Source organism: Myodes glareolus, chromosome 8 (genome assembly GCF_982192425.1).
Source record: "Myodes glareolus chromosome 8, mMyoGla1.1, whole genome shotgun sequence".
In the NCBI taxonomy this organism is placed as follows: Eukaryota; Metazoa; Chordata; class Mammalia; order Rodentia; family Cricetidae; genus Myodes; species Myodes glareolus.
The window spans coordinates 69025454-69148994 of NC_142033.1; the positions used below are offsets into that span (position 1 = coordinate 69025454).

Below are 123541 nucleotides of genomic sequence, written 5' to 3' on the forward strand. Positions count from 1 at the left end.
TACAAAGGGAGACAGGCCACCTGTCATGGAAAACACGCCAGGCAGAGCCTCTGCAGGTTCCGTTTGGGGACCCCTCCCCCAGGCACATATAGGATTGGTGTCCCTACTGACTATTTCCTCCACCTGGGTTAGGATCAGGGCCAAAAAGACGCTGCTAGATGTGACCTCACCCCATTAGCCCCCCTCCTGGACCAGCTGTCTAATCAGCAGCCTTCTGAGCCTCGTCTTAGATGTAACATTTGTTATTTTATTGGAAAAAGCTGGTATTAACATATTTATAATTTTATTCAACAGTTGGATAGTTTGTGAGACACCGAAGAAGAAAACAAGAATGCACCTATGAGCCACGGAACCCCAAATGACTGGGCCTGACTATGTTACCAGCATGGACAAACCCAACACCCTCCAAGGGCTTTGCCCTCAGAGAAGAACCAAGGCAGAAGAGAGAAACTCAAAACCCCCAACAATGTCGCGATGATTATGGAAAAGCCACATATTTGAGACCAGAGAACTTAAGCAGAGTCAGGTAGCAAAGTCTGTGGCTTGGCTCTGGTCCCTCTTCCTCACACTGCCCCTCCCCCCCCCCACAGCTCTGTCCTCAATCAAGACACGCAGCGCTATTTGCAGTCTGCTCTGGGTGGTGTCCTCGGGTTTCTCAAAGACGTGCTTTTCTTCTGAGATCGTGTTCTGTCTCTCTTTCCTTCCTACTTTGGTACCCAACGTTTAAAACGTAAGTCTAGAAACGAGGGACATACGAAAGACCCCTCCTTTTGAAGACCATGTGAGATCGAACTTCGAAGACAGTACACGTGACACCTGCAATCTCACAGCAGCAGCCAGCTCCCGGGACAAGTATCCTTTCTAATGCCGAACTGCAAAGGCAGGCGGGTGTGCCAGAGGTCCAGGCCAGCATGTAAGGAAGGCCCTCTCGCCTGGATTTTGGCTTCGATGAGATTTTTGTACAACTGGTCACATTCTTCAACTTCTTTACAAGAGGGGAAAGTCGCCCGATCTTTTGATTGCTCACTTTAATCAGGGTCAATATGTACATATAATACTGTCCAGAGCGCCTGGATTTTTACAGTGATGGATAAACATTCTTCATTCACGTTGATTTAAAAATAAACTAAAAAAAAAAAAAACCCAAAAATGTAATGGACCCAGTTTCTGTGTAAATACATGACCGGAAGTGAGTGTGCATGCAGTTTGTGCTTTGACACACACAAGGATACCTTGATCCACTGAGAAAAAAAAAAAAAAAAGCTCCATTGCATCTGTTTCCTGGTCGGCAGGTCAATCCATGTTGTAAAAAACGAAAGCCCCTCTGCTCTCTGCTTCCAGAGTCAAAATGCCAAGTCCTGCAGTTCTGGGATTCCAGGAGGGAGGGTGGGGGAGGGGTCACTGAGTGGCCACTGGCCTGTGGCTCTGGGGAGGGCTGCCTGGCTGCATGCAACCTCCTCGGGGAGCAGCTGGGAGGGCGAGGAAAAAAGCTGCAGGTACAATGGAGGCGAAGTGCATCTGGGAGGCATGCCCGGATGCCACCAAGCAGAGGGGGGAGCCACTGCCCATCTTCTCTGTCTTCTCTCCCGTGTCATCTTGTCACCGGTGTACCTGCTCGGGCTTCACAAAGTATAGATGCTCCTCTTCCAGAACCTTCCATTGGGATGCTGCTTAAAAACTAGTCACCAATGCGGTGGGCCGGAAAGAGCCCGTGGAAAGACCTGCATGGGACCCCAACTCAGCCCTTGGGGTGTGACTCCTTAGGCACCCCGTTTCTCTGCTTTAGTTTCCTCCTATGTACAAAGGGGATGAGAACCACACCCCATGCCTCATGGCTTGAGGATTCTGCAGTCGGGGACAGGACCCACTGTCAGCTGCGGGAAAGATGACTGGCTAGCATGGGAGGGTGACAGCAAAACCACCACAGAGTGGGCTGTGGGGGTCCATCCACAGCCACTATGGACTGAGCACCATGCCCAGCGTGCAGTGGGCACTCACAAACGGACGGCAGTGAGGTAAGGGCTACAGCCACACAGGGTCCCCAGTCCTGCCTCTCAGGACTTGCCCCAACCTGGAAAAGCCACACAAGGAACCTAGCCCTGCCTCAAGATTAACCCTAGGACTTCGGCTCTGCCTCTCAGGACCTGCCCCGGCCTGGCACCTAGGATACAGAATGGCATCCCAAACACCCCAGTGGGGAGCTGGCATTGCCAGCGCTCAATGAAAATGCATCGTCCAAAATCCAACATGAGCCAGCAGCTCCGAGCCAGGGCACGTGGCTGGCTCCTTTGAGGACCCACCGATCTTGCCTGGCTTGGGAGCCTCACTCTTTCTCGGGAGCCCCATCAGGGACCAACTTGACTTTCCCTGATAGGAACTGACCCACTGCGGTAAAAATCACCCCTGGACCTGAATCAAGTCCTGATAATAAACAAAGGCCCAGCCTGAGGCAGAGGGACCGTAAACAAAGGAACCCTGGCCTGAGGCCCACCCTGGACCAAGGCCCACCAGGCACATCCATCCTATCGCCTGTGACTGAGGCTCCTTCCTTTCCTCTGTTTAAACCGGCAATTGCCATCCAAGGCAACTCCAGCCTAGGGACTCACGTCCCCACAATGGCCACCGTGCTCATGTTGCCCTCCTACAGAGGTGGCCAGGAGGGCCACTGAGGCCAGCTAGTGCATGTCAGAATTGACCTTATCCTGGAAGATGTAGAGGTTGTTGGTGGCCGCAATAGCGATGATATTCTCGGCTGGGTGCCAGGCCGTGTGCAGGATCTTCTTGGTGAAGTCCAAGCTGTCCACACTGATGTCATCACGCCGTCGCTTGCCGCCCACACACACGCGCCGGGGCTTGAGCACGGCCCTGGGTTTGCTGCTCTCTCTGGAGGCCTCCAAGGTCACATCCCGCTTGGTGTTGCGGTCGAACATGCGGAAGAAGTTGTTGTAGGCCCCGGTCATGATGACACTGGGGAGAGAAGAGGACTCAGTGTGGGAAAGCAGAGGGGACGCGGGCACTGATGGGCTGTCACTCCTGGGACAAGGAGCTTTGTTTGCCTCTCTGCCACCTTTCTGTCGGTGTCCCTCCCCCGCTTCCATCTCAGCTGCCATTTCTACTTTAGGACCCTTTCACGTCGCCCCAACACTATGGGTACCTTCCCATCATTTGTACACAACCTAAGAGATACAATGCTTGCTTGTAGCCCCAGGGGCAGCAGAGACAGGGGTGACATTGAGATGTGACCGTGGCTGTCCCAGAGCCTCTGTACCTGCCGGGCCTATCTCCCCTCCACAACCTGAGTGGCTAAGCCAGTGGATAAATTAGTGCTCATTGCCATGGATCCCATGGAGTGAGGCACATACCACAGCAGACAAGGGGACCCTGGAAGCAGACTTCTGCTCTATGTCTCCTGCTCCATGGACTTTGTCTAGTGAGACATGATGTAGATTCATCCCGTGATGCATGTGGAAAGCAGGGCTGGGCCTAGAGGAAGGGTTTGGGCTTGGGCCTATGGGAGGCTGGAAAAGCTGTGGCGAGAGAAGGAGGAAAAGCCCAGGGAGGGGGAGCTGTTTAACCACAGAGGGCTCCACAGAGGAGGGAATATTTGAACTGTTTCAGTGGCTGATGAAGAAATAGGCCTACACCAGTTTTGTTTATACAGGTTGCAGAACACCACTTCCTTGTGTGTATGCATACGTGGGGGGGGGGTGTCATTCAGCCTAAGACATCGGCACAGGCTACATAAAGCCACTTTCCAGGGGGCTGATGCAGATGAATTCATCTGGTCCTAGTCGGGGAGTGAAAGCTAAGGACTAGAACCAAAGCTGAGTCCCGTGCCCCGAGTCAGCGATGCTGGAGGGGAATGAAGGTGCCACCTTCACTCAGGGAGCGACACAGCAGCCCGCCGTGGGTCCATTTACTAAGGGGTGTACGCCCCCTTTGAGTCTAGCAGAGCGGACTGTGGACCTCAAGCTTGCCTTAAAGGGATGGGCAATTTGTTTCTCCTCTTCGCCTTGGGCCCCTAGAATGTAGGCATTGCGGTCCCTGTTCACAGACAGACCAGGCAGAGGAAGGCAGAGGCAGAAGGAAGGGGCAGATTGCTGTTTACTACCCAGAAATATGGACAACTATTGATTGGATACTCTCCTAAGGTCCCTCCCACCAGACATCTCTTCCAGTGCCGGTGGCGGGAACAAGTCCAGAGGTGACAAGAATTTGTCATTTCATAAATAACAAGCTACAGGAAGAAAGCCCAGGATTCTGTGGGGCAAGGCAGAGAGCACCAGGACAGCTTCCCGGAGGAGAAGGCAGTGGAGCAAGCCTAAGTAGCATGTGCTTCAGCAGGATCCCAGAGTCAGGGAGAGTGGATGATTGTGAAGGAAGAAAAGGAGGCGTGGGACACATCTATGCGAAGGATCAGGCAGAAGTAGGCTGCTGAGCCCCGGTGCTGGGCCTCCCTCAGTCCAAGAGGCTTGCTGGTGTTTGTGCTGGGCTTAGGGATTGTCTGGTTACATGCGCCCCCTGGTGGCAACATGAAATGCAGGCAGTGGGTGGTAACTTCAGCCATCTACCCTAATATCCTGCCTTATTATTGTCCTTCAGTGGACGCTCTGGACCACCACACGCGTGCTCTGTTCAGCATGGTTATATCACAAGCCCCTGCAGAACTGGTGGACCCTTGAGGTGACAGCAGCTCCCATGTGGGTCCAGGCCTGCTCAGAGTGGCTTCCTCAGAGTGATCCAGTCTCTGTCACCACCACCACTACTTGAACACCACTCGTTGAACATAGCCACCCTGACGGGCCAACTCAGAAGCTCTGGAGCATCCTGCCCACCCAGGCGCAGGGCAAATGCCTGCAGATGCCACCTGTGTGGATCCACCCCCTGGATGGAGGGGAGTTTGGGCTGAGGCTCTCATGCCACCGCTTCTCGCCTGCCGATGGAGGGACAGGGAACGCGGGGAGGGAGGTGATGCCTCAGAGGCTCCCATACAAACACATGCCAGGTCCTATGCTGCCCTGGTCACCTGGAGCCTCTCTCCTTCATCTGGGCAGGAGGATATGCAGCTGTCCCTCCACAGGAGACCCTGAGAGGCTCACCTACCAGCCTTTGCACTGAAAAGCCACAGGTAACTAACTGAGCCTGAGGCCTGTGGGGCCTAAGAAAGCATGAGTGGGGACAGGGAAGCAATGTCCCCTCCCCAGTAGAAAAGCTTCTGAGCTGTGGGGGGGGATGGGGGAAGCACACGGGAAGGCAGGCTCTTGGGTACAGAGGGTACAGGGGAATGAGGTAGAATGGAGGATGCAATGGGCCCATCCACATCACTGTGCTGGGTCCAGGCTGTGGCAACACAGGAGCCTGTGCCATGTACTAGGGTCTGTGTTCCAGGCTGTGGGATGGGAGCGGTGCCTCACCACGAGGTCACTAGTTCAAGTTGTGAGCCCCAGAGGACCCGTGTGAGGCTGCCAGCGCGATGGTAGGAGGAAAGCGTGGGTGGCCCAAAGACTGTCTGTCACCCAAGGGCCTGGCGTGTGGGAGGCACCTGGCTGATCCTGACCTAAAATCCCACAGCACCCTAGGGCAGGGGGTTAAAGTGGGTGTCAGCATCAGTCACAGGGGGGAAGCAAAGCTCACTTCTCAGCCCTGAGCTTGAGTTGGAGAGCTCTGCCTGCTAGGGAGGAGACCTCCCACACCGCGACCTGGCAAAGTGCAGCTTTGTGATCACAGACGACAGAAAAGATCCCTCCCGGGGTGAAGGGTGAGGGGCACGGCAGGGTGGCTGAGGCTGGGTGCCTGCAGCTGGCTCACCTGTCACTCCCATTCCATGCACACTCAAACTTGTCAAAGATGCAGTCACTCTCATACAGGGAGCAGAGCTTACTCCGCAGGTAGTCGTGGACCTGGAGAGAAGAGGGGAGAGGCTGAGCAATGGACACCAAATAGCCCCGACACCTCCATGGGGACCGATGGTCTCAGCACAGCCCTGCACGCACAGCCCTGCACGCACAGCTGACCCGGAGCTGTGGGGCCTGGAGACAGCACCGGGGGAGCCGCATCCTTAGAGGAAAGGGAGCGTTCACCGCTCAGAGACTGTAGAGCCTGTCACTGGCGAGGTGGCCAAGGGTGGGCACTGCTGTCTACAGTCTAGGGGCCACTCCTCCCTCCTGCTCTAGACTTTGGCTCACAGCCCTACCGTGCTGTGTCACCATCCCCATGGTCCCACCTGTGTGGGACCCCAGAGGACCAAGCCAGAGCGCTACATCTCTCTGATCCCTGAGGCCAGCACCCAGAGGTACACTGACCAAAATCAAAGGGTCCCATGGTGCTGCCAACCCTGTCAGCAGGGGGCGTCGTTAAGTTCCTGTCTGCTCACACAGTCATTAGCGGGTCCAAGCACAAGTGTGGCAGATTCTCCTGCGTGCCAAGCCTTGTTTGCTCCCCGGGGGCAGGAGGAGATGCTTCAGCTATGGGAAAAGAGTGAGCACCAGACTTTCCGGGCCTGCCGTGAAGGATGTTCCATGCCTATGAACCCAGCGTCTTCAAGAACCACGGGCTGAGGGAGATGGTGAAGTCTTGGGACGATCCCACTCCTTGCAGCCCCTTCCAAGACTCTTTTTGATGGATGAATTAGCTCTCGCGTGTCAAGGACTGCAAGCTGGCCAAGCACAGTCCCCACTATATACAGTTTCCAGGACACCAGAGTCACCTCCAAAGACACGAGTGGGAGTAGTCATTAATCATTGCTGTTTTATTTTATTATTTTTTAAAAAACATTTCTTATAGTTTATTTAACTTTTATTTTATGTGCATTGGTATGAAGGTGTCAGATCCCCTGGAACTGGATCTTCAGACAGTTGTGAGCTGCCATGTGGGTGCTGGGAATTGAACCCTGGTCCTCTGGAAGAGGAGTCAGTGCTCTTAACCACTGAGCCATCTCTCCAGCCCCAATCATTGCTATTTTAGAACCTGTAGGTCAGCTGTACAGAGAGCCAGGCACCGAGCTTCAGCACTGCTGAAAACAGTAATGCTGCCCCTTCACCGGGGTCCCCCAGGCTTTCAGAGGCCCCGAGGCTCCACACTCACCCCTCCCTAAGAAAACATTTATATACCTAGGCCTGTGCTGTCTGCAGGGTGTTGTGATGGCCCCAGGGGGCTGGGAAGGTGCTGGTTCAGTCACCTCACAGAAGGTCCTTTCCTCACAGAAGGTCATTTCCGACCTCAGTCTTGGGCTGCTGACACTTTCACAGGGGACACAAGAGGGCCTGTCCCTGTCTAGAGTGTACAGGGCAGGACCTAGAGAAGCGGGGAGCCACAGGCCCTGCCCACTGCTAACAAAGGGGAGGTTGGGTCAATGGGAGGTGTCCTGTGAGGATGTGGCTTCTAGGAGTCTCTTCCGGAAGCTTTTCCCCTTGGGTGCACCTCCTCTGTTTTGGTAGGAGAGGAAAAGGGCTGAGCTCTGGGAAAGGGGCTGAGCTCTGGGAAAGGGGCTGAGCTCTGGGACTGCCACCACTGGGCTGAGACGCCTCTGTCACCCTTCAACTTCCCAATGTCCCTGTCTGCAGAATGGGCAGTCAGTATCTGCTTTGCCAGAGCAGGACAAAACAGGAGATGGGCACGTGTGGACACACACACACACACACACAGCCCTGTGGGTGCAGGTGGGGTTTCTGCCAGCTGGCTTGACTCCTTATCTGCCAATCCAAATCCCAGGCGACCTTCAAGGCCCAGTGCAAATGCAGCTGCCTCCAGAAAGCCCTCCCCCTGCCCCTCCCCCCTCCGCCTCCGCTCCCCTCCCCCCCCGCCCCCCCCCCCCCCCCCGCCACACATGTGCCAGACATCAACAAGCTACACCACATATGTGTTGTTTTAACAGCAAGTCAGCTTTATCCGGTGCTCCACCAAGAGACCTGGCAGGATGAGGAATAAAGCTTCCCCAGAAGTGCTCAGAGGTCCACCCTGGACACTGGCTCAAAAGACTAACTACCCTGAGGGTCTAGAAACATCTCCCACGTGGCCACTGAACGCAGTCCACACCCAGATGTTTCTTTCATCTTACCTACTTGGTGATAAGGCTGTGGGTGCCGGGGGTGGCATCTGCACTCTGACTTCAGGCCTGGCTTCATGCCTTTCTTTGCCTCTCCCTCCCCTCCTTTCCCAGAAACCGGGGTTCTAGATGCAGATGGCAGTCCCATGCAGGAGCCTCCTCAGCACCCCCCGTGGCTGGGCTGGAAGACTCTCTGCAGCTTCATCTACAATGCAGCCCCCTGTGGGGGTGTCAGCACAAGGAAGGGGGCTGTTCCTGGGAGATCTCACCCCACACAGAGGGCCCCCGAGGCTGCTAGACCTCCATACACACCTGGTAGGTCTCTATGGGCCTCGCCTCCATGTTCAGGTCCCAGACCTTGACCGTGAGGTAATCCCTCGTGAGCATGTAGCGCCCACTGTGGCTGAACTTCACATCGGACACCGAGGAGATGATCTCTGAGAAGAAGGAGCGGTTGCTGGGGTCCTCAGGCTCTTCAAAGACTGCGGAGAGAGAAGCAGCGGCTGTCGTCGACTGCCTTTCACAGTCAGAACCACACAGCCCACTGTATCCGGCTTAGCTGTCTGTCTATAGCATCATCATTCATTCACTTGTCAAGCCTTTCACAAAACACCTACCAAAACCCTTGGTTCTAAGAACCCTCCAAAGAGGGAAAGCCCTGAAAGGGCTTCCTTGTGGAATGATGTTAATGGAGTATCTACTGTACTGTGAACGACTTCATCTAATCCCCTAATAAAAATGGCAGGGTGGTAGCCTAATGATCCCCATTTTATATCCAAGAAAACTGAGGCTGAGAGTGAATCCATGTGCAGCTCTCAGAGGCAGATGAAAGTGGGATATTTGAACCCAGAGCTACACCGGCTGCAGTGCTCTGCTGCCCCCTACTGGCAGTGCAGAGCTGAAAGGTTCTTGGCAGTCTCTAGGCTGGGCCTGTGGTTCTGGTCCCAGGTCTTCAGGCCAGGAGCTGCCTCTGGACATGCGCAGTGAATGCCTGTGGTCATGCCCCCTGAGTAGCCCTGGTGGCAGAGCAGATAGGGACCATGACTGCTGTGGGGCTGGCATTAACTCCCTGGGCTCTGTGGGCAGACGGGGGTGGGGGTTGCTGGCAGCCCAGCCATCATCTAAGCATCTCCAACCTGTAGAGCCAGCCTCAGGAAGCCACTGAGTGACAGCCCTGACCACTGCCTCACTGGGAGAAGAGGGCTGGCCACAGCTCCCAAGAGACTTGGGACAGACCCTTCCGGTGAGCCCCTGGGGAATCACAGGTGTCATGGCCTGCCTCCTGGAGGCCTCCCTTTGCCTCTCATCTGGGACCTGGCATTGCCCTCCTGTCCAACACACATGTCATTGCTGCCCTAAGCTGTCCAGAGCCCCCACAGGGCATCTGAAGATTCTGACTTCCCTGCTAGGCACTCTCTCAGTCAACAAGCCCACGCCGAGTGCCTGTGACACCCTGGGTTCTGTTCAAGGTACTAGGTGAGTGACAAAAGATGGAGGCAATCCACCCTGGAGCCTGGCCCAGTCCTGCCGCCCCTCCTGAGCCCCATCACTCACAGGCCCTTTCCAGGACACAAGGTTCTCAAGGGTCAGGGGAAGGGTTGAGAGGGAAGAAGCAGGCACCCTGGGAAGGGAAAGCCATGTCAGGAGAAAGAGGCTGCACACCCTCTTCTCCAAGCCCAGCCCCGGCGTTAACCCCCCAGCAGTGGCCCAGCCCAGAAAGGACAGAAGCACTGAGAAGCTGAATGTAGCAAAGCTCTCTGACTACTGACTGACAACTGTCGGTCCCCTGCTCAGCCTCATACAACTGGTCCCCATGAGACAAAGTAAAATCTGTCCCTAGTTGGGGCCTCTCAAGAACTGACATGATTTGGCACCCATTTCTGAGTCCCACTGTTCCTTATACTGTAGTATGCAAAGGGCACCCCTGGGGAAGCTCTGGGCCTCACTCCCCAAGTTTGTTCTGCCAGAGCGGCCCCTTTCCACCACACTAGTTAAGAACGCTATATTGAGAATCTTGAAGATTCTCTTAAATCTTGAGATGGGATGGGGATTTGCACTGGCTGCCTAGGGGCTGGAGTGACAGCCGTGAGCTGAGAAGCGTGGCGGCTTCAGCAGCTGGAAAGGACAAAGGAACAGCTGCTCTTAAAGGTAGCCCTGCCCACACCCTGACTAGATCTCTAACCTCCACAACTATACAGAACACGCGTGTGCTGTTTTAAGCCACAGGGAAGAAAGCTCTCTCGTGGCTCCCGGGTGATAACTTCAGGAAGCAGAGGAAGAGCACGTGCCCTTCCTGGGTTAAGGGGTACCCATGGCTCTACCCTGGGAGGCTCTGAGCATCTGATGGTGTGCCATCCTTGAACAACTCAGCCACTGTTAGCTGCAGGTGTCCCAACAGCCATTTGCCATTCCCGTTGCTGGAGCCCCAAGACGGTGAACCATCATCCCCACCCACTCTGACCAAACGCATGCTCAGTGCTCAGCCCTTCCTTCTCGCAGACTCTGCTGTCAAAAGCAGAAATAACTGTCTATTCTGAAGACTCATGGATGGCTGTTTCTATGGTTACCTTGTCACGGTGCCTAGCAGACAACAAACCTGGGTTTCGCCTAGTGTTTTCGAGAGAGCTGAAGCCATGGATGGGAGTACAGGATAGCCAGTATACCCCAGCCTGACCTGGTCCAGACAGGTCTCAGGGGCTCCTGTGCTCCTTTGACCTTCGGCCTCCTCATCTGCTCAGTGCCAGGTCTGATGAGCACACAGTGGTCCCAATGCTTCTCACTAAGTGAGTCATCCCGTTAGGAAAGGAGGCTGTGGGCAGGACCCTGGGGGGGGGGGGGGTAACTGACAGCAACGCTCTGGCTTTTCAACATAGGAGTGGGAGGCAGAGAACCAGCCAAAGCTCCAGACTTCTACAAATACAGCTGGAATGATGGCCATGGCTAATTAAGAACAACATGTGCCTGGCCACTGGGAATCAGCTGCTCAACTTCTCATGAACACTGAGAACAAACACTATGAATGAGACACACAGTTTAGGGACAGTTGTCCTTGTAGTGGCATCGAAGTGTAAGATGTTATGTGGCAAATGGCATGGTTTGATGTAAGAGTGTTATCTAGGATGCTCTTGGTTAGGGTCCCATCTACTCTGGGGTCGGGAGGCAAGCAAGTGAAGATTGAGTCTGGATTCTGGATTCTACACAGGTGACTTAGAGGGTGAGGAAAAAATTCCATAAGAATGTAAAATATAGAATTAACTGAAATAGAACACCTGTATGAGCCTGGTTTACAGGAGCTAGTTCCAGGACTACAGAGGCTCCAAAGCTACAGAGAAACCCTGTTTTGAAAAACCAAAACAAAACCAACAACAAAAAGCCTGTATGAGCTGGGAAGTAATGGCGCACGCCTTTAATCCCAGCACTCGGAGGCAGAGACAGGCAGATCTCTGTGAGTTCAGGCCAGTCTCCTCTACAGAGCAAGTTCCAAAGAAACCCTGCTTGAAAAACCAAAACCAAACCAAACCAAAAAACCCCTAATGGAAAAACAAACCAAAACCCCTGTGTGAAGCACCATGCTGGCTAATACTCAGGCCTAGGCTCACCTAGTAGACAAGCACTCAGGCACTGGTGAGAACCTGGCTGACTGGGCTGGCTTCTGGGCTATCTTAAGTTCTCTGAGGCAGGAAGACTCACCCTAACAGTGGGAGGCACCATGCCCTGAGCTCGAATCCTGAGCGGCACAAAGAGAGAGCCGGCTGAGCACCCGCAGACACCTCTCTGCGTCCTGACTGCGGATGCAATGTGGGCAGCCCCTCAGGCTCCTGCTGCCATGCTGTCCTCGCCACCACAGACTGTAACCCCGACCTGTGAGCCAACATGAACCCTTCTCCCTCAAACAGGTGCTTTAACCAGAGCAACAGGAAACATAACTAATCCAGAGAGCTGGTGCCAGGGAGCGGGGCTGTTGCTGTGATGAACCCTAAGCCTCTAGAACTGATGTAAAGGAGGAAGGTGGGAGAGCTTGGAGGTTTGGGCTGGAAAAGCCCTTGGATGCTGTAGGCAGAGCGTAAGCTCTCCTAGTGAGAGCTCGAAAGACAAGAATGCTAAGATAAATTTGGACAGTGGAGGCCCCGGCTCATGAAGTTACAGAGGGAACAAGGGCTCCATCAGGGGGTGGGCTGGGGGACATCCATGTAGATCTGGAAAAGGTTCTGACTTTATATGTAAATGTCTGTTGGGAGCTGCAGACCCTCAGACCCTGAACTTTCTATGACCCCTTGCCTGCCGGAGTAAACAATTTACTCTTCTATGCTTGCAGCTGCTCTGAGCACAGAACCCTCATGAGTTCCTGATAACAAGGAAGTGCTTTCTGGTGGGCTTGCAGTGGGAAATCCCGAGAGCTGGGCGTGACCACTGGTTAAGGAGAACACTATATAAACTGCCTTGGAACGTAATAAAATCGGCATTCTTGCTTCAAGAGTGACTGTGTCTCTGTGTGTTCTTTAATCCCCAGGCCCTTGCCCAACCACGGTTCCAGGTGGAGCAGGCACCACAAAGGTCAAAGTTTAAAGGTCATGAACTAATTTGTCTGGTAGAGGACATTCTAAGACAGAAAAGCATATAAGCTTGGCATGATTGTTTACTGTGCTTATGTAGGTCCACAATTTAAAAAAAATAACAATTTGAGCATAAAGATATTTTTAAATGTACAGTTTGTCAAGAAGAAAAAGAGTCCAAGGAAGCTAAAAGGTGCACCGGAGACAGGAGCTGAAAGGTGGCTAGGATTGCTGCAGAGAGTGTCCCAGCTTTACACCGGGAAAACAGAGAAATCTGCCCCGAGGGCAAGACCCATCCATCAAAAGGCTCAAACTCATGAAAATGCAGTGTCTGAAAGGAAAGTGCAGCTGGAGGGGTTCCCTGCTCACTGCCAAGGGACCTCCCCCCACCCCAAGGATCAGCCTACAGAATCTGATACAGCTGGGGTCCAAGGAGGCCAGGCTACACCTCACATTGGTAGCAGAACTTGGCGGCATCATCCAACGGGTACTGGTTTTGTAGGCATGAAATATTTGAGAGTGAGGAGGTCATGGAAGCTGGTGCCAAGATTCTAGAAAGCCACTGAAGCCAGATTGTGTGGTAGTATAACCTCCCCTGCAAGGGGCCCCTGCAGGTCACTGTGTAAGCTCAGATGGTGAAGACAACATTGTAATGGAGACCCAAGGATGCTGGAGAAGCCAGGACCATGGGACATGCACCAAGGAAAGCTATAGGTGCAGAGTAGACCTGTCCTGAGAAAGAGGCTATGTGTACTGTGGACAGCAGATGAATAGGTATGGCTACTTAAGCTCTTTGCTGCCCTGTTGAGTCCATCAAGGGTCCCAGATACTGGGCATGGAGTGGACAGATTTGGTATTTACACTGATAGTTTGGTCTTCCGAGAGATATCCTAGCTTCCAAGGGATAGTTAGCTATCCCTTGCTATGTATGACTTCACTCTTCCCCTCATTTCACTATGTCATTATATGTTGGGAGCACTGGCTTATTTGTTATTTTACCTTTTCACAATTAAGAGATTGCCTTGCATCTTAGATAAGATTTGGTCTTTAGACTTTTAAATGATGGTGGAATGTTAAAAAGACTATGGGGACTTTTGAAGTTGGACTGAACATAGCTTGTATTATGAGATGGTTATGAGCCTATGGAGATGAGAGATTCTTTTTTAAAAAAGAATGGCTTAGAAGTAATGTGTTGGGGTGTCGAGGTAGCAAGAGGTACAATTATAATGGCAATTATTGACTGTCAATAATTGTCAGGATCTAGAATCACCCAGGGATGAACCTCTAGGCATACCTGTAAGGGATTACATGATAAGGTTAACAGCAATGTGAAGCCCCATCCTAAAAGTGGGTGGCACCATTCCCCAGGCTTCAGTTCTGGACTGCATAAAAAGGAGAAAGCTAACTGAACACACGGCATTTACCTCTCTGCTTCTTGACCGTGGATGCAATTTGACTGGCCACCTCATGTTTCCACTGCCATGACCTCCCCTGTGTCAGGTTCCAAAGAAATCCAGGACAAACACATGGCTAATGGGGGTGCTTATTAGCATACTATTAGCATGCTGGCTGCCAGGCTCCCTCAGTACCTTGGGTTCTCCTCTGCTCTTCTCACTCCATCCCCCATCCTAAACCTCTCCAGTCCAGGGACTTCGCTTCCCTGCCCCTAGCTTCCCTTTCCTATATAACCCTGCCAGTTTGGTCATGTACGCGCTTCCCACTTCTCTCACAGCTGAGTTCAGTCTGGATTCTTCCGGATGCCTCGAGCTGTACGCTCCTGCACATCTACAGTAAAAACCTTCTTCATAGCTTGGAGCAGTCAGGTCCTCATTTTCATATAATGATGAACAGTAGCATCAAATTGTGAGCCAGGAGAAACCTCCTCTGCTTTATTGCTTCTCTAGGGTATCTTCCCACGGCAACAGGAAAAGGAGCAAAGATAACCACTAATCCGAGAGAGAAACTGAACTCAGTGGCAATAACAAACAAAACCACGAGGCTAGAGAGAGGGCTCAGTGGTTGTGTATTACTGCACTGCCAGATGATCCCAGGTTGGTTCCTGGCACTCGCACCAACAGCCTGCAAGGCCAGCTCCAAGAAATGATGCCCTCTTCTGGTCTCTGTGGACAATGCACTGGCGTGGACACACCTAACTCACAGATAGGCACATGATTAAAAGAAATATAATAAGCCCTTGTGTTAACAGAAAAAAAAACCAAACATGTCTCTTCTTCAAAAGGACATCTGACAGATGTACACATGGTCTGTACAAAGCCCCTGGGGGACGGTTGTATGATGCCAACCTCAGGAAAAGGGAAGAGAGCAGAGATGAGAGCAAGGAAAGAGATATCTTGATTGAGGGAGTCATTATGGGATAGCAAGAAATCTGGCTCCAGAGAAATTCTCAGGAATCCACAAGGATGACCCCAGTTAAGACCCTAAGCAATAGAGGAGAGGGTGCCCGAACTGGCCTTGCCCTGTAGTTAAACTGATGAATATCTTAAATATCACCATAGAATCTTCATCCAGCAACTGATGGAAACAGAGGTGGAGACCTGTACGGAGCACTGGGCTGAGCTCCCAAAGTCCAGTTGAGGAGTGGGAAGAGTGAGAATACAAGCAAAGAGGTCAAGACCATGATGGGTTCACCCACTGAAACAGTCTACCTGAGCTAATGGGAGCTCACCAACTCCAGCCAGACTGGGAAGAAACAAGCATAGGACCAAACTAGTCCCTCTGAATGTGGGTGACAGTTGTATGGCTGGGGCAGACTGAAGGGCCACTGGCAGTGGCACCAGGACTTATCCCGACTGCTCGTACTGGCGTTTTGGGAATCTTTCTCTTTGGATGGATACCTTGCTCAGCCTAGATATAGTAGGGAGGGCCTTGGACCTTCTCCAAAGCAATGTGCCTTACCATCTCTGAGGAGTGGATGGGGAATGGGGTAGGGGGTATGTAGAGGGAATGGGAGGAGAGGAGGGAGTGGGAACCTGTATTGGTATGTATAATGAAAAAAGATAGTTTGTTTTCTTTTCTAAAAAAAATTAAAAAAAGGAAAGGGAGGAGAGCTGCCAAGCTCTTGGGAGGAGGGCAGAATAATGATAATAGCAGAGCAATAAGAGCACGGGAAGAGAAAACGACAAGCCAGCGTCACCTATGCACCCATATACAAATGCTCTTAAACCTGTAGATTGTCGTGTGCTGTGCAGCCCTGTTGACACATGGGACCATTGTCCTGCAGAGAGGCCCAGACATGCTGATGTAGCCAAATCTCCCAGATGAGCTACTGAGCAACCAAGCAATAAGTTCTGGGAACTGCTCAGAAGAGACCTGGCCCCCAGGACAGCCAGTCCCTCTCAAAGTCCTCAGTGGTGGCTCCTTCTGCACCCCACCCCAGGAAACTGGGAGTGACAGACTGCAGAGATCAAGTGACTCTGTGGCTCTGGCTGCCACCTCTACCAAAGCACATAATCAGAACTGGCACAGAGCACAGACAGTACCAAAAGCCTCTCCCTGCCTTCAAAACTATCTCTCTCTCTCTCTCTCTCTCTCTCTCTCTCTCTCTCTCTCTCTCTCTCTCTCTCTGCTTCCATCTTCGGAACAAAGCAGTACCACTCTTTCTCTCATTCCCCCATTGAGCCTGCCAGCGCAATAGCTTCCCTGTGTCACTGAAAATCTTTGAAATATCTGAATGGCTTAAGTGTGTCTTAAATGATGTCACCATTGTCAAGGCGTCATCTACTCTGCTGGACCAGTGGGGTGACTCTGGCTTCTACCCACACTGAAGGAGGTATCGCTGAGCCTCTGCTCCCTCCAGGGGACACAGATAGGGCTCTGCCCAGAGCAGACCCAGGCTCCCCTAGGGCTTGACCCAGAGCAGGCCCAGGCTCCCCCATCTTTTCTTGCAGTCTGACAAAGAGTTGAACATGGACCCGGTTCAGGAATTCGTGCAATCTAGGCTGGCAGGGAGTGGGCACAGGCATCTGGAGCAATGCCCTAGTTGCCCCGCCCTGTTCGTTGATCCCCTTCCACTCTTTCCCTTTGCCCACATCATCTTTGGTAAAGTTTCCATCCTAAATTGTTTGCCCCTGTGGTTCCCTCCTTCCAAGACCTCCATGACTCACTCTCCAGAGTGTCTGTTCCTGGGTAACCCATTAGGGAGGCCATCCCTGCCCCTTTACCAGCCCATTTCTGGGTGGGGGTGCTCTAACCATCCTATGACAGAAACCCATGCCTACTGAATGTTCCTGATACACGGAGTATGGACAAACCTCGAAAGCTGCAGGGTGGGTATGGGGACAGGACTTGGTCAAGGAATGGGAAAGGAACTTGGGGCTCAGCCTGACTCCACTACTGGGCAGAACCTGGCCTCTGGGGGAGAAGCAAAATTCCATCACTCAACAGCTTGGACTGTCTGCACTTCCACTTCTCAAAAACCTGTCTAGTACCTACTGGAATCACCTATTTGTCTTCAGATTTTGTCACAGGCACTAGGGACAGCTGGGTGGTAGAAGAGGGGGTTACAGGCCTGTCCTCCTGGCTGGGGCCTGCCTGGGTAGAGGGGAAGGCAGCCCTTCAAAGCCCTCTCTGTTGGTAGGGGCCACAGTTTGAAGCCTTGGGCCCATCCTTGGGGCCTCAGTTTCCTCTTTCATTTCAGTAGATCCCTTGGAGCAATATGACCATCACCCGAGACAGGTAGAGCGTGGGAGACTTTGCCAGAGGTTTCAGAAATGACTCTTGCTATTTTCATCTCTATCCTGGGCCTTGCAGGCGCCCCCTGGCGAGGGTGAACATTATATATCCTGCCTCTAAGGAGCTCTCAGGGTGCTTCAGGGAGATAGCTGGTGGCTAGAACAACCCCCCAACCCATGGTGGTGCACCCACTTGCCAGTCCCAATATACCTAGTCCCTACCCACCCACCCGCTCCAGTGCAAAAACTTACGCTTAGAGTGCTTGTCGCACAGGGCAGCTGCCCGCATGTCACAGAGCCGCAGAGAACCCTTGCTGCTGCTGTAGACAAAGAGGTTGCAATGGTGGGGATGGAACTCGGATGCTGTGATCACCTCCGTGAGGTCTTCCATGTTGGCTGGCTTGATGTCGACGATATCTGGGTTGGTGAGGTCAAGGACAACAGTGAGGGTGTTTTTGCTCTCTCCCTCCATAAGGCCCAGGCCAAGCCCAATCAGGTCTGGTTTTTAAGACTCCCTACCCCAGCAACCAACACACCAGTCCCTAGTCCCCCAAGCCACATACTCACGTGGAAGACTGCTGCCCAACTCCCCTTCCCTATACCTGCTCACTGGCCCTGCAAAGCTGAACTCATACCCTCTTAGAGAAGAGTGACTGCCCAGCCCTGCAGTCACCATGGCTCTCTCCTGACAGCCTTCCTTCCTCTCTCAGTAGCCAAAGAGAAATGGTGCTGAGTGTGCGCTGTCATGGTGAGCTGTCCCCCACAGGCTTGTCCCCCACCAGATGCTTGGCCTCTAGTCGCTGCTGCTTGGGGAGGGTCACTAGGGGCAGGACTTTGACGGTAACACCTGCCTCTAGTTCCTGCCTTCATCTCCTAGGTCATCCTATAAGCAGGCTCTGGCACACACTCCCACGGTCATGGACTATGCTCTTCCACCGTGCCTTCCCTGCCTGGGTCAAACTGTGAACCAAAACCAACTCTTTTATTCCATCAGGGGCTGTGGTCATGGAGACTCAGTAGGTGATGAACAGACACACCCACTACATGCTGGGCCATGGGCACCTTTAGTGAGTAATTTCACATCACTGCCCCACTGAACTGTGTCTGGACCATGTGCATAGGTTTGTTGCCCCAGCATCTACTCCTCTTCTACCCACAGTATCAAGACTCTCCAGTGGAAAAATGTTCTCTGATCTCAGCCAGCCCCACACTCGGCTCTGACCTATGCCTTGGAGACTCCAGAACCTGGAATACAGGGATGCTGGGATATGCGTTCCTTGGGGTTGGATGGGAACAGAGGAGAGGATTCTGGGGCCTGGAGTCACACTCCAGTCTCTGCTTGTAGGGCAAAAGAACATTCCACAGTATTCAGGCTATGGGCATCTAGCTGACTACATGATCGTGGAGCCTAGGATTGGCCAGTACCTGTTGGGCATCAAAGTGGCCTACAGGCTGTAGGTGTCCAGCTAAGTGCATGGCTCTAGGACTCAAGGAATGGCCAGTGCCACTGCCTGGCTGCTGTCAGGTGCCACTGGAATGGATGCTATTATGTACTAAGGGTCTGTGCATTACTTCCCTCTCTCATGGCTTCAACAAAACACCTGGCAAGAGCAACTTGAGAGAGGAACATGAAGAGAATGCTGATATCACAGGCACAACAATCAACAGTTAACAAACTGGGCCTCATGAGACTGAAAGGCTTCTGCAAGGTAAAGGACAGCATCAATACACAAGATGGCAGCCTACCCACTGGGAAAAGATCTTCACCAACTCCACATCTGACAGAAGGCTAATATCCAAAAGATATAAAGAACTCAAGAAACTAGACAGCAACAAACCAAACAACCCAGTTAGAAAAAAATGGGGTGCAGAACTAAACAGAGAATTCTCAATAGAGGGACCTCAAAGGGCTGAGAAACACTTAAATGGTCAACATCCCTAGCCAACAGGGAAATACAAATCAAAACTACTTTGAGATTCCACCTTACACCTGTCAGAACAACTAAGATCAATAACACGAGTGACAGCTCATGCTGGAGAGCATCTGGAGCAAAGGGAGCGCAAACTTGTATCGCCACCATGAAAATCAATACGGCAGTTCCTCGGAGAATTGGGAATTGATATACCTCAAGACCCAGCTATACCACTGTTGGACATACACCCAAAGGTTGCTCCATCCTATCAAGAATATTCTCATCACTTAAAAAAAAAATGACATGAAATTTGCAGGCAAACGGATAGAACTAGAAAAAAAGTCACGATGAGTGAGGTCACCCAGACCCAGAAAGACAAACATGATAAGTACTCACTTTTAGGTGGATATTAACTGTTACGTTACTGATAATCATGCTGCAATCCATAGACCCAGAAAGGCTAAGTAACAAGGAGAGCTCAAGGAGGGAATGAACAAATCTTCCTGGGAAGTGGAATAGATTTCGTGGGTGGACTGGGGGCAGTTGGGGATGGGAATAGGAGGAATCAGGTTGGGGGAGGGATGGAGAAAGAGAGTACTGGGAGAGATGACAGGAATTAGGGGGCATTTGGGGCTCAATGTGGAAATCTAGTGCAGTGGAAATTCACTGGAATCTACAAGGGTGACCCTCGTGAGGACTCCTAGTAATGAAGGATACGGAGCCTGAACTGCCTACCTTCTGCAACCAGGCAAGGCTTCCAGGGGTAAGGACTGGGACACCAAGCCAGGCACAAAACCTTTGACCTACAATCTGCCTTGTCTGTAAGATCTGCTGGGGCAATGGTGGTACAGAACTTGTGGGAGTGACCAACCAATGGATGATCTAATTTAAGGCCCACACTACAAGAGAGAGCCCATGCCCGACACTGCCTGGATGACCAGGAACTGGAGGCTAAATAGCCCAGAGACACGGGGCAGAACAAAACACAACTGGCAGGAAAAAAAAATCAATGAAAAGAGTCCTAAGATATTATGCTATACTCACAGATCAGTGCCTGGTCCAGCTGTCTTCAGAGACTGCCTCCAGCAGATGACAGAAGCAGATGCAAAGACCCACAGTCAAACATTGGGCAGAGAGAGGGCCCATGTCAAAGGGCTCCATCAGGTCCCTCACCCAGAGCCCAATGAACCACGTGGAAGAGGAGGAGGAGGGATTGTGGGAGCCAGAAGGGTTGAGGATACTGAGAGAGCACAGCCCATGAAATCAATAAGCAGGACTCATAGGGGCTCACGGAAACTGAAGCGGTAATCACTGAGTCTGCATGGGTCTTAGCTAGGACCTCTGTGTATGTTATAGTGGTTGGCTTGTTTTTTTTGCGGGGGGGGGGACTCCTGATAGTTTTTAGGACCCTTTTCCTCTACTGGGCTGCCTGTCCAGCCTTGAAGCAAGGGTTTGTAGCACGCCAGAAGCAGTTGTAGGCTCTGTTAATTTGAGGTCAGCCTGGTCTGCATAGTGAGCAGACCATGTCTCAAAAGGGGAAAGGGGGTTCTGACTTTGTCCTTTTCATTCTTTCCAGGACCTGAGCCCGGGGAATGGTGTCACCTACATTTGAGATGACTATTCCCCACCACCTCAACAGATGTACTCAGGGATTGGTTTCCATGGTGATCCTAAATCCAATTGAGTAGACAATCAAGATTAATCATTACAACATATTCCACTAAGTTTCACTGAATCTGCCCTAAAACAGGGGCCTGAAGGAGACATCTGAGAAGGGGGTGGCTGTGGGGGGAACACACAGCACAAATGCACCGTGCACACCTCTCCTTGCAGGTCGTGTCAGTGGGGCCTTCCAGACACCCTCGACTAGGACCCCTCCATGTGACAGCACTCCTGGCTTCCCCGGGTGGCCTAGAGTCCAACCCACGTGTCCATACTAGACACATACAAAAGAAAAACTGGCACAGGGTGCTGGAGGTGGGAGACAGGCACATCCTTAGTGACTCAGTGATGGGGTCAGCAGCTGCCACCAGGGACTAGAAGAGATGGTAGAGGACAGACCACCAGAGACAGCCCTGAAAGGCAGGTGGAGCTGCGGGTCAGGCGAGGGACTGTCAGGCTACTGCAGAGCCAGGCTGTACTCGGCTCCGGAATGACATCTGTGGTCCCTGGTCAAGGACACAGGAAACATGAGCCACACGGGCCTCTGCAGCATTGTCAGGCTGCAGGGACTTTAACTGGCTGTCCTTCATCTCCTGTCACCAAAGACATTGCCTGATCTCCTGAAGCTCAGCCTGGGTCATGCTATCACTTTGGATGGGTGAGCTGTGGAAAGGAGGGGATGGGTGTTCCATGAATTCCATTCAGTGAGTCTCAGCATCCATGCTATGTAGTGGTGGGGACTGAGGGCCACTCCTTCACATGGGATTCTCTGCTAACCGTCTACTGCATCTGGACTGCAAGCTGAAAAATCATTGACTTGTCTAGCAAAATACCAAGAGAGAAGTAGGCACAGAGAGCAGAAAACCAACACCAACCCCCTTCACATGGGCATTCATGGAGACACCAGGAGAGAAGCTAGGCTGGCAACAATGAACCGGGTCTCCAGATACAGTCCTGGGTATATAACAGCATGGAACCCATCCCTGAAGAAAACGGGAAAGCTGGGGTGAGCAGAGCCACACCCAGAGTCACACGTGGAGCTGTAGAGGAAGGAGCCGGCTGCCAAACATCAGGGCAGGGCAAGCCTCCCAGCAGCCTCAGCATGCCAAGGGCCCTGAGGTTGTGGCTATGGCTCTGACACCAAGGTGGATGCCAAGAGGTTTCATGAGGCTCCAGACTGCACCAGGAAAAGCAGGAGGCTCATCCGCATCTCTTCCCAGGAGCCTGCTCTCAAGACCAGATGTTGTCATGGCAACCAAGTAGTGACTGGAGTGAGACAAGAGGCAGCTCTGCCAAAACCCTGCAGAATGGCCTCCTTTGTGGAGCGCCCCCAAGGCCTTCTGCACATAGAAGTGGTCTAAAAAAAGAATTGGTTTTTCTCTCCAAATTTTCTTCAGCAAATGACCTGGCTGCAAACAAGCGCTGAGGGCACTCAAGGCACAGCCTGTCAAATCCTAGACCCAGGTCCTGGCTGCCATGGTACAATGTCAAAGGTGAGTGCGTCAAGCCTCAGGCACCTAGCTCTCAGAATTTTGGAAGCTAGAAGTTCACTGCTAAGGTAAGGATAGGGAATAAGTCCCCGAAGGCCCTATTGCTGGCATTTCCAGGGGTCACCTTCTCTGTTCCCTGTGTCCTTACCCCTGCTGGTCCAACCTTGTGTCCGTATCTTCATTACCTCTTCAGCTAAGGCCACCAGCTACACTGGACCCCCAGGGCTTGATTATAAGCTAACAACCCCGAAACACACTGATGGCAGATCAGCATCATCTTGAGATTCTGGACTGGGTTTCAGAACACAAATGAGGGCCACAGTGTGACGTCAGCAGCATCGTAAGTCCCTGTGTAGAATAGCCCCCTGACTGGGAAAGTGCCTTTGTGCAACTTATAAAAAGACCTCTTCTGTAAAGCATTTAAAAACAATCTGGCCTCTGGATGCAACACCGCAAGTGCCACTGTCGCAGGACATGAGATGGTTTATACAGGCTGATGGGGCTGAGGGAAGCTTCTAGGGAGGAGCAGAGGCATAGGCACATGGGCCTGGCTTGCTTCCAGGCCCCTCAGGAGAACTTGGCTTTGCTCATTCCACCTTTCTGGAAGGTGGTGGCCCTGAGAGGAAGCAAAAAGGCAAGTCCAGGCTCCCAGACCTGGGGCAGAGCCTGACCTCCAGCTCCTTAGGGTCTGGGGTTTGAGTCACTTTGGTCTCAAACAGGCAGGAAAGGGGGCTGTCCTAGAGCTACATGCAAGTGGTGGCTTCCACACTCTACAGTCACCTGCCTGCTCTGTACAGAAATGCTCAGAGTAGCTCTGCACTGGGCTGTGGCGTGCGCGACACAGGAAAGTCTCATTCGAAAACTCTGTGGGCAGAGGGGCAGCCATAGACAACCCCATGCAGCTAGAAATCAGAGGAGATGGGACCCAGGAGGGGGTCTTCCCAGCCCAAGAGGGACATGGAGAAGACAGCTGGGCCTGGAACTGTGGACAGAGGTTTGTGGGCCAAAGGGTCAAGGGGCCAAGAGTGACAGGGAAATCAGCAGAGAGTGGAGCACGGCCCCATGGGTCCCTGAAGGACAGACAAGTCTGAGAGTTGGGGACGGGGATGAGGGACAGGTTACCAAGGATCACCAGCCACCACTGAGGAGCACAGAGTGGTCTCAGAAGCCAAAGGAACCCCTGGGAGCTTTGAGCAGAGGCTGACAAGAGCAAGAAAGAAAGGGATGCGAGACTCTGGCCCAGCCCCAGCCCAGCTTTTGCACTCGGTATGGCCTCCAACCCTGACCTCAGCTTCCTCCTCAGGATGAATGAGCAAGAATCCTCCAGGCGACCCCTGCTCATAAGCTCAGAGCCATCCCAGCTCAGCATGAGGTCACACATCTTCTGGCCCCGTCCATGCCGGAAGTGAGACATCTCCAATGACTCAGCTGCCATCAGATCTGTGGAAACACCTGCAGCCCAGAGTCCAGACCCGTTTCTGCGAAGGGAGGCTCACCTCCAGGGAATGAGCCCAGAGCTCTGTCCCAGGTGTCTGAGTCTCATCCCTCTGTGGCCTGGCATCAGTAGCCACAGGGAGGCAACATGGTTCCCCAGTGAACCTGTCAGTCAGAGAGGAGGCTTCTTTAAATACTAGTTTTCCCTAAGCTACCTCTGGGTCTTTAGCACATGACACACACCCCTTCCTCCAGCAGACAAGCCTGGCATCTCTGTCACCGGCTTACCAGGCACTTTCAAAATGGAGCCACACACAAGTTGGATACAGTTTCACAACAACCACATTAGTTCCCTTCCACTCGAGTTCCCACAGGGCCACCAGCCCACTGACTGCTCCCTGTCCACTCGAGTTCCCACAGGGCCACCAGTCCACTGACTGCTCCCTGTCCACTCGAGTTCCCACAGGCCCACCAGTCCACTGACACGCTCCCCTTCCACTCTCCCTCGGCAGCCCAGGTTCTCCGGTCAATAATCCCCCTCACTTTCACACACGCCATCTGTTCTAGACCCACGGATTCACATGGCAAAGGCCCTTCTTGGTTTCCTCTCTGCTGACCTGCTGCCTATGACCCACGGCATATGCTGGTCTGTCTCCAAGACCCCAGTACTGGTCACGAAAGACTCCTGCATGCCAGGGCCTTGCATACCTAGTGCCAGTTTCAAGCATGTCAGTGCGTATTTGATAAACACCTGGGGGTGAGTGCTGTGCTCTTCACATGGGCGAGCATAATTCCTGTATTCTGGATGGGAAAAGGAAGCCAGTGACAAAGAGACAGGTCTCAGTGCTGGAGTCACCAACTCTTTCCTCATTCACGACTAACTTGTTCTAATGTCCTGTGGCCACACAGGTTATAAGACAGTTACAACTCAATCCAAAATGACCAACATTTTTTACTGTCTCCATTCTATAACAGATGTCCACTTCCTTGCCCCTCACTCTCTCCCAAGAGATACTTGTGAGGCTCTATGACTCAGGTCCCTTACTGGAAAGGTCTGGTGACAGTGTCTGCCTCACTGAGTGAAAGCCCAGCACATAAAGCTTCACTTAGTATGGCTGTCATTAACAGTCCCCACAACAGTGACAAGGTAGCAACCTGCCCTTCCTGGACTGGCCCTGACCCTCCCCAGCTTGGTGTAGGCTATACCCACACATCCTGTAGGTGGCCCTCTCCTTAGCAGGCTCCTGAGCAGTGCTCAGTTCTTAGCTTGTTCTGACACCAGGACCCCATTTCTGCCTGGCTTCAGACACCCAAGTCTCTGATATCCCAGTTGTCATTCTACATCCGGAGTGACACCCACTGGACCAGCACAAGGGGATGCAACCTCTAAGTAGCTGTCCTGGGGAGTCAGCATCCTCTCCTCCAGGGCATGGTGCCTCTAGGTCTCTTGCTCCTTCATGGTTCCTATGGGGACCAAGATAATGGAGACCACTGCCACCCTAAGGAGGCACAGGGTGTGATGGAACCCTCACAGCAGCCGTGTCCTTTAAGTGTTCATAAACAGACACCTTGTGACCTCACACCTTGCCTCCTTTACACTCTAGGTGAGACAGTTCTTCAGTGAGGAAGTCGCCAAACCTGAAGCCCCGGAAGTCAGTGTGCTTATACACCAGCCCAAAGCCACTTTCCTGCAGGTCAAGCCAAGGATACTAAAACTCCTATCAGTGATAGCCAGGTGCCAGAGGTTGATGCGCAGGTCATCCGCCGACATGTATGTCTCACAGTCGCTGTTGACCGAGATGGAGTTGATATGGTAAGTGTGGCCATTGGCAAAGATCCTCCTCGGGCTCACCTCCACCATCAGGTCCATGGGCTTCAGCACAGGCACCTGCAGAGCAGAGGCAGGCAGAGTCACATGGGACAAGTGTCAGGAGACACATGATCTTTTTTCGTTCAAGACAGGGTTTCTCTATGTAGCCCTGGCTGTTCTGGAACTCGTTCTGTAGATCAGGGCAGTCTCGAACTCATAGAGATCCTCCTGCTTCTGCCTCTCAAGTGCTGGGATTAAAGGTATGTGCCACCACTGCCTGGCAGAGGACTCACAATCTTCATGGGAGACTGCATCACCCATTTGGGATCCGGGTGTGAAATAAACAGCCATGGTGTGAGATAAGTGATCATAGATGGTAAATGGCTCATGCAGCATGTTCTATATGGCTGTTCAACTGTGAGGTTTTCAAAGTTTCCTGGCCTGTACAAGGGGCTCAGGTGGCAAACCTGACCCACCTCACATGAACTGAAGTGCCTAGCAAGGGTGCACGCACATGTGTTTTCTCTCTCTCTCTCTCTCTCTCTCTCTCTCTCTCTCTCTCTCCTTTCTCTCTTTCTCCCCTCTTCTCTTTCTCATTTTTTTAATATTGTATCTTGTTTGTTTTTTGTGTATGAGCATTTTGACTGCATGTATTCACTATGTGTGTGCCTGGTACCCAGGGAAGCCAGAAGAGGGCATCGAATCCCTTAGGACTAGAGTTATAGAGAGCTGTAACCTATAAGCTGCCATGTAGGTGCTGGGAGCCAACCCAGGTCCTCTGCAAGAAGAGCAAGTGCTCTTAACCACTGAGCTATCGCTCCAGCCCCCAGAACTCTTTCTTGCAAGTTCCACATTCTGCTGAAGGATGCAAGTTCTTATGCCTTTTAATTAAGCAGGACAAACGTCGACTTTGGTAACAACTCTACAGCACCACCTTCTGGACTTCACTGCGTCAAAGATCTAGCCCAACTCCCTCTGCCCAATAATAGCCCAGGGTTGGGGAGCACTGAGCTCAACTTAGTAACTGTTGGAGAAGTGTGGCCATACACTAGCCTCAGTTTCTCCTTTCTGTGTGGGCATTTTCTGACTTGTTATCCCCCTCAACTGCAGGTGAAGAGCCTTTCACTGACAAAGCCCACCACACCAGGCCAGTAAGGAAGTGGATCAAAATTTTTCATCTTGGGGGGAATTCTGAAGACATAGGATGTAAAAGCGAAGTGAAACAACAGGCTATTTTAGGACAGGATGTTTACAAGGAGGTGAAACAACGGGATGTTCTAAGTTTTCAACCTCTGGGTCGACATCCCTCTGGGGGTCAAACAGCCCTCTCACAGGGTTCACCTCAGATATCCTGTATATCACATATTTACATTATTATTTATAATAGTTTTGAATTACAAAATTACAGTTATGAAGTAGCAACAAAAATAAGGTTATGGTTGGAGGTCACTACAACGTGAGGAACTGCACTAAGGGTCACAGCGTGGGGAAAGTTGAGAACACCTGGTTGGTCTAAAGGGAGGTGAAATACTTCCATCCTGCAGGAAAGCTCCTTCTGTACAGTAGATAAACAACCCATGATAGCGTCAGGAAGCCCCTGAAACTGACCAGGTTTGCCCAGTCCCTCCCTTTCCAGGAGCATAGAAACAGGAAAGCCTACAAAAAGTCGCACTCCAACAAGCTGAGCTGCTTGGTTCAGAAAAGGCTTGGGCCAGCAGCCTGAAGAGACTCTGACCAGCCGAGTCACCTGGAAAGGGCACCTGTGGAGCTGCCTGCAGGCTGTGCAGTGTGCTCCAGGTTCCCAGCTTTGTGAGCTGTCACCATGCTGGGGTGGGTTTTATCACTCATTTCCGCGCCTGTAAGAAATCCCAATAAAACTCATTGATTCGGCTAGGTGTGGTGGCACAGGCCTTTAACCCCAGCACTCAGGAGACAGAGGTGGGAGGATCATTGTGAGTTTGGGGCCAGTCTGGTTCATAAAGTGAGTTCCAGGACAGTCAGCTGTTACACAGAGAAACCCTCTCAAAAAACAAAAGCAAACAAACAAACAAAAACAATTTTTTTAAAAAAACCCAAACTCATTGGTTCATCATGGTGGACTTGGTGGTGTGTGTACTTTGGTCTGTCATTGGTTTGCCATCTTGGATACATAGATGTTCGTTCATCACCCCAGGAATAATGTCACAACAGTATGGCTCTGGTCCTGGCACCAAGAGTCCTAAACATCTCATGGCTTAGGAGGACATAAATGCCAAACGTTCTGTTCTTGAAGCTCACCTGCAGCGACGTCACTGTAGACAGGTCTTTTAACTTCCCCTCCTCATCCTTCAGGTTGTAGCCCTCGGGCCTCTTGTCTCGTTCGGTGATCTTCCATAATTTAATAGTTTTATCTTTAAGAATAGAACAGGAAGAATAAGGCACCCTGTCACAGCCAGAGGGACAGTGATATCCATGTACCTCAGGAGTCACCCCACACCCCTGTTCTCACACAGCCAGGTTCTCCCTTGCAACGCCTTACACAAAATACCTCTACACATGAAGACTGTGTCCTCAGCCCATCTTTCCAAGTCCCTGGCAGGGATGCTGCTAGGGCAAAGGGCATAGTCCTTGCAAGGATCACTACTGACCTCTACATTGAGTCTGTACCACTGTGTCTTTCTGAGAAGAGGGTGGCCTACCTGCCATTGCTAGCTCGGTGGTACCTGCCACCCAGAAGCCAGTTCCAGGGGCTTCTCTTCTCTGCACTCCTCTCTTGCACCTCACAGGAGGAAGTGCAGGTGATGGTCACCTTATGGCTCACCTTGGCTATGACACAGACACCACCCAAAATACATTGTCTCTTGCTACGAAGGGTCTTTCAGATGCAACTTCCCACTGGGCAGGAAACCCTGACTGCTCTTAGGGATGGAGAGGGAGGAGGAGAGGGAGTGGGGGGAGTGGGGTGGTGGGAGGAGGGGCGGAAATGGAAACTTTTATAATTTAATAAAATTACTTAAAAAAAAAATTTAAATCCGGCAAGCAGATAAGCTGCCATCAGGAGGTGGGCCTTGCGTCACTGCTGAAGGCCCTGACAGAACCAAAGTACTGCCTCTGTCAGCATTCTTCAGGCTTGAGCTGTGTGCTTCTGGCCTCACAATCACAGGGGCAAGTCCCTCTCCATCTCCCTGGCTCCCTCTCTCCTCTCTGGCTTCCCCAGAGAACCCTGATAACTTCAGCAGTCAAAAGAAACAACAGGGTAAGCATGGGAAGGATTGAAAAAAACTGGTTCCAGATGGGACCTTCATTAAGGGTCTTCAGTCTTCTGTAAGGACTGGGTGAAACTGGGGTATAAAGTGGGTCTAGATGTTTTGTGGGGCTAAGAAGTAGGTGACTCCCTGGCTGGCCTTCCTTCCAGAATGTCAAGAAGTTATTTTTGAAGACATATATGGATGCACAGGCACTCAAGTGTTTGTGTACACATGCATGCACGCACACACAAGCTTAGTGCCATCTTTACACGCTCCTGGTACCATGTGATTATCCATCCACTCTCGCACAGGATAAAGAAACCAGAGTACAGGTGTGCTGAGCTGATCCCAGCCAGGCCTCCAGGAAGCCAACTAGATCCTGTCCTCTCAAAGCCCGACAGAGATGCACAGCTAGAATGACAAGTGTCCTGTCAAGCAATGGTCCAGCAGAGGTGAGACATCAGGGCAGGTTTCACGGGGCACTATCCAGTGGACCAAGAGGGGATGAGGAGGGAAGTCACCACATGAGAGATTGTGGTGGGGGTAGGCAGAAGGTAAAAGATGAGTCATTCTCAGGAAGCCATTGAAGCCCCCAGAGAAGTAGGACTTCCTCAAGGAATGCAGAGGTGACGCCATCTTGCCAGCCTCCCTCAGGCTCACGCAGCATTTACTCATCTCAGAGCACTGGATGGATAGCATATCTCAGAACCCCCGAAGGGAGCAGTGTGCAGACCGAGGCTAATGAAGGTAAGACCACGTGTCCCAGTTCACAGAGCTGGCCTGGACCCAAGTCTGCCCCACCAGACTCCTGGCCCTGGCTCATGGGCTAAGGAGGGGAGTGAGGATAGCAGGGCAAGTGTGGGAACTAGGTGGCCAGGAAGGGCTGGGAGGCCTAGACCCAATCTAGAGATGGCAGTCAGAGCTGTACAACAGCTTTCTGAGATCACGGCATGTCTTGAAGCAGAGGGACAAAGGCCAGCCACCTGTCTATTCTCCCCACCACTCAGGGCAGCACCAGGCTGGGTGATTTGTGGCTCTGAATGAAAATTCAGTTTGTATCTGGTGGTCACTGGTTCCTGGCCCTGGTCCCTGTTTCTGGAATATTCAACTTCATCTCTACCTTGAAAACATCCATGATCATTGTATTTACAATGAGGGAAGATTCGTGATCAGTCAGGGAAAGCTGAAGAGAATGGCCCAGGGGTCACTAAAGCCACAGAGAAGGCCGGAAGCCTGAGTGAGGTCAGGCCAGCCCCACCGCCAGGCCTCACCATTGGTGGACAGCAGCGAGTGTGCGGCGTTCTGCTGCGGGAGCCATTTGATCTTGTTGATCTTCTCCTCGATCTCCAAGCTCTTCAGGTAGTCGAACTCGGGCTCGTGGCTCTGAAAGGTGCTGTACACGTCGTACTCGCCCTGGCTGTGAGGCGCGTTCTTACTCTGCAGGGAAACCCAAGGGCAGCTGAGTCACAGGAGCAGCCAGGGTGGATGGAGGCAGACATGAGACCGGGCTGAATCCGCCTTGCCGTGGGGGTGCTATCCACACCACCAAAGGAAGATGCTAGTGCAAGTGTACCCGTGTGTGTGTGTGTGTGTGTGTACAGGGTGGGTGTATGTGTAGGTGTGTGTGTGTGTGTGTGTGTGTGTGTGTGTGTACACAGGGCTGTGTGTACAGGGTGGGTATATGTGTAGGGGTGTGTGTGTACACAGGGCTGTGTGTACAGGGTGGGTATGTGCAGGTGTGTGTGTGTGTGTGTGTGTGTGTGTGTGTGTACAGGGTGGGTGTATGTGTAGGGGTGTGTGTGTACACAGGGCTGTGTGTCCAGGGTGGGTATGTGCAGGTGTGTGTGTACAGGGTGGGTGTAAAGGCTGTATTGCAGGGGTGTGTGTATGCAGGGATGCGTGTTTGTGTACAGGGGGCATGCAGGCATGTGTACAGGTGTATATGTGTGTATAAGGACGTAGGTGTGCATGCATGTGTGTGAGCACACGTACAGAGACAAGGGACAACCTTAGATATCATCCATGAAACACTGGCCACCCTCTTTGAGGCAGGGTTTCTCATTATCCTAGACCTCACCAATTAGACTAGCAAGCCCTGGCGGTCTGCCTGTCTCTGTCTCCCTCAAACTGGAATCACAAACACATGTATTTTTTTATGTCAGTTCTGGGGATCAAACTTAGGTCTTCATGCTTGTGAGGCTAGGGTTCACCCCATGTATCCCTGACATGGCCACCATTCACCCTGATGAGACCAGTTGCCAGTCTACCTACCCTCATCTGTCTGGCCCTAAGCCTGCTACCCATGGAGCCCCATTTTGGGCTGCAGAGTTCCTGCTATGAATCTCCTCTCACTGGAGAACCCCAAATGCTGAGTGTTAGACCTGCCATAAACACCGGGGATCACTTTTCCAGCAGACAAGTCAAGTTTCTATGACAACATGAAATCACAGCTGGGAACAAGTGAAAATGGCCAAGCCTGACGACAGGTTTTTCTGTTCATTTTGAAAGTGTCTATTTTTAGGTCCCCATCTCTGTCTTGTGTTAGGATCTGTTTGAAAATCCTTCCACGTCTTTTGCCTCCTCTTCCCACGAGCACGAGTTGCGAAAATGTCAGCAGGACCAGCGGGAGGAGACAAACGGAAGGAGAAAAGCCAGAACCTCTGAGCTCATTTCTCCTTGCAGCACGATGGCTGCACGGCTGACGCTGATGTGCCCTGGTGGGATGGTCTGCCTTGCGACACCTGTGCGCATCAGGCCGTCCCTGGCCTGCCCTTGCTGAGCTATTTTAAGCCCTCTGTGCTGTGCTTCTTGAGCTGTCAGAGGAAGGGTGACAGCAGCTCTCTGCCTGGTGGGGTGGCAACGCAGGGTTGCATGCGCTATGAAGCATGGGGACCGCGCTCAAGGGGGCGAAGATGGCTTCAGCTCCTCGCTCTAGCCCTGCCTCCCTTGAGCCTCTCCCTTCTCCCCTCCCTGGTTTTTCATCCCCAACACATTCCGTGAGTGGTGAGAGAGGCCCCTGGCTGGGGTGGTACATGAGGAGGCAGCAAGAGCCTGGCAGCTTTCCGTGGGGCTGGCTGCTGATTGGCCTGTCTGTAAATGGGTGTGCGTCTGTAACCTCGGGGACCAGCCAGAAGGAGCCAAGGCAGAAACCATATGGAAATGGACCGCTCAGCCCAGTGTCTGCATGAAGTATGTCCTCGGTGAATGGGCGATGTTTCAGAAATGACCTCCTGGGGGGATGGTCTCAGGTTGTTCTTGGCATATTCGGAATGCTACTGCATAGAAACCGGGGAGGACAGAGGCAGATGGAGACATGCTTGAAGGGTGGAGGCCTGCGCGAAACCTGCCAGGGTCAGCAAAGAGCTGGATGGGGTGGGGGTGGCGGTCCCCCACTCCTAATATGGGCAGGGAAGTTTCTCCTGGGGTTTGCCTGGAACTGCAGCCTTGTCAGTGAACAGTCAACAAACTCCTGTTAGGTGGGGAGAGGCTCAGAGTGTAGCTCTAGGAGCTGACCCAGTCCAACTGCCAGGTCCACCCCTTTCCCTGCATCCCCAGGGACCTCGTGATAGAGAGGAGCCAGTGAGGGACTGGATGGAACACTGGGCAAGGTGGGCCAGAAATCCTGCTCAGAAAATGGTCTGCACCCTGCCACCCCTACACCTGCCTGACCCCACCCTCACCCCGCATTCTAGCCATCTGCCTATCCTCTTCCGATATCCCTCGTGACCCCTCCACACACATACCTCTGGTTCCCGCTGGAAGATAACCACGCGGCCACCCTTGTCACCTGTGGCCAGCAGTTCCCCAGTGTGGTTGAACTCGACAGTGGAGATGATGTCAGCTTGAGGAAGCAACACAGAAAGCATTTTCAGACTACCGCATCACCAGACAGTGGCGTCAGGGCAGGGCTCTGCTCTGCAGACCCCACAACCCTGGGTTCCCATGGAGCAGGCAGGAGCCCAGGCGAACAGAGCATGCTGAGGTTCCCCACCCTCCTGCAGGACTGTGTGACTCTTCCCTATACCCTGTCCCTCACACAGTGTCAGGCAGGCTTCCTCCTGTGCTCAGCAGGTCCCTAGTACAAATTTGACACTTAGACTAGGCTCCAGGCCCAGGGGACAGGACTGGGGATAGTGTGGGGCCTTGCTGAGGGCCTGGGGCCTGTTGACTATTGGAGCATGGAGGCCCCACTCCACAGCCCTGGATGCCATTAGGGCCTTCCACTAGTCAGGCTTGTTCAGCCTTGGAAGGCAGACAAGGGAAACCAGGGGACAAGGCATGGTGGCTTGCTTGTGTCTCTAATAGCACCTTTGAGGAAACTAAGATCTAGGCCTAAAGTCAAAGCCATTGCACTGGGACAGAGAAGGAGTGGGTACAAAGTTGGGGGCCACCATGGCTAGCAAACTGCCTACAAACTGGGGACAGAAGGTGACATTGAAAGCCACCTGGGTTTGCTTTGCCTTCCTTTCTTGAACCAGGCCTCATGTTCACTCCTAACACCTGTGGCAGGCCATGCTTGGGAAGGCTAGCCCCTGGCCTGGCAGAAGGAAAGTTCTTCATTCTAGAAAAAGCTCCAGAGTTCACCAGCCCCAAACCCAAGACTGCCCTACCACCAGGCTTTACTGGAACCCCAAAATGATCTTTGATTTTAATTTAAACATACTCCTAATATTGAAAAGATGGAAGTATCTCTGTTTTTTTTTTTAAAAAGTGTTTCCTATATACTTTGAAGCACAGAAAGTTCTAGAACATTGACCCATATGCCCAAGCAGCAACTGTTGGCAGAGCAAGGCAGAGCCTACTCCTGTGAATGGGCGCCTGGTCATTCTTCACATTCCTGGCCTGGGCTCTCTCAATGCCAAAATCTCTGGCCCCAACTTGGTAACAGGACCATCTGTGACAGCTCTCCAGGGACCCCAGTGGGGCACCAGCAGGCCTCCCTGACTATTCTCCTCTTCAGATACCCACCAGGGAGATGCCTACACCCTCGAATCTTGGTATCGTTCCTCATGCTCCATCCGCAGCAGTTCCCAAACCTGGTTTTCTTCTCTGGCTATTAGCAGAAGCAAACAGCCCCTTCCTATCCCACAGCCAGGTCTCAGCTTAGCTTCCATGACACCCATATCAGTGCTATTCCCTGTCTGTTGCAGAATATTTGTTTAATTGTGCAAAGTTGGGCTGCATTTATTTATGTAGTGGAATATTCGTTTAACTATGTAAAGATGTTTTGCTGTTTTACCTTGTGTTCCTAAGACACCTGATTGGTCTAATAAAAAGCTAAACAGCCAATAGCAAGTGAGGAGGTACAGGCAGGACTTCTGGACAGGGAGAGTAAGGAGGAGGAAGAATTTAGGCTAGGGGGTGGGGATAAAGAAAATGCCGGGAGATGCCGGGGACCAGGCAGATAGGACAGAATGAAACAAAGGTAAAAAGCACCAAGGCAAGACATAGATGAGTAGAAACAGGTTAAATTAAGTTAAAAGAGCTTGTGGGACAAGCCTAAGCTAAGACCGAACACTCATAATTAATAAGTCTCTGTGTCCTTATTTGGGAGCTGGTTGGTGACCCAAAGAAAATGGCAATCACACCTGTTCTTCAAAGGGGGCCTTGGCTCCTAAATTTTCACCTACCTCACTGTGCCCCACCGGCTGCAGGGAAACAACAGGCAGGGCCCAGCAACACCATGACTGACACTCTGATGTGTCACTTCCCTGCCCAAGGCTCCTAGCAGCCTTGTACCCTACATTCAGAGCCATCTGCAATTGTGCACGTCAGGACCCCAGACCTTCACGTCCCCTGTGTCTGCTCCCCTCTACAGAACTCGCATGCCTCCCACCTGGACGGTAAACCCCACCTGCCCTGGCCTCTGGGTTGGGCCCTGGGATTTGCGTGGGCCTATGAGACAATAGCTAGCTAGCGAGCTGCAGCAGGGCCAAGAAGGCCTTACACACTCAGCTCTAGCCTGCTGCCTCTGCTTTTGCCAGCAGAGGGACCTGCCCAGGCCAGTCGGCCAGTTCCCACAGGAGCAGGTGCAACAAAGCTGCTGGCCAAGCCCAGCCTGGAGCAGGCCATATACAAGTCCAAACTCAGCTCTCTGCAGATGTATGACAAACTGTTTGCCAGTGATAGACACCCTCTAAGCCTTATCCTGTTCTACCTCGCCATCATTCCATGTCTGCCCAGGAGCCTCCTCATCCCAGCTGACGTCACTGCCCAGTCTGGACACTGGGCCTGGGTGTCCTCCCTTGGCATCAGTACAGCACAATCTAGAGACTTTCTTCTCATCTTGCACATGGGCAGCCTGCTCCAGTGAGTCACCGTGCCCACCTTGTTGAACCTCCCACCCTGTGCGCTCTTCTCCTGGCCCAGGCGGTATGCAGTGTTCCTTGCTGTGTCTGGTGCCTGGCTCTATGACAGCTGAGCTCTGAGATCTACTTCAAAACCTCAGTGGTGCCTGTGTCTGGTATAGTGTGTGTATCTACTTAATACGAACCTTTTGTTTATCAAAACCTTTTCTTTGAGGGTGCCGGGATAGGACCTAGGTTTTTATAGCCATCGTTGAACTGTACCCCCAGCTGTAATGTGTGCCCTCCAGAGGGAGCTCCTGATGCACACTGGGCCTCTGAGATAAATGTCAGCCATGGTAGCAACCAATTAGGGCATAGACACAGAATGTTAGTGGAATATACCCCCTTTACATTTAAATAAAGGGACCAGGCAAGTGCCTGCTACACACACTAAGTTGTCCTGCCCACTGACCCCATCCCTCCATACAGCACCTGCCCTGGCTCAGGGATACTCTGGGATGACCTCAACCCTGCAGTACTGGGCTCCCAGATGAAGCAGTGGCTCTTGCTACTTCACATTAAAACTCCCTAAGGGGGAAAGAGCAGAATATAAAATTGTATATAAAATGTCTTAATTATATAGACCAGTGATCACAGCGTTGTTTTAAATAAGCAAACAAGCTGAAGTGGGGGTTGGAATTTCAACAAAGCTTTATGTAGGATGGATGTAACAAAATAAATTTCCCTTCCTGATTTTGTAGATGTTCTGTAATGCAGCTACATTATTTTAATAACTTTATTAGGATGTAATCAGTACATCAAAACCGGCATAGTTAATGTAGACAACTTGATGAGTTTGGGTATATACATAACACTCGTTATTTTTATGATGGGAAAATAATGCAATTAAATTAAAATGCTGACATAACCTCACTATCCAGAGCAATTGAGGTCCACCGAGGCTGGACGGTTACCACAGTAACAGACACTAATGTCTGTGAGCAATTTACAATTTGTATGTCATTTTCATGTCCACTGCTTCCTTGGAGCCCTCAAAAGCATCCCCCACCCCACCCCGGGGAGAGATTAGTGTGACTTACAGTTGGTGACAGGAAAACAGTGCTCTTTCCACAGGCAAAGCCGTGGGAGCTCGCCATGGACCAGTCAGAAAGTCTGGGCTAGCATCCTGGCTCACACAGTCAGCTATGTGGCCTAGGGTGGGTATCCCTGGCTCCTCATCTGTGACTAGGCTGTGATGTATGGTCTTTCTTGGTACAGAAGATAGTGAGGCAACTGCAGAGGGGAGACCAAGGAAGGAGTACCAACTAGGGTTCTGAGGAATAATGGACTGAAAAAGAATCTGCCTCTTAGAGAGCCACAGCCTTCTGCCATCATTGCCTCTGGCTCCTAGAAAGCCCAGTAGTGCTTAGAAGTGTAGGCCTACAGCCCAACCCCTCCAGTCCTATGGTTCGGTTCTGAATACCAGTGCAGAACAGGTATCGACCTCCCAGGATCGACCTTCTTACCCAGACAAGGGCCCTGCTAAGCTCTCCAAACAAGGACTGCAGGGACGGGGGCCACACCTACTGTCTTAAAGCACAGGTCCCAAAGGTTTGCCTGAGGCAAAGCTACCTCAGAGTTCCAAGAGTCACCGTCTACCAATGCCAGCCAAGCACAGTCATTGGGAAGCACCTCTGCAGAGAAAGGTCACCTTTTCTCCTAGTAAAAGTGAGACATCTCCTGCTCTAGTACCACCTCCTTCAGGAAATGCATGCCCACCATACTCCATTATCAATGAAATGGTCTCTTCTCTAGATGTGGGTTCAAGATCAATGTGTGCCCCTTAGAAGGCCGAAGCTCATACCCCCTGGCAGTTTGTGTCCGCATTACCTCCAGTCCTGACCATGAAAAGCAGCAGGACCCGCAGTCGATCCCATCCACTTCTCCTGGGAGCCATTTGTCTCCAGGTAGTGCTGATCTAGCCCAGGAACCCTTAATAGAGCTGGGCTTTCAAGGAGACAACTGCAGGGTCTAAACCCATGACCAAATAACAAAACCAAACTATCTGTGGTCACTGGAGGGGAACCACACACTAGGAAACCTTTGGATCAGCCACAATAAAAAGCTCAAGGCTTAGCCTCCGAGTGGGGGGCACCTATGCAGTGTGGGCAGCTACAGGCATATGAAATGCCACTAGCCCTCGACTATCCTGCAGAGTTGGCGGTCACGCAGAAGCAAGCAACAGGGACAGTGAAAAAGGGACCACTGGTCAGCACCCTGAGACAGCCCAGGCTACCTGAGAACGCCTGAGAAGTGAGAGGTGTTATCTCTCACGCAATGCAATCTGCCATGCAATGACAGATTGTTGCACACCACAGGCAAAGATGAGCAAAGATAATGGTATGGGTTGGATTTCAGCCCCTAAAAAGATATGACAAAGGCTTGAACTTGGGCCCTGCAGGGAGCAGACTGCTCTGAAGGGGAGTCTTTGTAGATGGTCAAGATAGAGATGTCAAACTCTAGGAAGACCAGCTAGCTCTAAGCACAAAGACCTAACATGAAGATGGAGTAGGACACAGAGGCACACGGACATGGTGAAGGGACCCCATGATGAGAAGCAGCAAGCAGACCCTAGTCTACAAGCTAAAGACTACCAACAACAACGGAGTTAGGAAGGGGCCAGGTGGAGTCTAGCCTGGGGCCTATAGGGGGAGCACCAGCGCCACCTTGTGGATACCTGGACTTCAGCCTTCTGGCTTTTAGTGCTCAGAAATGTGTCATTTGTTTTAAGCTGTACAGTTGGAGATGCTGGCCCTAGAATTCAGCACATTCAGGCTGTGGGGAGGTTATGCAGCCAAGCACTCTGGAAAACATAGGAATCCACATCTGTGCCCAGGCTGGTCTTCCACATCATGCTGTGTGGACCTGAGATGCCCACTGAGGTTCATCAAGGTGTGGCAGCCCAGCCTGAGCTCCGTTACTCCCGAGCTGTGTCTCACCCATCTCAGCTTAGACCACGCAGGGATAAAAAGAGGAACTGTCATTCTCACCTGGCCACCATGTGCCTAAGGTTTACAAACAATTCAGACATCTGGGGCCCGAGTACGGTAGGCACGCCTTTAATCCCAGCACTTGGGAGGCAGCGGCAGGCAGATCTCTGCAAGTTCAAGGCCAGTCTGATCTACGTGGTGAGCTCCAGGACAGCCACGGCTATGGAGAAAGACCCCAACTCTAACAAAAACAAAACAATTTTTTAAAAAAAGCCAAAACAGGGAAGCAAAGGAGGCCCTACAACATGGAAACCTCGGTTCACAACTGGATGCTGGCCGCAGCTGTGACTCCTGGGCAAGTGTCTGTTGGACAGTGGGGAACTGGTAAAACACAAGGGAAGGAATCTGTGACAGAAATGTGTAGAAGGCCGCAGCCACATTCTCCATTATCAAGATGGCGCTGACATCCGGCTTCACCACCAGGTGAACGCACATGTGCTCGGTAATTTCCCACTGAGTCCCCGCCTACTCCCGAGGCATTCACCTGGGATTATGGACAATTGACCAATCCAAGAATGACACGTCCGAAGCAGGGTCTGTTTCCTTTATAAGGGATGGGTTCCATCTTATCTGGGTCTCCGCCACGTTGGCTGATGCCCGCTCTCCCAAGGGGCATTAAAGCTTTACTGCAGAAGTATCCTATGTGTACCGCGTGGTTCTTGCTGGCGAGACGGAAGCGCGGGGCAGAAACGGACATCTGTATCCACCTGTTAGAATGGCCAGAGCAGGCAAAGTCCCTGCAGGTAGGATGTTGCCTATCTTCCTTCCCCACTGCCCCAGCCTGGACTCTTCCCCACCTCCTTCATGGTGGGATCCTGTAAGCATAGTAATCTTGTTCTGAGGTCAGCATGTTCTTGGCTAATTCAAAGCCCCCCTTTCTGAAGTGTGCCTCTCCCTCTGTGGATTCCACACACTGGGAAGCCAGCAGTGCCGTCTGACTCACACTCCCATCTCCCAGCAGCATCCTAGTCCAGCTCAGGAGCCACACATCTACTTCTGTCCCCCGTGGGATCTGACTACCGCCGTTCTACATAAATAGCATCTCGTGGTGCGTGCGGTCTGTGAGGTCTGAGCACACTGTACTCATTCGTGCCCAGCTGCCTTTGAGACTGCAATGCTCCACTGCCATTGTGACGGTTTTAAGACATATTCCTTATCCCTCAGGGGTGTGAGCATCTGAAAGCCACCAAACCTTGATCAGGGCTGCAGATGCTGAGCCCTGGAAGTAAGAACCTACTGCCCCTTCCACTTCATAAGGACAGGGTGGAGGTGGCTGGGACCCAGACAGTCAGTTCCTCCTACCCAGGCCAGATGACTTGACCCCCACTCCATCCCCCACCCATGGTATGTCTGCTGGCCAGACTGGTTCAACAACAGATGGGTCTGGAAGGCAGACAGGCAGCTGTGGATTTGCCTGTGGTCAGCACCATGTGGTCACCATGCTGTGCCTTGAGGCCAGGCTGGATGGTGCTCAAAGCAGGAGGACACCCAGCTCTGGTTCCAGCCTCATGGCCAGGTGGCCTGAGGCCAGCCTCTGGCCTCGGGACAGAACAGGGTGAAGGGGATGGAGAGAATGCCCTCCGCTCACTGCCTGCTTTCCTGAACTTCCAGCCCTGGAAGGGTTTCCAGGATACCCAGCTTCTCTACCAAAGAAGATCCCAGAGTCCCTCCTGACCTGGAGGGTCTGACGGGGGGCATGGAATCTGCAGAGGGACAACTCTTCCTGTGTGCTGAGACTGGAGGGGGATCATCTGGCCAGAAGCCATTGTTACGTACAATTAGCATGTCCCCACCATCATCACTGTGCTGGCTAGGTTTATGTCAGCTTGGCACAAGTTAGAGTTATCTAAGAGGGAACCTTAACTGAGAAAATGCCCCCATAAAGTCAGGCATTTCCTTAATTAGTGATTAAGGAGGAGGGGTCCATTGTGAATGAGAACACCCTCGGGCTGGAGGTCCTGGGTTCTATAAGAAGGCAGGCTGAGCAAGCCATGTTGAGTAGGGGAGTGAGCAACATCCCTCCAAGGCCTCTGCATCAGCTCCTGTTTGAGTCCCATCCTGATTTCCTTGGTTTCATGGTCCTGGTAGACCATAATGTGGAACTGGAAGACAAATAAACCCTTTCTTCTCCGACTTGTGTTTTGGTCAAGGATGTTTCATTGCAGTGACAGAAACCCTAAGCTAAAACAGGCACCGGCAGCATCACCACTGTTCTGAGCATAAACCCGACCCCATGGCCACCATGATACTGACACATGAATAACAGACATCTGGAAAGAGATGATGTGGGATGCTGTGCTCTGCGAGGGACCTGGGTTTGAATCTAACCTGGCCCTGCGGCATGGTTTCGGTAGAGTCTCAGTGACTGTTTGTATGTAAAGTGGTGACAACGGCGGTTGAGGATGAGGACGCTGCCCTGTGCTATGCCAGAGGGAGGGGCACTGACACTAATTTGGACTGACCACCCAGATCGCAGATGCTGGTTGGCTGGGGTCGGCTTTAGCCCTTCCAACACCAGCAGTCCCCACTCGGGCTGCAGCTGTCAGGAAGGAAGTGGGGACCATGCCGAGCTGGCACCATCGTGTCTCATCCCATCACTGTGTCCACCAGACCTGTCTGCTCCAGGGTGGGTCAGGCGCTGAGCTGTGGAGTCCTGAGTGCTGAGGTCACAGTTGGCAGGACCAGCCCATCTCTTCTACCTCTCCTGCTCCAACTCTGGTTCAAGCCGTGACCAGCAGCATCCTATCCTGACTTTCCTACAGCCTTCTGTGGCTCCCGTTGCCTCTGGGATACAGCTGGGATACAGCCCCACCCTCTCATCACCTCCTACAGTCAGCTCTGTCCTATAACCAGGTGGCCCCGGGTGCTCTAAAAGAGACAGGCCTCTACTGCTCACCCACTAAGCATCCATCGCTCACCTACTAAGCGCCAGACCTTATGCTACACAACAAGGATTCAGAAGTGTGCCAGGTGAGCCTGACAAGCGAGGAGCTGTCCTCACATGTTGTAAGCATTCACACAGCCCGGAACAATGCTGGCCTCTGCCCAATTCCTCCTCTTTCCCTGCTGACACCCACCCAGCCCCTGCTGACACAGCCTGGCCTGACAGCTAGCAATGGAGATAGTGGCTCTGGGGAGGCCCCTCACCCTAGACACCAAAGGGCCTTACACAGATGAATTACACAATACGAGCTAACCCAGGAGCGGGTGGCTACTTCCCAACCTGCTGACCTCCAGGACCAGTACCCTCAACACCACCATGCAGGCAGGCCCCTGAGCCTTTCACCATAACATGGCCCTGCACCTTCACAGAGCAGGACCACAGCACTGGGCTTCTCAAGCTTCGTCTGTGGTTGATGACCTGCAATGCCAACCACAACCTTTAAAACTGGTTCCGAACCACTGTGGTTTAACAACTGCTTTTTAAAAAGCAAAACAACACAGGTGGCTTCCACAGCCAGAATAAGCGGTGAGGCCCACCCAGAACATCAACCCATACCAGCCCATGGACAGCCCTGAATGCCAATGTCACTCCGAGTTCAGATCCTCACCACAGCAGCACCGTGCCCTTTGTGGCTATCGCATGACCATTACAAAGTCCCCAGGGACCAGCCAACACCACAGACACCATAACCGGGAAACTGGGCCTGAAGGACAGTCAGACCCCCACTCCATTCTCCTGCTATGATCAATGCCCTGGATAATGAGGATCAACCATGGCCAGGGTCTGGCTGGTTATAGAGAGTTCAGCTGCTTAGTGTAGAGGTACTGCTTCCGTAGTGTGGGTCTGCCAGCCTCGGGTGCTGGGCGAGGGCCTCAGGGATCCCCTGGTGAATTCCTTCTCCATGGCTACTTTGGCTAGGGTGGATGAACAAGAGCCAGACACCCCACCCCCTGCCTGCTTGTGCTGATTAATTTTATGTTAACTCGAAACAGGCTAGAGTCATCCGAGAGGACCGAACCAACTGAGAAAATGCCTCCGTGGGATTGGACTGTAGGCAACCCTGTAGGACATTTTCTTAATTAGTGACTCATGGCGGAGGGTCCAGCCCATGGTGGGTGGCGCCATCCCTGGGCAGGTGTTCCTGGGTTCTATAAGAAAGCGAGCTGAACAAGTAAGCCATGGGGAGCAAAGCCACTAAGCAGCACCCCTCCAGGGCCTTTGCATGAGCTCCTGGCTCCAGGATCCTGCCCGGCTTGCGTTCCTGCCTGGCTTCCTTCAGTGGTGGACTATAACACGAAGTGTAAGGGACATGAACCCTGTCCTCCCCGAGTTGCTTTTGGTCATGGCGTTTCATCACAGCAACAGAAACCCTAACTAAGACACTGTCCCTAACCAGCTGTGTGGATTGGGGACAGCAAGTGATCCTCTCTGAACACTGGCACTCCCCTGTCAGAGAACAGTGTCCCCTGGGCATGGCTGTGACCGTCTTTGCCTGAGCAGCTATGATTAGCCCAGGACAGGGACCCTCCCAGGATCAGGCCCCTTGGCTGCCCAGCATAGAAGGAGGGTGCAGAGGCTCCTCGGGCTCCCACCTGAGATTTCACCTACTTTCCCCTGACCCTCGCTCCCAGCCCTCTGCAATCCTGCCCCGGTGACAGGATTATATATGATTACACAGGATTACTGACTGCCTCTAAAGGTGCTAGAGAGTATAGCAGGGTGGGGGGGGAGATAAAGTGAGGGACACGCTATTTACTCAGCTTTTGGGAGGCACTGCCCACACTGGGGGGTGGAACTTTGAGGTTCTACCTGTCCCGGCTGTTTTAAGGTCACCCGTGATCTGTGGTGACCTTTTCTCTGGTATATAGTCAGTGTCCTATCTGAAGTTATCAGACACTTGTTCACCTCTCCCAGGAAAAGTTAGTTAACACAGCCCCTTCACATTAGGGTTCATGATGGGGTGAGTGACCGCTTTCATGGGGTCCTTTGAGGCTGTGATAACACAGGAAAGGATCTGGAATTCCAAGGGGTGGTGTTTGCTGCTCTCATTCCAACCAGTAGCTCGGGGAGGGCGTGAGAAAGCCAAGGTTGCTAGGCTGATGTCTTGGCCAAGGCTGGAGAGCACGCTAGCTCGGCACACACCTCCCTGGTCTCTAACTACCTGACTGAGGCTCTTCACACTCTCCTCTCTGTGTCAGCGCATCAGATTCGCCCTGCTCACGCTACAGGGAAAGCACGGGAACCTGGCAGCTGCCAGTGTCTCTGTGTCCTCACCTGCAGCGTGGACAAGGCACTGCCTGCTCTCTTTGCATTTCTGGCTCATCCTCCTTCAGCAGCCACGAGCCACGTTTTTGCATGGATTGGGTGTGAACAAGCATGAAGAGGTGCTATCCCTGGGAGTGAGTGTTCATCTTCACTGAGGGGTCAAGGATATGGACAGCTGCCATGGAGGAGGAAGACAGGAAGCCTGGGAACATCCAGCCGTGGATCTGGCAAGGGTCGGGGTGGGGGGTCCTAGAGGAGGAGTCAACACTGAATTTGAAGCTCATCAATCCATAGGAGCAGAAATGCTGCAGGTGGAGGACCACAGAAGGGTGTGCATGTATGCAACCATTCCAGAGGAAGCCAGGGCCCCATTAGATTCAGCTTCTAGCAAACCTAAATAACCACCAGGGAAGTCCACCCCACCCTCAACAAGGCAGCCAAGCACTCTAGGCCCTTATTTTAGGCAGCTAGCAAAGCCAGGAGGCAGGAGGGCGCCTCTCAGCTAATTAGAACAACTGAACAGTCAAGAACTTCAATTATGGTGCCTGGCAGGATGGTGCCTCCCATGCAGGTGAAGATTAGGCCCACCAGGCTGGCACTCTCTAGGCAGCTAAAGACGGGCCAGACAAGAGCAGCTTCCTAGCTAAGGTGGGTGGGGCATTCAGCCCCGCAGATGGGAGCCTGCTCAGAAATGGTCCAGAGGCAAGAGTCACAGAAGCTGTTCCTCGGGCTCTGTCTGCTGCCTCCCCAGAGTCTTGTCTGATTGAGCAAATGAATTAAAACAATGTAACTCTCAGGCGCCCTGTGTGGAGGCAAAGGAGGACCTTGACAGCAGCGAGGCTGCAACAGGATCCCCAGGCTAGAGGGAAGTCCTGCCAAGAGTGTTACTGTTCTTAACCAGGGAGCATCCTTTCCCCTGGACTGGATGCTGCATCTCTGAGCATGAGAACACAAGCCCTCTGTCTACGGCTACACCACCCTGAATGTGCCTGGTCTCATCAGGTCTACAGGATGAGAACATGAGCCCTCCCTGTTGACAGAGGGCACCTTACAAAAGAGCCGAGGCTGCTTCTGACCCTGCCGCTCACCATGCCTCTGCAAATGGGGACGTTTTCACTTCTTGTGCTTGGTGCAGTATTTGTGCCGTCGGTTGCGAAGCACCTGGGAAGCACACTTAGTCTCCTGAGGACTTGAAGGGACAGTCATAAGTATCCTAAAGAGAGGGGGTTCTATCCAGTCAGCAAATCAGAAGCATCTCCAGGGTCTGCCAGGAAATAAAGGGCTCTGAGAACTCTAGCTTGGGACACTGCGGGCAGTGGGAATCGGTAATTAGGAAGGGTTCCTCTTGAGGCAGGAGCATGTGGGAGAACCATACCCTGTAGCAAAGGTGAAAGGCACAGAAAAGCCAGGTGGAGCCAAGCCCAAGTATCCAGGATGAAAATGAAACCACTTCTGTAAAGCCCCAGTGAAAATAAAGCGAACACAGCCGGGAGGCGCTGGGGACGTGGGTATGACCAGAAAAAGACTCCTCCCGAGCCTCATTCTTTTTTTTTTCTTTCTTTCTTTTTTCCTCTCCTCTCCTCTCCCTGAGCCTCAGTCTTGCACCTGGAAGATGTCTATGGCCAAGGATTGCTGTGCCAAAATACCTTACATAAACCGCGGCCTTTAAATAAGCCTTGGCCTTTAAGTGGATGAAAGTCCGGGGTGTGTGTGTGTGTGTGGGGGGGGTAACTGCCTAAATTAAAGCCAACCAGCACCATGCCTTAAAATGGGTGCCTCAACCCGCTTGCAGATATCACGGTCCCCACAGCAATGTCCTGCTGCTCTCAGATGTTAACCAGTGGAGGACCTTTCTCTGTGTTATTTAATGTGCCGGGACAATTTTGGTAAAGTCTGGTCTGTGTGGGCAGCCCAGAGGAGTAGAAATCCCACAAGAGCTGCGAGCAGGCAGAGGCGTGCCAACCATAGATAGGACTCCCATTGTGCATGTGTCACCTTGAGCGAACCCCTGTCCTTTGCAGATCCCAACTGCCACAGCAGCCCAATGTGAAGGATGCATGCAAGATCCTACAGAGGGCTGCTAGAAGGGTTAAAGGAGGAAGCAGAGGAGGTGCTCCTAGGAGCATGGGCACAAGCCGTGTGAAAACCGTGGCTTCTGCTACTGCCCTGTGGCAGACTGGGTGGGAGGTCACCTCTGTCCATACCTTGGATTCTTGAAGTCAGTTGTATAGCAACTGTTGTTACATAAATGACATCATCTCACAGATGAGAAAACCAAGTCAGAATGCTAAAGGGACTCCCCAGATGGAGCACAGGCTTGGTAGCCCTTCTCTCCTTCCACCCGTCCACTCAGAACTGGTTTTCAGCAGGCAACCAGCTGTGATTTGGGGCACAAATAAACGAATGGGGGTTGATGCCTAACAAATGCCACAGGGAAGCCTACCGTTCCTTCCACCCCCAAAGCAGGAGGATCCCCGATTTAATTATGAGGAAGGAAGCCGCGGGCAGCCCCATGCTGAGCCTCATCTCCAGTGCTTTCATTACAGCTCACAGCTTCCTGGGCCCATTAGCACATCCCCAGGTTCCCTGGGAGTGATCGGCTGGGGGAGGGGCCAAGCCTGCTACGCCCACCCCCAGAGCATGGGGTCCAGGAAGCAGGCACCTTCAATCCAGACACTGACATAACATCCCAAGCACCTCGTTTTGCAAAGGCAAATAGTGCCATCCTGATGGTCGTGGAAGGATGGCACGCACATAGCTGGAGTCATGAGCAAGCATGACTGTAGGTGGCAGAATCAAGAGGAGCGGGCGGAGCTCATAAAGGCTGCCAGCACGGCGACCCAGCTGTTGACTTATTGACTGGGCTGTGCTGTGTATTCCAGCAGGGGCACTTTGAGCTTCGCTTATCTATTATGGTCTATTGTTGTTCATCTGTGATCATCTATTATTGAGTTGATGGACACACAGGCAGTATTTGGCTACGCGGTGAAACCGGGTGGGATGTGGAGTACCTGAGGAACAGGGGCGTGGTATACAGAAGTGTGCTTGTTGGGGACCGTGGCAGGCTTTCTCAGTTTCCTAAATGTTCATCAGATGACCTCCTCCTGCCCCTTGCTACCCCTGCCAAGGAGGGCCATGGTACCCACTAGATAGGTGGCCTGTGGTCATTTGCACATTTCCTGGATTAAAAGAACAAAATGCTAATTCCTTGCATCTCGGTCCAAAACAGAGGCTGAATGACGTCTTCCAGTGGCAAGTCTACTCACTGAGCCCCAGAAGCTGTGTGTGTGACTTCATTTAAAAGGAGTCTTTGCAGATATAATTGGACAGAGGACCATCCAAGGAGTTTATCCTGGGTCACCCCAGTGGACCTTAAAGCATCCGGTGAATTATTTTACAGAAGACATGGAGTAGAGAGGAACAGGATGCGATGGGAAACCAGAGGAACATGGCTGCAAGTCAAGGGGTGCTAGCAGCCACGCACAGCCTTCTCTGCAGAACCGGAGAGAAGAGATTCTGGGGTTTGAAGCCACCCAAAGAGCACTGACATTACCACAGTCACTGTGGAGGAATGGGCTCACTTGTGGCATAGGAACCGTGAGGGTGCCAGGACACGGCAAGCCAGAATGGCGAGCCTTCGTCCTGCAAGCGCCCCGACCCCACAAGTGTGAGGCTGTGGAACCTTACACTTTAACATCAAATAGACAAGTGCACTGAAGACTCCTTCAACTATTCTGATGTGAGAAAAGATGCTTCCTTAAGGAAGCTGTGGTGTACATGGCGGGTAGTGGCACTGATCCTGGCAATCAAACTAGGGCAACCTTCCTGCCTCTGCCTCTGTCTCCCAAGTGCTGGGATTTCGGGTATGAGCCACCATGCCCAGTGGACTGCTAGATCTTCAATCCCATATGTGGTCTCAGTGCATTCCCACTGCCTCGCATACTCACACCGGCTGCTGGAAATTGATAAGCCCATCACAGGGAACTTGAATTACGTGCTATGTGACCTCAGATTAGTTTACACACACATATTCAAAATTCAGACGAAAGGGACTCCAATAAGGAAACCGACATGCAAAGAGCCATAAACAATTTCTTCCTGCTGTTTCTGCCAGGAGGTCAGCTCAGCCTGGACATAGCTTTACACTGGCCACTCCCATGCTGCCTTCAGATGATTGAAGCAAGAGGTAGTCACGCCCTTCTACAAATAGCCAGTCACCAGGCTTCCCAGAGATCTGAACCAATCCTGTATGTCTTCTAGGAATCTGAATGTGAGGCATGGTAGCCAGGCAGGGCGGGTCTCCCTGGAGAATCAAGAAATAACATTGCCAACATAAAGAAAAGGGGCGATTGTAGCCAAGAGTGATTACTGGACAGAGGCCTGCCACCGAGTGGGACACAACGTGAGACACCCCAAGATTTACCCCATGGATAGTACAAGGTGGAAACAAGTAGGGGTCAGGTCTCTGGTCTCCATGAGAGCATACTGTTTCCCCACCCTGGGACCCTCATCTCCCAAGTCCTTGCTGTCCTGGCCCCCTTCCTCAGATCCCATTAAATAGTCTTGTGTCTGTTTAATGAAAGTTCGAGTTTCACTGCCACCTGAGGACTTGCCTGGTATGAGGATTTGCAGAGACTTCTAAGGAAGTGGATATAAGCCAGGAGCCATGACAGTGTGGAATCTACCTGACAGTCCCCCGCATGCCCTTAATCTCACTGGGCTAACCTCCATGCAGCCCAGCAAGCAGGCCACGCCCACCTTGTAGCAGATTCCAGTGGGTTCATGGAGCCCCCCAGGCCAAGCCCTCCCTGGGCACGGAGCTAATGAGGCTGAGACTGAGCTGTAATTACATGAGCTCACAGGCGCTCAGGGCCTGGGCAGGCGTGCGTGCTTGTTCACTCGGGGCCTAATGAGGCATCACGTGTTCTACAAAGCTTTACCTCATGATTTAATTAGCCCTCTGCTCTGGTTTTGCCCTCGTCGCCCACCACTCACGGAGCAGACTCCCCATGCCTGATGGGGGAGCGGGGCAAGGGATGATCATTTGGAAATGCTGTAGACGCTCGCATGGCAGGGGTCTCTGTGCCCACAGCCAGTGGGGGATGGGCTTTGAGCTCAGATTTATATAGAAGGTAGTCTTGGAATGATACTCTGGGGGGTGGCGGGTGCAGAGAGGCACACCTGGTGGCAAAGTCGATACAGAGAAAGAGCGAAGGCTGTTCGTGCCCAGAGTGTGATATTGGGCCTTGCAGGTCACTCTGGATGGTCTGCCCTGTGGAGCAAACACAGCTGAGCACATGGCGGTGAGAACTGGACTGAATCAGTGAGCCACAGCTCTACCCGGTCACATCTCAGCGAGTAAGAGGATGTCACCCCTTCAGAAGTGTGAAGCCACCCTGAAGTCCTTATGAACCAAACCCATTTCATATTTGCTACTCTTGCAATGGCATCCGAGAGGATCAGCAGCATGCCTGCAGTCACCCAGCCAGGAAGGCGTGTGCCCAGGTCTCCAGCCTCAGCTTTCTCACTGTTTGCTACTGTAGTCCTTAGGACCAGGAGGTCAGCTCTGGAGTGCAGGGGTGACTACCGGAGCTGGTGAGAGGCTGCAGAGGGACACTATCTGCTGTCCCTCCCTTCAGTGCCTGCTGATCTTCCGAAGTGTTCACTGCACTGTGGTGTGGCTTGCATGTGTCTTCCGAGACGTTCTGTGTTAGAAATTTAATCCCTAAAACTCATGGTCGATGGCGTTCCGTGGTAGAGCTCTGGGGAGGTGTGATAGCTTCATTGTCAACTTGACAGGATTCGGAATCACTTAGGAGACACACCCTGAGTATGTCTGGGAGGGTGTCTCCAGGCAGGTTTAACTCCAGGAACACCTACCCTGGAGCGAGACCAGGAAATGCTTCCCAGGGGATGGGGGCCTGGACTGAAAGGAGAAAGTGCACTGGGCACCAGCACTCATGTCTCCCTCTGCTCCCTGGCTGTGGATGCTAGGTGATCAGTTACATCAAGGTCCTGCCACCATGCCTTCCCAGACACAGAGGACTGTACCCTAAGGCTGTGAGCCCAAATAAGCCCTTCCTGCCAGGTACACCACTGGTGCCTCATACACATTCACCTCAGCCTGAGATTGCATGTGTCGGGTGTGTGTGCATGGTAAGTGTGAGGGCGTGTTCCCGGGGTGACCATCAGAGTTTTCCCTTCAGCTTCTCAGTTAGCAAGAGTGCTACCATATTCCACTGACAAGCCAAGACCTGTGTCTTTTATATCTAGGTACCCCAACAACCCTGCTGCGGGCAGATGGAGATGCTAAGGGCTGAGGAAGCAGGGTGACCATAACTCTGGCCTTCTAGCTTGCCCCCAGGCTGACAATGTGAGACAGCAACCTTGCTAGCCCACCAAGGTCACCTACAGCCTCTCCCTATTCTCGCGTCAGTTCTTGGTTATGATCAGGACCAGCATGCCTCTGGAGCTGCACAGGCAGCACCAAGTCAGCGCCAAAGCAAAGCCATCTACTAGATGAAAATGGTACAGATCTACTGAGTGATGTGCTGGGCATTACTATAGATCGCACACTTGCGTGTGTATGTGCTTGCATGTGTCCGTGTGTGTGTGTGTGTGTGTGTGTGTGTGTGTGTGTGTGTGTGTGTGTGGAAGTGTGCTCAAATGTTGGGTACTCCAATGAAGCTAACAAAGAAACTTTCTACCTTAGGCAACTGAAGCACAATTAATAAAAACTCAGAGAAAGAAACTGGGGTTCATCCTGAAGGTTTGAAAAGCAAAGCAGCCAGACACTGGCTCTTACCTCCACCTCAGTCCGAAATGGTGATCCTGCCTCCAGGAATCTCAGAATGAGACTGTGTCTGAGAGCTATCTCCTGTTTATAATCCTTTCTAGGGCTGGGATAAAAGGCATGTATTGCCCGTTTTCTATGGTAACTAGTGTGACTACTGGGATTAAAGGTGTGTGTTACCACTGCCTGGTCTGTAAGGCTGACCAATGGGACTGTTTAACTCTGCTCTTCAGGCAAGCTTTATTTACTGAAATACAAATGAAATGCCACTACACGTTCACTACCATTTCCACAGCCTGCCCATTTAAAGACCTCTCTGAGGGTTTAAACAACTCTCCACAAGTCTCTCTACCATAAGATCCCCTAGCTGTTCCAGTCCTGCCAACCGGGCCTAGACAGAGCATTCAGCTCTTGTCTCTATCCATATGAGTGATGGAGACCCCAACACCAGTTTCTTGTCCTTAATTTCTAGCCATTCCTTCTGACCACACATCTCGTTGATCTGCCACCAGCAATCTAAACAACATGCCTAGGATCCAGTTGACCATATTACAAACAAACCCCTCTCCTCCACTACTCCCGCCCCTCAGCCAGTTGGAAGGCTGGGTAAGGAACACTCCTCTCCTCAGCATGGACAGTACTGACATGACGACCCCTGTGTGCTCTTGCTTGGAGTAGATGCATTATATAAACGGCTTTCTAGGGCCCCTCCCCACATTGCAGATAAGGAACCCAAGACTCAGAGAGGTCATACGACTTAGTCAAATCACAGAGACCAAACATGGGAGCTGGGACTTGAACAGAGGTCTGTCCCAAAGCCCCTTTTCTACCCCTGAAGCCCTTAGCCCGTACACCAATTTGCCACCTGAAGCTGTTTCTGAGCCTCCCCACATCTCCTTCCAGATGCCCACACCTGGCCCTGGGAGGGCTCTTTTGCCTCTTTTTCCTCCCCACAGTCTCCTAGGAGTGATCCATCACCCTCCTCTTGGAAGTCACTCTGCTCTGCCCCTCCCACAGCCGGCATCCACCCCAGGGTGGATGGACCATACCAGCTGGGGGTAATGGGTCTCAAGGGGCCCCCCTGGTCACTATGCCCAGGCCAAGTACCCAGCAACAACAATAACATGGTGACAAGGGCGAGACTAGGCTCCTCTAGTTCTTCTTCCAAGTGAAGAGAGCCATTTCCCAGAACTCTGGTAGACCCTACTGACGGAGTTGAGGGGCAGGGAGGGGTAGTGAGGATAGAAGGACAGGTAGCCTAGCTTTGGCGTTACAGAGCACAGGCTCGCTGTGGCTGGATAGCATAGCGCCTGAAGTCATTACCTCCAGTTCCATGACCTTGGGCTTGGAAATCTTCCACTGAGCACAAGCGGCCAAGGGACCTTCCCTTGTTCTTCCCTGGGGTGATCATGCTCTGCCTTCCCCAAGGAACCACCCTCTTCTTGCCTCATGCTGAGTCTGAGCCAGGCTCCCTGAATCCCAAGGGAAAGCCGCTGATGTGTTGCCTGCCTGGCCCAGCTCCCTCTGGATGCTCCTGTTCTGGTTCTTAGTAAACACGTTCACCTGCTGAGGCCCACTTTGGCTCTGAGGACCCACATCTATGGCCACACCCTAGAGCCACTGTTCTCATGCCTCCCACTGAGCACACAAGCCACCAGCACCCTCTCTGCTCAGGGCCCACCAGGATCAGACCCAGGATGAACAGGGATACCAAGGACACCCCATCCACACTTCACTCCACCCTCATGGTGGAGTCTGGCCAAGTGACCTTGCTAACGGACTATGCATATGAGGAAAGCCTGGATTCATGACTCCAATCCAGGATAGCAACCTGCAGCTCACAGGCGTGGCTCAAGAGCAGAGAGTACTTTTTGAAAGGGTTGTGGAACAACAGGCAGAAAAGTACACCCAAGGAGCTCCAGCTCCGAGTCCCCCGGCCCTTTACAGACACAGTGGCATGATCGCGGCTCAGGACAAGCCTCAACCTGCAGCTGGGAGACCAGGGTCAGCTGGGATTGGGCAGGCAGGGCTGCACATCACCAACCTGTGGCAGGGGACAGCAAGTCCATTGTCTCAACACAGCAGTAACCAGTTCTCCTCCAGCTCTGGGAAAAGAGCAGCAGGGTGGCACAGGGCAGTGCCCCTGGACATGCGGGTGGTTCCAGGCTTTCTCGAAGCTTTTTGAGTGGAGCAATTCTGTTACTTTTTAATTAGTAATGCTTTGCTCTAACCTCTGCCTCTGTGCTCACATACCTTCTCGTCTCTATCCTTTCTCTCCTCCCCTCCTTTCATAGGGGTCCCAACCATAGAGTCCATCTAACCCACTGTAACCTCATTCTAACTTGCTAGAGTCCCATCCTTGGGAATCTGGAGATTTGTAATATGGAGGACATTCTAGTCTGAACCTCCTATTTCTGTCTCCTCTGCAGGACTGTGTTCTCAGGATGTGGACACCTCCCCCTCCTTTTATCCACTCCTCCCTCTCTCTCACACACACACACACACCACTCCAAATGACAGGTGGGCAAGACTTTCCAAGGACAGGCTGTGGGGCAACCTGCAGGCTGGCATGCAGCCATGACAAATGACTTGTCTCCTGCCAAGTCCCACTGCTAGTGTATCCTTGCACCGGACTGACCCAGTGGCGATGAAGGTGGAAATAAGACCTCCGTGTGTGTGGCCCACCAGCATCCCTGTCTCTGTGGGGCCGGTGCCAGCAGCTTACATAGCTAGCCTAGGGTTCAAAGATGGCGCTCAGAGCCTTGTAGGCTTCTGGTTCTAAAGAGACAGAGACACTTTTCTGCAGAACATCAGCCCTGCCCCAGCCTTGGGGTCCAAGCAGGTCCCCTCCCAGCTTCTCAGTCTGCCTCTCCATCTGATATGCTTAAGTCTAGAAAAGGAATTGCCATCTGTGGGGCTCTTATGTGGGGCACCCCTCTAGGACTTCATATGACCTGCTCACTAGCCTGCTGCAGGAAACACTGAAGAAAAGGGTGGAGTTGGGTCCATATGCTTTTCAAAAGTGCCCACTAGTACAGTTTGAGGGTGTACCTAAAACTCATCAGCTGGAAACATAGTCCCCCGAGCAACGACACTGGCAGCTGAGGGCATCTGGATGGCTGCGTCACCAGGCTCTGCCTTCAGGAACAAATGGCTCACTACCAGGAGAGTAGGCTTGTTATAAAGCAAGGCCTGCCCTTCTCGGTCACCCACGGGCCGCCTTCTGCTGTGTTGTGACACGGCAGGAAGGCCCTCACCAAAGAAATCCACAAATAAATGCATGGTGGATGCTGGCCTCTGGGTCTCCAGAACTGAGAACTGTATTTCTTTTCTTTATAAGTTATTCAATTGACAGGGTTCTGCTAAAGTACAGAAAATGGACTAAGACACGTGTGATGGTTAGCTTTATTTATCAACTTGACACAATTCAGAATCATCTGGGAAGGGTCTCTATAGGGATTGTCTATGTTGAGTTGGTCTATGGGCATGTCTGTGGGAGATTATCTTAATTGCGTTAATTGATGTGGGAAGACCCAACCCACCGTGGGCAGCACCATTCGCTAAGCAGAGGATCCTGAGCTGTAAGCATGGAGAAACCAAGCCAGGTACGGATGCATTCATTTCTGTCTGTTCTTGACTATGCTTGTGATATGATTAGCTGTTTGCAGTTCTTGGGCCCGTCAGATATTCCCACCCAGTCTTGTGAACAAAAAACTTCCAAAAAGGGTTGATAACTGGAAATCCAGCTGTGGCACCGTGGCTGATCCTGGGAGCCACGGAAGGGCTAGATATCGTGTCTGTGCTGCTGGAACAGCCACGGACCTCCTGCTCTGGGGCTTCCAGGCTGCCATTTTCACAGACTGCTTTTCCAGCCCTTCCTGAGTCTACAAGTCCCAGATGGAGTCAGAGTGCAACCCTGCTTCTGGCAGCTCAATCGTACCTAGGTGTGGCGTGTCTATGGGCACATGACGCACAGCTCCAGACACTTTGCGCCAGGTGTTCTGAAAGCAGTCAGATGCAACCATGACTGCCACATCCCCAGACCTGGCTCTAGCTGGTCACTGGTAGGTGGGTCACATGGCACCAAGCTAACAGGCTGACCTCAGTGGGAGTTGAGAGGGAAGGGGAAGGGTGCACAGCTGAGGACTGTACCTCCACATCTTCCCTTCTTTCTTTGAGACAGTCTCCGATAGCCCTGGGCTATCTTGAACTGGTTATGTAGCAGGAGCTGGCCTGGAACTGATCCTCCTGCCTCCGTTTCTCAAGTGCTGGGATTATAGGTCTGTGCCACCACATTGAGCTGCACCCCCACTTCTTAAAGATGGGAAGTCTTCCAGATTGAGGCTCTCCGGGGCAGCTCTAACCAAATAAGGCAGACACTTGTCTTCTACTGATGAGGCTGGGAGCTGAGCTCAAGGTACTAGCAAGCCAGTTTCTGAGACTTCTGTGAGGCCACTGTCCTAGGATTGCAGATGGCGCCTTCTCTGTGTGTCCACACTTGGAGTTCCCTCAGTGTCTGGGTCCTGATCTGGACATGTAAGGAAAGCAGCCATCCAGAACAGGACTCATCATGGGGACCTCATTTCTCTGTGACTGATCCTCTTTAAGAAACTGTTTCTAACCAGTTACATTCTGAGATCCTGGGAGACTAAGACTTCAACATAGGAAGTGTGTGTGTGTGTGTGTGTGTGTGTGTGTGTGTGTGTGTGTGTGTGATTTATATATGGTAATAATGTGTAAAGTTTCACACACACAGTGAAATAGATCCCAATAGATGCCACACCTTCAACAACTGGCATTCACCAAGCACCTAGCCATTTCCATTCGCTGGGTATCTGATAGGCTTTATTGTTACTCACTCCTAGAACATCCCAGGAGATGCTCTGCCTCCTCCCAGGCAGGTACAGTGGAGCTGCAGAGCACCTGCATGGCCCCAGGTCCTGCCTGGGTGGTCAGCAGGAAATACAGCAAGAAACTACAGTCCAATGGTACAGGCCTCTGGGGAGGAGACCACTGCAGTAATTGTTAGGATGCTAGGGATCCAGGCTGAAGCTGAGGAGATGTTCATGAGGACTTGAAGCACCAAGGAGGCCCCCTGGGAGGAGGTGGCAGAAGGAAGAGTATAGTGGACTGACCCAGGATGAGGGACAGAAGGGACAGAGCACACAGTTGGAAGGACAGAGGATGGTTTCACAGGCAAGGATGAAAACCTATATTAAAAATTGATACTTAATGTCTTTCAAATAATTCACTGGAGAGGGGAAGAGATGCATGGGAGTATGCTGATATCCCCCACCCCCAAAGGATATCAGAGCAGCCCCTGATTCTTTGGGCAGTGCCGATTCATCCAATACACGTCAGGGCCTCAGCAGAGGACCATCCACAGTGGTCTGCTTTGGATCAGCAGACTCAGCTGTGGATCACACCCTAGGACAGATCATGACCTCACCCTGCCTGGAGTGGGCTGTCAAGTCTGGATAGGGGAGGCTTCTTAAGTATCCAAAAGGGCCAGGTGGGCCAGGAGGCACCAGGAAGTATGGGAGCCACTCACCTGGGGACATGGAGAAAGTTCTGCTCCACCGAGATCCTTCATCCAAAGAAGGGCCAAATGAGAGTCAGAGGCTCGAAAAAGTAGTGCCTCCTTATGTGACACCCCTTTCCCCAGACACCGGGGAGAGCTGGTCTGCAGAATCTCCCCACTACGTGAAGAAAGGAAGACCCAAGGCCAGATGTCCCTCTTGGTTGTGCTGACCCTCAGAAAAGACAGCCGGCCCCAGGCAGGCTGGGACAATAGTGGCCTGTTGCCAGCTCACTCGGAGCTGATGGGTTGACATGCCTACTTAGAGAAATCAAGCCAAGTCCGGGAGCCACTGGCTCCTGCTTTCCACAAATAATGATTTTAGAGATAAGTGATCTTGCTTGCTCCCACATAAAGTGCAGCAAAGGAGGAGGGTTGAGGATTTCCCATGGCCCTGAGGTGCTCTGATATCCCCACTTTAAGAAGCAAGGCCTTGGGGGAACATACTTGGGGAATCTGATGACAGAGGTGTCTGTAAGCCCAAAGGACTGCCTGGCTTGGGCATGAAGCCTGGTTGAAGACAGTTGACAAGAACAGGACACCGTGGCCGGGTCAAGGCTCTAAACTTCACCATGCACTGGCCTCTAGTGTGTGTGTGTGTGTGTGTGTGTGTGTGTGTGTGTACGTGTGTGTACGTGTGTGTGTACTTGCATATATGTATGTATATGTATATAAGTATATGTATGTATACTTGCACATACGTATATATGTGTGTGTGTGTGCGCTTGCACATATATAAATATGTGTGTATGTGTGTGTGTATCCCTGCCCTGCTGATTACATTACCAACCACAGACCCACCTAACCTATTGGCTCATACCAAACACAGTCAGCACACAGGAGCTCAAGTGAGCCAAGTGCCAACTCCTGGTAGCAGAACCATACCTCCAAGAGTGAAGTACTAGGTGGAGTGTCGGCAGCTAGGACCAGAACTCCAGAGAGCTCGGGGTTAGGTCCTCAACCACCTAGTTAACTGAAATCCAGTCCCACATACCCTGTATCCCTGAGGGGCTGGGAAGAGATTCATGGAGAGTCTGGAGCATGTGTCTAAGACAGGTTGGAGAGCTTTAGGAACAGGTATTCCGCTAGAGCCCCCAGAACAGGCCCCAAGACAAGGATCAGGGTGCACGCGATTAATAAGGAAAGCGCCCAGAGAAGCCCAGGGAGAGGATGCTCCATAGGAGTAGTATGTCCTGCCGTGCAAGAGGTCTCCATGGACAAGTGGGTCTCACCCAGGCCAAGGCAAGACAGGAGCCTCTGCTCTTCTGCACCAGCCGCTGCCCAGGAGCTGGGCATTAAGCTACCAACCCTCCCAACTCCCTGCAGGGAAAGTGAAGCGGCTCTTGTGCTCTGGTTCCATAGAGAGTTCAGGGTCAGGTGGAGAGCCCCACAGCCCTTGGGCCGGATCCAGCATTTCAGAGCAGAGAATGTTCCAGATGGGGGGAAGTAGTAATACAGTATGTGACTACCCGCTGGATTCATCAGCCCCAGGAGATCTGGGACAGAACTCAAGCATCAAACATACGACAATTCACACTCCTGTGAGAAACAAAGACCATAAATAGCCTTGCGTCAATTTAGGTCGGTCTCTCTGCCAAACATGTTCAGCAGAGCCCACGGCTGGCAGAGCCTCTCTAGTTCCCTGTCTCCCTAGAGATGAAATGGAGATGCAGGGGGCTACAGACCTGGGCCCCTCTGACATTTCCTCTGTGATACTGATGAGTGCACCAAGCGACTCTCAAAGGCTCTTTGCTTCTCCAGCCTCCCTACTCACGGCAACAGGAGTGACACAGACCATGCCAGCCAGGGTGCTGCAAGGCCCCACTTCAAAACAAACTCTCCGCCCCCCCCCCCCCGTTCTTATGCCTGCCGGCAACTGCAGAAGCACACCTGGGTCACAGTGGTCTGAAGAGGAGGTCACAGTCCTTCTGCCATTACCCATGACCCTGCAAGGCCGACTTCTGCAAAACAGCCTGATCACGTGAATGGTGGATGGGGGATGTGATCAGTACCAAGCGAAGGTGGGGGTGAATCCCACAGTTTTTCGGAAGCTGCCCCTGTCTTGCAGCAGTCCAGAGAAAAGCATACAACAAAGGCCATCCCTTCCTCAGCAGCTCCTCTTTTTACAGCCCCTTCCGTCTAGCTGCCTTTCTTTCCCCCAAGATTAAACTCTCTAATTACTGCCCCATCTCCTTATTGGGAATTAAACAGCCTTTTATAAACTGTGCCAGATCTCCAAAGGATTCATGCTTTTGTCCCTGTCAGGTGAAATATGGTGTAGGCTTCCAGGGCTCTAAGCCAACCTTGGTCGCGCCTTGATCCCCAGGCCAATTGCTTGTGAGCTCGGGGAAGCCAGTGCCTGGTGAGAGACAGGACCCGCAGCTGTTTAGAGAGATACCCAAACGATCTTTTGCTGCTTCCCTTTGTACACTTATTTTCCCATAATTAGAGAGGGCCAATTAAACAAGAAAAAAGAAGGTGACTAATATATACATGGTATACAGGTGGCTTTTGGCTGGCTAGTGTTTAGGAGTAACAATCGTGACAGTGAAGGCACACAGAGAGAAGCTAGTTAGTTATGAGTTCAGATGGGTCAAAGGACCTCCTGACATGCTGGGCAGATTCCATGTAGACAAAGAATTCTCTCCTTCCGGGACTGTGCACAGGGATGTCGAAAGAGCGCAAGAAATTCCACATGTTGCTATTTTGCAATGCCCATTTCCAGAAAGGCCAGAATGCAGTCACAGAACATTTCTCCCTGCAAGATGCAGGCAGATGAGGCAGTTTTACGTAACGGCAAAAGCGGTCCAGAAAAACATGCTTTGTCCAACTTGCTGGCACCTCTCTGCTAAGATCAGCAGAAAAGACTAATTCCTCCGCTCTGAGGCCCGCGAAGACAAAGTTAGAGTCTTCATCAACGCACGGTGTGCACACAAGTAGAACTGGCTGGCTTTGCAGCTGGCGGCGGGCACTGATTCATGGCACTCCATTTGGACGGTGGTGATTTTATTTCCTAATACTCTATATGAGCCAAAGATTAAGCAAAAATTGGAAGTGTAACCTCAGCATGGCTCAGAACCTCGTTCTCATCCCAGAGAAACAAGACAAAAGGACCGTGCCTCAGATGTTCTCCTGAGGTAGGGAAAATGATCTAGGTTGGTGAGAGTCTTCAGTCTGGGACCCATCGACACATCCCTCTCCTCACCTCTATGTCTCTACCAACTGAGCTAACTCTTCTAGACCCAGGTGGAGAGTGTCCCCTCAGGATGGAGTCCAAAAGCATTTGAGGAGATTTCTTGGAGTTCTGGCTAGCCAAACCCATGCCCACAGCCCATCTCAGCTTGCACTTAAACCACACCTTGCCTTTGGGAACTTCTGCACCTAAGACACCAACTCACATACGGTCCACCCTCCCCGCACTGCCCTCTCCCCACCCCCTTCCTGTGTGGAAGAATCACTAACCTCTGTTGCCCAGCTCAAGCCCAGTTTCCAGGAAGCATCCTGGTGTCCTCCTCTTCTCCCTGCCTTCCAGCTCTGCCACCACACCAAGGTATGGCCCACCTTCCCCACCATTGTCTTGTCCACTGAAGTTACTTCCCCGCAACAGCCAGTTCAAGTTTGCTCAGGGGAAACTTAACCACCTGTGAAACAGTGGTTGGAGGTGACTGGCCCAAGGGCTTGGTCGTCAGAGACAGATTAATGTCACCGTCGGGTTGAGTTTACAAGAATGGGCTTGCTATTAAAGCTTGGCCCCTCAAGCCCTTTTCCCTTCAGCTGTGATATGGTATGGCACATGAGTCCTCTCCAGGCACTGGCTCTCAATCCCAGATTTCCAGCCTCCCAAACCATAAGTGTGTATATATATATATATATATATATCCTGATTGCCATTTCCCAGCCCAAGTTAGGACATCCATAATGAACCAAAAGACCTATGTATTCCTGGGGTTCATAAAACAAGATGCAGGACAGGACAGGTGAGCAGATGTCCCATGAGGCCTCATCCATGAAGTCATCCAAAGAGGAAGTTTATCTTTAGGGCGCTTATCTTTAGGGCCCTACACCGAAGCATCCCAGCAAGTCTGGCACCATTTCCCAGGACATGGAAGAAAAAGAAAGTGAAAATCCAAATCTTCCTAATAGCCAACCATCTGTAGGGTGATTGTGGGAGCTCAGAAGAGGCTCACTAAGGGAGACCACTGCTTCCCAAACATGGCAGTTCAGGATCTTTCAGCAGCAGGACAGACTGGACATAGCATGTTAGCTCTGTAACATTGTACAGAGACCAAACACCAAGGTGATGCTGATACCCAGGCTGGGGTCACACATTCCCTACTGTCCGCCTCCTCCTCCTGAGCCTGTACTCTATCGTTCCTATTCCTAGACCTGGCCATATCTTCCCCAGCATCTGGGTTGGGCTCCCCTGCAGCAGACTCAGAAATCAGAAGAGCTGTGGAGAAATGGGACCAGAGCAAGAAGACAGCCAACAAGTCCCAGGAGCATCTCAGAGCAACCTAGCCAGGACCCTGGGACCTGGGCTGTATTCCCACTGTTTCTGGAAGCCAGCCAGAGGATATGAACTCCCAGGATTCATAGCTGTTGAGTACACAGGCAGCGTGGGCTCCAGCAGCCCAAGGTCAGACTCCTGCAGGGTGACTGGTACAGGCTCTGGAAGAGAAAGCAGTAATGGGACCCAAAGGGGACTGTGCAGTGCTAATGATATCAGCTAAAGCCGTGACCTATTTCTTCCCTGAGTCCTTCCTTACACTGCAGCCTGAGGCTCCCTCCACCTGGCCCCCATCTCTTGCTTCTCAGTTCAAAGCCCTAGCAGACTCCACCCTTTTTACCCACTGATCCCTGCAGCAGGGATCTGCACCCCCTGCCTGCTCCAAGCCTGCACCACTACAGCGGTGCTTGTGGCCTCACCTGTTCATCCCCCACACCTGTTCTCTTGCTTCCCTGCACCACTGCTCATGCTGTGACCCTCCCTGGGATGCCACCTGGCTCACAGCACCTCTGTCACCTTTGCTCAGTATACCCAGGACTCTGCAGCTACCTGTGTCCAGCCCTCCAGTCTGCACCCCAAGCCTCTCTCTCTCTGCCCCTCATTATTGTCCCAGTGAGGATCAAAAGGGATTTTTTAAATGTGCAGCACTGTAGGAAGGGGTGGGAGTTTTGGAGACAACTATGCCCAGGCAAGGTCTCATGTAACATGAGGGCCGGCTTGTTGGGGTTTCTGTCCCGCCCGGTACCCCACAGCCGGCAAGTCCCAAAGAAAATCAAACACAGGACTCCATAAGGTTATAAACTGATTGGCCCATTAGGTCAGGCTTCTTATTAGCTCTTATAACTTATGTTACCCCATTATCCTTATCTACGTTAGCCACATGGCTCAGTACCTTTTCCAGTGGGGCAGCTTACATCTTTCCTCTCTGGTGGTCTGGGCAGAACTGCGGAGGGAGCTTCCTGCTTCCCAGAATACTCCCAGTCTCTTTGCTCCACCTCTACTTCCTGTCTGGCTTTCCCGCTTATACTGCCTGCCTGGCCAATCAGCGTATTATTAAAATATGATTGACAGACTACAGACAATTCTCCCACATCAGTCTCACTCCGACTCACTTGTATGTCTAGGTAGGAACCACCCAGCTTCCCTCTGCAACACAGTTACAGCTCCTCCTGGTACTGCTTGCATCAGAAACAGATGCCGTGGGGCTGAAGAGCTGGTTCAGTGGTGAAGAGCACTGGCTGGAGGAACCAGGTTCAATTCCCAGCACCCATATAGCAACTCACAACTGTCTGTAACTCCGAAGCCCTCACCAAGCACATAAAATGAAAATAATTAAGTTTTAAAAAAGAAAGAACTGCCTGGTGCCCGGCAGCTCTCGGCCTACCAAAGCTCCCTTCCTGCCTGTGCACATAGGCTACAAGGGAAGCAAGTGACTACTGGACAGACTAGAACATATCCAGTGTGCGTCTGAGTGTGGAGGAGAAGAGAGGACAGATGAGGACAGCAGAAGACAGAAGACAGTAAGGGAGAAAAGAGAACAGGAAAAGAGAGAAGTAGGGAGAAGAGGAGGCAAGAAGAGGAGGCAGTGACCAACCTGCTGTGGTCACACTGTCCCTATAACACCCAGCCATGCCTGCCACATTCTGACATGATTCAGAGACTACCAGTGGCTTGGGGACCCTGCTCTTCAAGGAGGCTACCAAACTGTGTCTAACATGCCACCTCCTGCCCCTGTTTCCAGCACTTGGACTCTACTCCAGCCATCTGCCCCCAGCAGAAGGCCTCCCCACCCACAGGTTGCAGACGGCCCTCCTGTCTGGGGTGGGGAGGCATCATCACGCCCACCCGAAGCAAAGGACACATGGCTTCCCAACAGCCGTGAAAATGGCAGAACTCCGGAAAGGGAAAGGGATCTGTCCTTAGGCAACCTCTCCAGCTCTGGGGTCACCAATCCATGACCACAGAGGGCCAAACGGTTTCAGGCCCTACTGTGTACCACAAAGCATGGCCTAATAGGCGGGAAAGAGGAGACAATGATGATGATGGCGATGACCGTGATGATTATGAAGACACCATGAGAAACTGGCAGCTGTGTGCTGAAGGCCTAGTATGGAGAAACAAATCTACTACCTTCATCCTACAGAGAAAGAAAGTGGGCACAGGGAAGTTAGGCAGCTTCACTGTGGCACAGGACTGAGAGCTTGGGGTGAAAGCATCCTGACTCCAAAGCCTTGGTGCTCACTAGCTCAGGATGGAGCAGTCGAATCTCCCGGGAGGCTGTGCTCTGTATGGAGGTCTAGAGCAGCCACCCAAGAGAGGGGCCGTGCCTGCGGTCTACCGTCACAGCGAGGAGACCCAGGCTCCCAAAGCTCACAACCCGCTCTATGACACATGGTGCACTTGACCCTTGTTCCCCACCCCTCAGTATCCTTCAAAGCGGGACCCCGTAGAGAACCCCAGTTTCTCACCTCCAGAAGCCTCTCCCTTCCTGCCTCCCCCTGCTCTCTTCCTTCTCCCCAATTCTTCTTTTTTCTTTTCTCACACTCCCGTACCGCACAAGGCTCTCGCCTGCCTTCCTGGCATTCTGCCTCTTCGATGATATTGAGTAGACTTCTCCCTTCTCCCAAATTTACTTGGAGAGGTTTTGTATTGTTTTTTAAGAGGCAAAGGAGCCAGGTGGTGATGGCACACATCTTTAATTCCAGTACTTGGAAGGCAGAGGCACGCAGATCTCTGTGAGTTCAAGACCAGCCTGTCTACAGAGCGAGTTCCAGGACAGGCTCCAAAGCTACACAGAAAAAGTCTGTCTCAAAAAGCCAAAAAGAGGTAAAGGGTGCTTTAGAATACACACAGAGCTGTGACAGATCTAGTCTTCTTGTCTGTCTGACCACAATAAAACTAGATACAGTCTAGACTTCCAAACAAGGCCCAGAGACACACTGGGACTGAGGTCACACCCTCAGCTGGAACCTCAGGGGCCCAGGAAGTCAAAAAGCCCTGGGTTTGAATGTCACCTCTGCCACCTCCTAGCTGTGTGACCTTCACCTGTAGTTGAACCATTCTGGGCCTTCTGTTCCTGGTCTGTTTAAGTATGGGCTGTGATGAGGCTCTAGAAGATGCTGGGTATTTGGCAAATGTCTTCCCTCCCCACCCTGTCCCCAGGAGTCCTAACAGACCATCTGGTCCAAGGGCTGCAAACAGATGGCTCTTGGTGAAGCTTACTGGGCTGCTTCTCTCAGCCCACGCAGCCGGGAGGCAGCAACCATGGGGACTCACCCTGGTCACGCACTTACTGCTTGCAGCCCTCTGCCAACAGCAGTGTCGAGGACCCCAGGCTGGTCCAAAGACCTGGTTAGGGAAGTGAGCAGGTCCCTAAGCCAGAGGTGATCTCCACAGGAGAGTGAGGCCCACGACAGGAAGGTGGGGACCCAAAGGAACAGACCCGCCCACCTATGCAGTCAAGTCTTCCGAGTCTCCCCAAAAACATCTGAGCGTTTGACTCCATTGGTTATGAAAGCCAAGAGACTGATACTTAGGGAGGTCACATGGCTTCCCCGGGTACTCTCATGCATCCTGCACAGACCCAGATGCTAGGTTTCTGAGGTTTGGGCAATGATCAACACCCCCCCCCCCCACTGCACCTTTCCTGTACCCTGCTATGCCAAGGACAAGGTCTCTACATTTCAAAGCTGCAAAGGTCACTTTAGTTTCCTCATTTCTTTACACTGTGGGAAGCTGTGTATGAGGGGAAGGCAGAGCTCTCCCCTCTCCCAGCACACACACCTTGCAATGGGCTTGCTTGCTATCCATAGCATACACAAATTTCGCTGTAACTACCCTGGTAGATGGAAACCATGCCCTAAACAGAGACACAGTCCTCAAAGGTCACTTCAAGGGACATCCTCACATCCATGGCCCAATCCATTCCAAACCCCTCTCTGGCATGACTCCTGATCACCCCACAGCAAAGCTAAGAATGTTCCAGATAGTTGTGGGTAAGACAGAACCTACCAGAAGCACTTGTATACATGTATTAGCAACCATGCACCTAATTCCTCCAACTGGAAACTCTACAAGGGAGGTCAAGAGCTAAGGCTGGCCTATCAACGGGGTTTCAGCCTGCTAACTGCTAATCAAACCCCCAGAATGGTGACAGCATCGGCCCATCTGCCACACTTCGTAGACAAACTGATGATTGCTACAAAGTCCAAGACTTAACACCAGTTCTCAACAACCTCATTCCACGAGACAGGGGCTCTGTGTCTCTCTGCCTTTCACCCCTCAGGGCCCAGGACCAGGAGGATTTCTGGGCCCTATCGCTGTATGGCCTCAATCTATGGGTATTGTCTCCTGGTTTAGATGCTAGCCCCTGTCTCAGGACCCCAAGTACCGATGTCTCCTGTGCCTCTGGCTCTGGTTCAAATCCTAGTTCTGGCTGAGCGCCACCAAGCACAGCACTGCACCTCTCTGTGCTTTACTTTGCTTGTCCTTAAAAGCCAGTAACAAGGGGACAGATCCTTAGAGCATGTGAAGTCTACAGCCAAGCACCGGGAGTAGCACCTCACTCCTGGGGGCCACTTAGAACGTATCAATTAAAACCCCAAGACCCCCTCCAGCTTCCTCGCCACCCCCTACACACAGGTTTCTCACCGTTTCCCAACACCAAGTATCACTGGCCTTGGCTGTGCTCAAAGTCTTCCTCTTCCTCAGCTCCCAGCCCCACCCCAAGGCAGTCCAGCAGCTAGGCCACGGGGTGGTGGTGGGGAGGGAGTAGGCGGGGGGGGGGCAGTGAATCCTCAAAGATCCCAAGGTGAAGCCAAGCCCTGGGCTCAGCCCTTTTCTAGGCATAAGCCAAGATCACAGTACCTCTCTGGACCTCAGTCTTCTCGCTTTTAGGAACAACAACATCATCTGGCCTCCCACCCTCCTCCCCACACCAGGCCCTGCAGAAGTAACAGAGATACCTAGAGCCTGGAAGCACACTGCTCATAAAGGGATGAAGGGACCCTACTAGTATCCATTGGAGGGCACCTCCCTGCATTTCGCATTCCTGGGTGGCTTCCCTGCCTCGTAGACTTCACCTGCCTCTGCCCACCCAGGGCTGAGGAAATCCAGACCGCAACAAAGAAGCTCCTTTTCCACTGCTGAACTGATCCACACCAGCTGGGCAGGGCAGGCACCACGGCTCCCATTCGTCAGACGGGAGAAGTGAGGCTTGCAGAGGTCCTGCAGCACTTTCCTGGGGCGAGGCATGCCATGAGCTATAGAGATAACTCTCTGCCGATAGAGGAGAAAGGGGTGGGGGTGGGGAAAGAGACAAAGGAGTTCTGGGAATTATCCAGTCCACGGTGGGAAAAGATTCTGAGAGGAACCAGGCCTCAAAATACAGAGCTCTAGGCAGGAGGACACTGGAAGCCTCCAATAGCCCCAGTCCAAGCTGGCTGAAGAAAGAGGCGATTGGCAGGTGGAGCCCAATCTGGGCATCCCTGGGGAGCCTTAGAGAGAGAGAGTATAATGTAGGTAGCACACCACCCCCCTCAGGCCTCTACAGACACCACTGTCAAAGTAGGTCCCTCATACCCTCTGGTAGGACAGGCTGCCACTGCAACCAACTCCCTGTCTGTGGCTGAGAGGAGCCGCCCACTCTCCGTTTCCATGGGGATCCCCTTGAAATAACCCCGAAGCAATGGCTGCTATTCTTCCCTGCAGAGCAAGAGCTGGGAGGAGGCAGCACTCGCTGGCACCTGGGACACTGTCGAAACTCAGGCCCCAGATCCAATCTCAGGTCCTGGAGTCCCATCACTACTGGGCTCCCAGGACCCTATGAGGAGTGGTGTCAGGCCTCAGAGAGACCTAACCTTTATTCCTCCCCATCTATGGGACACTGCTTCCTTAGCAATTTAATGGAAAAGAGGAAACTGGCAATCACACCGTGGAACTCCATCCTTCTCTCTGAGGGGACTCGTGAGGCCCAGCAAGGCCTATCTGCAGGGCCACTGCCAAGGTCTCCTTCTGAGGAACACCGAAACCTTGACACGTGTTTCAGATTCTCAGGCTCTACCTAGCTTCGGGCCCAATAACTCAAGCCTGCAGCTCAGAACCACAGGCTCCTCCCCGGTGGGCAGGGCAGAGCTGCCTGAATGTCCAGTGTGCTCAGGACTGCAAGCACCCAACCACACCTTCCGGAAAGGGGCCTAAGAAAAGTCTGGCTTCTCTTCTTTTTCTTTTCTTTTCTTTTCTTTCTTTCCTTCTATTTTAATTTTTAAAACACTTTCTCAACTCTATAGCCCAGGGTAACTTGGGACCCATGCCAGTTCTCCTGCCTCAGCTTCCTACATGCTGGGACTCTAGCCACCCTGCCTAGCTTTCTATACATTCTAAAGGTTCCCTGGTCTGCCAAGCTAGTGAGGGAGAAAACTGTGGTCATTATGGAAAAGCAGAAAATATTTATTGAGCTTTTGTGTAAATCCCTTCCATCCATTTTCTGGGAAGAACCTCCCTGCACCCATTATTAGGGCTCAAAAGTCTCTTACTGAACAACATGAAGGTACTGAACAGTCACAGAACTGAGCCAGGCCACAGCCCAGGTGTCCTGACATCAGTCCACTAAACAAACTGCTTTGGGCCCTCCCCGCCCTGCCAAGGGCCCTCCCCACCCTGCCAAGGGCCAGTTGTACCCACTGAGTTCAAGCTGGGCTCTCAGGTAGACCCTAGTGAGTGTGCCCTCATTCCATCCCCCTCCCTTTCCTCCAGGCCCAGAGTCTATTGTTCTTCTCCACTGGATGGGGTCCAGGCACACAGTTCTCAAATCTCTAACACTACAGGATACTCTAGGGATTCCAGTAGAAAATTCCTGGGCCAAGGATCAGAACTGCCACCATCTAAGACCCTTTCATCTGTTCTTGAGTGTCCTCTCCACAACTGAGCAAAGGAACCACAGCCAGTGACCCTTACCCAAAGGGAATGGATGCAGAAGGGCACCTGCATGAATCAGGGCAAGGTCTTTTCGTAAGTGCCGGTCAACATCACTCAGCGTCTTACCCTGCTGAACCCATTAGCAGGTAATCGGCAGGGGCTCCAGCTCCACATAAGAATCTAGCTGTCCAGAGACCTGGACCAAGATGCACTTCCGGCCCACCTTATCCTGCTCCTAAGACTCTGTCCCAGATGAACACATGTCTTTCTCTCAGTGTGCACATGAGACTCCAAGAGCGCAGCCTGGAGCTTTGAGCATAGGTGACTTTCACCAGGTCTCTAGGTCCAACACACAGGTCCCTGGCAATACACAAGCTGCAATTCAACCCTCTCCCACCCCCCCACCCCAAGGAGTCTAGAAAGTAGCTCCCCATGGGGGAGGGGTAGAATGTTTTCAAGAAGTCAAACCTAGTGAGGGGAAGTTTTCAGAACCTAGCCAGGTGTGCATGGGGTGCAGGCTCCCAGAGGAGGCTGGGACTCACCAGGGCAAGGCAGAATGAAAGCAACCCTGCCCACAGCCTCAAGACCCAGGGAATTCCCTGCAAGGCTTCCCCTCAACTCTCCACAAGCCAGACTTGTGTTCCCAGGATTCCCCCTAATTCTCTTTTATTCGGTCGCCTGTCCTAGATAGCTTTGAGGACTGTGGCTTCCAAGAGCAACAAAATTAGCACTGGGAGCTGCTGGGTGTGGTAGGAATCCCATCTGTGGAGCTGTCAATCAGGGTGAGCTACTCAATGCCCTACCACTATGACCATGGACTGTGCAGCCCTCAGTTGGCCCTGAGCCCCTTATCTCTTATCTTTTGGGTGGGAGCAGGCGCACCAACAGTGGAGGTCTATGGGGTCAGGACCAGACAAACCTGGCCAGCATCCAAACCTGGTTCCTCATGGACAGACAGACACTGGCCTGCCTCCCCTGTTCTCAACCACTTCCATTTTTAACCCACATACAGAGTCCTGCTCCACTTGGCATTGAATGTCTACCTCGTTCTTCATCTGGGTCGCAGAGACACAAAGAGGTGGCCCGGCCTCACTGCCTAAGCTAGCCAAGGGCTGGAAGGAAGTGCCAGATGACACACTCAGCAGGACAGCTTGGGGGATTCTGGCCTTCTATGGTCAGCAATACCACCAGACCTGCCAAGCAAATAATAGAGAGGCCCCCCAAAAGCCTGTGAGTGACCAGATGCAACCCTCACACAATGAGGCCACCCAGAGCCTCAGGGGTACACAGCCTGTCATGTCTGAGTTCAAGTTCAGGCCCATCCATTTCTGAGCTAGGGACTCTCTCCCTTCCATTTCTGTCACTTGGAAATGACAGTCCTGCACTTGGCAGGGGCAGCATCCTCAGCCCGGGCCCTTGCCAGCCTCCCTCCATGACTCCAGGCTCCTCACCCACACCCTATGTCCGGCCCCTCATCCAGAAGGCACTGTGACTTTGGGACCCTTTCTTCTTTAACACCAGTCTCCTGCTTAACTACAGAAGGCCTGGATTCACCCCTCTAGGAAACTTTCCCTGAGCTGCACTGCCATCACCCAGGCAAATGAGATGCTTCCTCTGGGCAGCTTGGCCTGTGGGAGTCTCCTTCCACTGAGCCTGTGCTGACCACTCGGTCTGTTTGGGGACATCTCAGGACACAGACCTTGTCAATCACATCTGTTACCACAGTCCTCCTCCCTTCAAAGCCCTTGACGTGGAGTTTGCACCAGGTACTCTGCAGACCATAGCGACAAACCCATGTACCGACCAGGAACCGCTGGCCCTCAGATACCTCAGACTCTGTTCCTAAAACATCTATTTCTGTTTACCCCTAGACAAACACAGCCCCAGATAATGTCACCTTTCTTGTGGGGACCAACTCCAAGGAGCACTCTGCTACTGTACAGATTCCCTTCTGTGGCTTGTGTCTTGCATGGCTCACAGCTCTGTCACGGTGGGGGCAGGCGGCAGGCAGAGCCTCCATGGCCTCCCTGAACAGTCTGGAGGAGGCGGAGGTGATAAATCCAACCAGGTCTGGCTGTTGCAGAAGGCACTGGCCTGCAGATAGATAGGTTTTTATAGCCGGCTGCTTACAGAGACAACATATAATTAACCCTCAGCCTCCCAGGATGGGGTGGCCAGGGAGGCAGGAGGACAAAGGAAAGTGTGTGGGTTGGGTCAGCCCCTCCCTTCACCTGCAGTGCTCTGGAGTGCTGTGTGTTGGATTGTCTGGGACTCTATGGATACCATCCGGATGACACAGGTTCCTGCCAGAGTCTAACACCTCCCCTGAGAAGGTGAAACATGGGTATTAGGGCGGATGAGCTGCTGACTGCAGTCCACCCTTTTGGGGTCGCTGCCCACACTGGGGACACTCTGCTGCCCCTGACCCTCTGCACGGCTTCACTCCGCACAGCTACACCCTGGCTGGCTGCAGAGGGAGGCAGGTGGAAGGGCGGCTTATCTTTTCTTCACAGGCTACAGAGCATGGACAGACATCCCTCTGCCAGGATCCCATTGCCCACTGTAAGGACCAGTGTGGGGGAGGAATTTTAACATCGGCATACATGATCTCTATATGTTCTTAGTGTGACCCCAAAAGAACATTCTAGTCACTAGCCTAGACCCAAAGAGACATGGGGCTGCTATGGACTAGCACAGGTCCTAGGGGCTAGGACAGGTCACGTGTGCACCGAGGAAAGAGAGCCCCAGGGTGGCCTGAGCCCCTCCCAGATGCACAACATCAGGAATCAGTGTGAGGGGGAAGGACAAGCCAAAGGACTTGGTGTTAGAAACCAGGAACCAACCCCACCCAAGCCTGTCCCCAGCTTCCCTCTTGTGACCTGGAGAGACGTGGCAAGTTCACAGAGCAGAGTATGGCCCCTTGAGGCTCTTTGGAAGGAGCGTCACACACCATGACAGGGGCGGGACCACAAGGGCTGGAGTGGTTTCCAATAAACCTGCTTCTAAGACACTGAGCAAATTTGCTGCTGGGAAGGTCAGTGTGTCCTTCCCGGCACCAGATGAGCGGGGCAGAAAGGCCAGCCTGGCTTACCTATTCCCACTCTGCATTCTCTCCATGAGGTGGCCTGGCAAGAAGACCTGCCCAGTCTCACGTTGACCACTATTATCTGAGGACCACCCAAACATGCAGGAGTGGAGAGGGTAAGGACAGGAACTTTGTGTATTTGAAACACCTACGGGACTTAGGCTATTTCCAGTCAATTCTGCCCTCTAAAGAAAGCCTCCAGTCACCTGCCCTGTTCTGCATGTTTAATGAGGGATTAAGCGATGCTGTCAGTATCCTTGAACTGGGATGGGAAGGGAAAGATGTGTACTTCTGTCTGGGCAGGAAGATGGCTATGCACAGCCCAGGAACCTGCCCAAGGTCAGACAGGGCTCAGCACAACCCAGGCCATTTGGGGGCAGATTGAATGCACCAAGAGGCTTCAGCACCACTGCTGGCCCTACCTGTCTGTTCTTGCTCTCGCGTACAAGCTGGCCTCCACCCCATGCCTCAAGTCTAAGTCCCCTTCAGCCTGCAACTCACACCAGGGAAATGACAGGGACACCCATGACTTCTGAGAAAGTCAGGGGAAGACCCTGTAACCTTGACCCTGGAAAGCCAGCGACCACCTAAGGAATCCAACTGCCCTAGAGCTACGTGCTAAAGACGGTAGCCCGACCCTCCAGAATTCGTCATCATCACCACCGTGTGAGCAACCACCCACCCACCGTTTATAAAGAGGCACAGCAGGCACCCTTCAGAGGGAAGACTGACAGCCCCGCTTTGCCCAACCCCTCAGAACCAGGAGGCAGAAAAGAATGGTTGCTGCCGGCCTCACTAAGTGACATCATCTGTCACACAGCCCTAATAACTACAGCTCTTGAAAAGAGACAGGCATGTGCAGCAAAGCCTAAGTGTCAGTAGGCCCATCCCCAGAGCTCCCAGAGGGTTCCCAAAGTTCTGTCTGGACCACAGGCATGGTCTTCTGCAGCAGAGACTGAGATACAAGGACATCCTTGGTTACTCTTGCTCCGAACTCATTTTCTATGAAGACAAACTAGAGCTACGAACAGGCCAGTAACATTCCAATTCGTCAAGGGCACAGCCCCAGCTTGGAAGACCCCGACCTAGTGAGAGCAAGCATGGCCCCAGACCCCATGTGGGAGAGCTATGGTTAATCCTTTGGATAGAGCAGAGGCAGATGGACTACTGGGTTCTACAGATAACCTCCTGCCATAGTGGTTAAAGGGCTGCCTCTCTAAAACACACCCAGAAAAAACGCTTGTGGCCAGCGAAATTCACTGTGGTGGACAACATGATGTTCAGTCCTGAAGAAGCACACCCAACACTTTTAACAAGATTCAACACTGCTAGAATGGCAACATTAAGAGCGCCTGAGACGCAGACCAATAGACCTTCTCATAATGCTCAGCACATCCCATAATGCTCAGTGTATCCCATAATGTTCAGTGTATCCCATAATGCTCAGCATACCCCAGAATGTTCAGTGTATCCCACAATGCTCAGTATATCTTAATCTAAACCAGCAAAAGCTGGCTGGTGGGCGTCAACAGCAGGGGAGACGCTCTCTCCATCAGTGACAGTAAATCTTGTCGAACTGATGGGACTTAGAATCACCATGGAAACAGTCCTGGATGTAGCTATGATAGTGTTTCCATGGCTGGGGTCCTGGGATGAAGAAAGAAGAAAAAGTGAGCCGAGCAACAGCATCCTCTCACTCTCTGCTTCCTGGCTCTAAACACAGTGCAACCAGCTGCCTCACCGTACACCTCTAACTAAACTGTAGGCCCAGGTAAACCCTTCCCTAGGTTGCTTTGGTCAGCTCTTTGGTCACAGCCAAAATGGACAACTACACCACCCTCCTCTGCAGCACCCACACTTCCCAGCCCGGGGCCTTCTATTCCGCAAGGATCAGGCCAGACAGCTCAGCTTCTTCTGCCACCGACTGGGACAGCTCTCCATGCCACACCCCTTCCACCACAGTTTAGGACACATCACTGGGACTTTCTGCAAGAAGCACCCATCCCATCCCACCCATCCCTCCGGCGTCCACCATGCCTGCCCAGAACCCCCAAGACTGGCAAGCAAAGGCTTCATAACAGAGGATACACCAGCTGATCCTGATCAATGTGCCTCACACACAATGTCCCTCCGACATGAACACCTGAACACCCCCTCGCCCCGCTTCCCTTCTACTTTGCCAACAATTGCTTCAAGGCCATCTCCAAGCCTGAGTCCCTCTGATTGCCTGGTTCCAGGCTGCAGCTGGGCCCACTGCACCCCATCATACTGCATCAGGACCATCGGCTGCATCTCTGTCTCCAAGGGTTCTGTGAAACAGTACTGCAGCACTGCATAACCCTTCCTTCTGTACGCTCTCCCCCTACATCCCTATCACAGGCCCCATTAATGTGATGAGTGAATCCATGTGTAACTACTGAACGCCTAATTATCTCTACTTGATGGAATATTATATAGCCCATAAAATTGTCCACTGTGAGCACATAATAGGGGAATGTTTACAGTGTACTTAATATTTTAAAAGAAACACAACTGTATATTATAATCTGGGGGGCTTAAAATGAAATACACACACGAGGCATACAATGTTTCTAGGGTAAAATCAAGGATATGTCTACCCCCCGTACATGCACTTTTTTCTACTTTCTGCACCTTCAAGCCTTTCTATAGTACAATAGAATACAGAGAAGTACAATTAGAACCTTCCCTCTGGGGCACCTTCCCAGCCACCACCATGCCCAGCCTGACAGTGTGGGGTGCGGGATGATGGACTGTGTTTTCATGACTTCCATAAAGTGCCTAACCTCTCCTCGGGAATATGAAATATTCATGGTGTTTTTACCATCTTCCTGGTGAAGAGCTGGCATAGGAATGGCTAGCACTCCGTTCACTCCATCGAAGCCATTCCACACCAGATGGGCCCAAAGCTCACAGGTTGGCAGGGGATGTGCCCACAAGAACATCAAGGAGGGACAGCAGAGTCCCTGTCAGGGCCCGGCTGTGGGCCACATCCGTTCACAGCAAGAAAGTCGGATGCCTGATCCTCTTCAACTGCAGCCTTTGGCGAGGGGAGAGGTTACTGCCTGCCTGCACAGCGTAAATAAAACACCACCAAGTCTTCGACCTGGAAGGGCATTTGCTGTTCCCCCTTCACACAGCAACATGGGGAAGTAGTGGTCCAGCCTAACTCAGCTCCACGTCATTTCAGCCATCAGGGAGGCCGTTTACGGTCGCCCTGTGACCTTTAAACAAGACATTATGAGCTCTCGTCCCGACTGTTTGAAATGTACAGGGAAATTAGTAAGTAAGCTGCTATTTATTAAGAACACTGTAATGGGGGGCAGGTAGAGGAGATTCCCAGAAAGGTCTGTGTAACCCAGCCTGGCCTTTTGCTCACAGCAATCCTCCTGTCTCAGTCTCTAAAGTGCTGAGAGGACAGGTGTGAGCCACCAGCTTAGTTTCTTTCCCTGTTCTTAGGATAAAATGCCCTGACAAAAGGCCGCTTATGGGTTTATTCTGGTTCACAGTTAAAGGGTGTAGCAGTAAGAACTCCAAGCAGCTGGTCACATCACAGACACAGCCAAGAAACAGAGAGCCATGAAGGCTTCCTAGTGCTGGTTCCCTCTTATACAGTCCAGGATGCCCTGCTCAGGAACTGCCCCACGGTTAAGCGCCTCTTCCCCCAACAGTCACACAACCATGATACTCTCCCACAGGCATGCCCGGAGGCCCCTCTCTCTGGTGGCTTGAGACTGCAGGATGGCACCGTCAACTACTACACTATTACCCTAGCCCCTGTGCTTGGCTCAGGACACTAGACTTGAAAACACTGGGGATTTCGAGAAGTCGAGTGTTTTCTTCCTTTCGCTGTGACAGTGGTTCAAGCCACACCGGCTTCTGCTTGCTGGAGTCCAGGCGGCTGAACCTGAGCAAAAGGCCTTCCATGCCAGGGGGACCCCCCTTTCAAAATCTAGAGCAGTGTGAGTCTCCATCTGTGACTTTCCACTTCATGGGGCACCTTAAGTTACTAAACCTGGAGGGGTAGGGCTCAGTGGAAGCATACCAGCCTGGACTACCCAAAGCCCCGGACTGTTTTCCCCAGCCTCACTTCCTTGGGGTACCTCCATCTTTGGGGCACACAATTTTCCCTTTGTATAGCCCTGAGCTCTCTTCAAGGAGCCCTGGCTGCTGCTGACCCTCTTCAAGGCCATCATCCACCTTAGCAGGCCGAGCCTCTGACCTGAATAGACCTGACCGCTTGCAGCCTTCAGGGCTCACACAGAAGCAAGGGTTCCAGCACTGAGCTAGGACATCTCCCGGCCCGGCACATCTCTCCTTATGGCCCTGCTGACTGCATGTCATCAGCCGATTCCTGTTCTGAGTTATCTGTCTTTGTAAAGCAGCAGGTGGGGTTGTCACCGGGGAATGCTTCTGTCCACTCGGGCTGGAATAACAAAATGCCACAGCCTGGGTGGCACTTACTTCTCACAGGTCTGGGGTCTGGAAGGTCAAGGCCAATACTCCATTTGGTGAAGGCTTCTGGATTCCCAGCATCTCCTCACTGTGTTCTCAAGTCAAGGTGCAAAGGAGGCCTCTAGGGAATTTTTTTTTTTTTTACTGTCAAACTTGAGTACGGATCCTCTAGGGAATTAACCCACTCATCAGGGCCCCACCCTAGTGACTGAAACGCCCCCCCTACAAGGCTCTTGCACAGAGATTTGGACTGAACAGGAACTTGCAGAGGACGCAAACATTCCTCCAGAGAAGGGGCACAATGGCCCAAAAGGTTGTCTGTGCCCAGGGCCCAAGGAGCCCTCCGAAGTTGAATGTTCTAATGCGATGATTCAGTTCCCACACTGCTGAGAGAGCTCTGAACAGTGTTGTCCAGGACTGTGTTATTTAAGCCTTATAAAAGAAATTCTCCCTGGGCGGAGGTGGCACGTGCCTTTAATCCCAGCACTGGGAGGCAGAGGCGGGTGGATCTCTGTGAGTTGAATTCAAGGTCAGCCTAATCTACAGAGAGAGTTCTAGGACAGGCTCCAAAGCTACACAGCGAAACCCTGTCTCGAAAAACCAAATACATAATACATACATACATATATACGAAATCCTCACTTACCAAAACTTCACGTATAAAGGAACAACTGCTTGTCCTGGGGGATTAGGCCAGGGGGCAAGCGTGACACTTGGTAATTAGCTCACAGCACTGCTGAGGCCAGGTGTGAGAAGGAGCCATGTGTCCACTCACTTCCTCAAACACGTGTTTTGGGACCTAGTAGATAGTAGGTGTCGAACTGGGTACAGAGGTGGCAGACATACCCAGTGAGCATGGTGCCTGATACCAGGGTGTGAGACAGGACCCCTGGCTATTGCAGTACTGCCTCAGGTGGCTCACCTCTCCCTAAGGAAGCTGAGTATTTTGCCTAGGTTTCACAGTTATCAGCACCAGAAACGGACACAATCTAACACAAGTGAAGAAAGAAGTGGGAAGAGGGGTTGTATGAAGAGCCAGCAGGGCCACAGAGAGACCACACACATTATTGCCCAAGTGGGAGGAGACAGAGGGGCAGGACGGGGGATTCAGTATGAGAACTCATGACTGGTCCGGTATCTGTCACTCTGAATTTGTCTGTCGTCTGGGCAGGTCTCAGGGGCCACTCTTCCCTCCCGCACAGCTGATTTGACTCAGCTAGCGTATTTTCCCGCAGGGCCATCACTACTCATGTAGTGGTCGCTCACCTCAGGCACAGTGACCCTGGATGCTGGCTTTGTCAGAAGCTCTGGCTCCTCTCCACTGGAGCCTCCACAAACCGCTTGGGCTTCCTCCCAAAATGGCTGCTTCCAAAACCAAATAGCCACAAAGAGCAGGCCCTGGCCTGATGCACAGCCAGCCTTCAAAGCCACACACAGTCACCTCCTCTGTGTTCTACTGGTTTTCCTCAGAAGATGACAGCAACACGAATGAGCAAGGGCAAGAACTGACAGGTGGCCACCTAAAATCAGACACCACGAGGAGCAAATGAGAAAGCAAGGAGCTGTGTTTGCAGCTGAGGTGACAGGTGACCAGAAGGACAGACAAGGAGGGTGTGTACAATCCCACAGCTGAATGGACACGGTGAGGAAGCACCTATGAGGAATCCTTGCCTCCCCACGGCCACTTCAGAATGCTGCCTCTTTATTGCCTTGTTGGCAAGTGTGGGAGGTTTGACTGGAGCAGGCTCTAGGGAAACTGCTGAGTGAGATTCCTGGGGAAAGTGGGGGTCCATGAAGGTATTCCCGAACAGTATCCAGTGAGAGAAGCCCTTCACGGAGGCCTGCATGAGCCCTAGCAGATGGCGCTTCCACAGCACCCACTAGCCTGCAAGTCTCCGAGGAAGAGCCCTACCAGCGGTGCTCAGAATTCATGTGTGAAAGCCTTGTGCCCACCCCAGGTCTTCAGAAGGTGTCTGCACTTAGAGACAGATTTCTTAAAGAGGTGGCTGAGGTAAAATACGCTCTTCTAGGTCTGTCCTAATCCAATGTGTCTGGTGTCCTTGCAAGGACACAGCACAGAGAGAGACAACCACATGAGGACAGCGGGAGAAGGTCCTGTCCATAGGCCAAGGAGGGCAGCTTCTGGAGGAGTCGGGACTCCCAACACCTTAACCTTGGGCTTGTCGTGTCCAGCACTGTGGGCTGGTATGCTGCTACCGTCTAAGCTACCTTCCAATACTTTGCTATGGCCACATCTGCAGGCGCAGACAGAAGACTGCGCCCCTTCTAACATGTGAACTGTCAAGATATGTTATTAAGGGAGATCTTAAAGAGCAAAACCCAGCATGAGCATTTGAAAAAGGACCAAAAAAAAAATGCATGTTTCGATTTAGACGGACTGGAGAGACAAACATTAGAAAAAGCATTGCTAGCTATAACAGACAGGTGATGGAAGAATGGATGGATGGACAGACAGACAGATATGGATGATAGACAGACAGCTGATAGATTATAGATGAGCAATAGGTGATAGGTAGAGGAGAATATATATGCCCGTATAAAGGAAAATAGCCCAAACTTCTTTCAGTAGTAGAAGTTCCTTTTTTCTGTATTTTCTGACCATCTTACACATGCACACATATTTCATGACATTGTAACAGAATTTAAAATGTTTTCCAGCAAGGACGAGCCACCTCTATGTGACTCCTCAAGGGTGATAGTTTGAAATCCAAACTCCTTATTTGGGACATTTAAAGCCATTCTCAAGTCTCTCTCCTACACCAGCACCCCCCCACACACAAATCTACACCTCATGATCCCACAAACTGCTCCTGCAATGATGTCCCCTCCCAACCTTCACGCCCACGCAGCCAATGCTTGTGTCCACACCGTGCATTCCAGTCCTCAGCTCAGACATTGCCATTCCCAGGAAACGCGTCCCTGACCTCCCGAGGTACTTTCTGCCTCTCTGCTCTGGCCCCTCATCACCATGCACATGGGACACTGAGGCCAGGGCAGAGACCAGCAGGGTTTGGGTGAGGGTGTCTAGTGTGGAATTCCTTTTGGAGAAGCAGGGTTAGAAAGGTCTATGTAGCTCTAGCTATCCTGGAACTATGTAGACCAGGCTGGACCCAAACTCACAGAGCTTCTCCTGCCTCTGCCTTCAGAGTGCGGGGATTAAAGGCCCGTGTCTCCGTACCCAGAGGTAAGGAGTTCTCAACAGGGCCCTTGAGAGGGAAAGCATGAGGTTTTGTGTGGTCAGGTCATGTGGCAAAGATGGCTGCCCCACTAAGATCCACACTCTCTTAATACTAGCACCATCCCTGGGCTACCTGACCATGGACTCCAGCATCCAGTTCCCCTTACAGCTCCAGCCAGTAGAATGTGGGGGAAGTGAAAGGTGTCCCTTGTGAGCCAAAACATCTCAGAGGCCAGCGAGTTGTATTGACAAACCACCTCAAAGAATACAAGGGATGAAGGAGCAAGACAGATAGGAGGACCTGGACCCCATCCCCCATAATGCTGCCCACCAACAGGCCATCCACAACTGTGATGATCAGTTAATTGCCAACTACACAGGATCTAGAATCACCTGGTGTCCTGGTCTCTGAACAACCAAGGGAGGGACTTTCTTGATTGGGTTAACTGAGGAAGGGGGACCCACCCTGAACATGGCTGGGATCATTCATGGACTGGGCCCTGGACTGAATGAGGCGCCAGCGTTGGGTTAAAAGGACTAAATGCACACCAGCCTTTACCTCCCTTCTTCTGAGCGCAGACACAGTGTGGCCGGCTACTTCAAGCTCCTGCAGCCCTGATTTTCACACCAGGTGAACTGTGAGCCAGAGAATAAACCCTGTTCCCTTGAGTGGTTCTCAGAACGTTTTACCACAGTAAAGGAAAGACAATAAGGGGCTGGATCAGGACATAGGCAGCCATGGTATTCCGCCGCCGGGTCTGTGGCTTCTATGGAACTGGTATTAATGAAGGTATTACTACGTTCTGGAATGGGGAGTCCTCGGCATCCATACCCCAGGAGCCCATCCGCGGCTCTTGGAGTGTTGGTTCCCCACACAGTGACAGTTCTGGGGCGAGGATATCCCAGCAGCAGAAGAAACACACACAGGTGGCCATGGCACTGGTCCTTGTGCTGCCCTCACCCTAGGGAGGAAGATGGTTCGTCCCCTATGTGCCAGGCCCTGGAGGCCTGTCCCATGTGTCACCCCACACAGCACTCGCCACACCTCAAGAGGAAGTCAACCACACTCACTCTCCCTCATCTCCTACGCTGTCACCAGGCGTGGTCTAGCAGAGGCCCCCTTTAGTCACTAAGCAGGTCTGAACCAGCTCCTGGTGACGGGCCATCCGTCCAGTCACTGGGCACGAACCAGAGTCAGTGGAGGTGGCACCATGATCCTTACAGAGAGCCACATCAGGCACCTTCAGCAGGTCAGCAGTTTGAAAATGGAGAGCTGCCCTGCCTGGATCGGGAAACACCCGAGAGAGGCCCAGCCAGATGCACAGTACGGGCCTCACAATCAGAGCTACGCCAGTCTGCGTGAGAAGTTTTGGGGGAGAATTGCGTAGCTTCTGCATGTTTCAAAAAACTCCAACTGAAGCCCTGGTGGTTGGCAGCCCCTGTGCTTTGAAAACATGGAGAGTACCTTTAGAGTTCAATGACCGCAGAACTCTGAGTGGCCACACCTTGAGCAGGCAGGATGCTGGGCATCTTACTGGGTGTTCCACATACCCCCGTTTTATAGAGCAGGAAATGGAGGTGTGGGCACTTGCCTAGCATCCTGAGTTTCATGAGGAGCAAAACTGGAGTTTAAATGCAGGCAGGCCATCTGCCCACAGGCCTGGCCACCACATTTAGTAACTGGGACCACCACGGCAGGGACAGCTGGCCTGCTCACTTCTGATTACACACTATGCTTTAGGAGGTTGAGTTTGCGCCGTCTGTGCAACTTGGCAGTTCTGGGCTCCTTGGAGAAAGGGTCCCTGCGGTGCCGAGGGGAAGGGAGGCAGGATCGACAGAAGCTGCAGGCTGAGCATCATTCCCTAGGTCTGGGATGGTAGTGCACTGGGCTATGAGGCCTTAGAGTCCTTCAGGCAGGACAGCCAGTCCACAGTCAGTGTTTGTGCTGGGCCGTATCTGGGCTCCTCTTCTGAGCCCAGAAGACAGTTGCCTGCTGCCCAGGGAACAGGACACACCCAAAGAGTCATGGTAGCCCTAATCCTAACACAGCAGGGCCATTGTCCTCCTGGACAGGGGCTGAATGGCCTATTGTGGCAGAACAAAGGCTGCCCACAGGCTCAGGCTGGGCAGTGTGGGTTATGTCACCCGGGATGGAGTCCTCAGCTGCAGGCCCATGGCCTTTCTATGCCAAAGGCAGAATTCACAGGTGATTACCACAGGGTGAACCTGGAAGAAAGCTGGGACCATTCTCCTACCTGCCTTCAGAGTGTGACCTTTAAAGTTGGGACCCTAAAGTCAAAGACGCCCAGCTACTCTAGAGGCTGAGCCAGGACAGGTGAGAGTTCAAGGCCCATCTGGGCAACTTGGTGAACTGTCTCAAAATAAAAGTAAGAAAACTGGGGCGTGGTTCAGAGGTGAGGCACTTGCCTCATGTGTGGGGAAAAGAAAAAAGGTGGGTGTCCCTGCTCCCTATCCCATGTCCTCACCCTTGGTTTCTTAAAGGCCATTATCTTGAGGGTTCATGTCTCAGGATGTCATTGTTTAGATCTGGATTCAGTGAGGAGTAGAGTTGGCTCCTTCGATACAGACATACTAGAAGGGGCCACGCAGGGCAGTGGGTCTCAACCTTCCTCATGCTGCGGCAGTTCCTCATGCTGCGGTGACCCCCAACCATGAGGTATTTCGTTGCTACTTCATAACTGTAATTTTGCTACTGTTATGAATCATCATGTAAATATCTGCTCTATGATCCCCAAAGGGTTCCACAGGTCACAGGTTGCGAACCACTTATGTAGGGGGGTAGAGGGGTCATGGGAAGTCCACAACCCTGGACAGGGACGGAAAGGAGCATGTTCCCAGCCACAGCTCCTTGAACTTCCTTCCTAGAACTCCAGTTCCCAGAGAAATGCTTGAAAATTTCAAGAGAGCACAGCTAGAACGGCCCTGCACACTTAGTGCCGGGTCCTGACGGCCACCCAGGCGATGCACCGCGAGACCAGCCCTGCAACCAAGCCCTGCACATTTAGTGCCGGGTCCTGACAGTCGCCCAGGCGATGCACCACGAGACCAGCCCTGCAACCAAGCCCTGCACATTTAGTGCAGAGCCCTGATGACTGCCCAGGCGATGCACCACGAGACGAACCCTGCAGCCAAGCCTGGAAAACCACATGACCTCATGCTAAGTTAGAGAAGCAGCTTCAGTCCTGTTTCTATAATGAGATTACTGTTGGTATTAAAAACAGACCCAGAAATTAAGGCAGACCGAACGGAGGCTTGCAGACTGCTGGCATGGGCAGCCTCTCTGCCCATTTCCTCTGCCAGTTGCTACCTTCCCCACCTGCTACCCTCTCCACGGAACCCCAGCATTTCACCTGGCAAAACGCTCACTTTCCAAGGTCTGGAACAGCTCTCAGCAAAATGTCCCTTAGCTCCTGGAGCTTTAAGTACATAACCCAAACGCTAGAGGGAGAAGGTGAGAGCCGGGAGCCGGTGTGGGAATTTATCAGAATTTGTTTTGGGGGAAGAAAGGCATAAGGATACCAGTTGTGCCTGGTCAGCTCAGAAAAGGAAACCCAGGAGATAGGTGTGATGGTAGCACCTGTACCAACAGAGATACAGGCAAGAGGGGCAAGAATTTGAGGTCAGCCTCCCCTACACCATGATGTAGAGGCCAGTCTGGGCTACATGGGGCAGGGTAGGTCTAGTCATGGGTTTAAGGAAGCCAGAGAGGTGATTGTCTTCCCTAAGTTTAACTGGAGTATCCCCATGGCACTTTGTTCATTGAGCATTACCACACCTGAGATACCAGGCAACGCAGAGACACTGAGGCCCAGGGAGGCAGAGAGATCTGAAGAACACGACCCTGACTCTGCACACTCCCCTCCCCACCTCTTAGGGAGGCTATGGAACCTGGGGAGACGCGCTAAGCTTTTCCAACAGAAGCATGGGGAACATAAATCCAGCAAAGACTGGCTCTTCCTGGACTGCATGTATGCACCACTAACCCCTCACCTAAACTAACTCAGTTTCCCCATGGGTGGGGGTGGGACTTTGACTGACCAGTCTGATGAGAGTTCTGAGGGCAATTCTGGCTTCAGCCATATCTCATTTGTACATAAATTAGGAGAGGGGCCCTGAGCTCCAGGCCCTGGTAGACTGAAAATGATTTTCCCAGAGATGAGTGATAGCTCATAGAGACAGAAAGCACACGCACAGCGGTGCACTCCTCCTGCCTAATGATCTAAGCAGCAGCCAGGCCCATGGAGGAAAACCCAGGGCCAGAAAGCCCTGATGCAAGCGAGCGGCATGAGATGCAGGAGGGCTCTCCAAAGAAGCAGCTGGTGAAAACCCCTCCCAGTTTCCCTACCTTCAGTCTCCTGAGTGTTAAAGGGTTCCTTTTGGGTTTCCTGACAGAAGGGCCAGGATAGACATCAGGCCTAGACATCTCCGCCCTGCCACCAACCTTCCTAGAGCTTCAGTTCCCAGAGAAATGCTTGAAAATTTCAAGACAGAACAGCACAGCTAGATCTACCCCACACACTTAGTGCAGGGTCCTGACAAGGGCCCAGGCGATGCACCACGAGACCAGCCCTGCAGCCAAGCCTAGAAAACCACAGGACCTCAAGCTAAGTTAGAAAAGCAGCTTCAATCCTGTTTCTATAACGAGATTACTGTTGATATTAAAAACAGACCCAGGTATTAAGACAGACCGAATGGAGGCTCACAGTCGCCCCCCATCCAAGGTGCCAAGATGGCTCTCAGAAGCCGTGGGGCTCTGTACACTGCCAAGAAGGACCCCTTCCTATGTACTTTACCTTGCACTCATCCTCCAAAACTAGCTCCTGTTTCCATTCTGGAAGCTGTTGAATGATGAAATTACCTCTGCACCAATCAGAGCAGTCACTGAACGTGGTCTCTTAGAATGCACAGGTGCACAGGCACCGGAGGGAAGGCTGGATGGATGTTGGAGGGATCAGCCTAGACACTGGCTGTTCGATGGATGTGCTAGGCACACACAGGCCAGACCCCTGCTCATTTTAGCCTCTTTATTCCTTCCGTTATAAAGCCAGTGCAGTTCTGGAAGGACAGACAACTCTAACATCACACAGAACACATGGGCACAGGTAAAGAGATATCTACATCCAGGAATGGTGGCTGAGGAATTACAAGAACTAATAAGAGACCACACTCCTTTGACACCTACCCTGTGGGACACAGAGCGACTGGTCACTGCTGGGACGGCCCCAAGGCTGAACTCCTGCCCCAAGGACCACAGCTGCATTCTGTGGACAACCCAGAAGATATGCTGGCCAATGCACTAAGAGAAGAATGGATGGGTGAGCTAGGTCTGGTCAAGCCTGAACATGCCCATCTTACTCAATCTAGAGCTGAGTCTTGGGCCTGTCTCAAAACTGAGCCAAGCAGAATCCTTTGGGAGATGTAAGCAGTTCTTTAAAACGTCTGATAGACAGACACTCCCCAGAGTACTCCATCCTGTAGCCCTGCCCCCTTTCTCAGGCTCAGATCCCTCCACTGCCCTACTAGCTTCTACTTCATTACTTATCCCCACCTTACATCCTAGAGGCCCCTCTTGCTTGGACTCAAGTCCTTCCACCACCCTACAAGCTTCTATTTCTCTTCTTATCCCCATTCCCAAGTTCTCTGGGCCCTGCACCCACAACTAAGGACCACACCAGCCCTCAACAGAGCTGAGCTCAGTCCAAAGCATTCACTAAAAAACCCACCCAAGCTATTCTAATTCACATCAAGGGGTATGTGAGGGGATAGGGAGCAGCTGGATACTCAGGTGAGGGTCTTGTGGCCCTTCCCACCCCTCTACTGGGGGTATAAACAGCCACCAAACCCAGTTGGAATGATCTTTCGCACGTGGGCACAGCTGAATGCCACAGCTGAATGCCACACAATGGCAAATATTTGGCTTGGAGGCCAGTCCTGGCCAACGGAGGATAAGGAGAATATGCCCAGGAAAAAAGAGATAAAACTTTTGGTTCTGACTTTAGAATCACTAGGGAACTTGCAGGTCATTGAATTCGCCTTTCCTACCCTAGATGAGAAGGTGAAGCTGAGATTTCTCCCTACGGTCGGCTAACTAGGCTAACTAGCGAGTGGCCACGTGACTGTCGAAGCCCTTCTCCTCTGGACAGTGGAGGTCTCCACATCAACACAAAGCTATGAGTTTTCATCTCAGTGACTCATGAGTCAGGCTGGCTCAAAGAGAAGGAGTCATGGCTTCAGGTCATCTGGAGCAGGGTCTCGGAGCAATGTACCCTGGGCGAGGGGTCTGGGACCCAGATAATTCTGTAGAGGGACCTCCAGAATTAGGGGGAAAACCGAATATAGGAGCTAGAAAAATGATCAAGTCAATAAAGTGGCCACCATGCAAACATGAGGGTCTGACTGAGTTCAATCTCCAGAACCGGCATAAAAGCCCAGCATAGGAGCACACACATGTAACCCCAGCAGTAGGAGGTAAAGACGGTTGGATTCCTGGAGTTCACTGGCAAGTCAGTCAGGCCTAACAATAAACTCCAGGAAGAGCCTACCCCCCAAAACCAAACAAATATGGGGCTGGAGCAATAAATCATCAGTACAGAATACTTTCAGTTCTTCTAAAGGATCTGGGTTCATTTTCCAGAACCCATATAGGGCTCAGAATCATGTGTAACTCCAGTTCCAAAGGTTCCAATTTCCTCTTTGGGCAACAGGCATACTCTTGGGTAGCAAAACAACTGAGACATTGCTGGTATTGTTGAGTGAGGTGTCTCTATGTGGGGAGATCATCCATTCCAAAAGGGAGGAGAGAGCATAGTGAGGAAATACCAGGCCAAAGCAAGACCGAAAATCAGAGGGGCAAATTCCAAACTCTAAATCTCTCTGTCCAACGTCAAAGTGCTCCTCAGAACTCCAACTCCTTCCAGCTTTGTTGTCTGCAACACACTTCTCTCTCTTGAGCTGGTTCCACACCCAGCCTGCAGTTTTCCTCAGCAGGTATAACTCTGGCATCTCCAACATCTCGGGGTTTTCAAGGTAATCCAGGCTTCTCATTCACAACTTCAAGCAATGACCTATCCTGGCCTGCTCCACAGGGACACCCCTGATACACACCTGGCCTCAGCTGCTTTCCTTAGCCATGGAGGAGGATTCCACAACCTTTTTCTTCCGTCCTTGACTCTAACCAGAACCAGTGGAAGTGCCAAATTTTACAGTCGGATGGGGCTGGCTCTTGGTCCCCGTGTTCCGTTACCTTTGCATTCACTCTCTGTGGTTGCTTCCTTCTATGCTTAAGTTTTTCTTTACTTCCTTTCCACAAGTTGGAGCCTTAGCTGAATGGGGACTTGCCCTGAGGTTTTCACTCCCTTCACTCCATTTAGCATCAGACTTTTCTTTAAACTGTTTATCTCCTTGAAAAGGTCACTTGGGTCAGTTACACTCCTTATGTTTCTTTTCTCCTCAAACTGTACGTCTTGTATTTTTCTTCATCCGGCTTGCCTCTTCTCATGGTAGGTCTGCATAAGAGCCACTACTAATAACCACAGGACAGAGTCAACACTGGCTGTCTTGAAGCCTCCTCTGCAAACACCATTAATCCAAAAACTCTTCAATTTAGCTTCAGGCAGACTTTTAGGAAAGGAGCAAAAAGCAGCCCCATTCTTTGCCAAAATATCACAAGAATGGTCTTTTGGCCACTTGCTAGTAATGTTCTCCCCCTCTGAAACCTCTTGAGCTGGGCCCCTGGAGTTCACACTGCCCTTAGCATTATCTTCCATGTCCCTGCTAGGATGGACCATTAAGCCGTGCTTAAAGTGTTCAATTACTTTTCTAGTGCAAAGTCCTCCATATTCCTCTAACAATCAGCATGGTGAAGCCTGTCACAGCAATACTTTGCTCCCTTGTCACCACCTCTGACTTAGTCGTTCTTTGCTACAGAGAGACACCGCGACCATGGCAACTCTTATAAGAGAAGTCATTTAACTGGGGCCTTGCTTGCAGTTTCAAATGCTTACTGAGGCCTCATGGCGGGGAACATGGCAGGAATGTTGCTGGGGAAGCAGTTGATAGCTACATCCTGATCTGCAGGCAGAGATCAAGAAGGGTCTGGCATGGGCTTTTGAAACCTCAAAGCTCACCCTTAGGCATACACTTCCTCCAACAAGGCCACACCTCTTAATCCTTCTAATTTTATGACACAGTTCCACTCCTGGGCTACTAAGCATTTGAATGAGAGCCTATGGGGCCCCTTCTCATTCAATTCACCACAGCAGGGGTGGCGAACAGAACTCTGACTGTTCTAAGGATAGGTAGGATTTACTAGGAGACTCGGGAACTTAGGCAGAGTTCTCACTAGCAAAGAGGACACTGGACTGGGAATTCAGGGGTTTAGGAGTTGGTCCTGGGAGAGGGGTGAAGGGTTTTCCAGAGAGAACAGAGAGATACGCCAATGCCCCAAGTCAGGAAATGTGCAGGGCCAGTGCTGGCTTAAGGAATAGCTGTAAATCACATGGTGGGAGTCGGAGTGTATAAGTGAGCGAGGACCTACCTCCAAGTAGGATGGGAAGGCATACACCTAAGTTTTTACACAGTCTCTAAATCCACTCCTAGGACAAGAAGCTGGTGTGATTTATGAAATGCCTCCAGGATGCCCAGTCCTCTCTGTGAGCACTTTACACTCTCAGGACCACTGTCCTCTCAACGATCCTGAGACGGAGGTCACTGTGACTTTTCCCTTTACAAAGCAACTAACTGATGTCCAGGGAGGTTTAGTGACTCATCAGGGAAGCTCAGCAGGTGGCAAGCCACACACAAAACCTGAACACAAGTCAATCTGGCGGCTGACAAATCTGCGCCTGACCTTGAACTCGAGCATAACTCAGTCGGGACTCTAGTGTGACTGGGATGTGTGTGTCTGGAGTCCTGTCCTTATTTAGAGAGGCCACAATTCTCATCTCCTTCCAGAAAGAGTCTAAAGGTGCCTGATTCATTATATATCCCTGAAAGGGTAGGGATCTCTGATGGGATTCCTCCTTGCCTGAGCCCCCGACACACTGCTCGATGCCCAGAGTTCATGAGGAAACTTCCACCTGGCCCTACATGAAGCACCGGGACACAAGAGGTGCTCAATACATTTCAGCTGCCAATCGCCATTTACAGGTCGAAGGTAGCCCCTCCTCACCATATTCATCCAATTCTCATAGCCTGAAGGATTGAAGGGAGGGTCTTGTTCCTGCCTGTTGTACAGATAAAACAAGGCACATGAGATTTCCCCCTACAGGCCACAGGGTTCCTTGCTAGATAGTACACAGGATGGACATGAGCAGGGGGCCTTCATCCAGCCCCAGCGTTGGAACCTGATGGTTCAGGGAATCGCAGCAACAGCAGCAGCAAGAGCTGCTGAACCCTGAAGGTCCTTCCTCCTCCTGCAGACCCTGCCCAGGGGATTTTATTAAGGAAGAGGAAGTAGGATGCGGATGAGAACTGTCTGTCAACTACTTTGAACTGTCTGTCCCTCTGTGAGGTGGGCATCATGCATTTTGTGTTTGTTCCACATAAGCTCTGAGGCCCATTGACTCATCCCCAGTAGGCAGGTGAAAAAGCTGAGGCTTTCCCCAAGAAAGCCCGACCAACAGTGGCCCTGCGCACGACTCCCTGCCAAGAAGCTCCGAAGCCCTGCCAGCCATACAGGCTGCCTTCTGCCACTAGGCAGGCTGTGAGCAGAAGATCATCTTCACGAAGTGCGACCCTCCTCCGCAACACCCACCGGGCGACAAAGGACTGAGTTCTGCGCCAGGGGCCTCCGAAAGCCGAGTTAGAGCAATGCCGCCACCCAGCCCGGGCCTGACAGCCCTGCCCCCTCTCCCCGCACACCGCGCGGCTACGCGTGACTCAGCGGTTCTCCCCGGAGCGCGGAGCACCGCCCTCAGCATCCACACGCCTGGGTCGCACACCTAGCCTCTGCCTCCCGGGTCCGCGCACCCGCAGGGAGTCGCCGCGCCCGCCTCATTTCCGGCAGAGCTAGGCACGGGGGAGAGCGGGCCCACGCAGGTTCCTTGGATCAGGAACCCACGTACACCGGTCCCCGGGTCTCAGTGCAACGGGCCCTCCCACCCGGGGCAGCCACCTGCTTAAGCCCTAGACACCTCCCGGTGAGGCCCGCAGCCCCGGAGCAGGAGGTGCCTACACTGCCCGGGAAGGTCTCCAGCACCAGGGTCCCCGTGGGGTGGCCAGGTTTAGTTCTCCCACTGCAGACGATTCACTCCTCCAGCCCCTAGCTGCGAGCTCAAGCTGTCCCCACCGTTTCTGCCGCAAGGCAGGGCCTGGGGACCCCGGAAGTTACTGTCACATTAGCAAAGGGCACTTATTCTCTGCATCCCACCAGCCTTTGGTGGGGACTGACGCACAGGGCCAACTTAGGGGGTTTTAAACGCAGAGCCTGTTTGGGGTAGCATGCCCCACTTTTTCCGGAAAACCATGAAGGTCTGGCCCAGCTCCAGTCTCAGTAGCACTACCCAGGAATACAACAGTAGCTGGAACGAGCCTCCTTCCCCCTCCCACGCAGGGGATCCGCCTCTGGAGGCCAGGGAGGTGCCAGGGCAGCTGAACCCTGGAGGATCTGGCAATGTAATTTTTCCCCCTGGGTCCCTCTCCAGGGAATGGACAGTCTAGAAATTTCTGCGGGCTCTGGTCAGGCTGAAAGGGCAAATGAAGGATTTTTAAGCCTTTCCACGTCCCAGAGATTTCCACACCAGATTTATTGCAAGCTTGGGCTTTGTAAATGATAGTCAGGGCCCGATCCAGTGCCACCCGGCGGGGGAAGGACAGCTGTGTTCCCGAGGGCGACACGGAGGAGGGCGCTGGGCAGCGGTTGGAGCCCCCGGGTCCCTCCCTCCCGGCCCAGGGTCGGGGTGGGGTGGGGGTGGGGGGACACGACACACAGCGCGCGGTCCAAACCTTCGGAGGGCATTCGGTGCGACGGCATCCCCACGCCGCGGCCGGCCGGAGGGGGTCTCAGACAACACGTACGTTACCTTCTGTCACATAGCTGTGGTCCCGCAGGAAGCTGTGGTTAATTTTCCGCGTGTCCGTGTCCTCGCCCATTGAAGGCCGCGCCCGGTGCCCTGGGCATGCCCCGCCGCCGCACACCGATGCAATCCGCAGAGGTCGCGCCGGGCGCACGGGCCATGCCGCCGCAGCCTAGCAGGGTCGCGGGCCGCCGGGGCCCGGGAGGGCGGGCATCGCGGCCGTGTGGCCGGGGACAGGCGGGCGCCGCGCTCAAGCGAGCGTGCGGCGGACAGGCGGCGGCCGCAGCGTGGGGCGGGCCGGGGCCGGGGCGCGCATCCCGGCCGCTTGGTTCGCGCTGCGTCCGGGCGCCTGGCGGTGGCGGCAGCGGCGGTAAGGGGACGCGCGCAGTGCTGAGCTCGGCTGCGCCGTGGCGGGGCCGTGTCGCAGGCCCCTCCCTCCGCCGCGCGCCTCTCCGCCCCCGGCCGCGCAACCACAGCGCAGGTGGAGCTGATGCACCGAACCCCGGCCACAGCGGTCACCTCTGAAGCCTGGGACGCCACCCGGGAAGAGCACCTATCTTGAGTGGAGGCCACCTTGGTGGCCAGGTGTTCCAATTAGGGACGTGGAGACGGGAGGAGAGACTTAGGGGGATCGGGAGCGAGAGGATGTCGCGTCCCTTTATTAAGAAGATGTACGTTGGTCTGACAATTGCAGGGCGGGTTGGGGGGACGCGCTGTCCGGCCTTTGGGGAGCGGAAGGTCAGCACCCACACAAGGCAGGGCTGGATAATTTGGCTGGGGGTGAGTTGCCACTGGTCCTGCCCACCTTTCTACTCACAGGTGAGATGTGACACCTGCATGGGAGCACTCAGAGGAAGGTTGACTGAGCTTCGCCCTTGCTAAGCAGGGCTTCTGACCTCTCTCCTTTCCTTCCCTTCTCCCTTCCCTCTCTCACCTCCCTTCCTTCCAGTACTCCTTCCTTCTCCCTTTCCTCTTTTTCCTTCCCTCCTTCCTTCCCCTTTCTCCTCCTTTCCCTTGCTTTTCTGTACTTCTTTCCTTCTTTTTTCTGTTCCCCTCCCCCTTCTCTACTTCCTTCTTCTCTTCCTTAGTCCTGCAGGTATTTCCAGCAACCTACGTGAGCCAGGCATATGCAGGGCCCTGAGGGTGTGGGTGGGTGTCTCTTTTACCAAGTTGCCACCTCCTCCAACCTCCAGCTGACACCTACCCTGAGAAATCTGGACTACTCTGTGCCTGAGGGATGCGCGGGAGGGGGAGTGGGCGGGCAGCAGTGTTGATCCCTAGTCTACCTGGGTTCTCAGTGAACCCTCCTGTGACAGGTACAGCAGCTTAGCCTTTCTTGGGAGAGGCTGGGCACCAGGATAAGTAGAGAGAGGGGCCTGGAGTCTGAGGTGTTGGGCGCAAGTTGAGGCAAGCGGATGTGAGGCTGTTCCCCTTTCCATAGCGTTGTTTCCGGTGACCTGAGGGACTCCAGGCACCCTTCTCCCCGGTGCAGTCCAGAAAGTGCTGAAAGGGAGAGGGTGGGTCGGAGGGACTCTAATTTCCTGCTGGACAATGAAGGCATCCAGAGACAGAAGTCTTTTCCACAGAAAGGCCTGCTGAGGATCTGTGAGGTGGAGCCGGAGCCCCGAGTGCTGCGGGGTAGTGGAGAAACAGCTAGACTACCAGAGACCTGGGCTTGGCCTGCGCTGCTTGCTGAGTGACTAGCCTGAACTCCTCCTCTATGGAGCAGGCCACCACTGCCTTCCTCCTGGCCTGCATGCAGATTCAGGGCCAAAACGGTCGGACAAGCTCACTCACCACAGGAAAGTGACTAGCAAACACGTGATCTCTTTCTGACCTGGCATGCCCTCCCCTCTCCAACACCTGCTCTACTTAGATGTCCACTCCGTATCCTTACCTAGCACCCCACTCTGCAGCCTGACCTCGTCTTACCATTATGATGAGCACCCCCCCCAGCAGTGTCCCATCCCTATCCCCTAGTCTTAAAGAGATCCTCTCTCCCCTCTTGTCTGTCCCTCTTGCCTCTCTGTCTAGCTTTATCTGCTTGGGTGCCCTGGACCACACAGAAAACAGCCTGCCATGACCTAATGCCATAGTCATAGCTGAGCCATGCTGAAGATCCCAGCTCCTATGGGCTCCAAGCCGGCATTAGTCCCTCTGCGTTTTCAACATCCTGTTTTCCTCAGGGCTCACCTGCACTGCCTCAGTGTTGTGAGAATTTTTACCTGGGGGAGGCAGGCGGAGAGGACTAGGCAACATCTCCATCCACATCCCCCCTCCCAAAGCCCCAGTGATAAAATGTTGGAGCCCACCTAAGTTCAACCTGGGAACCATCAGATATGTTAGGCTTAGCTATAGAACAGTGAATGAGGGGTGTGGGTGATGTCACCTTAAAGCAGCCGTGCTGGGAGGTCTGCACCCAGCAGAGATGATGGAGATGCATCCTTTAGTCCAAGCGGTGGTGGCTCACACCTTTAATCCCAGCACTAGGGAGGTGAAGACAGGAAGTGAAATGACTGGGCAGAGAGGGGAATACAAGGCAGGAGGAGCCAGGAGGTCAGGATTCAGTCTGAGACTTCTAGAGACAGGATACCCAATTAGGTCTGAAGATTTCGCAGAGGTAAGGACCAGTGGATGCTCTGCTTCTCTGATTTTCAGGCAAACTTTATTTGTTAAAGCAAAAACAAAATATCACAGCTTCCCACTTGTACACTCTAGCCCCTCATTGAGAACCTCCATCCCTTAAGGCCATATGTAACTAGAGCAGAATTGCATACAGCCAATTGGGAGCAGTGGCAGCTGGATATGCAGATGAGGGTGCTATAGCCCTCCCAGTCCTCCTAGGAGGAAATATCAGCAGTCAAGAAGCCCAGGTGGGGGACTGGAGAGATGGCTCAGCGGTTAAAAGTGTTGCTTGCTCTTCCAAAGGTCCTGAGTTCAATTCCCAGCAACCACATGGTGGCTCACAACCATCTGTAATGAGGTCTGGTGCCCTCTTCTGACCTGCAGGCATACATGTAGACAGAATATTGTATACATAATAAGTAAATAAATAAAAAAAGACCAAGGTGGGATGATGTTTTGGAAACAGGCCCCACTAGACCCCTGATGGTGAGCTTGGCATGGAGAATCGTCCTGGACAACACTCTGGCCCTCAGTTAGAGCCAGATCTCCTCTTCCTGCCTCCTTCCTGACACCCGTACCTCTCAGCCACAGAGCTCTCTGCTCCTCTTCTACTCCTGTGCAGGTTCATCACTGCTCCTAGCAGAAGCACAAGCCCCTGCGTCCTCTCTCCATGGACTTCTGCCTTTCTGCATTCACAGAGAATGTTCGCTGTTCCCTATGTCCCTACTGGGTAGTCATTCCCCACAGTGGCACAGAACGTGAATGGCACCGATAAACACCCTGCTTCAACGGGTCATGACGATGAAGAGCCAGCTGGCGCTAAACCAGAGATGCACCGGCAAGATCCACTGGAACCTCCCTCTCCTCCACACAAAGAGCAGCCTCCATACGCCCCTGAGCTCCAGCCATTTCATGGTCAACGCTAGAGGAATCTACACAGGTGCCTCCTCTTCCTCGACCCTCACTCGCTGCTACAACTCTCCCATGGCTCCTTCCAAGAAACTGTGCAGTATGTGTTTTCTCTGGGTTCCTTCTGACATCCAGAACATGCATTGGTGGGTGGGGGACAGATGTGTCCCTTATCCTGAAGCCTGGATCTCGAGGTGGGGCCTTTGGGAAGGCTTACAGTTAATGATATGGATAGCGGCTTTACAGGAAGAGACAGAAAAGCTTGCTCAGTTCCCCAGGTGAGAGATGTGGACTACTTCCAAACCAAGAAGAAAGCCCTCTCCGCAGAATTATGTTCGCCCAAATCTCCACTTTGGACCTGATTTTAGACAGCAACCTCCAGAGCTGGGAGAAAATACATTTCCGCTGCTGAGGGCACCCAGTCGATGGTATCATGTTATAGTTGACGAATGTCTGCAAAGGTTACATGCCCTCAGCGGGCAGCCACAAAGTGACTAGACGGACCTGCTGTGTCCTCTCTTCCGTAATCGACTCCTCTGCCAGCCTCTCTAGGCCTGCCCCAACCCACTCTGCCCCTGAATGTGAGTGTCCTTCCTAAGTCACCTGTCAGTCCTAAGTGACCTGTCAGTGTCAGGAGGAGGCTCTTTAAGAAGTGATAAGGTTGCAACTGGAGAGGGAGATCACTGGGTAAGAGCACTGGTTGCTCTTCCAGAGGACCCAGCCTCAATGCCCAGCACCCACATGGCAACTCACACCTGTCTGTAATTTCAGTTCCAGGGAATCTGAAACCCTCGCACCAATGTACATAAAATAAAATTGAAGTATTTAAAAGAAAACTCCCGGGTGAAAATGAGGCAGAGGAGTGCTTTTTCCTGTCCTGTTCTCAGCTTAGTTTCTTATACAACCCAAACCCACCTGTCTAGGGGTGGCATTCACTGACCATGATGGCCTGGGACCTCTTACCTCAGTTAACAACTAATAGATAAGGCTAATAGATAAGCCCCATAGCTAAGGCTACAGACCAATCTGTTCTGCACAATTCATTTGAGGTTCTCTGCTCCCAAGTGACTGGATTCTGTCAAGTTGACAACTAAGCTGACTCTGACAGGTGCCTTTGTTGAAACACCCCATAAATGACCTCAGGGTGACTTCTGACCACCTTTACTAGTTCGGGAACTTCCTAGAAACAGACTTATGGGATTTGACTGTAGTTGGCATTTTCTTTGACTGCCAACCAGCTCCCAAATAAAGACATGGGGACTTATTCTGAATGCTTGGCCTTAGCTTAGAGTTGCCCCACTAGCTTTTCTAACTTAATTTAACCTGTTTCTATTTATCTGTGTTTTACTTTAAGGCTTTTTAACCTTTCTTTTATTCTGCATGTCCCACTTTTGTGCTTCCTGTCTGACTAGCTGGCCTCTGGCATCTCTTTTTATTTTTCTTTTTTCCTTCTGTCTCCTTTGTCTCTGTTGAGCCTAGATCCCTCTTCTACTTACACTCTCTGCTTGGAAGTTTCGCCTATACCTCCTGCCTAGCTATTGGTCATTTAGTTTTTTATTAGACCAATCAGGTGCCTTAGGCAGGCAAGGTAAACAAATGCAACACTTTGTTGCACAGTAAACAAATATTCTGCAACATCTGATCGTCTCTCTTGCTGGTTGCTGTGATGTCTTGGAGACTCCTTCAGGCTTTTGGATACATAGTTGTGCTTTGATTCTTGTTTCTGATGGGTGGTTTTCCATTACAGAGCCATGCTGCAGTCTGCCCGGTTTTAATGGGCATGCAGGGTGGCTATTGGTTTAAAGGCTGTGTGCTAAAGTCTCCTGTGTCTCTGCACTCGCATGGTTTGTGGGTGTTTCGCTCAGCTATGGATGCTAAGCATTGAGAATTATGTTCCTGCTGCCCAGCCTCCTTCAGAGAGCTGTTTCCATGGCTTAGGGGGTCAGCTACTCACTGTTCCCACTACTGAGTCCAGCACCCTCTGGCCTGGCCCTCCTACCAGTCAGAATGGCCTGGGGTCATCAACTCTACATCCCATGCCTCCCCAGCCATCCTCACCCTCCTCTATACAACCTCATAGTCTCCCAGGCTCTCCGTCCTGCTTCCCATACTTCGGGCTCCCAACTTCCAAACGCTAGATCTAAATTCTGGAATCTCATAGTGTACACCCCAACTTCACCTCCCTGTTTGCCTCATTTCCTCCTCCACTAGACACTGGCAATTTCTGTGATACAGTGGACCCCTCAGACTCTGCATGTTCACAATCTGGACACTGCCTAGCCTGCTCCATTCAGAATCTACAGGCTAAATGACCTCTCCAATGGCAGCCAGTGGACCTCAGAACGATCTTTGGCTAGCCTTGAATCTCATATCATGCTTTACGCCTCCTGTGGAAGTACACAATCTGTCACTTCTTAAGTTAGGTGTGACAATGAGGCATGCTTTGGACCAAGGAATGTGAAGCATTCAGAGTGTCCCCTGACCCGGCACTCCACAGCCTCTGTGTGCTTTACTAGTTTTCTCTTTCATGTCCAGGAATCTTCGGCAAAGTGCTCATCTCGGTAAAGCCTCCATTAGACACTGAGTGACTGCAGATACCAAGGCCCCTTATCACATGTGTAAGGTTAGCAAGTACAAACCTATGAAGCATGGAGTCACTAAGTCCTGGAGGCTGTTCATCTCTGCAGCATGTCTTTCCCTGTCCTGACTACTATAATCTTGTGCACCAAGTGGAGACAAAGCATTCCCACATGTTTTCTCCTCCTGTCCAATGGACCAAGTTGCACGGTGCCAGGAAACATAGTTCAGAAGTACCTCTTATGCATACCACAGACCATCATGAAGAGTTGGTTTCAAGGACTAGGAGCATAGCTTAGTGGGAGCTTCCCTAGCAATATGCAAGGTCCTGGGTTTGCCGTCAGCATTGTAAGAAACAAAACAAAAGGAATTACCTGCCAGTCTGACCCTCACTGTCTTCATCCAGAATTTAGGCTGATGACGGTTCCTTTCATTCAAGACACAAGACCAGGGCTGAGGGGTTGGCTCGGGGGTTAAGAGCACTTGCAGTGCAAGTGTGATGACCTGAATTCAACCTCCCAGCACCCATATAAAAATACTAGATGTGGCTATTCCCCAGCCTATAACCCTAGCACTGAAGAGGCCCGAGACAGGAGGATCTCTGGGGCTTGCTGACTGCCGGGCTGGTTCCAGGTTCAATAACAGAGTTCTGATTCAAAGGAATAGAGTTCTTTCTGGTCCAGTGTCTTCTCTGACCACTGTGTGTACACAGGCATGCTCACCTGCACATATGTGTGTATACATACCACATGCATACACCACACTCTCTCACACCCTTATGTATATTGAAAGAAAGGAGAGAAAGAGAAACTGAGGCTTCTTCATGCCTTCTGGTCATACCCCCCTATCTTCCCTTCTTCCTAAAGGCAAGCACTGTTCCCAAGCTAGCCCCTACAGTATTATTTCTATTCTTGAACATATGTACGCACATTTGAATTATTCTGTGTAATTCTAAAATTTACGTAAACATTATCATACCGACTGCCCCATGTTGCAAATTGCTTTTACCTCCCCCGCCCCCCCTTCAGAGCATGGTTTCTTTCAACCCTACATAGTTTCCCTGTTGATCTTGAATGCAGGAAGGAAGCAGCCAATGGTGTGTGTGCCACACTTGCTCTGAGAACCTTCTTGACAGATCTGGATATGTGCACCCTGACTGTGTCTGTATTCAGTAGCATCAGGGGCTGGCAGGAAATCAGCCACCAAGAAGAACTTCCATCCCAGGAGCTGGTGAAAGCTACAAGTTTAAGTTTTTCTCTCCAGACAGAAGGCTAAGTGTTTATCTGTGGCCACAGTAGGCTATCATTTCTCCAGCCCTGCTTTCACTCACCCCGACAGACGTTTAGCTTGTCTCCACACTCTCAGGGCTGCAAACAGCCTGCAGTGCCAGCCTCCCACACAGGTCCCCACACCCAAAGGGAAAGGTTTTGGGGATGTGAAGGGGGCTCTGGGTGACAGTGAAGTGTGTATTTAACATTTGCTCCTTGCCACACTGAGAAACAATGTCCTCCTGCTGCAGGGCATGAGTCCCCGCCACAAGAACTCGTAGAAGATGCTAACCTTCTTGCAGTGAAATTTATCAGTGTTGTCATTTGGATATGTCACCTTCTGTCTCCAGTTGGGTCCATATTCTCCATACTCTGGACTGTGAGGGAGGTCTGCAGAGTGTTGTATTCTGTCCATGTTCACAGGTGAAGACATGTACTGGAGGGTTCCATCTCAAACACTACCTACAGCCCATGTGAAGAACCTAATTCCAGACCAGCCATTGAACCATACATCCCTTCCCCACTGACCTATGACATCACTTATCTTCTGCACCAGGCCCCTGTACAGATATGGGTCTACTTCTGGACTCTGTTCTGTTCCAGTAATCTTTTTTAGCTGATTCATATGACTGTACCACTCCGCTTAGGTAGTATAGCTCCATTGTAGTCCATATCTGATAGACCACAGAGCTGAATCTTGGCTTTTCTTCAGAACTGTCTTAAACTTCTCTTGAGTTTTTTAGTCTTTACACAGATTTCTAACCATTCAGATCCCATTACAAGTGCTTTTGAGGAGCTGGAAAGAAGGCTCCACAGTTAAAAGCACACACTGCTCTTGCGGAGGACCCAAGTTCATTCAGTTTCCCACATGAACATCAGGCTCACAACAGCCTATTACTCCAGCTTCAGAAGATCTGATGCCCTCAACTGGCCTCTACAGGTACTTCACTCATATCCGCATAGCCCACACACAGATACACACCTTCATATAATTAAAAATAAATTAAATCTTTGTTAAAATAATAAAATAAAAAATTTGCTGCTATTTTCATTGAAATCAGAATGAATTTATAATTAGCCAAGAAGAAATGACTGTCCTTGTGAATCCCATGGACTATGGCTTTTGTGTCTTGACTGACATATCCCCACAAGTCTCCACTAGGTGGCACTGTTTTTGGAAGGTTATGACTCCTTTACAAAGTGGAGCCCTACTGAAGTGGGTCACTGGAGATGGGTCTTGAGGTTTTGTAGCCTGGCCCCTTCCTGTTCGTTCTCTGCATTCCCCGCATTCCCACTGCCGCCTTACCTGCCGTGAGGACTGTACCCTCAAACTGTGAGGTGCTGCTCATCAAGAATTTGGTCACAGTGATAAGAAAAGGACCCAGTGCAATGGTCTGTCTGTAGATTCATTAGGTTTTCTTTCATACCCATCAATTAAACCTTATATTTTTCATAGCAAAAACAGCACTCATGGGACTGGAAAAGATGTCTCAGAAGTTAAGAGCACTTGCTATTCTTGTAGAGGACCCAGGCTTCATTCCCAGGACCATGCAGTGGATTCAACACCCTCTTCTGACTTCTGAGGATGCTGCACACACATGGTATGTAGGTAAAAGCCTATTCATATAAAATAAAGATAAATCTTTTTCTCAAGCATTTAGTTGGATGTATTATGTGTCAGCTACTGTTTTAAAGACTTTACATCTAGCTTAATCTCCCCAACTTTTCTCTGAGATAAATATTGTTATGCTCTCCTTCTACATATGAGGAAACTGGGGTACAGAGTGATTGGACATGGAAACCAAAAAGTAGCAGTGACCTGAAGCCAGGTGGTCTGGGACGGAGGCCTCTTCTTTGACCTGCTGAACTGTTCCCCACCACCTCCCAGAAAGCTAGGACACGGGATCTGAAGCGTTTGTGATAAGTCTCTGTGGGACTGTCGCCACTGTATGGGGGCTCCCTTCTCACTTGTTCAGACTGGCATCACTGTCCAGCAGGAACACTGCCCGTTTCTGTTGCGCAGTACCAACAGCTGTATTGAGTTACCATATAATTCTAATGGCTTGAGAGTGATTCTCAGGCTTCCCCCTCCCATTTGCCCCCTTCTCTTTTTTTTTTAATGTTTGGTTGGTTAATTTGGTCTGAGACGGGATCTCTTGGAGCCCAAGCTGGCCTTGAACTCCCTGGTTTTCTGAGAATCTGGTTACTGGATGTTTCTGTATCTGGGATCATGTGCCTTGTACCTTTAACCCCCGTGGTGAGAGTGAGTCAGAGAGAAACTTTGCCTTCAACCAGCTCACAGTCATAGAGGACCCTAAGGGGTCAAAACAGAAATAAATAAATGCATGTCCAGATTCTTTTTGATATAATTTTTGAATTTTGCATCTAGGTGTAGAAGTTATATTGGTTAGGGAGTCTCTTTTCCTATGTTTTTCTAGCAGGTCAGTCTTCAGGAAATCAGCTTAAGAACTTTCTTTGCATACTTTTAGGTACTGTGCAACAAAGGCCATTTTCCAAATTGTTCCCATGATGGTTGTACAATTTACACTATGGGTCATCAGGGCTAGAGACTCCAGTTTCTCTGCGTCTTTGCCAACACTCAATGTTCCAGGCTTTTCGCTGTCTGTCATTGCAGCAGAGTCAGGGGAGCAGTTCACTGCGGCTTTAGTGCCTTGCTCTATGGCTAAAGCAGTCACCCTTTCTCCTGCTTGTCATTTGGTAAAGTGTCAGTTCTGGCATTTTGCCCATTTGTGAATTAATTCATTGTTTTCTTATTATTGACTTTTGAAAGATTTCCCCCATAGTTTTAATGCAACTCACTGTCAGATATACGCTTTGCAAAGATTTTTCTCCCAGTCCAGTGCTTACTTACCTTTTGTTTGCTCATAATGGCTTCCAAAGATGAGGCGTTTTTCATTTTTAGGAAGCCCAAGTTCTTAGGGTTTTTCTTCTTATTTGAATCCTACTTCAAATGCCAAATCTAAGAAACATTTGGATAACCCACAGTCACAAAATCACGAAGGTGTGTACCCTGCTTTCTTCTGCAGCAAAAACTGGCAAACTGTTGGCAGCTGTTTATTCTGAGCTGTAGAGTGTCAGAGGAACGCAGCTGTCCCCATCCATTTATGCATTCCCTGCAGCCTCTTTCACAGCACTGTGACAGACGTGTAGAGAGTCACCAGCGACCACAAGACCCACAATCCTAAAATACTCCGCTCCTTTAAGAAAAGGGTCCTGATGAGAACATTCATAGACTTATGGCTCGCATTAAGATCTATGATTCACTTTGATTTCACTTTTATATGGTGCGCAGTATTACTGAAGCTCTTCTATATTATCTACAATCTGTATCATGAACAATAAAAACCCAGAGACAGAAATTGAGGTCAACCTGAAGGTCAAAAAAGCAAAACAGCCAGCCACTGACTCTTACCTCTACCTCAGTCCAAAATGATGATCCTGCCTCCAGGAATCTCAGAATGAGACTGGGTGTGAGAGCTGTCTCCTCCCATCTTATAGTCCTCTCTAGGGTTGGGATTAAAGGCGATTATCCCATAAATGGGATTAACCATTGGGGTTAAAGGCATGCACCACCTGGTTTCTATGGCAAACTAGTGTGGCCACTGGGACTAAAGGTGTGTGTTACCACTGCCTGATCTGTAAGGCTGACCAGTGGGGCTGTTTTACTCTCTGATCTTCAGGCAAGTTCTATTCATTAAAATACAAATGAAAGAACACTATAACAATCATTTTTGTGTGTAAGCATGTGTGTGTCTATGTATGTGTGTGTGTGTGTGCATGTGTGTGTGTGTGTGTATATGCGTGTGTGTATGTGTGCGTGTGCACGTGTGTGTCAGAGGTCAAAACTGAATGTCCTCCTCTATCACTTCCCTCATTTCTATGGACACCAACTGTTCGTGGGTTCTGGGGATCTGAACTCAAGTCCTCATCCGTGCCTGTTGTCTGTCCTGAAACTCAGGTGTGTGAGACACCATAGCGTGTGAGTCTATTTCTGGCCTCAGGTCTCTCCCACTGACCTACGTGTGTCTTGGCACCAGTAACCGGAGTCCGTGACTAAGCTCAGTTTGTCCTCTGGCTTTGTGTCTTTACTTCACAGCTAGGGCTCTGCTGGGACCTTCGAATTTGTAGATGACTTCTAGACTCAGTTGTCAGTTTCTTTTTAAAAAAAAAATTACCCTGTTCTGATTTCATTTGGATGTTAATTTACGGATTATTTTGGAGACAGTTGGCATATTAGCAACACCCAGCCTTCCAATCCACTGGTATATTCTCTCCTCATTTACTCAGATATTCCACAATTTAATTTCTGTCACCAGAGTCTGGAACCAAATAATGTTCCCACTTTCTGTGAATCAGGAGTGTTCTCATGAGACTGATGAGAGCAGGCACTGTCCTCAGTTGGGTGAGCCTGCACACTATTCCCTGGGTCTCTCCGCTTCTTCTTCCGGCTTAGTAGTTTTCTCATGCGTGTGCTTGTGGGCATCAGAGAACTCAGGCTAGCCCTTTGCCATCAGAAACTCTCTCTGTTCCATTCATCTCGCCTACCCAAACTCAGCTCAGAAGCTCCACGGGGCTAGGTAGGTAATGTCTGCCTGGTGTTCAGCTGTTGGAGAATGATAGAAGGTTCCATGCTGGGCCCGAAATTCTGCTCCTAATAGTCTTTCTTGGTCAGAAGCCAGAATTCATATTCAGCTTTAAGGGGAAGCCAGGCTCCCTGGTCCCTCCCCTTACCGTGTGGGATCCCAGTGCATCACCCCTCCAAGTGGCATTCTCTCCAAGCCTCCTTCATTGCCCACTGAAGGTGGAAGGACCTTGCCCCAGCCCCAGCTTGGTCAGTTTTGGGGGAGAATCTGTTCTCTTCCCCTTAGCATATCACAGTTAATTTAATTGACTATTTGAGAAGAAAAGGAGGCCGTGGGTGCTACTTGGGGATTTGTGGGGCAGTGAGGTATTTGACTTTGCCCTACTAGGATGTGCAAGGCACCCCCTTCAGTCCTCCCCTGGGCTTCAAACTTAAAGTGCAAGATGTCCCTTTGTCCCCAACACACCCAAGTCAAGAAAAATAAATGGGCACACAGCTAATCCCTCCCTGAGGCTAGCCCTGGGGAAATTTGGAGAACTGGCCATTAAGCATGATCGAGCAGTTTGGCCTAGAAGAGAGGTGACCTCGTCTGTGTGTGCCACTCTGGTGATCAATAATTCACAGCACTTGCAGCCCAGCAAGGGTGGAGCCCCCACATCAGCGCTGGCATCGTGAACCACACTCTAGGCCCATGCTCACTCTACTTGCCACCTGGGTCGGTGATGTCAGGGAGAAAAGAGAGGCTCTCAGGGTGGGCTCCTGAGAACTTGGTATGACGGCCCAGGAGTCGGCCTGTCATCTGTGGTCACACTCTGTCCATCAATGAAGTGGTCACTTTGTCCAGCTGCATCTGTAAGGACACTTTCTCCTGTGAGCCTTTCTTTATTACCTCAGAGCTCACAGACATTGCTAAGTCCTGGCTGAATTAATTTGTTCATTTAGTTTTTAAATGATTGGTCAGAGCTAGACGTGTGCAAAAGGGCTTGCACTGTTAAGCTGGTGATATGGGATCAATTCCCACAATCCACAGCAGAGAGAGAGAGCTGATTCACACAAGTTGTCCTCTGACTTACACACACACACACACACACACACACACACATCAAGTTCATAACAAATTAAAACAACAACAACAACCATAAAATAGAACCAAGGGAGGTGGCTGGGAATCGGAAGGTGGCAGGTGAATGAAGAAACGTCATAGACCGTACATCCCCAAGAATGAGGTGTGCCCCATCTTAGCTCAGCGTCCCAGGGAACAGTGTCTGACAAGTGACCCAGGCTGAAGGACCATGCCCACTCCATGAATGTGAAAATGTTCCAACCCTCCCTCTGCCTCCAGACCCCACAGGTTGGACTCAGAATCTCCATGCCAGTGATGGGAAACTTCGGCCTAATGGTGTTAGGTAACCTCGGCCACTTGTGAGCGGGTACTGGCCTGAATCTCTAGTATGTGGCAAAGGGGCAGGGCTTGTCTATGTTTCAGTCCGTCCTCAGCACCGCCCAGCAGCCTGCTGTGCTTCAACTGACCTTCAGGGAGCAGGCTTGGGAAGGGTGTGGGTCAGCGTTACCTGCTGACTTTGTTGCAGAGTTTGGCAGCACCAGAGACAACAAAAATGCTTAACTGGGACTCTGCAAGAGAAAGAAAGGCAGTCTGAACCAGTTTAGTCAGAAAGGGAACGCCACAAGAAAGGCCTGAGGCTTCAGACCCTGCCCAGCACACCTGGCATTTTTCTCTGTCCAGCTCTCAGGCATTTCTGAGGTCACTGGGTCGTGAGCATGTGCAGGGCAGACCGTGGACAAGTCAGAGTCTCCATGGCAACCTCCCACCAACCTGAACCCAGAAGATTCAGAATTGTTCCTTCCCACCTGTCCTTTGTCACTAGCTCACTTATAGAGAGCCTCCTGCAGACTTCTTGGTGGGACCAAGTTCCCCATTCTCTATAAGGAGGACATACCGATATGTCCTAACTACACCCCCAAGCTTCTGGGAACCACAAACCATGGCACGTCATGGAAAGACAGTAGGTGCAACCCGATCTTTCAGAGAAGAGCAACTGCCCTTCAGAGTCAGGGCCTCTGCCGCAGACCCTGGATCCCAGTAGGGGAACTGGACTTTGGGGTTTATTTATTTTATTTTATGTGTATGAGTGTTTTCCCTGCATGCACGTCTGTGCACCACAAGCATACAGTGCCTGTGGAGGCCAGTAGAGGGGATCAGGATCCCTTGGAACTGGAGGTACAGATGGTGGGAGCCTCCATGTGGTGCTGGAAATCAGACATTGGAGTCAGGGCTCTAAACTACTGAGACATCTTCCCAACCCCAGGGGACTAGATTTAGGAAAATTGCACTTCCGACCTGTCAAGGTGACAATGATCTACAGTGACCTGGGGACCCTGTAGGACCCTCCCATTCCTGCCACACTGCCCCCCCACCATTATTCTTCTCTGCAAGAGAAAGAAAGGCAGTCTGCACACAGCATGTATGCCCTGCCTCCGGCCTTTGGACTCTTTGCCTCCAATCCCCACCCAATCTCAACCCCATCACTATTTCTTAAGTCCCTGTAAGGCTTAGTCTCCCTAAGATATCCTCAGTGCAGCTAACCAGGGTCTACACTTAGTATTCCTCTCTTTTTACTGACTTCAAAAGGCAGGGGGTGGGGCTCCACGATAGAGTGTTTGCCTAGCATGCCTGAGGACCCAGCACCACAAGGAAACAAACATCCTAAAATACCCCTCGGTCTTTAATCTTTGTCGCTCCTTATTGTAGTGGTTCTGATGACCCCTCTGGAGTTACATATCTGATATCCTGCATATCAGATATTTACATTACGATTCATAACAGCAGCAAGATCACAGTTATGAAGTAGCAATGAAAATAATTTTATGGTTGGGGGGAACCGCCATCACATGAGGAACTGTATTAAAATGCCGAAGCACTAGGAAGGTTGAGGACCACTGCCTTGTTGTCTGACCCCTCAGCCCCAAGTCTGAATGCCAGCTTCATGTTGGGTGTGTGACTTTCATGTATTTCATCATTGTCCCCAGGCTGGTCCTTTGTATCAGCACCCTTGTCCTTGCCTGTGATGGGAGCTGTGGGTGACGGCAAAGCGGTCACCAATCTGACCGTCAAAGTGACAGGCTGCAGCCAGTATACTGGGGAGTGACATCAGAAACGTGACACTCGTGGGATGGATTCACTGCAGAGTAGAGGATACGTCCAACACTGAGCTTTCCCAAGAAGCAGCAGCGGCAGCTAGCTCTAGGTTACCTGGAGTTGAACGTACCCTTGAAGGCTTGGAGGATGGGAGGGGCAGAGACCATTCCAATTGCTTCTAACATCTCAAGCGCTCTAGGCTTCACTGAGCCCTCCCCACCCCCATTCCCACCCCCACCCCTATTCCCACCCCCACCCCCATTAACGATTTTCTCTTTGGTCAGGAGCCATAGCTTTATAATCACACCCACCTCGGTGTACTCTGTTGCTTAGCAACAACCATAAATCAACAGAACATGCTGGAATGTGCAGGCAACCCTGCCTGGCTGTTCGGCGCTTTGGCTTTCTTAAATCCAAACATGTTATCCGCCCCACATCTTGGCTGCATCCCCTCTCCACCTCCTGGGTTCACGGAGTTACCAGAAGGTGCCTTCCCAAACCACCCCTGGTCTGCTGAACTTTTCCCCAGGAGTCTTTTGTGCTTCCCTGGCATTCTGTCCAGCGCCCAGGGATGGGACAACGCAAGCTCTCTACCATGGAACAGAAAGGCCCCTTCTTTCTAAACTGGAGGCCTCTGTTTTTGCTCTCCCATCCCAGGATGCCCTGCAACTGAGGAGGCACACAGGGGATGCTGTTTCCTTACCACAGGTCCCCAAATAGCCCATCAGCATGTGCCCTGGGTTCATCATACACATGTGATATACCTCCTTGAGTACTCAGATATTCCTCACATAGACCCATTCTTCTTCATTTACCCATTCGCTCACACCCTCCTGCTCTCATTCAGTCGGTTAATGAACAGTCTAGAGCACTTCTTGTATCCAGAACACCTCAGAGTCCTGACTTACAGAGCTTGGATCCCTACTGAGGACAAAAACAACACTGGTCCCCTAAGTAAGGACCATGCCAGAAGCCCCATTATAGGGAACAAAACAAGTTCAGTCCTTGCCTGAGCAGCCAACCATCCATGCCATGGCTGGTGAGCTCCCATGATTCTTAGCAGCACACTCAGGTACCTGGGGCTGCAGGAGGCAAGGCCATGTACAGGGGCAGGATGAACAGAAGGCCATCCTGCTGGTAAGTGGCAGGTGGGTAGGGATTCTAGGTACAGAAGATGGAAATGGGCAACTCTGGAAGGAAGTAACCCCCATACTTGGCTCCACAGGAGTGGTGGCTAGGGAGGTGGGCCAGAGAGGGTCATCCATGTCCCTCTCTCTGACTCTTAACCCCTTGCCTGCTTAGCCTGCCCTGCCCAGCACAGCCATCGCACTAGGCAAAGACGGCTCCTAGCTCTGAGTACTTAAGCCAGAACCCTTGCCTGCCTTCCCTGCTATTCACACATCTGACACTCCTGAGTCCACCCTAGCAACAGTAAGCTGGTCTCAGCACCTCAAATGCCACACTGGCTAATGAGGCGCTGGGACACGGACTGAGCCACCAAACAAAGTAGCAGGGAAGGAGGACAGTATTCGTCACTTTTCCCCTTGAGGTGACAAAATCCCTGGCTGAAACAGCTAAAAGGAAGACAGATTTCCTTCGACTCGGTTTGAGGGCACAAACCATTATGGCTGAAGTCATGGGAACCAGAGCTGAAGGTGCTGGTCACATTGTGTCACAGTCGGGAAGCAGCACTCAGCTCTCTCTCTCTCTCTCTCTCTCTCTCTCTCTCTCTCTCTCTCTCTCTCTCTCTCTCTCTGCTTTGTACAGTCTGGGACCCACAGGCTGTCTCTTCAGTCAAGCCTCTTTGGAAGCATCCTCAGGGTTGGAGGGGGCACTCAGGAGATGGTGACGGAGTACTGCTGCCTTCTCTTTGGAAGGAAAGAAAGTCCCACCCTGTCTCAAGCGCCACAGAAAAACGAATCACGGGTAAATTAAGGAGCAGACTGGAAAAGTCAAACAGCCTTTGGAAAACCTTACAGAAAGTTACCACCATGGCCCTGGGGTTGAACAGGACTCTGCCAACAACCCCAAAGCACAAATGGCCAAAGAAATTCACTTTCAGCTCCAGCAAAGTCCACACGGATGCAAAGAGCAGCCTGGAGCAGGAAGAACATGGTCACCCACAGACCGAGCCGCTGATAGACTGAAAAAAATATGTGAGGGATTCTAGTTCCAGTAAAAAATATCCAAGGCACCAACCGAAACATTTGCAGGAACTAGAGCACAGTGCTGCCCATGGAGTCAGAGAGAAACACCTAGAAACGGAGACAAGGGCTGCCAAGAAATGGAGATTATCGCCCCAGGAGAGGTTATGGGCATGCCCAGACCTGTAAGGGCTAAAGAACCAGGGCTGGGGCTGTAGCTTCTGAGTAGAGGGCTTGCCTAGCATGGGCAAGAGCCCAGGTTCAATCCTCAGTACTAAAAAGTAAACAAATATGAGTTCCTTTTCCCCCAGCAAGCGAGCTGGCAAGTCCCCAGGGCACATTTACACATGGCTGGTGATGGCGAATGGCCTATGGGAGGACAGAGTGGGGAAGACCCGATAAAGTTGGCATGCCACCCCAAACCCAGCAGTTTCTCTCTGGCTCCTACAGAGTCAGCCCCAGGCCCCACAGTTTGAGAGACGTGATAATTGTCTCTGGACTTTGTCATAAGCACAAAGGGCAGGCCGCCACCCAGAAATCCAGCAGGAGAGGTGGGCAGTCACTGAGGTGACAGTGCCCAAGCATAAAGTGCCACAAGCTACTACCTGCAGTGACACATATCCGAGAGAGAAAAGGCAGTCACTAAAGAATACAGACACAGAGTCCTGATTCACAGAGCTCAGCTCCACGAGAGGGCAGGCAATCAAACACCAGCGCTGACTGGGGCAGGGGGTAAGGGAGAGCTACAAGCGAGAATGCCAAGTCACACTCCGTGCAGAAGAGACAGGTCTTGGAAACTGTGCCCAAACTGGGGCAGAGCTGCAGGCACTGAACCACCCCAAATGGGTAGTGCGTTCCTAGGTGCAGCACACACCTGCTGGCCCGGGGGTTGAGGGCCTTTCTAGAACATGGTAACGCCAGTGCCACCAACAGGAAAAGGGCTCCCCCGCAATTTCTGTATTCACCCCTACCACCTCACCATCCTAGGAGGAACCTTGCAATGTCACATTAAGAATACAACTGGTGAAACAGGGGTGCCAAACTATCACCTCTCTTCCCCCTCCGTCTTCCCTCCCCCTTTCCTTCCCCTCTCTCTTCCACATTTAGCTTGGGAAACACAAACCAGTTGGACGTCACAGAACAAAGTGGACTCTGAAAAGCAGCAGAAAGCCATGGCTGGGGAGCAGAGGGAAGGGGAGGGGGTGCCAAGTGGCAGCTCTTCATTCAGGCTTTCCTGCAATCCAGCGGCCCCAGCAACCAGGCCCTCCTCGTCCTCACAGCCCAGCACTCAAGTTCAAGGGCCTGAATACCTGGCTGAATAAAAGCCAACCTTGATGCCTGGAGGGTGGAGGACCTCAGTCATGGGCAGGTCCCCTGCAGGACCTGGTCTAGAAAAGAATGAGACAGACGTGAAGTTCACGTCCTCCCTGGTGTCCTCATTAGGGTTTCTAGTGCTGGGATGAAACACCGTGACCAAAAGCGACTTGGAGAGGAAAAGGTTTATTTGTCTTACACGTCCACATCTCTGCTCATTGCTGAAGGAAGTCAGACAGGAACTCAAATGGGGAAGGAACCTGGAGGCAGGAGCTGATGCAGAGGCCATGGAGGGGTGCTGCTTACTGGCTTGCTCTTCATGACTTGCTCAGCCTGCTTTCCTATAGAACTCAGGACCACCAGCCCAGGGATGACACCACCCACAAAGGTCTGGGCCCTATCCCATCAGTCATTAATGAAAATAATTTAATCAATAATTAAAGAAAGTGGCCTACAGGCTAGCATACAGTCCAGTCTTATAGAGGCATTTTCTCAATTGAGGCTTCTTCATTTCTGGTGATTCTAGCTTGTGTCAAGTTGACATAAGACTAGCTGGTACATGCTGCTAACTCCAGCTTACTATTTCATCTCTCTCTTTTTAATTGTTAATATTTTTCCTTTTATTGACAAAACACTCTTTTCTCACAAAATATATCCCGATATCAGTTTCCCCTCCCTCTACTCCTCCCAGTTCCTCCCCACCTCTCACCCCCATGCAGATCTACTCCCTTTCTGTCTCTTATTAGAAAAGAACAGGCTTCAGGAGATAATAATAAAACAAAATAAAATATAATAAGATCAAAAAAAAACCAATCACAATGAAGTTGGACAAGTCAAACCAACTGAAGGAAAAGAACCCAAGAGAAGACACAAGAATCAAAGACCCACTTGTTCAGGAATCCCATAAAAACACTACACTGGAAGCAATAATATATACTCAGAGGACCAGGCGCAGACCCACGTTAGCCCTGTGCTTGCTGCTTCAGTCTCTGTGAGCTCATATGGCTTCGGTCATATGATTTAGATAGAGGGACTTTGTTCTCCCAGTGTCCTCCGTCCCCTCTGGCTCATACAGGCTGCCTCCTTTTCTGAAGCTCTTAGGGGAGGGACTTGATGGAGACATCCCACTTATAACTGAGTGTACCAGTTACTCTCCCTCTCTGTGTAGTGTCTGAGGGTGGGTCTCTGTATTGGTTCCTAACTGCTGTAGGGGAAGCTTCTTTAATGGTGGTTGAACAAGGTCCTGACCTATGAGTATAGCAGAATATCATTAGTTCTGTTTTTAAGACCAGTAGTATTTGATTTTACCCTAGGTTCCTGGGCTATCTAGTCTATGGTTCTTGGTCATCAGGGAGCATTTTCTTAATCGAGGCTCCCTTCTCTCAGATGACTTTCGCTTGTGTCAAGTTGACATAAAAATACACAACACACCAAGCCTCATGCCCCTTCCTCCTTCTCTCTGTGATCCTTCCATTAGTCTTCATGATCCCAACACTACCAGCCCAGCGGCAGACTGAGACCTTTACACACACTTCCCTTCTGCGTGGGGATCTCCTCCTGCTTTGCTGCGTGCTAACTTTGTCGCAGCCTCGGGTTCCCTGGGGCATTAGGCGACACCTGCCCAGACTGACACAGACCTTTCCCAGTCATTCCAACAGACTCACGCATGCTCCGGTCGGCTCTGGAACCACACTTAGACACACTCAAAATAATGCTTCACGCAGCTCCTAAGCGCGGCTCCTTTGTGTAACCTAAATACTGTCCCTTGATGTCACCTCCATGCCCAGATCCTTGAATGCTCCCCACAACTGTAATCCCCACCTCAAGTATGAGCCACCCCCAACCTTCTCCTTCACAGTACACCCAGGCATGGCACACAGGAAATTGCCTCTCCTCCCGCTGCCTGTGAGCTTCTGAGGGGGAAACTTGTGAATCTCTTCACTGCAACTCCAGACTGGAACTGTAAGTGCTGGAGGAACAAAGGCACGGGTGGTAAGGTGTTCATGGAGAATCCTCATGAGGGCGCTGGGAGACAGGGGTCATCTGGGCCCGTCCACTCCATCTCCTCAGGGCTGAGGGCTTAAACAGAGCATCATTTGGAAGGGACCCTGCCCCCATAGGACCCCTCCGGGCCCTCATTACTCCAGAAGGGACACCAATCAACTTCCTAGGGGTTACTATGTCACAAACATGTGACCAGGTAGAAGGGAGGTGTGTGCTGTCTAGACTTAGGTCAGCTTGACACAAGACCCTGTCGGTTTAGAAGAGGGAACCTCAGCTGAGATAATATCCCCACCAGGTGAGCCTGTGTGCAAGCCTGTAGTGCGTTTTCCTGATTGATGATTGATTGGGGAAGGGCCAGTTCACTACGGGAGGCGCCACCTCTGAGCTGGTGGCCCTGGATGCCGTAAGAAAGCAGGCCGAGCAAACCAGTGCACAACACACCTCCATTGCCTCTGCATCAGCTCCTGCTGCCTTGTTCCTGCCATCTTTGAGTCCCGCCCTGACTTCCTCCGGTGATGGACTATGACGTGGATCTGTGAGGAAATTAAACTCATTCCCAATCACAAGCTGCCTATGACTGTGGCGTCTTATCACAGTCATAGAAACTCCAGCTAAGACGAGGTATGTTTAAGCCTAGCGCTGGAAGCCTCTACACCCACCCACCCACCAGTGACAAATAGCCTAAGGGCCCTGCATGGCACACATTCTCTGGACACCCCATGAGGAAAGCTTCGAAATCCCAGACACAGGATAAATTGCTCTAATTTAGGAGATCATCTCTAATTCTGCAGGGCCCTGGGGGAGCCGGGTCTAATGGTGACAAAAGCTGATACTGGCAGAATGGTCACATTAACAACAGTCAGCCACAGGCACACACGCACATCCTTGCGCGCATTGGGGGCAGACGTCAGCAGGGAAGGTGGGGGCGCTCTTCCCCACTGCCTTCCAGATGAGCAGGACGTGTCTATGCAACTCTGGAGGAGGAATAATCACTGTGAAGGAGGCTTTTTTAAGCTGGGATAGTGAGCTATAAATTATTCAGCGATCCGGATGCTATTTTCTGACAAACGCTCAGACTCACCACCTCCCTTGCACAGGCCCCAGAATGCTGGGCTTCGGTGCTGTGCCTTGTCTGCCCAGGGGCTGCCATAAAATGTAATTGGCTGGTCCTAGGAACAGAGGAAATAATTACCATGGGGCATGGAAGTGTCTCTGAAAGTAACATGGTGGCAGGACAGAATATACTCCCCAAGCTCATGAACCCCATCTACATCAGGAACACCAGCCAGACAAAGTGGGAGAGAGCTGGAGTCCCGTCTTTCCCTCTGCAAATGCTTACAAAGCTCCACAGAGTGGCCCAGTCCTGTTCTCAGGTTTGGCTTAGGTACCAAGATCCACCCCCCTGAGTATTTTAGGTCACATGTGCTCCTGCCACCAACTCTGTGACATTCAGTCATGTAACCCTTCCCAGAGATTGCTGGCCCTGGCCTGTGTACTACAGATCCACAGTGGAGGAGAGACCATGGGCTCATCCCCAGCAGGAAGGCGCGTCATTGGCCTACTTTAGATTGGGGAAGTCAAGGCCCAGGTGGCATGCGACACTGGAGAGTCACCCACGGTGTCACTGTATTGGTCCCCTGATGCACCCTGAACCTTGGGAGATGTTGGGGTCTAGAGTGGAGGACACATGGGGCCCAGGTCTCATTATGAGTCATCAAAGTCATGACTGATGTGGCTCCCAGGGGAGAACGCCTGGAAAGTTGAATGTTTGGGTCTCCAGAGCTCGGCACAGATGAGGAGCTGTTCTATGTAGACCTGTGATTGCAGTAGTGCCCCTGCTACTATGGAAAACATTCACTTCCATTTCTGATATGGGATTCTCAGCTGTATGCTGTGAATAAGTTTTATTACCATTCGTTAATAAAGAAGCTGCTTTGGCCTATGGCAGAACAGAAATATAACAAGGTGGGAAATCCAAACAGAGATAGAAGAGGAAAGAAGGTGGAGTCAGGGAGATGCCATGTAGCTGCCCAAGGAGAAGGACACTGGAACCTTACTGGTAAGTCACAGCCTCGTGGCGAAACATAGATGAATAGAAATGGGCTAATTTAAGATGTAAAAGCTAGCTAAGAATATGCCTGAAGCATTGGCCAAGCAGTGTTGTAATTAATATAGTTTTTGTGTGATTATTTAGGTCTTTGTGGCTGGGAAACCAAAAAGCAGTCTCTTTTACACATTTCCTGGACCCATCCTCTTGGCATTTTTGACACTGAATTTCTCTGTTCATCAGGAGAGTTCTGAGCCAGGCACTTTGTAAGTGAAAGCACTTAATTGGCTTGCCTACAGTTTCAGAGGGCTAGTCTATGACCGTCATGGCAGGGAGCATGGCAGCAGTCGGACACAACACTGGGCCAGTAACTGAGGACCTTCCATCTGATCCTCAAGCAGGAGGCAGAGAAAGAGACAGAGACAGACACACACACACACATAGAGATAGAGACAGACTGACAGACACAACACACACATACACACACACACACACAGGGATAGAGAGAGAGACACAGAGAGAGACTGAGCCTGGTGTGGGCTTTTGAAATCTCAAAGCCCACCCCCAGTGACACATCTCCAACAAGGCCATACCTCCTAATCCTTCCAAAACATTCTGCCAACTGAGGTATAGATGAGCCTACGGAGGCCATTCTCAATCAACCACCATACCAGCTGTGAAGGACCCGGAGCGGCCAGGAGTGTTAAAGTTAGCTCAATTTGGGATATAACCAGGCTCGTTAAAAGATAACACAATTCTATTTTTATTTATTATAAGGGGAAAACTCATGAAACAGGAATGAGAAGTCCAAGCTCAGCTCTGCTGCGAGGGAACCACACAGAGAGAGGACACCTGTGTGTGCCATTTTTCTCCAGGTCCCAAAAAGCCACACCCTAACTCAGCCCCACCTCTTAAAGATAATTGGTTGGCAAAGATTTCCTATCACAGGAGTCTGTCCCAGGAGCAGCACCGAGGTGTGGTTTTGTCTGTAAAGAGCCTTTGTTAAGTCTTGGGAGAGAGAGGTCGTTAGTCTCTAGCCTGAGGCTAGTGAGGCACAGGGGGATCTTGTTCTAGTTTTGATTCTGTTGCAGTTCTAAAACACCGAGACAAAAAGCAAATTAGGAGAGGAAGCGTTTATTTAGCTCACGAGTTATAGCTCATTGTTGGGTGGAATTCAAGGCAGGAACCTCAAACAGCTAGTCACATGACACTCACAGTCAAGAACAGAGAGAATCCACATTAACTGTCTTGTTTGCTTGTGCTCAGCTAGATTCCACCTCTTACACAGTCTAGGACACCAAGCCTGGGGAATGGTGCTGCCCGTGGTGGGCTGCGTCTTCCCACACCAATTAACATAAAGACAGCCCCTCACAGTCATGGCCACAAGCCAACCTGATCCATACAATTCAGTTAGACTCTCTTTTCAGGTGATTCTAGGCTGTGGCAAGCTGAACAACTTGAAACTAGCCGTCATAGGCCTGAAGCCTAGAAAGGCCCGACCTCCTAGGAGATGAGCCTAGTGTAACTGCAAGGAGACTGGTTATTGGCCTCAGCGGAGTAGCTGAGTGGAGCAGTTAGACCCAGTTGGGCACCTCTTTCCTGAGGCCTGGAGAGGGAATCTAGGGGGGTAAACATGAAAGTGAAGTCAGACCTGAGCATGGAACAGACAGAATCCACTTATCAGGGAATCCTGTCACACCAGGGTCCCCAGCTCCATCCTTCAGTGATGCCGTCTCTGATAGCAGGTGTACAGAGTGGCCCCCAGGAAGCCTGGGGTGGATGCCCAGGCAGGCAGGCAGGCAGGCCAGGAGGGCATCCCAAACCCCCTTCTCCCTACTTTGATTTGTGTGTGGAAGTCTCCGTATAGGAAACACCTTCCCTGAAGTTACCACCCGCTAGCCTCTGGAATGAATTGTTTTGAATCAAAACAACTGGAGAAAATATTTCACAAATCCCTGGTGACAGTAAATTAAATCAACACTAGTTCTGAGACTTGCTAAAAATATTCAAATACAGATGGGGTGTAGAAACCAGGCCTCTTAGACTAGGCAGCTGGGAAATACAAAAGCAGCCACACAAACGAGCCCCAGATTCACTTTATGTAAGGAAAAACTCATTTTCCTCCTTTTCACATTTTTTTTTGTCTTTTCAGGAAATACAAAGCCTGTTATAATTGGATTATTCTTGTCCTATTTATCTAAGTATCAGGTGGAAAATATCCTGCAATTAATCTTTTCAATTCTCTGAACCTATGATTGTAAGAGAGATTTAATTTCATTTGCTGAATGAACCAACTGGAAGGCTCAGTATTCTGTTCAATTAAAGAAGTATTTATCCCAGGCTGGAGAGATGGCTCAGCAGCTAAGAGCACTGGAGTTCCGTTCCCAGCACCCACACCAGGCAGCTCACCACCACGTGCATGTAATCGTAGCTCCAAGGGCTCTGACACCCTCTTCTGGCTTCTAGGTACTGCATACATACGGCATATATTCACATGACACACAGAAACTTAAATAAAAGATACAAATAAATCTTTCCAAAAGAAAACAGAAGTGTTTACCAGCCATCCTGATGATCCAGGCCTGCACTCTTAACTATTTCAAGAACTGAGGCAGGAGGATTGAAAGTTTAAGGCTGGTCTGAATGACTTAATGAGACTCTGTCTCAAAAAGTAGAACAAACCAGGCGGTGGCGGTGCACACCTTTAATCCCAACACTCGGGAGGCAGAGACAAGCAGATCTCTGTGAGTTCGAGGCCAGCCTGGGCTACAGAGTTAGTTCCAGGACAGGCTCTAAAGCTACACAGTGATATGGGATTCCCCTCTCTATGCTGTGAATACCATTGGTTAATAAAGAAGCTGCTTTGGGCCCATTGCAGCGCAGAATAGGGCAAGGTGGGAATTCCAAGCAGATAGAGGAAAAGAGAGTAGGTGGAGTCAGAGAGAAGACATGTAGTCACCGAAGGAGACAGACACCAGGGAACTTTGCCAGTAAGCCATAAGCCTCGTGGTAAAATATAAAATAATAGAAATGGTTTAATTTAAGATATAAGAGCTAGCTAGCAATATGCTTAAATGATTGGCCAAGCAGTGTTGTAATTAATACAGTTTCTGTGTGATCATTTTGGGTCTGGGCTGTTGGGAATGAACAAACAGCCTCCACCTACAATACAGAGAAACCCAGTCTCAAAAAAATCAAACAAATAAACAAACAAACAAAAAGTAAAATGAAGACTGGGAACAACTGGTCTAGTCTACAAAGACCCTATATGTAAATTAGGACCCATTTGCAGGTCTTAGGAGTAAGGACCCACCAAACCATTTGAGGGCACATTGTTCAATCTCACCAGGAGGCCATGCAGATGGTGCTGCTTGGGGACACCTCTTGAAGGAAGGGACAGTTTTAAGTATTAAAGGTAGCATCTAGTCAGTCCTGTTTCTGTCGATGCAAATACTAGGGCTCTCATAAGATCCAGAACCTTCTCAGGTCTGAGACAGCAGCAGACAAGTCTTGGTGGCCAGCATCTTTTGGCCAAGATGCCAGTCTTGTGTGGGGCACCAGGATGGAGAGGGGGCCGCACTGTAGAGCAGCAAAGGCCCTGATGTTTGAACAGCGGTGAATGTGATTTTAACTGAACAACCTGGTGTGACTTGGGGCAAAGAAACCCAGCTCCTCCTGTTGGTTTACTCAAGCATAGCGTGAGAGCCAAAGCAGAACTCACCTCCAACCACCGACTATGAGTTAAAATTAGTGCAGCTAGGGAACTCACAGGGATGCCTGCAAAGTGTGGGAAACAGGGTGGATTCTGCCAGAGAAGTTAGCTGGGACCCTGCTCAGCTCACACTTACCAAGCCTGCCACACATCACAGGCTAGCAGGGGCTTGTGACTTTGTCTATATATTGTGGGGGAAAAAAACGGTGTGGGCTAGACCACATCTCTCTGACACCTGCAGGCCTTTCTGGCACGCACGGGCAATGGCAATCCTTGGCACTCTCTGGCTGGTAGCCACAGCACAGCTGTCTAGCTCTCTGGTCGTGTACGTGTCTCTCTCTGGTGTCTCTCTTTCTGAGGTCCTCACCCCTGTCTCACTCTCACGACGTCATCTTTACTAATCATACCTGCAGTGACTCACTTCAAAACAAGTTCAAAACTCTGAGGTCTGGGGATCAAGGACCATAACAATATACCTTTGGAGGACACAATTCATGCTATCTAAGTGTTGGAAGCGTTTTTATGGTGGGTGACCTTAGGACTGCCCAGTGTTTTCCCAGATGCCTCATGGTCCCAATGCCTTCCCCCAGAGTTCTGCCCCAAGAGATCCAAGACCCTGGGAGCATCTCTTGATTCTGTGGTCTGTGAAGAGGATAATTAGAAGGACATCTTGTTAGAAAGCTGAGTACACCACAAATCCCTACTGTGCCTCAACCATCAACAACGCTGCCTGGTGGAGACGGCTGCCCTACTTGTAGATGAGTTGGCTGCCTCTCAAAGTTGGACCTTTAAGCCTGTCAGGCATGGGATCCAGTCTAGTCCAGTTCCAGTTCCCAGCCACACCTACCCTCCATCTGTCCATCACTGCAGGTGTGAGTAGCACCCCAGACTTCAGCTTTAGGAAATCTCCTTGTGAGGCACATTCTGTCTGTCCTAGTTTGATGTCTGGTGCTACGATAAAAAACACTGGGGGAAACCAACGTGGATAGCAAAGGGTTTCTTGGACTTAGAGGTCATAGCTCATCGTCAGTGGGAGTCACAGCAGAAAATCGTGGCGGGAGTGTGAAGCAATAACCATGGAGGGATGCTGTCATGGGCTTGCTGCCTCTGGCTTGCTCATATCCTCCCCCTAGCCCGCTACCATCTTCCTAGAGATGGAAACCCAGACTTGGACTAGACACTCCCCACATCAATGAGGAAGGAAGAAAATGCCCCACCGACCAGTCTAAGGAAGGCAATTCCTCAGTTGAGACTTCTTCTCACTTCATGGGGCCTCTGGGTCAGGCCCTCCTGGCCAGACCACACCATGGCAAGCATTATGAATCAGAGAACATGGATCCTAATGCTTCAGGCAGAAGTCACTGAAAAGTCGTTTAAGAAGGCTCTGTCAAGGTGCCAGTGTGTGGACAGACTCCTGAATAACAACAAAAGCCTGGAGCCACTCGACACTGTCACTCAAAATCGCTATGCTAAATCCATTCTGCTTACAAGGCGCTTCAAAGGTGTGTGTGGACAGCCAAGTGCACCAGGCGCTCGGCCCACGAGAGGCCAAACCACTGTCCAGTGTCTTCTTTTCCCCCATCAAGTCCATTTTGTGTTGTCCAACTATGCTTGGGAGCAGAGCCTGCCCGGGCACTTGGTCAGCCTACCTGGAGTCAGGTTACCGAAGAAAGCTGACCCTGCTTCTCCCAGCACCTGTCAAACGCCAATAACTCCTCAGCTGGTGGTGGGAGTCTGCGCCCATCTTCCTACCCACTCTCCGCGCTGGGATTTTGACTGACTTGAGCCTGTTCAATGCTGGGTGGGTAAGGAGGTAAAGTGGAAAGAATGGCCGTGGGAGGAGCGGGGGAGGTAAATATGAGCAAAATTCATTATATGACGTTCTTAAAGAATTAATAAGAATATTCTTAGATTACTCTCCAGAGCTAGTGAAATGGATCCGTGGATAAAGTTGCTTGCCACCAAGCCCGATGACCTGAGTTTGACTCCTGGGACTCGCACGGTAGAAGGAAAGGACAGATTGCTGCAAGTTGTCTTCGGACCTCCACCTGCACGTTGTGGTGTCCTCATGGGCACACACAGACCCATGAGCAACTATGTAAATGCAACTAAGAAAAATCATCATAAGGGGCAGGAGAGATGGCTCAGTGGGTAAGAGCACCGACTGCTCTACCAAAGGATCCAGGTTCAATTCTCAGCTCCCACATGATAACTCACAACTATCCGCAGCTTCAATTCCAGTGTGTCCGACACTGTCACATGAACATATATGCAGGCAAAACACGATGTACATAAAATAAAAATAAATAAATTGTTTTAAAAAGAAATAAAAAGAGAAATCACTATGCCAAATCTTAATAAAACTCTGACATAATTCTTTCTTTTCATGATAGCATGAGGCACAAACAAAAAGCAAGAGTCCACAGAAGAGGCTGTGGGTGGGGTGGGGGCCCTGGATCTCATCCCAGGTTTGATTCCAGACCTGGGGCTGCCATGACAGGTCATTCTTTAAAGCCTCAGTTTCCTTCCACTGAAAACTGAACACAATGAGCCCAGATATGCTTCCATCTGGAAATCACCATATGGATTCCAACAAGGTGTAATAATAAAATCAAAGCGACTGGCCATACATCTGCCACTGGCTGCTGCAGAACCCCATAGTAGGAGTTTTCCCAGGAGACTGGAGAGGTGCAGCGACTTGAGCCTCCCCCACAGCAGCATACACTCAACTGGTGGCTAAATGATAAGGGTCCTGGGGAAAATAGTAGCAATTGTTGCTGACTTAGCATTAAAGAAGTTCATGGCCACAGTACTCAGAACTGTGCAACCTCACCCGTGCAAATCCTGCAAGGTCCATGCAGAAGCAAGGAGCACAATGCAAAAGACTTCACCCATAGTCAGTGGAAGAGCACAGGTGAAATAAAGTTGGTGGGTATTGCCTCTCCTGACTTCATGACATCCCTGGAAGACTCTTGACACAAAGGACATGCTCAGTAAGTGTTGACTGATGTTTCTGTCCCACCAGGTTCCCGCAGTCATTAAGTCCCAAAGAAATTACACAGAGGTCTACATTAATTATAAACTGATTGGCCTAGTAGCTCAGGCTTCTTATTAGCTCTTATACCTTATATTAGCCCATAATACTTGTCTGTGTTAGCCACGTGGCTGGTTTGGTACCTTTTATGGCGAGGCAGTCACATCTTTCTTCCTCTGTGTCTGGGTGATGACTGTAGACTGAATCTTTCCTCTTCCCAGAATTCTCCTATTCTCGTGGCCCCACCTATACTTCTTGCCTGGTTGCCCCACCTATACTTCTTGCCTGGCTACTGGCCAATCAGTGTTTTATTAAAATACAATTGACAGGGTACAGGCCATTGTCCCACAGCAAGTAAGTACCATGCATGGTCACAGAGACATAAATGACCACATTGAGAGATCACCCCACCCCACACAACCTCAATGAGATTCATAAGAATGTTTTAAAATGGTTATCCTGGGAGCTGGAGAGATGACTCAGAGATTAAAAACGCATACCAATCTTCCAGAAGATCAGAGTCCAATTCCTCATTGCCCAATCATCTTTCAACCACCTGGAACTCTATCTCCAGGAAGATCCAACTCCTCTGGTCTCTATGGCACAGTACTCAAATGCACGTACCTACACACAGTCACACACATATATAAATACTTAAAAATGATAAAATTAAAACATAATGCAGTCATCCCCATCTTACAGACTATAGTATCAAGGATCAGAATGGTACTGTAACTAGTCTATAGCCACACAGTTGGTGAGGGCCAGTTCCAGCCAAGACCCTCAAGGTGTGGATGTCACTAAGCATTTCAGTGTCCCTTCTAACCTTAGTAGTGCAAAAGTAAGGGACCACAGATACTTGATAACTTGATAATCTAATATGGTGGGTTTTTTTTTTTAATTTAAACGTGTGTTTTCAAAGTGGGGAGGGGGGGATGAGGATGAAGGCCCCAAGAGTTCATGGGACCTGTAAGATTCTCCATGCAGGATTAGGATTTCAGCACCAAGAACAGCGCCTTCTACGTCGCAGCGCCCTCTGGTGGCAGACATAGGGACAAACAGGATGCGACGTGAAAGGAGAGTGGGAAAGAAAAGTGGGGGAAGAGGAACAGAAAATGGGGCAAGGCACAAGGACAGAGGCCTCTAAAGCACCCAAAGGCTCACACTCTTCAGAGACCCTGGTGGTAGAAGCTTGCCAAACAAGACTTGGGTTTACACCGTTGGTCCTCTGTGAGGGTCAGCTTTAATAATTGACTCAATGCATTCTAGAATCATCTTGAAAGAGTCTCAGGGAAGGATTTTCTTTATTGAATTGCTCTGTGGAGATCATCTTAATTAAGTTAATTGAGATGGAAGAATTGAGATAGCACCATTCCCTAGGCAGGAGACCCTGAAATGTATAAGAGTAGAGAAGTGGAGCCGAGCACAGTCGAGCAAGCATGCACACATGCATTCTCTCCCTGCCCTTGACTGTGGGTGTCAGGTGTCTCAGGCTCCTGTTGAAACAGCTCCTGTTATTGACTCACCCCATTTTCCCTAAGTGACCTGGTGTCTGGTTTCTTTACCGCAGCAACAGAAGCACAACTGTGACCTTCTTCAGGCGCACAGATCACTGTGGTGACCCTGCCTGCCACACTTGCTCCACCTGTGCCACCCCCTCTGCCTATGTCAGGCTCCTGCGCTCCAACAAGCATCTCTAAACACAGGACTCTCTGTACATAACCACAGCATGGCTGACACTCTAATAAGCAACAACAGCTCTTTGTTCTCATCTGCCAGAGGCCCTGACCACTAGACGATGGGCCAGCAGACACCAAGTGTTCACAAGGAACAGTTTGGGACACTGGCCTCATCTATACAAAGAATTCCTGCCAGGAGAACAGGGTGAGGTTCGATGTAATAAAAACCCTTCTCGGGGCTGGAGAGACGGTTCAGTGGTTAAGAGCACTAAGCTGGGCAGTAGTAGCACACACCTTTAATCTCAGCACTTGTGAGGTAGAAGCAGGTGGATCTCTGAGAGTTCAAGGCCAACCCAGTCTACAGAGCTAGTTCCAGGACAGGCTCCAAAGCAACACAGAGAAACCCTGTCTCAACAACAAAACAAAACAAACAAACAAACAAATGAGCACTAGTTGCTCTTGCAGAGGACTCAGGTTCAATTCCCAGCACCCACATGGTGGCTCGTAACCACCTGTAACTCCAGTTCCAGGGGCCCTTTTCTGACCTCCACAAGCACCATGCATATATGTAGCAAACAAATATGCATGCAGACAAAACATTCATACACACAATAAATAAATACAAATATTAAAATAATAAAACCCCTTTAGACTCCACATTACATAACGCAGAGAAGGCTGGGGGACTGTTGACAGAGGTTGCTAGTTCATTTCCCATCTGCCCATACTCGGGGTAATCACACTAAAAATATATTAATTGCAATGCTGTCTGACTGATAGCTTAAGCCTATTTCTAGCTCTTATACCTTAAATTAACCCATTTCTATTATTTTATATTTTATCATGAGGCTCATGACCTACCAGCAAGGTTCCAGCTGGCAGCTCGCATCTTTCTCCTCTAGCAACTACATGGTGTCTCCCAAACTCTGCCTACTCTCTCTATATATACCTCTTCCAACCTGGTTATATTCTGTTAAACCATTGGCCGAAAGTAGCTTTATTCATTAGCCAATAAAAGCAATGCATATACGGAAGGACTTCCCACACCAGGAGACAAGTCCACAACACTGCATGAAAGCTCTGTCCAGAAGGCAGGGTACCCTCTGGGGCTGAGGACTAAGTGTTTGCAGTGGGTTCACGCCATATGTAGAAGGTTTATCTTTCTAACCTGTGGTGCAGAAACCTTCACGCACCCACACAGGGAAACACAAAACCATCTTGCCTCTCTCACATCTCACAGAGTATACAAAAAGGGCCAGAGGACTAATTGAAAACCAGTAGCTAGGATTCAGCATTTCTAATCATGAGGTGAGTATGAACTGGAATCATAGCAGAAACTGCTGGGGTAGCAGATGTAGTCACATGACATTTAAGGGACCAAAGGAGGCGCCGTGCACTCTCCAGCTAACTGGAACAAGGGTATATGGCCTTCAGCTTTGAGACTAATGTGTTTTTCCACCCAGGGTGTTCTATGCAGCAGTCACTGACTGGGAAGGTTTGTGGCTAGCCTGGCCCTGGCAGCTCTAGCTTGAACATTTCCCAAGACAAGATCCTAGGCAGATATAGAAAGAAACACACTCAGGTGACACTGCAAAACTGAGCATTTTAAAAAAGCGACAGTCTCAAAAAAACCAAAAAAAAAAAAAAACCAAACAAACAAAAAAAAGCAACAAAGCAAATCCTCACCATGTGTCACCACCCAGCACTTTATTTTCGACTTTGCTGCTTGAAGCGTATGATGCAACTGAGATCTTGGGGACGGAGGCAGTGGCTAATCCACAGGCCAGGGCTCCAGAGCCTCTTCACACTTTGCCTGCATACCTTGGTCTTGGACAAGTCATTCTGCCTCTATAAGGCAAAGTAAGACTGAACACCCGCCTTTGCCCTCTCTGGTCCCCATGGCCCCCAGCTGGCATAAAGGATCACAGTTTTGATTCATTCTCTTTTCCATTTACCATTCCACATTGCCAGCCAGGACCCTCAGAACCCCCAGCCAGGACCCTCATCCAGGACCCTCAGGACCCACAGGATCCCCGCCAGGACGCTCAGGACCCTCAGGACCCCCAGCAGGACCCCTCAGGATCCTCAGGACCCCCATCCAGGACCCTCAGGACCCTCAGTCAGAACCCCTCAGGACCCTCATCCAAGACCCTCAGGACCCCCAGTCAGGACCCTCAGGACCCTCAGCCAGGACCCCTCGGGTGCACATGAAGTCCCATTGACCTCTTCACCCTCACCTCCCAGTGTCTCCTCCACTAACCCTATCCTGGCTAACCCTAACCCATGTCCTTCAGCAAACACCAGCACTCCCAGGGTTTGAGTCTGCACTGTTATTGACCCATCTGCCAGGAATCTCCTCCACCAGGAACCCCTCCTCCATCCTCACTGCCCAGCTCATGGAACTCCTCTGGAAGGGCCCCCTGCCCTGGATAGACCTGACAATCCTCACTCCCTGCAGCAGGCTCTGGGCTGCCAGGGACCAGGATTTCTCCAGGGCCATCCTCCACCCTTTCCCATTTTCCTGAGTCTCCTCGTCTCTAAGCTGGACAGCCTAGTGGTTAGGCAGGAAGTTCTACATCTCAAATCCCAGCCATTCCACATGTGATTACCTCAAGTAAGCTTTGTACCCTTTTACCTGTTTATCCCTGACCCAGGCAGGGACAAGAAGCATGGGGGGGCCAGGCAGTGGTGGCACACACCTTTAATCCCAGCACTCAGTAGGCAGAGGCAAGTGGATCTCTGTGAGTTCGAAGTCAGCCTGGTCAACAGAGTGAGTTCCAGGACAGCCAGGGCTACACAAAGAAACCCAGTCTTGAAAAACAAAAATATCAAAAGAAAAGAAAGAGGAAAAAAGGAAAATGGAAACAGAGTGTTCACAGGGAAGTGGGTACTTGGTCGGAGCCTGGCGTGCATGACTGTTTGTCCAGGGCCCTGCCTGAGTTTCTTCCCCTTGTTGCTGTGGTAAGATAGATATCCTGACAAAAACAGGGTGCCTCAAGGGAGGAAGGGGGAGCAAATGACACTGGCTCACGGTGCAAGGCTCAGGGACTCAGCCACCTGTGTTTTTCTCTGATTCTCGCTGTGTGTGTTTCATGCGGCCACTGTAACAAATCTACACACATTCAATGACTCTGGTTGGCAGAAAACACCTCGCCTGACAATTCTGGGAGTCAGAAATCTGAAATCAGCACACCAGTTCCAGGTCCTAGCGTGGTACATGCAGGCTATCCCCATGGGGGTCTTGAGGAACTGCTTCTCCTCATCTTTCAGCTCCTTGAGGCTGCCCGTCCACCACGGCCTTGGCTCCTCCCTCCACACTTGAAGCCAGCAATGGCCTGTTGAGACTTCTAGGGACTCTTCCTTCCTCTTTCTCATGTCAGTTGCTTCACTGTCGCCTAAATAAAATGCCCTGACAAATACAGTTAAGAAAGAAAGGCTTTGCTTTGCTTTCAGTTCCAGCAGAGAGAGTTCATCGTAGCTGGGAAGGCAGGGCAGCAGGGGCTTGAGGCTGG

At 51.3% G+C, this 123541-nt stretch overlaps 1 protein-coding gene across 2 annotated transcripts; it reads right to left on the reverse strand.

Annotated features, from left to right (window-relative positions):
- Positions 1-226: 226 nt before the first annotated feature.
- Positions 227-89133, reverse strand: Ppp2r2c (protein phosphatase 2 regulatory subunit Bgamma). 2 transcript variants are annotated; one of them, XM_048415127.3, is made up of 9 exons: positions 88963-89133; positions 32568-32665; positions 30096-30261; positions 27875-27987; positions 25498-25675; positions 17541-17705; positions 8357-8526; positions 5809-5900; positions 227-2967 (listed from the first exon to the last, which is right to left on the reverse strand). In XM_048415127.3, the coding sequence occupies exons 1-9, from the start codon at positions 89030-89032 to the stop codon at positions 2676-2678; spliced, it is 1344 nt and encodes a 447-aa protein (XP_048271084.1). In that variant the 5' UTR covers positions 89033-89133; the 3' UTR covers positions 227-2675. The 2 variants fall into 2 exon arrangements, with proteins under 2 accessions (XP_048271084.1, XP_048271085.1); XM_048415128.3 differs by having other exon boundaries at positions 88886-89024.
- Positions 89134-123541: the final 34408 nt, after the last annotated feature.

Coding starts and splice junctions, on each gene's coding strand:
- Ppp2r2c (XM_048415127.3), bottom strand. CDS start 89,032: ATGGGCGAGGACACGGACACGCGGAAAATTAACCACAGCTTCCTGCGG. Junction 17,706..25,497: donor TATCACTGATAGGAGTTTTA/GTATCCTTGGCT, acceptor TCACCAACCCAG/ATATCGTCGACATCAAGCCA. Junction 5,901..8,356: donor GGCCCATAGAGACCTACCAG/GTGTGTATGGAG, acceptor TCTTCTCTCCAG/GTCCACGACTACCTGCGGAG.